General features: G+C 41.9%; 1 protein-coding gene across 3 annotated transcripts; it reads left to right on the forward strand.

Annotated features, from left to right (window-relative positions):
- The first annotated feature begins 1,139 nt into the window (after positions 1-1,139).
- Positions 1,140-70,660, forward strand: TTC6 (tetratricopeptide repeat domain 6). 3 transcript variants are annotated; one of them, XM_083452254.1, is made up of 36 exons: positions 1,166-1,358; positions 3,379-4,438; positions 5,140-5,220; positions 6,046-6,129; positions 8,421-8,460; positions 10,111-10,208; positions 12,233-12,415; positions 13,724-13,866; positions 16,360-16,569; positions 22,282-22,441; positions 23,383-23,487; positions 24,201-24,299; positions 26,993-27,061; positions 28,187-28,204; positions 30,079-30,599; positions 31,691-32,159; positions 34,590-34,719; positions 35,014-35,189; positions 36,627-36,763; positions 37,492-37,661; positions 39,685-39,805; positions 42,008-42,158; positions 42,973-43,055; positions 50,739-50,815; positions 51,486-51,646; positions 53,167-53,307; positions 56,342-56,491; positions 57,594-57,734; positions 58,982-59,095; positions 60,818-60,937; positions 61,961-62,034; positions 63,033-63,243; positions 65,441-65,593; positions 66,699-66,869; positions 69,233-69,458; positions 70,106-70,660. In XM_083452254.1, exons 2-36 carry the CDS (start codon positions 3,389-3,391, stop codon positions 70,237-70,239), a joined length of 6,171 nt encoding a protein of 2,056 aa, XP_083308380.1. In that variant the 5' UTR covers positions 1,166-1,358; positions 3,379-3,388; the 3' UTR covers positions 70,240-70,660. The 3 variants fall into 3 exon arrangements, with proteins under 3 accessions (XP_083308381.1, XP_083308380.1, XP_083308382.1); XM_083452256.1 differs by having other exon boundaries at positions 1,172-1,358; positions 8,421-8,528; positions 10,086-10,208; XM_083452255.1 differs by lacking the exon at positions 10,111-10,208 and having other exon boundaries at positions 1,140-1,358; positions 8,421-8,528.
- Positions 70,661-128,451: the final 57,791 nt, after the last annotated feature.

The following is a 128,451-nucleotide window of genomic DNA, read 5'->3' on the forward strand; positions in this document are numbered from 1 at the left end:
ATTTATGGACCTAATAGGTATCTAAAGCCATTTGCACATGTTGCCATGCAACAGTCCATGCAGAATGTAGGCACCCTGTATACAGAAATGAGCAAACCAGTGATATTTTAGGGAGCAGGCGGGGGCCATTACTTACCGTACATCATAGGAGCCTAGACAACACAAAACACCGTTGCTGTACAGTATGTAGGTTTCATTTTATTTGTTTTTATCTTATATTTTGGAAATGTACATCCAGGTGTTTTTTTCCTGTAATTTTTTGGGGACCCCCCAAGAGAGTGGGGCCCTACGCTATAGCTTGTTTTGCTTATATGTAAATCCGAAATTAAAAGACGCCTGCTCCTTGGGAGAAAGGCGATGGCAAACCTAGACAGCATCTTAAAAAGCAGAGACATCACCTTGCCAACAAAGGTCTGTATAGTTAAAGCCATGGTTTTCCCAGTAGTGATGTATGGAAGTGAGAGCTGGACCATAAAGAAGGCTGATCGCCGAAGAACTGATGCTTTTGAACTATGGTGCTGGAGGAGACTCTTGAGAGTCCCATGGACTGCAAGAAGATCAAACGTATCCATTCTGAAGGAAATCAGCCCTGAGTGCTCACTGGAAGAACAGATCGTGAAGCTGAGGCTCCAATACTTTGGCCACCTCATGAGAAGAGAAGACTCCCTGGAAAAGACCCTGATGTTGGGGAAGATGGAGGGCACAAGGAGAAGGGGACGACAGAGTACGAGATGGGCGGACAGTGTTCTCGAAGCTACAAACATGAATCTGACTAAACTGCGGGAGGCAGTGGAAGACAGGAGTGCCTGGCGTGCTCTGGTCGATGGGGTCACGAAGAGTCGGACACGGCTAAATAACAACAACAAAAAATCCGGCACTGGTCCAAGCAGCCCACAGCTGTCTGAGAGGGGAAGAGGACCCCCCAACTCCTGGCCTTTTAATTGGATCTGCCGAGGATAAACCATAAGAAAGGCCGATAGTCCACGTAGCCTAGCATCCCACAAGCAGGACTTTGAACGCCCTCTCTCCACAGAGCCAAACGCAGCCGAGGGGATCGTTTCCAGCGCGACCCTCCCTTGCCCCAGGGGGCGCTCTCGCCAACGACGCACCCCCAACCCCACCGCTTCCTCTCCCACTCCCTTGTAAGCCGCGGCCGGCCAGGCCTGTCTCTCTTGCGTTGACTGCGCGTCCCAGCCCGTTGCTAAGCGACCGCGCGCGCTTCTCTCCCCAGAGCTGCTGCCGTCGTCGTTGGCGGCCGCTGAGGAGGGAGAGGCTGGGAAAGGACGAGATGGGGAGAGGTGGAACCGAGCCGTGAGGGAACCGCTTTCGGGTTGGCGCGGGGGGAATCGCGGAGCGAGGTTTGCTTGAAATGTTTCGCGGGGAAAAGTTAACGTCGGGCGAGGATTTGGCGCGAAGCAGCCGCGTGGCAGAAATCCAACAGGTGCAGGTTTCCATCGTCGTGGGAAACCCCCTAAGTCAGGCATAGGCAAACTCGGCCCTCCAAATGTTTTGGGACTACAACTCCCATCATCCCTAGCTAACAGGACCAGTGGTCAGGGATGATGGGAGCTGTAGTCCCAAAACATCTGGAGGGCCGAGTTTGCCTATGCCTGCCCCTAAGAGGAAAGGGGCTTGCCCTGTTGAATTTTTCGGTCCCAACTCCATTGTTTAGGGGTAGTCGGAGTCCATGAGCAACTTGAGGACCACGGATTCCCAGCCCCGGCCTGAAAGGCACAGGACCGACCCTGTCAGTGGGTGGGTGTGGGATGGATGTGGGAACTATATGGCCTGTGCCAGATTTATGTATAGTAGTACCTCGGGTTACATACGCTTACATATGGTTACTGTAATGCTTCAGGTTACAGACTCCGCTAACCCAGAAATAGTACCTCAGGTTAAGAACTTTGCTTCAGGATCAGAACAGAAATTGCACAGCGGCGGTGCGGCAGCAGCGGGAGGCCCCATTAGCTAAAGTGGTGCTTCAAGTTAAGAACAGTTTCAGGTTAAGAATGGACCTCCAGAAAGAATTAAGTTCTTAACCCGAGGTACCACTGTGTAAGCTAAACAAGCTATAGCTTAGGGCCCCACTCTCTTGGGCCCCCAAAATGTTTTAAAGGAAAAAACCACTGTATTAATTGTATTTCAGTTCAACAATTACTTTGGTAAAATACATATTTTGTTATGTGCAAATGGATTTAGATATCTATTAGGTATCTATTAGGTACCTATAGCATATATTCAACACAAAAATCAGCGACTATTTGTTGTTGGCAAAGGACAGCTGGACATATAAAGGGCCCCATTATGTTCAGTAGCTTAGGGCTTCATCAAACCTAAATCTGGCCCTGCCTAAAGGGCACAGGACCCTGCCAATGGGTGGGTGCGGGATGGATGAGGGAACTATATGGCTGCTGTGTGTGATGACTTGGTTGTATATAATTAGCTAGACCTGTTGTGAAAGTAAAAAAAGGCGTCCCCAATTAATTATGCAGCAGGTTTTTTTTTTAAAATAGCAAGTATTTTGTTAAAATGGCAGACAGCAATCTCTGTCTTAAAAGAGGCATTTCTTCCTCTTTTGCTCAGGAGGTAAGGCCTCTCCTAAGAAGGCACCTGGTATAACTTTCTCACACATCATATAAAAAAGTCAGCACTTGTGCTGTTTCAGAATCATTGCCTTTTACTTATATGTACAATTGTGCAAATTAACTAACATTTATTTTATCAACTTGCTTTTTCTAATAGGAAGTACCCTTATTGGAAACTATTTAGTCAAATTAATGTTGAAATATCATTCTGGATTTATTTATTTTTATAGAGGAGCAGGTTTTAATTAATTAATTAATCAATCAATTGCATTTACACCCCACCTTTTCTCCATGGAGCTCAAGTGGCATAAATGGTTTTCTCCCTCCTCATTTAATCCCCACAGCAACCCTGTGTGCTAGGTTAGGCAGAGAGATTATGACTGGCCCAAGATCACCCAGTGAGCTTCATGGCTGAGGCTGAACATTTTATAAATCTGTCAGTCAGTGATATAGTTTGCTTGTTGTTTGTGTGTTATCTGTGGTGCTGGGGAAGGAGAAAAATTAAATGGGACAATTGAAGCCCTCCTGTTCCTCTCTCTGACTGACCATGGTAAATTAAATGTTTGTGGCTTTTCTGTTTTTCTTCTCCTTTTTCAGACTTCCTAGCAGTTCTTCAAAAAATATTTAGAGCTTCATATAAATTAGCATATCTGGAATCACTTTTCAGCTTGTCCACATGAAGCTCCCAGATATGCTAATTTACAAAGTCAAGAATATGAAGAGGTCTCTTAATCTTTTATAGCTATGAATTTTAATCACATATAAGTAAAATTCTATGCTTATTTCTTGAAAGGTGCAAAGAAATGGCTAGAAAACATGAGCATTTTGGCTTAAGCTATTTGGAAGAATTGCGTATCCTTAAGGAACGTGAAAATATCTGCAAAGAATCTCGACAGAAATTTGTCAAGTTTAAACAAGCAATTGCTGATGTTCATGGAGAACTGGAAAAATCCAATTTGGAGGTTGAACCACCTGAAACAACCTTGTCTTATAGGAGCTCAAGGAGCCCATCCCCACATCTTGAAAGTACAGATTCTTCTCTTGAAGTGGATTCTTCTAAACGTCTGAAAGCAGTTAGGATCACTGTTACCGGCCTGGAAGATGAAACACAAGATGTCACAACTTCACAAAAGACATCTAAGAAAGAGGGCAATGTTGACAAGAGACAGTCCCCTAGTTTTAAGAAAATAACATCAGAAATCAAAAGTGATAACATGGAAGGTGAACATGAACAAGTCGCAGTAGCAATAGCTTCTTTCGTAGGTACAAGCAAACAACTCACAATGCTAAAGAAACCAGAGCCCCCACCGAAACCCAAATATCAAAGGAGTCATCCGAAATCACCATCTAAATCTGTTGTTCTACAGAAAAACAGTTTGGGTATGGAACAACGAAAGCAAAAAATAACATCGGAAGAAGTAGTTGTTTCTACAGTTGGAAGAACCAGCGCTTTAAATGTAGAAGCTGATGACACACATTCTGTGGTTTCTGGTTCAAGTGGAAAATCTGATATGTTGAAAGAAATTTCAAAACCATGCTTATTAAATTCAATATTTGACGTTGAAATATCAGTTAGTAAAAGAAGCAGTGGCTCATCTAGTATGAAGTCTGCTGCAGAGGCTTTGGTAGAAATTTCACCTGGGAGTACATCAAGCATTTCAAAAACGAGGCACCTCGCGCGAAGTAGGTCACATATACAGCGTTCCCTGCAAAAGATGCCTTCTGGAATAGCTGTAAGGTCTATTGATGAAATTATTGCATCTCTGAAGTCTACTATACCAACTCCCTCGGACTTGAGGATCAAAGAACTTGTGGAGAGTATTCTTGGTCAGGACTACAACGTAAACAAAGCAGTAGGTGGACTTAGAATGCGTGAAATATGTTTGGTTTTATTTTTAAAATTTGCATATTTTTCTCTAAAACCTACCTTGTGCTGTAACACAGATAAAAAGTAGTACCTTATAAAACTAATAGTTAGACTGGGCAAATATAAATGCATCCTCCTTTGATAGGTTTTCTGTAGTTTAATAGATATATTATTAGAAGTATCCTGGAAGTACACAAAAGCCATTGTTGCAGCCTGCTGCAAAGTATGTATGTATGCATGCGCGTGTGTGTGTGTGTGTATACAGGCTTCATCCTGGTGGTTCAAAGTGAATTAAAATGGGTTAAAATAAAATAAAACACTTATTCTGTTTCTGACTAGGGCCCTAGGGAAGAGTTTCATGCATGTGAAACACATACTGAGGGTGCTTGTCTACATTACTTTCATGTTTGAATATCATGTGCAGCTTTCCAAGTTGATATTGGATACAGAGATTGATGTAGTGCCTAACCTACAGTATACAGAGATCAAGTTCATAGGTATGGTACAGCTTGAATTGTGCCAGAAATGTATAGGATCATAGGAGAGTGGTTATTGATAGAATGTGCTTTAAAAAATTATACGGGAGATTCCACACTTACATTAGCATCAACTTCAGCAAAATGTTTTACTGTTGTTTGACATTGGTGTACTTTCTAATATATTTATATATATTTTCGTACAATGAAGATATTAGCTGTTAATGAAGAACTTCAGGCGAGAGAACAAGGGACTCCAGCTGTAGAAGTTTCACCTTTGGAAATGGAACAGGTAAAATTGATAAGGTTCAAGGCATTATCAGAGAATGATGTTATTTTTTTAGTATTATTTAAGAGGACTGCTCTAATAAATTTGTTAGTCCTTTATCATATACGCTGTAATCAAAGTAGCTGCAGATTGAAACGAAGGAATATTGGTTGAACAGAATCCCCACTTGCCCTGTCACTTGTACATAGTAGCATAGGGCCAGTACAGAGCACATTGACTCCATAAGAAACTACTATGGAGGATTTGGGGACCTGGAGCACCATGTGAAATGACAAAGCCTGCAGCTTGTGGGAATTGGTAACATAGCTTCCCGGTAGGTGAGCAGACCTTTAGATCCAGGCCTAAATGTGAAAAGAATCTAAATTGTATCACATAGTGGTACATACTATGTAAACAAATGCCTTCCTCATGGCTAAAAGATGATGCTAAGAATCATGCTTTTTAATCTTAATCTTTGCAGGCCGCAGCACAACAGGCCAGTGGCCACAGAGGCAGGGAAATGACAGTGTGATACAATAAGTAAGACAAGACACCACCTTGAATTGAAAAATTGGCCACAACTTGATTACAGATGTAAGATGGATTTTGGCATGGGCATTGGGTTTGTATCCTGGATCAGCAACCTGCTTGCTGACCAATATCTCTATCAGGGTAGAGCCTGGCAAAAGGACAATCCCCATTGATACAGATCTAATGGTGGAATTCCATAGGATACCATTCAGGGATGTTCTATAACCTGTTGGCCCCCATCAAATGCTTTCATTATGGCTAAAATGTGACATCAAAGATCATGCTTTTTAATCTTAATATTCTTCTTTCTTTCTCAAGCCACTACCTGCTAAAAAAGACCATCTGGCAACAGAGTTGGCACCTGAAGAACTGACACCAGAAGATGCTGAGCAAGTGAAAGTGGTATAGCTTAAGCTTCTGTTATAGAAAAATATTTGTTTCTTAACCTGATATTCTACGCTGTTCTGGCAGCAGAACATAGAATTGATTATTAAGCTTACAGAGAATGAGAATGCATGCCATTGCTTTGGTACTGGGACAATGCCTTTATATGGAGAAGGAGCATTGCGCTAGCTGAGGTTGTGCTCCAGATTTGGAATGGATTACAAAATAAACTTGCACATGCAAAAAGTGGTGGTAGGTACAGTTAGGAGACAAGATGGGTTATGTTGCACTGCTGTTTACTGCTAGTCAGTTTAGGGAGGTTCTTTAACATTCGCACAAACACCCCCGCCCCACTGCAAGGACTGAAAGTGGCCACAGTTAAATTTCACTGTCAGGGTGAAATAAACTAGTATAACAGAACTTGCTTTAGCCACTTTACAATATACCTTGTATTTCAACTATTTTATATGTGTTGAAAGCAAATGATGAAATGAGAGCTGAAAACAAACTTGGTTTTATATACATAATGTTATATATTTTATGTTATTTCTACAGTTAAATATCCTAATTTGAAATAGAATCTGCTTCCTTTCCTCTTTTGTTTTGAAAATCTCTCTTTTTAAAAAATATATCTTTATTAATTTAAAATAAATACATTTATGAGAAAACAGATGTACATACAAGTGAACAAACATACAATCAAACAAACAAATAACAGAAAATCTCATGAATATTCCTTGAATTGGTTTTGTTAGCAATGACTTACTTATACTTAAAATTTAAAAAAATATACCGTATTTTTCGATCTATAGGATGCACCATACGATAAAATGCACCTAGTTTGGGGGGTGGGGGTAGAAACAAGAGGGGGGGAAATTCTGAATCCCAGAAGCCAGAACAGCAAGAGAGATCTGGCTTCTGGGATAGCCTCTTGCTGTTCTGGCTTCTGGGATAGCCGCTGAAGCCTCTCCTGGGCAGCGGGATGAAGGCCCCCCCTGCCTGGAAGAGGCTGCGTGTGGGTAAGCTGCCCTCTGTATCTTCCCCCATCTCCCGCAAGCACCGTGCGCTCTTTAAAGGGAGCGCGGTTCTTGGGGGCTTTTCTGGGAGGTGGGGGAAGGGACAGAGCCTTCGTCCCGCTGCCCTACGGAGGCTTCGCGGGGCTATCGAAAAGCCAGAGTAGCTAAAGGGAGCGCTGCACAGCGCTCCGTCCAACTGTTATAGCTTCGTGCAAAGCCTCCGCAGGGCATGGGGAGCCTTCATCCCCATGTCCTGCGGAGGCTTCTGGGACAGCTCGCAAAACCTCTGCAGGGCAGCGGGTGCCTTCATCCCGCTGCCCTCCGGAGGCTTTGTGCAGCGCTCCGTCTTGCTGTTCTGGCTTTTGGGGCAGCCCATGAAGCCTTCGCAGGGCAGCAGGATGAAAGCACCCCGCTGCCCTGCGGAGGCTTTGCGCAGCTAAGCCTGAAGCTAGAAGAGCGAGATGGAGCGCTACGCAGCGCTCCCTCTCCCTGTTCTGGCTTCTGGCTTTGCCGTGCAGCCTGCATTCGCTCCATAAGACGCACACACATTTCCCCTTACTTTTTAGGAGGGGGGAAAAGTACGTCTTATAGAGCGAAAAATACGGTATATTGTAAGCGTTAGCTGCCCATCTTGTGTGATGGAGCTGCCCTCCCATCACAGCTGCAGTTTGGCTGCTCAGGGCTAGGGTAGAGAACAATGGTGGTGAGGTTGGGTGTGTGCAAGGATGCTGGCAGAGCTAATCTAGTGCTTCTGCTGGTATGCCTGGGCAGCCTCAACATGCCTGCCTCCATGCCCCCACCTCACGGTCTCAACCAGGTAATCTACAGCAATGCCAGCATTGGCAGGATGACTCAATCACACAGGCTGCGACTGGTTGTAATGAAGCATAACAATTACTACTTGTGTTATGGCTGCTTCTGGACCTTTGCCAAGGAAAGAGCTCGCTTCTTTGAGAATCCATTCAAGGCCCTTGATTTGGGGCAGTAAGAAATTTGCAACAACAGCTGCTGGGTTGGCAGGCATATAAGCACTGGGTCTCTGATTAATATACAATAGCCTTCCCCCAACCTGGTGCCCTCCAGATCTTGTGAACTGCAAGTCTGAGCAGCCCCATTCAGACTGACAGTGCTTGGGGATAATGGGGTTGTAGTCCAAGAAGCCTGTGATGGGCTACAGGTGTCGTATTCCTGGTGAAGATGATACAGCTTGTTCATAAAACATCACTGCTTTCATCCATGATGATTGATAATTTATGTACTGTAGATTGTATATTTGCCCTTTCTTTTCTCTAGGATATACCAGGATCATCACGAAGAGCGAGCTTTCCCCAAGGTCACTTTCCCCAAGCTCACTTTCAAACGGAAGCTGCAAGAGTGAGAGAAGATATTGCTGAAGTTAAGGTAAAACTTAAATTCTAAACTTTCTTGTTTCTGACTAGTCCTTTCTTTGCCGATACTACCTGTATTATTCTCTTTCCAAGCTGCTGTTTTATGCATCCTTTTTCTTATTATTGTATCCCATGTGCCATCAGCTTTCTCAGTGTGTGCCATCTCCAGGCAGGGCTGGGACAGATTCCTGGCATTGAGTAATTGGCGTAGATTAGGGATTCTGCTGGTTTACCACCCGCCTTGCTGTCCGGGTTGAGAGCCATCGGTTATGGCGGCTTCCCTCTGAACAGCGGAAGGGAGAGCTCCGATAAAGCCGGGGTTCTACTGCTACGGCGACGCGGTGAACCCGTGAAATCGTAGGCGGAGGAAGCCTACAACCGTGGGACTCGGCGGGCACCTTTAGCACCCTCCCAAAACGTTTCAGGAGCTCAATACGGGCTTCGGAGTGTGGCGGGGGTTGGCGCGGTGCTGAGAGTCGATCGCTACTTCCTCGGACCGACGTCGCACAGCTGTAACTGGAGAGCGCTCAGCTTCTTCTTGGGACAATTTGGATTACAAAAAGAAGTACCCGTGAGTAGGGGAAATACAAAATTTTTAAAAGAAATAAGTATATGAATTCGGAAAAGAATTGGGACTTGAGTAAAACACGCAATTTTGGAACCGAAGCGGTAAGGTCTAAACAGGAAGTCAGCCTTCCGCTCTGTAAATAGTTGAAAGCAAAGACTTTGTGCGCTAAAACCTAAAAAGGGACTCAGAGGACTAAAATCAGACGTCTTGGGAAGGACTTACCCCCCCTCGGGAGGCAGGGAAAGAGGGGGGTAGGACTGAAACTTTTACTGCCTGCGCGGAAATGGGCTTTTAATGTTGGAAATCACCGCTTGGATGCCTGGTCCTGAGCTGTCAAAACTGAAAGCAAAGCCCTGAAAAGAGATCGCAGAAAGTGAACAAGGGAATTTTATTTCTGCAAATTGACTATTTTGTTACTAAGGATTATCGGGATACTTCTGAAGGGATGTTATTGTTACCAAGTTGTTGCGAGGGAGAAGACGGGAGACATTTTATCTTTCTCCTCCTCGCCACTATTGTGTCCCCCGGTGGGCACTGAGACTGTTACAAAATAACAAAAGCAACTGAGGAATTTTCCACTGTTTCCCTTTCAAAGCTGATAGCTAGTTGCAGCTGCAAAGTGGCCTTGAGACAATCTGGTATGTTATGGCAGAGGGAAAAGGGAAAATAGACCAGCTTCAAGAGAAAACTACAAGGTCTGACAAATCTTTTTACACAGGAAGGAGAGGATCTATACCTGACCCAACAGGAGGTGCTCCTGCACAGCCCAAACCAAAAGCGATGTCTTCAACTGAAGACCTCATAAATGCAGGATTTGCAAAACTTCAAGAATCAATAAATAAACTGACAGAAGAGGTTGCAGAAACAAATAAAAGGGTGGCAGAAGCATCATCTAAAATAGATCATCCTCCGCAGCTTGTTCATAAAACATCACTGCTTTCATCCATGATGATTGATAATTTATGTACTGTAGATTGTATATTTGCCCTTTATTTTCTCTAGGATATACCAGGATCATCACGAAGAGCGAGCTTTCCCCTAGGTCACTTTCCCCAAGCGAGCTTTCCCCAAGCTCACTTTCAAACGAAAGCTGCAAGAGTGAGAGAAGATATTGCTGAAGTTACGGTAAAACTTAAATTCTAAACTTTCTTGTTTCTGACTAGTCCTTTCTTTGCTGATACTACCTGTATTATTCTCTTTCCAAGCTGCTGTTTTATGCATCCTTTTTCTTATTCTTGTATCCCATGTGCCATCTGCTTTCTCAGTGTGAGCCTAGTCTTTGAGCAGGGTGCCTCTAATATGCCAATGACACTTAGCTCTGTTTATCTTGACATCAGAATTAGGCAAAGCTGTGCAGATTCTAGACAATTGGAGGGCTGGATAAAGCTCTATAAAGTGAGAAAGAATCCCAGCAAGTCGGGTGCCCTGTGATTGGGTAGTTTTTCCAGGTGCTCTCAGATTAAACTGGTGAAGTGCTGTATCTCAGTGAAAAACCATCTGACTTGCATGCAGAAGGTTCCTGGTTCAGTCCAGGCATCTCCAGGCAGGGCTGCGACAGATTCCTGGCATTGAGTAATTGGTGTAGATTAGGGATTCTGCTGGTTTACCGCCCGCCTTGCTGCCCAGCAGTCTCTCTGCCTGAGATGACAGTCTTGGAGGTGGTGTTGAGGACTCCCAGACTGCTGGTTCTAGGGACCTTCAACATCCATGCTTTGGGGTGGCTCAGGACTTTATGACTGTCTGAATGTCTGACCAGCTTTATATCATGGTTGTTAATCAGCTTCCTATGTTTGATGAGCCTTTTAGAAAAGACAAAAATGTTATTCTCTTGGTAATTTATTCTGAGCAGGTCTCCCATACAGTAGACAAGGAAAAAGGATAGAATGACTGAAAAATATAAAATGACTGTTTCTTCTATGTAAAGTAAAGCTGGGATTGGTTGAATTGCTAATTTAGGTGGTTGGGAATAGGGTTTGGTAAACTTTGGACCATGGAATGAGAGATCAAAACAAAAGCTTATTTTTAAAATACTTTGTATTATTTTTGATTTAAATTTTTAAAAATTTATTTATATATTTATTTTATATATTTATTTTCCTGAACATCAGGAAGACTAGTCTTGCAGCAAGAGCTGGTTGACAGTGGAACAGACTCACATAAGAGCTGGTGAACTCTCCTTTGAGATTTTAAAGCAGAGGTTAGATCACCTTGTATGATCTAGTTGAGATTTCTGCATTGCAGGAAGTTGGACTAGATGACCCTTCCAACTCTACCATTTTCTCTATTGTTTTAAACATAGCAAATTAAAAGCTAATCATTCTCACAGTGTAAAGTTATGCTTGTTTACTTGGAAGTAAATTCCACCATATGATTGGCAGCCACAAAGAGCAAGATCACTGATTACTTGTAATGTTTGAAAAGGAGGCCTCTTAAATGCCTCTTAGGTGAAACATAAAGTGAACCATATAATACCAACCAGTGCTGCTATAGGGAACAGGCCAACCCACACGTGTAACAAGATTCAAGGATTTGTGTTGCAGCAACCTCAGATCGGAGGAGTGGGGATGTTCTGTGGCACAAGCATTGTAATAGAATAAAGAGATTCAGGAATTGCCTGCGTAGAGCACTTTAGTAGCCCTCAGATTAATAGAGGAGCATGGGTTGGTTGGGTCTTGGTAGCAAAATGACATCATTATTTCTACTAGCCAGCAGAAATTATGTGAAAAGTACCTCTGAGCATGTGCACAGTTCCTTTCTCATTACCCTGAGCAATAACAGCTTGTCCCTTCCCTATACTTAGTGAAAAGGATAGAGGGCAAGGTTTCTTCACAGACCTGAACCTCGTTGCTTACAAAATTAAACACTGCCTCAACTTCTTCTCAAGTATACTGTATGTTGCTATTAAACTTAGGGACAAAACAGACATGACACCTTTCAGACAATAAGCAATAGCAGGCCCAATCTGGATCAGGACCTTGTGCAGGGCCAATATTTCAGTGTTATATATTTGAGCTAAATATTAGGAGCTGATTTTATATATATATATATATATATATATATATATATATATGTATATATATATATATATATATATGTATATATATTTGAGGGAAGTAGAAATGTATATCTATACTAAAATGTCCTCATAGGCTGACGAAGAAGTGACTGAAATGCCAAGAGAGAAAGTAGAGCATTCCTCATTATCATCTTCACAAGAGCTAATAAGCTTCCATGAAAGTGAAGAGAGTTCATCTTCAGAGGTTGTACAGTTACAAGAGTCAACTCCTTCAGAGCAAAAAGATGTGGAAAAGGCCATACCTGAACCATCACAGGTAAGAGATAAATTTTAAAATACCACTTATTCATATTTGGATCTAGGAAAGACTCTCTACAGAAAGGACTCATAAGCCATTAAGTCACCTTATTCCTTCTAAGGAAAAAACAAAGGAGGGAGTGATCTCTTTGATTATTTTGGTTGCCCTTTTCTGAACTTTTGCCAACTTTGCAATATTCCTTTGGAGGTGAGGAGGCAACCAGAACTGTACACGGTATTCCAAGTGCAGGCATACTCTAAATTTGTAAAATGGCATTATGACATCGGCAGTTTTCTTTTCAGTTCCCTTCTAGCATGGAAAAGGATAATTAGGAAATAATTTGAAAATAAAGCAAATACTAAGGAAAGTAGCCTGTAATTTCCAGGATCTCCCTGAGTCCCTTTTAAAAAATGGATGTTACATTGACCACTTTCCAGTCTTCAGATATGGATGCTGATCTTAGGGACAAATCATAGACTTTCATTAGAACATAAACATCTGAATCAGGAGAGGCTGTGAAAGGTCTGGACTGGTATGTGCATGCATTAGTGTACTGGACGAGGGCCAATAATCTGTACTTGAATTTTGGAAAGAGAGATGCTGTTTGGGTGGGTGGTCTCTATGTTTGGGTGGTAGGCAAATTATTTTGCTTTCATTTTTGCCTCCTCACAGAGATCTAGCTTCGCCTTTGAGAAGCTCCAAATTCTTCCAAGGCACTTTGCATTGGAATTTGCGAAATTCCAGCACACACTCTTACTAAATATCCTACGCTAGATAGAGTATCAGCAAATTACCTGCACAGAGCAAGGGTATCCCTCACATGTTTTATGATAGACCCTTTCATCAGAAAACCAGCTCCATTTTATCTCCTTAAAGTTTGGAGGGGGTGGGGAAGATTGATAATGAAGAGAAATTCTTCATTCAAGAGTGTTGAACGGAACTGAGGCAAACATCACTTGTGGAGATGACACATCGGAAGAGGGTAAGTTTTGCTTTTCTACTTCAGAAAGGCAGCTGTCTTGTCCTGAATCCGATAAGGAAAAGTGTGGAAGACATGCTAATTCTTCTTGATCAAGGCTTCAGCTTTTATATATTTAATAATTATGGCTTTAGGGTTGCTTTCCATAATTTAACATGGACAGATGGCCTGTCTGTGGTTGTGGCCATGCCTAACAACAGGGAGGAGCAAGGAATTTTTTTAAAAATGGGGTAGGAATATTACTGCACATCTGAACAAATAACCCAACTGTGAGGCTGCTGAAAGTTTACTTTAGCCATTCTTTTTTAAGGTTCTTGACTTTACTGTTGAATTTTATCCCTGTATAGAAGTCTCTGTCCTCAGACATAGAGCTGGAAATAAAAGGCAAATCAATTCCAAAGGCTAAACCAGTTAGAATTCAGGAGGATTTAGAAGATCTTGATGAACAGCATCCCGTATCTCTGCTTTCCACTTGGACTACAAAGATCAAGTGAGCTTAAAAATATTTCCTTTTTAGCACTAAATTATTTATTTTTATTAGTTTTCCAATATACCCCCAATAAAAAAATTATAACAATAGCAATTAATTCCCAAATTATACAATTATCAAAATGCCAATCAACTTCCAATTAATACATTTTAGTTAAAATGGCTCCCTGCATGGTGGTTTGGGTTCATTTCCGATCTGTGTTACCTAATCTTAATGTCAGTTACATTTAAGTCATAATAATCATCCCATAGTCAACAGCTACATAATTAATGATTTCCATTTGTGATAAGGAATAAGGAAGGGCTGCCTTATATCTTGTTGTAAGTCACATTGGAAACCATCCACCTGAATGTCCACACCCCCAAAGTCTGTGCCCATCCTCCACATAACCTCCCTGAATGTGGAAAATGTGGGTAGAGGGGCCACATGTTTGAAACAACCCTGCTTTTTCACTTATTTCTTAAAATCTCGCCATCTTGCATATTATGTGCTGAGTGGTACACATAGTTCCTTGCAATCATACCTGCTTTAAGTTACACTCCTATGCCCACTTACCTGAGAATATGCTCCATTTAACCTACTGGGACTTACTGATGAGTAGATCTGATTACTTTTGAGTAAACTTACATAGGCTTGTGGAGATAGTGGCTATGCTATAATCCAAAGAATTGATGAAATTAATTAACCAATTAGATGTACTCCTCTTAAAGATCCTGGTACTTTTAATAAGTCTTGTCTGTGGCAGACTGTGGTGCAAGGCTTCCCTATTAATTGTATGCATGCTTTATTTCAGTAAGTTCTGTTGCATTCTTCAGAACTTAATTCATTAAATATGTTTGGTATTGGCCCTTTAATTGAATGATGTGCCTGCCATCATTTCCTTTACAGTATTTATTTATTTTCACATTTGTTTCTCAGTTTTGCACCCTTTGGAATAGTAACTTCTTAGGGTCAAATGTGTTTTGGAATACCCCAGGTTACTCCTCCACTACTTTATTGGTGTAGGAAAAAAGCTTTAATTAGTAGCTTTTGTTGTGATTCAAGCCCTGAAATGTTTCTGGGACACGGAAGAGAGCCTTTTTATGGCAAGTCTGAAGTTTGTAAATGGATATAACTTTCAATTAAGTAACCGAGAGCAGACTCATGGGAAAAGAATTCCAAAGTTTATGAAACGGTCAAATTGGCATTTAAGTGACCCTGTGCATGCCATTGCTTATCTACATTGCTTTAAGTTCATTTGGTTAGCAAGATTATGTATTAAAACAAATAATGACAGCAGACAATGAGTATTTTACTTCAGTAAAAAGTTACTGTCAGATTATCAATGGTGCAGAAAAAGCATGATTTTGTGAAAAAAAGTTATTGAGTGCATTAAGTGAGGTTAATGTAGGCCACACACATAGTATTGGTTTTTCTTTGTCTTCTCTTTCAAAGGATGATAAATAGAGTGCTTAAGGAGAGTGTGTGCTGTAAAAACACACACCTTTACCTGCAACATGTTCTAAATATTTTAGTTTTTTGTTAGGAGTGTTTCCATTTTTGTCCATTACCGGTAAATGATTCCATCTTCTTTTGGAGCTCAAGCAAAGGGGCACAACAAACTATGGTTCAGTTGTTATTTTCTCAGTTAGATTAAAAACAAAACCTGTTAACAAAACACACTGGGTAACATTGTAATTGATGACTGTGATTAATTAAACTTGTCTGTTATGCTTTCTTTTGAGAGCTACAGAATTGTAACTTTTTATATTTGAAAAAGGGTGACAGGGAAATTGTATTGTGGAAGAAAATGGAAATGTGTGCGAGGTAGTTGTTTACGGTATATAATTGTTTAAGAAATTTTGCAGTACAGACTACCATGTGCAGAAACACTAACCCATAACTTTGCAACACTTTTTCTCACCTGCATTACATACATTCTGTACTGTTCCATTGTAGTTTGATTCAAAACATGAAAAACAGCTGCTTGAACACCGTTCCTCTGGGAAGGAGCTTCTTTACCCAGTGTAGCAAGATCTTTCATAGTTTTTGGTCTTGCCTTCTCTTTCACCCTCAAAGAAAGAAAATGATCACTACCATGTTGCTTTATAGAGGGGTGGGTCAATAGGTTCCATAGAAGACCTCTATGGAAGTATGGTGACTTTTCTCCATGTGTGATATTTCACATAATTCATTTCCACATTCCCTTGGGAGGAGTGCACTGTGCTCTCTCTCCCCTCCCCTCCTCTCCTCTCCCTCCCTCTTCAAAGAGGGCACAAGCCAGAGGCAAAGAGCCACAGAACAAGCACCCTTTGGCTTTTGCCCTTCAGCTTGCGCCAGAACTCTTGCACCACATCCAAGGCATGAGCTTTTAAAGTTATTTGGAGAGGAGCAGAGCAGACAGCCCCAATCAGCGTAATATGTTCCAGACAGAAACATACAGGTCCAGACTCAGTAACTTTAAAATTAATATCTACATGCATCATATGGTAATGATCTTTATTTTCTTTCTAGGGATGTGGATCACCCACTTATTCACCTTCTTTGTGAGGCTTGCCCAAGATGTGTGTTGCCTGTTCATCTGCAGCTTGCTTCAAGAATACACCATACTATAGACAAAAGGGGTCATAATGTTTTATTACCACCAGTTAATCTTTGCAGTGACCTCTCAGAGCAGTTCTTACCGTCCACTCCTGCTTATGATGAATTTATGGCAAGAGAAAGGTATGATTAGAAAATACTTTGTGCAGTGTTTTTGTGTTGCCGAGTGAGCACTATGATGCAGTTCTATGTAACAGTGAATATTTTTTTCTGGTGGAAGAACCAATTCACACAACTTTATTTGCATTCCAGGAATAACAGAAGTCTACAGATTTGTGTCCCTCCTTCCTGTGGCACACACTGAGTTTTTGTGGCTCCTGCCAGTAGCGGAGCTTCATGCTCCGGCACCGGGGGGCGGAAAGCAGGCGGGTGCATGGCTGGTGCGTGTCCCAGGGGCGTGGCATGCGCCTGGGGGCATGAAATGCTGCCTGCAGGGGCGTGGCGCGCCACCTGTGGGGGTGTGGCACCCAGCGCAGGCAGGGGGGCAGCTGCGATGGCACCCCACCGGGATTGTGCTGCTGGGGGCAGTGTGCTCTCCCCGCCCCCCTCTTCCTCCGCCAGTGGCTCCTGCTGCCTTTCCCCAGCACAGCTGGTGCTCAGTGCATGAGGTTCCTACCCATCCCTGGCCTTTCAGTCCTGGACCAACTGCAGGGGGCATATTTTTTGGCAGCAAACATTGAACAAGTGCGGATTGCTCCGGCCTCTGATGTGCTCACCTGCCCTCTTCTTCTGGAAGACTTTGCCTGCTTCAGTGTCCTCTCTTTTTTGGGTGGTGCAATAGGAAGGACTGGGCCAGCAAGCCTTCCATTGAGAAGTGGCAGAACTCAGAGAAGGTGGTCCTGCCAAAGAGGTTCTATTGGGGAGGCCCAGGCCCTCTTAGAGGTTTGCAGAGGCCCAGCTTTTGAGACTCCTAACCAGAAGAAGAATAACAATTACCGAAATAAAAATATTCGCAAAAATAGAGTGAGACATAGTTTGATTTTTAAAATTTATTTAACAATAGCTTTTCTAACCTTTTCTATCTGAGAGGGTGTGTCACATTTTGGTCTGATGTGCATAAAAACAAGTTGTGAAACATACTAAATGCAAAAAAATCAACAAGTGTCTAAATTTGAGCCGCCTTTTGAGCCAGAGGCCCTGGGCCAGATGGCCCTCCTGCCCTGCAGCTCTCCTGCCCAGTTGGCCCTGCTAGTGGTCTTCTTGGCAGGGATGCCAACAATTGTAAAACAGTAATGCTTTGAATAGCTCTTTCAAGTCCAAGTCCATAATGTATACTGAATCACCCCTAACCACATACTAACTGCCACTGCCAAAAATCCTAAAAGGTAAGTCAGGCAGGGCTTCCCTTTGCAGAAGCCATGTTGATACTTCCTCAACGACTAGTTCTTCTATATTCTTTATAATCTTTATAATTCTTTATAAACAGGCAGCCCTGTTTAGGGAAGCTTTTAATGTTTGACGGACTATTGTATTTTAATATTTTGTTGGAGGCCACCCAGAGTGGCTGGGGAGGCCCAGCCAGATGGGCGGGGTATAAATAACACTGGTCAACAACAAATTTGTTGTCTGCGTCTTTTCAGTTGATTTAGGATGAATCTGATGCGCTGAATCCAAAAACCACATTTGTTTTGCTCAATCAGGTCAGGTTTTTGAGCTATGGCCACATGTTGTTTTTTTAACGTTTTTGTTCACATGTACGCTTGTGTGGAGCATTTTAGAAGAAGTTGGTGGGGGTAAAATGCCATGTCAAATAATTGTTTTGCTTGGAAATGATTATTTTAATGACAAGAAGTATTCAGGTTCGATAGTTCTGGGTGATTATGTCGAAAAGGGATCAGTTTGAAGTCATAAAACCTCGAAATCTTCCATAAATTGGTGCGACAAAGCATAAAGTTGGGGGATCAAAACTAAGTTAATCCTGATCTTCAATCAGCACGTCATCCTGTAGTTCATTGTGATGAAATTCCAGTGCCTATCTTCGGAGAACTTCCTGACATTAGTGACGAAGATGCCTCCAGTGTAGAAGGACATGAAGAAGAAGAAGTGGTTCTTGAAGATGATGCTCCACATCCATTTTCCCAAAAGGAGTTGAATGATCTAGTTCGCGACCTCAGCTTGTCAAAGGACTCTGCCTCCTCTCTGACAGTGCTCGCATCAGCTTCTTCCGCAACAGGCATCAAGAGTACCTCCGTTTTTTCTCGGAAGAGAAGGACTTGGTGTACTGTGCAGATATTGCCCAGCTTCTGCTCAAGCTTGGAGTGCCACAGTACGAACCCACAGATTGGAGACTGTTCATTGACAGCAGCAAGCGATCACTGAAATGTGTTCTGCTACACAATGGAAACCAGTTTGCCTCTATATCCCTGGCTCACTCGACTACACTGAAGGAGAACTATGAAGCGGTGAAGTATGTGCTGGAGAAAATTGGTTATGATCAGCATAAGTGGTTTATTTGTGTTGACCTGAAGATGGTGAACTTTTTGTTGGGACAACAATCTGGCTTCACCAAGTACCCATGTTTTCTGTGCATGCGGGATAGTAGGGACCGTGCTCAGCATTACACGAAGAAGGACTGGCCTGTGTGGGAGGAATTGGTGCCTTGCAAAGAAAGGAACGTCATCAATGACCCTCTGGTGGACAGAGACAGAATACTCTTCCCACCGTTTGTCTTAATCAAGCTCGGCTTAATCAAGCAGTTCACCAAGGCTCTGGACAAGGATGGTGACTGCTTCACTTACTTGTGCCAGCCTTTTCCAGGATTGACCATGGAGAAGTTGAAAGCTGGCATCTTTGACGGTCCTCAGATCCGTCAGCTCAGCAGAGATTCAGAGTTCGGAAACTCAATGAACGAAGTGGAACTGGAAGCGTGGAAGGTATTTGTTCTGGTAGTAAAGAACTTTCTTGGCAACAATAAGGCCAGAAACTACGCAGAACTTGTCAACAACATGCTGACTGCTTTCAGAAACCTGGGCTGCAACATGAGCGTCAAGATGCACTACCTATTTTCACATATGGACCGGTTTCCTGAGAACCTGGGTTCAATGACTGACGAGCAGGGGGAGAGATTCCATCAGGACATGAAAGAGATGGAGACCAGGTATCAGGGTCACTGGGACGCAGTCATGATGGCTGACTACTGTTGGACTCTGAAGAGAGACCTCCCTGCCGCTGAGCATTCCAGGAGTTCCAAGAAACGGATGTTCAAGCCCTGAAGTTTGAAAAATGGTGAAGCAACATGCAATTTACGTGTACTTACCTTTATCAATGCCCACCATTCAGTTTACAGTAATCTATGTTTCTATCAGGTAATCAATATATGTTGTTGGAAAAACATTTTTTTCTCTTAAAAACATATTTAGGATGATATGTGTTGACAAAAAACAGCTGATAATGCCACAAAAATGTAATCGATTTTGTCACAAGATCTGATTTTTTTCCAGATCAACATAGCACAAAAACCTGACCTGATGGAGAGAAACGGATGCCATTTCCTGATTCAGCAGTGCAAAAATACCCTAAAGCAGTTGTAGAAATCTAGACAACATTCAAAAAGTAAAAAATTGTTGCCCAGTGTAATTATTATTCAGTGACGCTATGTCTTCTTGATACTTTTTGTTACAATATTTCTAGGTGTAAGATTCCCACCCTTTACTTACTTACTTATTTAAAAACCTTTCTTAGTTGCTGTTCTTCACAAGGAGCCCAGGACAATGCACAGTAAACAAACGTAAAACACACCAATTCAACAACAGCACAGTGCAAATAAAAACACCCAAGACATAAAATATAAACTTCAGCTGCTAGCATTTAATTTAATTAATTAACTTTCAACTATTAGCCTAAACCCAGCTATTTTAACTACTGTATTTTTTGCACCATAACACTCACTTTTTTCCTCCTAAAAAGTAAGGGGAAATGTCTGTGCGTGTTATGGAGGGAATGCCTATGGGTGGCATGCCTACGGATTTTCCTCCTCTAAAAACTACGTGTGTGTTATGGTCGGGTGCGTGTTATAGAGCGAAAAATACGGTAATTAAGGGACTTAAATTCAATTGCCAGGCAAGTATACTGACAACTCCCTGTTTGTGTGGGGGTTGCATTCTGGGTATTGTGCGCATCAGTGGGGCATGCAAAAGCCGGTCCTGCCCCATTCCGGGGCTGAAAACAGCATGCATGTCAGCAGTTGCGTGTGCCTTGGCTGCGTGCAAAACTGCCATTCCCTGTATTATTTATTGAAATTTATTGATAATATCAGATAATGGAATTATTTGCATGTTAAACAAGACTAAGTTTAATTATTGCTTTAAAATGTCATTGTTACTTTAAAGAGGTAACTTGTTCCCTTTCACCCGTTCTCACCCCTGTTCTAAGCCAATAGCCATTTCTCTATGTATTCTGCCCAGTAAGCACATCCAGCACAAATATTTGTAGGGCAGTTAGCTGTCCTAACATCCTGACATTAGAATAGTGGGTTAGGGTGACAGGTCAGAGCAGGGACTGGAATGCTTGAAACTTATTCCTGTGATTTAGTGTATGGTAGGCAGAAACTGAAGATGTGCTCTGGTATCCCTGTGCGGTGCTGTCAGGCAGGTTTCCCCCCTTTCCCCTTTGGTCCAAGAAAAGCCCTTTCCTTTGTTAACATGACAACGGTTGTTTGAATGGCATCTAGTCTGAATCAACAAACACTATCAAGCAGTGTCTTTTCATAGGAATGAGAATGTGATAGATTCTATTGACTCAGGAGACTTGTTTATGTGAACAGGCATTCCTTCAGCAAAATGTTTTGTGGGCAGTTTAATTAATCCTGATTGTTTCCTTGCTTATATTTTGGAGACCCTGCTAGAGTAATTCATTATCACAATTCTCTTATGAAATCAGAAACTACCCAAGTGTAGATAATGCTTTAACATCTGTGAGACTAAACAAGACTCTGGAACGGTGTTCTGTGGTTTCACATTTGCATTATTACATTCCTTTTTAAAATGAAAACAATATTTTGGTGGTCACAGGTATAAAGATATGAATGGTGATTTTAAATATATAGCCTTGCTTTCTACCCACAGGACTTTGAAGGCAGATTTTATTGCAGAACCAGCAGTGTTCATCTGTTCTCTAGTGAGAAAGTTTTGAACCACCAGTAGATGGCACTGTTAGAATGTACTCTTGAGTTGAAAATGATAATTGACTTAAATATCTATTTTTAGCATTTTGTTTATTTATGTATTCATTCTCTTTGTATACCACCTGTATAACTTAGCTGTCTGGGCAATTTACAAAACATGAAACATAGAAATGCAATTAAAACTCTTATATAGTAAAAACACTAAAACTAATTCATCAAAATTGTTGACAGATCACTGGCAGGAGAAGATCCTTTTGATTTGAAGGGATTGAGCCGGTTAACACCTAATTTAAAAAATACCCAGAGAGCTAATCTCAATGAAATTTAGCCTATTTACTGACTATTAACAAAACCCACTTAGTATCTAGGCAACACTACAAAATGATTGCTGTGGTTGGGCCTGGCTAGTCAAAAAATGGCTGCCCCCCTCAATTTCTCCAAATCAATTACTGTTTAACTGTCTTTCTATTCATTTCCCCACTGTCAGCACACTCATCTCTCAGTGCTGCTTTGAAATAAAATTCAGTGTGAATCCATCATTACTTGAGCTATGTTGGCCAGTAGTTGCTGAGGTTATAGCCTGCAATTATTTGCCATCAAGAATGTGCTGTTTAAAAGCAAGACAAAGCATAAAACTTGAACTGAGTAAATACTCTCTCTGTGTGTGTGCTTTACAAATATTCCAGTATCTTACTGAGAATCTTTTTTTCCAGAATTTGTAATGAAGGAGTTCCTATTTCAGAAGTATACAAATGCAGTCAGGAAGATGGAGTTAAAGTTTTCCCTCCAAGGTCACCAGAAAGTATGCCTGAATGGCAAAGAGTAGCTGAGTTTTATGTTGAAAAACCTCAACTAGCCCTGTTAGGAGAAAAAGTAAGATTTGATACGTAATTCTGATAACATATTTTTCTGAAGTCCCATCTTTTGAAATATAACAAATTATTGTCTTTCTAGATTGCTTCTGCTTTTTAAAAGAGGGTGTTTATATAGAGAAGAAAAATTCAAAGTATAGTAGGTAGTTTTTGGCCTGCATTTCCCAGGTTCTTATACAGTGCTCTCCTCAAGGTACAGAAGGAGGGAGGTTCAATAGACAATATCAGGACTTGCCTTACCAACCCTAGTGGCTTCCTTTCATGACAAGCTCATCTCCTTTTCAAATGGTGTAATCCAACCACATCGAAGGCTGGGCTCTTTCTCTTTCACAGAAACCCCTTTCCTCTCCCCTTTCAGTCAATTTTTCTATTTCTTTCTTGTATATCTGACAGTGGGGTAATTGTATGCAAATTCTTTATTTAACTGGGCCTTGAATGCAGAGAGTTTTATGATGTCTCATTCTCTTGCTGTAGCCATTGTCAGCTTTGGAGTCTCCTGGCATTTTCTGTTTTGGGGATACTAGCTTAATAAATCTTTAACTGTGTGGGAAAGCTTTAGGATACAATTGTGGATGTAAGCACCCCCTGTTGCTAATATATAATCCTGGGCATATGAAAGTATAGGACTTGGGTCTTTCCATTTAGATTTCCTGCTGATTGAGGTAGTCCATATTCTTATGTAATATGTTTAGAATAAGGATTTTACTCATTTGCCCTGATCCAGAGACTGCTGGTTTTCCCATGCAAATGAGATGTGTAGCTTTTGCCAGGTGATATAAGAGCCCTTCATATTTTGTGTTTCCTTCACTTCTGTTTTATCTCAAAATGCCTGATTTGTCTTGAAATGTTTACTATTTCAGCACAGCAACATCTAATTATTCAGAAGAAAATATGTCTAGGATTAAAGTCATACTAATTTTTTAAATTGCTTTTGATGTGAAGGTTAAATTTCATCCAGGGTCTCTCAAAATGTTTTGGACACCAGCTCCACAGAAATTTGCCGCTCCTCTCTCTCTTATGAAGGAGACCTTGTTTCCAAAGTATGAGGTAAAAATTCTTAATATATTTGAAGACTACACAGCATTTCATTTAACATCACATTTGATTATCTATACAAAATATAAATTAAATAATAGCGTTTCTGTACCAATATCTATAACTGGAAGTGTGAATTATAGAAATAGTTGCTTTGTTTTGATATAGAGTGGTGTATTTTAAATTAATGTAAACAAACTTACAGTTAGTAATTACATACCATATGCCATATGCAATTGGGGCACATTCTCCAAAATATTTAAATATTTCATCAAATTAACAGAGAATGCTAATGTTTAAATACCTGCAGGATTGTACTGTGTTGTGAATGCCCAAAATCATTTTAGTTCTTTTTTAGTATTGCTGAAATTCATATTTCCTTTGTTTGGATATGATCCTTCTGGAGTCTTATTGTGCAAACCTCTCTATGTATGTATGAGTGTTTGTTTGTGTATGAGTAAGCTAAAGTACCTGGGTGAAAATATATACACCAGCCATATTTCAAACTGTTCAGATTATTTTGTACTACTGGCCAAAATAAATCATATTGTCCAACTTGTCGTGCATTCCTTGTTTAGTGGGACCAAATGGAGTGTATCAAATCCAGTGAAGTTTTGATGTTATCGTTTTAACTTTTCCTAGAGATTTATGAAGTCAAACTGAAATTGGTATGATGGTTCATACCACCGGTTAAAAGTTATCATTAAACCTTTTTATTTTTCCAGAGCAATCTGATTAATGGTGTTATTTATGAAGACTTTTCATGTGATCTTCGAGATCAAGAAGTATTAGAGTTTGAGGAGGACTTTGACCATTTGCTTTCTGTGTGTATTGCAGTAACAATTTCTCTTTTTTTTGATCTGATAATGGTTTCATATATTTCATAAAGGGTTGTTTTTCCTATGGGAGCTGCCTTGGAAGGGCTTTGTGAGGAGGAACCTGTCATTGGCTCATGCCTTTGTATTTGCAGGAAGCTTCTCCAGCAGTCAGTCTGGCAGGAAAGCACGCCTTTCTCAGTATACAGAGATAAAAGAGAAGTGCTGAGAGGGAATAGTAGGGCATGGAGGAGAGAACAGCCGAAGAAATGGCTGCAGGAAAAGCTCCAAAGTGCTTGGTTCTTCCAACAGGAAAATAGACAGGCAATGAATAGGGGAATTCCCTCTGCCTCAATGTTTCTGATAACTGGCAGGCGAAGCAATGAGAGGTCAAGTACAAGGGTGCCAAGGGGGGCTTGCTGAGGGGAGGAAAGAAGCAGTAGGGCTGCCTATGCTAATTGTGTACAGGGACCAGCTTAGCGGAAGAAAATGGGGCGAACCTGAGCACAAGAAAGTAGGGGAAGCCCATAGGAGGGTCCTGCGATGAGTCTCGCTCCTGAGTTCAGAGAAAAAAGGGCTCACTAGTTGTCCTCTGAAGCAAGAGTGGTCTGGCATTCTGAGGAATCACAGGGGGAACTGGTTAGAGGGGACACCACTCAACTGGGAGTAATGTGTAACAACAGCATACAAAGAAGAAACTTAATATATCAGAATGCATTTGTCAACTTTTCTTCATTGAATGTCAATGTTATGAAAGGACCACACTCAGTCCATATACTGTAATTCTTTAGGGCCAAAATGGGCATGGGCCCCTCAGTTCTCGTTTCACTCTTGGAGCCTTTGTACTTCCTTAGGAGAACATTTGTTGTTGTTTAGTCGTTCAGTTGTGTCCGACTCTTTGTGACCCCATGGACCAGAGCATGCCAGGCACTCCTGTCTTCCACTTCCTCCTTCTGTTTGGTCAGACTCATGTTGGTAGCTTCGAGAACACTAAAGCAGTCTTAAAGAGGAATGTTATTGCCCTTGGGCAGTCCAGTTAATTCTCTTGGCTGTTTCCCAAGCAATCTTAGGCATACTCAGATTCCCAGAGATAACTAGATTCTTTCTGTCTTCAGTCTGGATGTCCCATATCTCCTAACTTTCATTCTTCTGCGTCCAGTGCCTGAGACAGAACCTGCCATTTGCTTATTTATTATTTTATTTTACAGATTTATAAACTACTTCCTAGCCTGAGGCCATCAAAGTGGTGTACAGTACAAGATAAAATGACATAAAATACAAAAAAATAATAATTCTAAAAACATTTTTTACTAAAGTACAATTAGCACACTTCAGAGAAAATGGCCTTAAATAAAAAACTTCTTTAGTGGCTGCTTAAACATCAGGGTGCCATGGGGCTGCCTTAATTCCATCTAGTATTTAACTTCAGAGCTCCTCCTTTCAGCTCATCAGAAGAACCAAGGCCTAGTTAATTAAGGTCCCTGTTTCTTCGTCTTACAAACAGTAGTGGGTGCCATGGTGTCAGCACTTACCTGACCTGCCACTGCTGTTGCTGCAGTATAATGAAAGGAGGAGGGGAAAGGCAGTGATAAGGTTAGTGTGCAAATGCACTGGCAGAAACACCGGATTGGTTCCACCAGTGTGCTAGCACTACGCTCACCTCACCCATCGCCTTGTCCCTTCCTGTAAGCTGCAGCAGCAGTGATAGCAGGTCAGATAAGTGCTGACACCTTGCCTTGCTGACTGCTGCAGCAGAGATACGCCTTAGATTTGTAACAGAAGCCTGTCAACTGAGACAGGCTCTTTTGCCAAAATTACACTATCTGTAATTTTCTGTATTTCATGAAAAGTATGAAGAATCCAAGTAGTAATATTTGTGAAATATTAAGAAAATCTGACTTTTTTGTTTGTTCATCACCTGGCCATTCTGTCATTTGAAGGTAAATTCCCAAGCTCCTCATCCGGATGCCTTCCTTGATTCTATTTGGACCTAGATGTGTTAAACAACTAAAGGGACGCGGGTGGCGCTGTGGGTTAAACCACAGAGCCTAGGACTTGCCGATCCGAAGGTCAGCGGTTCGAATCCCCGCGATGGGGTGAGCTCCTGTTGCTCGGTCCGTGCTCCTGCCAACCTAGCAGTTCGAAAGCACATCACAGTGCAAGTAAATAAATAGGTACTGCTCCGGCGGGAAGGTAAACGGCGTTTCCGTGTGCTGCTCTGGTTCACCAGAAGCGGTTTAGTCATGCTGGCCACATGACCTGGAAGCTGTACGCCGGCTCCCTCGGCCAATAAAGCGAGATGAGCGCCGCAACCCCAGAGTCGGTCACGACTGGACCTAATGGTCAGGGGTCCCTTTACCTTTACCTATGTTAAACAACTATTGCCCAGTGGCAAATATCTCCTTTTTAACAAGGTGTTTATGTGAAATATTATTTCCTTTTCTAAACCAGAAAGAAAGCTCCATGATGCATCTCTTCCACCACAATTTTTAGACTTCAGTGTACATAATTATGTCAGATTTACGAGTATGTAAATAAACTCAATTTATTTTTAATTTCATACTCCTAATGTAAAACCAACATACATGCTCACAATCCGAATCTAGGGTAGCTTTCCAAGAAAAAATGTGTTATGAAAATAAATATGTTTGTTCTATTTAAAGAATACCCACTTTTTGTATATATTTTTCTTTGTTTCATAGACTCTTAAAATCTGTAGAAGAAGCGCTTCCTCTCCAGGGCTTTTAGTTTCTGAAAGGGAAACATTACAGGTATTGTAACTTTTTTCAGATTTATTATTTAGTACTTATTATTTATTAGCCGTATCATACCCAGCATTGCTTGGGAATTCAAAGAAACTGAAAAAAATCAGTGCAGTTTTTAAATCAGTGGTTAAAACAGTGCTGTTTTGAAAGGTTCTGGCTGCCATCTTGATTCAAAATGGTGTCCAATTGTATCCAAACATTGAGGAAAACCTGCTCCTTAATTGCAGGAACCACCATGCAAAATTTGGTTGCAGTATCTTAAGAGATGTCTAAATGCATGGTGAACAAGCGATTTCCCAAAATATATAGTAGATTTTTCATAGCAACAGTTTTATCCAGAGTGTGGCTTAAAGCTTTAATTATGATTTGTAATAATCACATCCATATTTAATATTAATTTCTTGTTTAAAGTTTAACTCAAAATTATAATTATTTATTTTAATCTTTAATTCTCTGGTAGACTAAGCAGGGCATTTAAGATTCTTCGTAATTGCTTCCCCAGTAGTAGGAGGGTAGGGCTGGCTTGAACTTTACTCCTCTATTAAGGAAAACTGAAGAGCAGGAACCTCTCTGAACTACATCTAAAATATATAATTCCAATTACTGTATATACTAAAATGAACCTGACTAAACTGTGGAAAATTCTCTGCTAGGGCAGAGCTCCTTCAAGTGTGAGATTAGGTCTGCTTCCTATTCTTGATGCAGAGTCTGTGTTGGGCTCTCCAGGTCTCTCCATAGAGCTTGAGTAAAACTTCCCAGCAGGGATTTGGGTTTCACAAAGTGTGAAGGGGGAGAGAGAGAGTTGGGGTTAAGACAACAGCCCCTCCTCTTCTGCTCTGGAACCAATTAAGCGAGCAAGAATGCTGAGATCAAGCAGTGCTGAGGCTTCAGCCTCTGCCTGTGCCATAAGGCAGACAGATTCTTTTTATCCATTCTTTACATGTTGGGACTGTAGAGTTCTTCCTTCTTGGCAATAATTAACTTTGCAGTGGTCAATAAATTAGGAACTGAAAAACAATGTGCTTGAAAAAATGTAAAATTCAAGCAGCCTAATTTTTGTACTAGTGTTAGATAACAATCAGTTATTCTTGTAATGTCTCATTTACAAGATACCAAAACTTTGTGTTGCAGGAAAACATCACAGAATGTGTAAGTAGTCTGCTGTGAAGGAGTTGCATCTGCAAGAAATATGTATGTTGGTTTTATAAAATCTTATTTGACTTATGTGACACTGAGTGCCAACCAAATAATTTTATTTCCAGTTTTTGCATATAGATTTTGTTGCTTCTGTAAAAATTAATTCTGTTCCGATTTAGTGGTAGATATTCCTTATGTTGGGGACGTGGGTGGCGCTGTGGGTAAAACCTCAGCGCCTAGGGCTTGCCGATCGCATGGTTGGCGGTTCGAATCCCCGCGGCGGGATGCGCTCCCGTCGTTCGGTCCCAGCGCCTGCCAACCTAGCAGTTCGAAAGCACCCCCGGGTGCAAGTAGATAAATAGGGACCGCTTACCAGCGGGAAGGTAAACAGCGTTCCGTGTGCTGCGCTGGCTCACCAGATGCAGCTTGTCACGCTGGCCACGTGACCCGGAAGTGTCTGCGGACAGCGCTGGCTCCCGGCCTATAGAGTGAGATGAGCGCACAACCCTAGAGTCTGTCAAGACTGGCCCGTACGGGCAGTGGTACGTTTACCTTTACCTATTCCTTACGTTTCCTAATTGGGAGATTAAATATAATAATCATTTTGCTTGTGTAACTGTTGTCAACAGTTTTTCAAATTCAGGCATTTTTACACCACCCTTCAATTGTATCCCCAGGACTGTTTACAAGAAAGGGTAAACAATTAAAACATAAATACATCTCTATACATTCATTTTATTATGCCGTACAACACAATCCTAACAAAGTATACTCAGAAATGAGTCCTACTGAATTCAGTGGGCTTACTTCTAGGTGCTGTAGGTTGAGTTAGTATTGTAGCCTTATTTTTTCAAAACAGTTTGTGAGAAGAAATACTCAAGCACTTTCTGATTTTCAGAATTCAAACTTTTTATATCAGTTATTTACACAGAGTAGCTGTGATGACTTACTCTCAAGTAGACATGCCTAGGATTGTGCTGCAAGATTTATTTAGACTGTAGCCCTAAACACACAGTCCAATCCTATACATGTCTGCTTAGACACACGTTCCATTGAATTCAATGGGGCTTCCTTCCAGTTAAATGGGAATAGGATTAGTAAGAATAAGTCCCATTGAACACAGTGGGCATTTACTTCAAAATAAACCTGTATACAGCAGAACTGAAAATCTTTAAACTTATTCTTTGCATCTGTGGATGAGCTGCTTGCCTTCTTTATGGTCCAGCTCTCACTTCCATACACAACTGGCTTAGTTTAGGCCATTATTGCCTGATGTCTTTCTACTCAGTCAGGGGAACTGGACACTGGGTACTTACTCTGAACAGGCCTACAAAGAAAACCTACAGAGAAAAGGGGTGCATGTTACTAGGTTTCTCTTTGGTTTCCCTCCTTTTAGACTTCCTAGGTTTTTTCCACTGACACTTGCATGAACTAAGACGAAACTAAGGCATAGTGAGAGGGGTTGGGGTAGATACTTGATTGTGTTGATATGTCACATAATCTTATCTTGCCTAGGCAGGAGGGGGAATTAACCTGCTCATGCTTGGCTTATTCTTGCTCACTCTCTCAAGAGGATCTGTTCACGTGATAGTAACCTTTAGCAGGGTTCCACTAATGCAATGGGACTTCCATTTCTTCTCCTTCAGCCCTCTCTTCAGCCCCCCCATCTGCTCTGAAGGGTCCCCCAATGCTCCAGGGCTGCTTTTGAGGGCACATGGGGAGGGGACAGGAGAAATTCTGCACACACAGTCAGTTGTGGAAGCAAAGGTGCCGGGTTGGAGACAGCCCATACTAAGTACCCAGCAATCCAATTTTATACTGCTGACTACTTTTGGAACGTAAAAAAAAACTAAAAATAAACAAACCAAGATTTGTTTTTCTTACAGGAAGATCTGGTTAAAAGACCTCATAGTGCACCAGAATTATCTTTCAGAGACAAACCTGCTTTGAAGATTTCTGCAAATTTCAGAACCACTATGGAAGAGATAACTGTTATGAAAAAACAACGTCTTTCGGTAGATACGGAAGCTACAAAGCCTGGCATTTTATCAACAAAGCCACAAAGCTCTCTTAGCCTTGAGAAAAGAGAATCTGCCGCACACAAAAGTGTTCTTGTTGGTTCAGATAAAGATTCTGATATAGCTTTGGCAAGTACATTCAAGCAAACAAAAGGTCTTTTCTCCTCTAGAGGACGATCTGCATCTGTTGCACCCACTCCAGCTCCTGAACCTATAGATGAAACTAATCTGGCTGAAGAATCTAGAAAAGCTGGGATGAAGTACATCGTTTTCCCAAGGAAAGCATCATACAAAAGGAGATCATTGAAACCATCAGGGAAATACATTTCTGTTCATATATTAGAAAGTGTTTGTGAGAAATTAAGAGAACCTCCACAGATTCTTAAAAGGTCTGCCTTTTTATTAATATTTGCAACTTTTAATTTTATATATTGAGCACTTTGGGGTATGGAAACAGTAATTTCTCCAACAGCACCAGATACCATTTTTATGTGTGTGCCAGTTCTTTATGGGTAATACAGTAATACTTGCTTTCCTAAATTGGTGTTATCCTGATGCTTTGGGTTATAACTCCTTTCAATCCCAGCAAGCAAAGCCAGTGGTAACATATCATGGGAGTTGTAGCTTGTAGTCCAAAACATTTGGAGGGTACCAGATTGGTACCAGATATATTCACAGGAACAACAGCTGTGGGCAGAAGATTCCCAAAGGATTCGGTATAGCTTTGTTTCCTCTCTTCCCTCAGCAAATGCTCAGGCAGTAGGCAACCCTTTTGCCTAAATGCAAGTTTCATGTTGTGTTCTTGCATTTCATCACATAGAGCAGACAAATTGCCTGAAGATATGAAATGGTTCACAGACTTCCAGTGCTCTGTTACAGCCTGGTGCATTGCCAGTGGTTGTGTGAAGGACTGATGAGGAAAAATACTTTCTAATCATTATAGGATTCTCTGTGTATGGGCGCTGCACTTTTGGTAGCACTGAATTGTCGCTCCACTTTTTACAATAAATTAATTACAGTTAATTTTACAGTAAATTAAACTAAACATGAGAGGAAGGTACTGTTTGGATTTTTTGTCTCAGATGCCAAATTATTGTTGCAACATGTCCATCAGAAAATGCTATTTAGGCTATACACATTGCTTTATTGGTTTGACACAGTTGCACAGCTCTCATGTGCAACACGAGTGTATAATAAAGAAGTTAGAGAGCTCTTTGCTTACTAAGTTTTCTACATAAATTATAAATTTTCTACATAAAAATAAATGCTAATGACAGTGTAAACCATTTTTATGCACCCCTGACAGGAATCTTCTGTTATGTGTTGAAACTTAAATATTATGCAGGAATCAAATACGTTATTAAACTTTATAATGAATATTTATTGGTCATATGTCACGTTGTTACATATGTCATATTGGTCGTATGTCAGCAACAACTGTACAGGCAAAATGTAATTATAGTTTTGGCTTTTTCCTTAGGTCTGCATCTCTTGGAAAGCTTCCAATTCATAATAAATTCTGTATCAAAGTATCTCGAGCAGTTCGAAGTTATCGAAGTCCCAGCCTCCCTTGCTGGCTAGATTTTGAAAAATTTGCAGCAAGCCAAGGGAGACCACCAGAAGACACCGATGATTATCTTTGGGCCAGAAAAATCTGGAATAAATGGTTTGATGAGCAATACCCTCCCAGTAGGCAATCTTTTGCTGATAAATCAATGGCAGGCAAAAAGGACATAGAAGAGGAAACCAAGGACACAGAATTAGTAAACACAGTAAATCCTCTTCTCTTCGAGGGAAAGCCAGATGAACTTGAGCACTGTCAATCTGAAATTGATAAAATAACCCAAGAAATAGATGAAGGAAAATTTTCTGGGTTTAACTATTGTAGACGTGGAGCAATATACAGGAAAATAGGCAAAATGAAGGCAGCCATGGATGACTTGGAAAAAGTAAGTTTTAAAGAAATAATACCTATTTTTTCTTGCTACTGAAGATGCTTTGTTATCTTATTAATAACTATGACCCTCTGGCAATGACAGATGAACTTAAAAAATGGAAGAGCATCTTTTTCAAATAATCCCCTTGCTGGATTCCTCATTTTATGCACTTTTCTATTTAGAAAAAAAACTTTGCAGGACTATATCTGGAAACCTAGCAATTTTGCAGATAATTATGTCACCAGTGATCTGTTTTCATTATACCCTACATATCTGAACACACGAATTTTTTTTTTATAATATATTTTAATGAAAGTCTTAATTCCGCAGTACAGCTATTGACAGCTGTACGATTGACTCAAACTCATTGTTCATTTTTAATAAGATTGCAGTAGGGTTTTTCACAATACAATACAATAAAAAACAAACTAAGCAAAAACAAAAAGAGGAAGAAAAATGCAAAGTCCTCTCTCAAAGGTAGATTCTAGCCCTTGTCTCACACAGAAAGAGGTGGGCCTTCCCAGCTATCACCTGGGAGCTTGCCTACCACCCTGGGAGATCTCCCCTTCCCTGCCTCTCACACAAGGTCCTCCACCAGCCAGCCATCATCTTCAGCTACATAAAATCCCCCAGTCATGCATGGTTCACTTTTGACAAGTTTGTGGACTATAGAAACATCAAGCTGTTTGCCAGGTGGTGATGTTATGCATACAGTGATGCCTCGCAAGACGAAAAGAATCCGATCCGTGAGTCTCTTCGTCTAGCGGTTTTTTCGTCTTGCGAAGCAAGCCCATTAGCGGATTAGCGCTATTAGCGGTTTAGCGGCTATTAGCGGCTATTAAAGGCTTAAGGGATTAGCGGATTAGCTGCTAAAAGGCTATTAGCAGCTTAGTGCCTTAGAAAAAGGGGGTGGGGAGCGGAAAAAACCCCCCAGGAATCGCAAGACATTTTCGTCTTGCGAAGCAAGCCCATAGAGAAATTCGTCCTGCGAAGCACCTCCAAAACGGAAAACCCTTTCGTCTAGCGGGTTTTCCGTCTTGCGAGGCATTCGTCTTGAGGGGCACCACTGTACGTTTGACGTCATACAGACATGGTGCTACTACACTTGTTTAGAACTGAAGAAGCTAGGCATGAGTATCAGAGAATCTCTATATGCTATTGTGTACAAGCAACTCCCCATTTACATGGGAGTTATGTTCTGAGGAACCGGAAACACCATTGGGAAAGCTGGCAAACACCCTCTAAACTTTTGGAAACCCTTGAAAACCCTTTTAAAAAACCAGCAGCAGATGCCGAACTCCACCACAGTCGCTCCATCTGAACCTCCTTGCTCCAGTTCAACTCTCCACAGGCCTTAACAGTCAGAGCAAGGGCCCCTGGGATTGCGCTTGCAAAGGCTTGTGGAATTTCTAGGCACTATTTCACGTCTTTTTTGCCCTTTCTGGGTTCTTTTAGGCCTGTTTTTGCCACTGTTTTGGTCACTTTTGGGCTTGGTGCAATGTGTGCATGCACAATCATGCATCAGTTGAATGCTTGACAATTGTATTTTTTCAGTAGCATATGATAGAGTTAGTGCGTAGTAAGGAAGCTTACTGTAGCAGTAAGCTATGCTAGACAGACCATAGATCTTCCTTATATGACTGTTTTATATTGGGGTCCAGAAGAACATATTGAAACTAGATATTCAATATAGGTACTTGCAGCCTACAGTGACCAGTTTATATTCACTTTGGATTGAGTTGAACTACTTTCTGTAGCCAACAATTTCAAAATGCATTTTGTTAATATGAGAGCAACAATATAAGCTAAAAATGGTACATTTATTTAATTTTTAAGTATGCAAGGAGCTTCAGTGCATAAATGTTTTGCAGCAACTAATTGTAGGGCACTAAAGGAGGTCTCAGGCCAGGGCAGTCATGCTCAGGCAACTACTCTGTTCCTACCTGCCAGATCATTCAGTCAGTTTATTCTGTGTCCACTAGGTCCTATAAATCCTAACCTCAGAGCAACTGGTCTGCAGTGTGAGCATATTACTTGTGTGCCTATTTCCTTCCCTTGGTGGCTTCCATAAATATAACAGCTGTATAGCTTTGACTGTGGATTTGCTTCTGACTGCCCTCTCCACAGATGCTCTGATGCTGTCCTGCAACTTGACTTGTGTTCTTTTGATAATGTACCAGCCTCTGGTCCCTCTGGTCCTTGTTTCCTGGTTGGAACTCAGCCCTTGCCCTTTTTAGATGATATATCTGCTTTTGACCCAGAAGCTAGCTCCACCTGGTCCTGGAACCAGATTGTATAGAGCCTAAAACTTAGATCTCACCGTGTTGTTTTTCCTTAGATCCCAAGTGATGTTCCCAGAGGTGTAACTTAAGATGTGCCTTATGATACACTGGAATTTTTAGCTACGTAACTAATAACCAATTTATCTCATTACTTTCACAGGCAATAAGTTTAGAACCAATGCTGGTTAATGCCTATTGGCATAGACATTTAATTTTCATTTACCAGAACAAAATGCTTCCAGCGCTAGAAGACCTGAATTTTATAATTAAGTGCAACAAAAACAATGCAGGCAAGTAACTTTGAAACCCCATGATGTACAATTTTGTTCTGAGAAGCTCCTGATTATGTGTCCCTCATATCAAATCAGTATGTACAGAAGTTTTATTATTATGCAACACTTCTGCCAAATATCCATAGGTCTAGAAAAAGGTTGGAAAATACATTTGCAGATTTGAATCACACGATTTGGTTTGCAAATTTTTATTACAGTTGCAATTAATTTTAATTTTAAAAATTTAAACGTGCATAGCAATGATATTGGGCATCTGAAAGAGACTAATTTTAAAGTATTTTGATTATGCAGATGCATATCTGTCAAGAGCTGAAATATACAAAAATCAGGGAGATAATTCATTAGCAATTATCAACTACAGTCTTGCCCTGAAATGCAGACCTTCAGATGATGAAATATATTACAAAAGAGCTGAGGCCCATGAAGAGGATGGTGATATAATACTGGCGATAGAAGATTATGCTAAAGTAAGTATTGCTCTATATAGTTTTACAATATATTTGGGCCAGAATCAAAAAACCTGTACAATTACTTCTGTGCTCGCAAAGGATTCTTCGCAAAGGTTCTTAAAATGGTGGTCACACAACACTATTGAAGCCAAAGTTGTGATATGTCATGAGGGTCTACTATTCAAAGAAAAAACAATAAAAACTCCTACTGGGCAAGAGTAAAAGTTGAGTTTGCCTAGTTATTTGTTTAGTCACTTTGGTATACCACCCACCAATCAATATTGGGCAATTTCCAACTAATGCATCCCATCAGTGCAAGGATTTGCATTTGCACAATGGGACTTCCCCATATTCTTCCTGCCATGTTACCCTAAATCTGTCATAGATGTTTCCCCAACTCTCTGGCACAGATTAGGGGAGGACGCAAGTGAGCAGAGAGAGAGAGAGAGAAGTTCTGTTGTACAAGTGTAAATCCTTGTACTGATGGGATGTACTTGTGTGGAGTGAGCAATGCAATTTATAAGACTAAGGCTTGTGTCTGATGTTCTGCTTTGAGTAAACTCGTCAATATGAATGGGCATGGCTAATTTAGGTGCATTAATTTCAGTTGAACTACTCTGAGTAGAACTTCATTAGACACAATCCAATAATAAAAAAGAGATAAACCACAATTGACAAAATATGGATTGAAAAGACTGTGAAAAATGAAAAGTACCAACTCTGTTGGGAAGGCATTCCATAACTAGGGTGCCAGCACCCAAAACGCCATCCCTCCAGAAGTCACTTATTGTACCTTATTTGGCAGTAAATCTAGTAGCAAGGAGCACAACCCTTTGGAAGCAAACAAGTTCGGCAGGATGGGCTGCTTTGTTCTTTCTCTTCATGGGACTGTCTGACTTACAGTAGTCATGCTCAGAGTAGATGCACTGAAATCAATGGGCTTAAATTAGTCTTGACTTAAATCAATTTATGGTAATGGGTGTGGCATTATAGATACAGCTCCCATTCTGAGTATGATTTAGTATGATTTAATCACTTGCTGTTTATCCACTTAACATTGCTCTCAGCTTCTTATCTCTCTCTGAGAAAGAAAAAAGAGGTAATCTTTCCTCCCCAAGCTGGACATAGTGGTGGAATATTTTTTGACTGGATCAGTGGCAGGGAAGGAAAGGGTTAAGCAACCTAGCTTTGGCAGGGCTGGACTCCATTCAACTAAATAGATGCACTAGCAGCAACCAACGCAATGGGACTTTCCTCATCTCCCCTGCCCACCCAAATCAGCTGGGGGGGGGAGGGTGGTCAGGAGAACACCTAGAAGAGCACACAGAAAGATGAGAGGGGAGATAATTTCATCTGGCAAGAAGACATGCTTGTGTTGATTGAATGATTGCCTTGGTGTGACGTTATGAATACAAAAGTAAGGGTAACAATTGCATGTATTTTATTTCAATCTAGTGCCTTTTCTATAATCCCAAAAGAACTGATGCACTTATGAAGCATGGAATACATTACTTTAATAAATCTATATGGAGTATAGCTATTAATGATTTTACAAATGTGATTAAACAGGACCCAAGCATTGCAGAGGCAAGGTAACTGCAAATTATATATGAATTTAAGCAATTATAGTTGACTTCTAAATCCCTTATAACAGTGTCTGAGAAAATGATTATGCCCTGCATTCAGTGTCTGCCTGTGACCTCTTGTACATTGAGTGAAAGTATCTGTGCCCTACTTTCTGGGTATAAATATATAAGAGTGATGAGTGCCATTGTGTTACTTGTGTCTATCTGTTGGAGAGAGAGAGAGAGAGAGACTGAGACTGGATCTGATGAGACAAGGAGTGCCAATGTCTTATGAAATCTGTCTGTGGTGGTGGGTCAATTGTGTTGTGCAGAGCTGTCTCTGCTATTGGTATATATGCCTCTTGAACCTTCATTTAACTCTTTTTTGCATCAGAATGTTTGTAAGGTTCAGGATGGTAGTCTATGGAATATGTTAATTTATATAGCATTGTTAACACAATGCACGTTTTGTTTTGAGATCCTGATCAATATGCTTTGTCAGATTTGATGTTTATGTTTTTTAAGCTGCCCATTATCTTTCCTCGCCTCTTGCATTTCAATTCTAAGCACAGTTACTTTAAGGCAATTCCCACTGTTATGAATGGAACTTGCTTCCATGTAAGCATACTTAGGATCACAGCCTTGACTTGTTTAAATCACATTGGGACAACAAGTTTTGCATTCAGACAGAATTTATATAAATGCAGAATATTGTAAATCTACTATGATGAGGAAAATATTGGTTTGATTTCTAGAACCTATCGAGGGAGAATATATATTAAACTAGAGCAGTATAAAAATGCAGCTGAAGATTTCGCTGTTGCAATTCACTTGAATCCTAATGATTGGATTGCATACTACCACAGAGGTTGTCTTTTGCGAACGCTGGATCCAAAACAAGCCCTGCAGGACTTGAGTGTTTCTGGTATAGTATACACTGTTTTTATGATAGATGCAGGGTGTTGTTGTTTTTTAAGTTAAAAGTGTGAATTTATACATTTTTCTTTTTAAGTATATCAAATATCTATATCTCCTGCCTTTCTCCCTAATGGGACTCAAGGTGGCTTACAGCTAAAAATAAGACTTGCTAAAAACATAGATTTTTTTTTAATAATTAAACATTAATAGAATTAAAAGTATTTACAAATTTTACATCTATATGTTGAGGATGTTTCCTTTAAACACTGGAAAGTCCTTCCAGCATATGTATATGTATATGTATATGTATATGTATATGTATATCTATATCTATATCTATATCTATATCTATATCATCTATATCTATATCTATATCTATATCTATATCTATACAGTGAGTGGTACCTTGGTTCTCAAACTTATTCCGTTCTGGAAGTCCATTCCAAAACCAAAGCATTCCCAGACCAAGGTGTGCTTTCCCATAGAAAGTAATGCAAAATGGATTAATCCATTCCAGACTTTTAAAAACAACCCCTAAAACAGCACTTTAACATGAATTTTACTCTATTGATCCATAAAATGAAAGTAATAAACAATGTACTGCAGTCACACAATCAATCAGTAAGTAGCTGAACTGGGTTCCACATAGTCACAAAAACAAAAACAAAAAAGCCACAAAAACGCAAAATAAATAGCAAAAACAGACAGACCTCAGTGTAACACTCAAGACAGAAGTGTGGCACTCAAATTGGAGCACGTTTGGCTTCCGAAAAACCAGAGCACTTACTTCCGCGTTTGCAGTGTTTGGGTTCCAAGTTGTTTGAGTACCAAGGCGTTTGAGAACCAAGGTACCACTGTACCTATATTTTTATGTGTATCTATATATAGATACCGTATTTTTCGCTCTATAAGACGCACCAGACCACAAGACGCACCTAGTTTTTGGAGGAGGAAAACAAGAAAAAAATATTCTGAATCTCAGAAGCCAGAACAGCAAGAGGGATCGTTGCGCAGTGAAAGCAGCAATCCCTCTTGCTGTTCTGGCTTCTGTGATAGCTGTGCAGCCTGCATTCACTCCGTAAGACGCACACACATTTCCCTTTACCTTTTAGGAGAGAAAAAGTGAGTCTTATAGAGCAAAAAATACTGACATGGACCCTGCAATCCTCATCTGAGGCCCTTCTTCACATGTCTCTTCCACAAGCGGTCTGAAGGGTGGCAACATGAGAACAGGCCCCTTCTGCGGAGGTTCCCTGCTTGTGGAATGCTCTCCCCAAGGAGGCTTACCTGGCGCCTTCATTTCATATCTTTAGGCGCCAGGCAAAAACGTTTCTCTTCAACTGATTAACATTCTGTGGCTTTTTAAATGTTTTTTGTAGGTGAGGGGTTATTGGTTTGTTTTTGTTTTATTATGTATTCAGTATCTCTTTTTTATTTTTCTGTTGTGAACCGTCCTGGCATCTTTGGATAAAGGGTGGTATACAAATTTAATAAATAATTATATTTAGCCCAAGAAGTAGACTGTAGCCAATGACTGGCTCTCGCATTTGTTTGGGCAAATTTTTCAATGTTTCCATTGTCCTGCTCCCCTCCTTTATGATCAGAACCCCTTTCTCCTATCCCTCCATTATTAGAGTATTTTCCCTCCTTGAAAAAAAGTTCGCTCCTATTCACGATGAACACCTCAGTTTCTTTGGGAAGGGGTTGCAAGAGTTGTTTTGTGCTCTGATACAACCATACAACTTTTTCACAAGCTCCCATAGATATTTCAAGGTCATTAAATCTCTTGAAACAATCATAGAGGTGCAGTCATGCACGTTCGGTGGTATTTTAAAACAAGCCCTGCAGTTCTACAAGGAGGGTGTGATTTGTGCCAGAGCAGTGAAGAGCAAACCAGAATGGAAAGGAATTAACTAAAGGATGAAGGTCCTAGTGCACACTGAGATAATATATAATTATTTCAAAGGCTATATTTCATGAAGGGCATATAGAAACAACTATGTATACCTGGTTTCCCCATCCCTCCCCAGTTCTTCTCAATCACAAGTTTGAGAATCTTGCTGCTTTTCTTCACCGTGGGATCTTGTATTCAGAACTGAAACAGTGGTTACTGGCAATCTGTGATTTTGAAAGTGCACTCTCCTTGGACAGGTATGCTCCATTTATTTATTTATATATTTGTTTGTTGCTTGCTGTATTAGTATTGTTATTATGGCATTCAAGCCTGCTGATCAAATAAAATCAATTGACAAAAACACATTAAAACCAGTTAATGTTTTTCAGGTCATGGGCCACACTGACCCAAAGCTAACCCTCTGGGGGCCATTTAAATTTTTTAGAGCTTGTGTATTTCTGCATTTGCAGTAAACCATGTTTTAGCTTGGCATGACATACGAACCAGTGCCCTGCATATGGAGGTGCAGAAATGCCAGTCCCTGACCTACGGAGAGGGCCATCATAAGCAAAATAGACTCTATACAGGTCCTAACTTTTATATTGTTTGGGTATAGAGTAATCCACACTACCACCTGCTTCCCAAAGTCAGATCCAATTAATGTTTTAAAAAACAACCGCTCCACTATCACCAGCTTAAGGGATAATGGAACCATTTTGCTGAAGGGGGAAGGTATTAACCATCATAGTCTTGACTATGCTACCACTCAGTGGATTTGTAACTGGCTGACTGACCGGACCCAAAGGGTGCTCATCAATGGTTCCTCTTCATCCTGGAGAAGAGTGACTAGTGGGGTGCCACAGGGTTCTGTCTTGGGCCCGGTCTTATTCAACATCTTTATCAACGACTTGGATGATGGACTCAAGGGCATCCTGATCAAATTTGCAGATGACACCAAACTGGGAGGGGTGGCTAACACCCCAGAAGACAGGATCACACTTCAAAACGACCTTGACAGATTAGAGAACTGGGCCAAAACAAACAAGATGAATTTTAACAGGGAGAAATGTAAAGTATTGCACTTGGGCAAAAAAAATGAGAGGCACAAATACAAGATGGGTGACACCTGGCTTGAGAGCAGTACATGTGAAAAGGATCTAGGAGTCTTGGTTGACCACAAACTTGACATGAGCCAACAGTGTGACGCGGCAGCTAAAAAAGCCAATGCAATTCTGGGCTGCATCAATAGGAGTATAGCATCTAGATCAAGGGAAGTTATAGTGCCACTGTATTCTGCTCTGGTCAGACCTCACCTGGAGTACTGTGTCCAGTTCTGGGCACCACAGTTCAAGAAGGACACTGACAAACTAGAACGTGTCCAGAGGAGGGCAACCAAAATGGTCAAAGGCCTGGAAACGATGCCTTATGAGGATCGGCTAAGGGAGCTGGGCATGTTTAGCCTGGAGAAGAGGAGGTTAAGGGGTGATATGATAGCCATGTTCAAATATATAAAAGGATGTCACATAGAGGAGGGAGAAAGGTTGTTTTCTGCTGCTCCAGAGAAGCGGACACGGAGCAATGGATACAAACTACAAGAAAGAAGATTCCACCTAAACATTAGGAAGAACTTCCTGACAGTAAGAGCTGTTCGACAGTGGAATTTGCTGCCAAGGAGTGTGGTGGAGTTTCCTTCTTTGGAGGTCTTTAAGCAGAGGCTTGACAACCATATGTCAGGAGTGCTCTGATGGTGTTTCCTGCTTGGCAGGGGGTTGGACTCGATGACCCTTGTGGTCTCTTCCAACTCTATGATTCTATGATTCTATGATTCTATGATTCTATGATCAAACTACTCAGACCAGGTAGTCTCCTATTGCTTGGCTGTATTAGCCAAGAAGCTACACTTCTGATATCTTGTATTCCTTGCTCCCCACCTTTCCCCAAGGAAACATAACTAGTAGAGCTTGGGAATGAATCTAATATAGATTTTGATGCTAATGTGGCATCTGTATCAGAATGGCACATTATTTTCATTAATTGTTTAATTAATTGTTTAGCTAGCAAGTCAGTGTAGGTCACTGATAAACCCCACTTTGTGGACGGGCAGAAAGCAGAGGTAAATTGTGCTGAGGTAAATTACGCTCTTAGTGCCCAGGTTGCCTACAAAGCAGGTTGTGTGATGCCATGTCATGCTGTGGAAAAGAAATGTGTATTCCTTTCCTTGACACACTGCAGTGCTTCTGCCCTCACTATAAGAAGCAGCATGGAGATAGCAGGAGGGAACTCAAAACATTACTCTTGCTTTTGATATGTAGCGTGTACAGGTCTAGGATGGAAACATGCTTTTCTTACTGGAAAGCAGACAGGCTTTAATTCAACAAATAAGATGAACTCCAATGTAGCATAATGCGCAAACATGTTGAAAAAATGTAATGCTCATAGCATTCTGTCTCTATTTTCAGGAGCCTTTCCGTAGCTTACATAAATATTGGACTGATTTTGATGTTATATATGGACCGTTATTTTGAATCTATTCGACAGTTCACTCAAGCCATTCAGCTGGATCCATTAGATATTAGACCATACATGTGCAGAGCCCAGGCATATCAAAGGGTATCTATCTATTCTTTACCTGTGCTGTAGAATTTGTGTGATAGGTGCTCAATAGCTGCTTTAAGACTTACATATAAAACAATACTGGGACAATGTGCAAGAAATACAAAGACTTTCTCAGTGCAAACAACAGAAATCCTGGTGTTTTCTTAGTCAGAACCATCTCTCTGAAGGCTTAATTTAGTTCTAAAAACTAATGAAGAGCATTTAGGGTCTACAATGTTGAACATGCTGGCTTTGTTTTTTCCTTGATGCATACATGCGCTAGTTAAAACTTCCCACTTGCTTAATTTTTTTAAAAAAATCCCCATATGTATTTTGGGGGGGGGGACGATAAAGGGGAGAACCCCTTCTCCTCTGGAAAAAAAGTTTGGAGTCTAACTCCTAGTATCACAGGAGAAGTTTTTAAAAAAATATATAACTGTCCTCTTCAGAAAACCCAAATTAATGTGTGGGTCCAGAATTTCTGAATGAATTCTGTATGTAAGTAAATGTTGGCCAGTTATACCAAGGTACTAAAAAACTGAAGAAATTTGGATTTGGAAATCTGGACATGACCTATTATTTACATAAAAGGATTTCCTTCGGCTAGCAGGAATGGTATGATGGATTATGGCCCTTCCTTCTGGTCAAGGCAGAAATGAAAGCTGTGGAAGTTTCTTAACAATCAGTTGAAGTTTATTTAATATTAAAATATATGGATTAAAAATGTTTTAAAAAGGAGGAGGTGGTCCTTGTATAGGAGAACACATTGAATGAGATGGTGGTATCCTGAGACAAGAATAATGGATGTTTGTCTGTTTTAAAATAACAGGTTCATGATCTAAAGAGTGCAATTAGAGATATAAACAGAGCCATTCATCTCCAGCCCAACTCACCCCACTTATGCTTAACAAGGTAAGATTATCAGCTCCTTTTCTCATTTTGTTTCTTTCCTACTGTTATTGTCCACCTGTATTATCACTGTGTGTATCATGTAAGCCTTTGACGTGATGTTAAATGTGCTAGTACATTTAATGTTTCTTTTTTTAACTTAAAAAAACAGTTTTGAGGGAGTATTCTTAATCATTTTCCCCAACACCACACTCTGGGAAAAATTACCTCCCAAACTTGCCGTTTCCTTCCTTGAGTGAACTAGTCTGGGTCATCAGCAGGAATGTGGTTGGGATCCCATGTATGTATGTATGTATGTATGTATAAATGAATGAATGAATGAATGTGTATTCATACATGTATAAATGCATTTATACATTAATGGCATGTCTAGTTTGACTCTTGGTGTCTGTTTAGGGACACTGATGGTTACTAGTGGTGGCTTGGTATACTAGGTGAATATCTACCTTTGTCGAAAAATCACAGAAATTACACTGATGTGGGTTGAGGGTTGCACATATATACTGTGCTGCCTTCATGTTGCTAAGAAATAACATTGGTAGCAGAATGCAGGTGCTAACCCTTAACTGGCCTGGTAGCCACTGTGTTGCCCTCCAGATGCGGTTGGAGCCTAAGCCCTATGAACCCTAGCCTGCCTGGAGTTGTAGGCCAGTAACATTTTGAGGACACCACATTGGCTATCCTTGGCGTAGGACCTAGTTAGTCCTTGTAAGTTCCTTGCTTTGACTGTGAAGTCATCATGGAAGCTGGAGCACTGCATTCCATTCTGTCAGCCCAAGAGAAGCTTCTGCAGTGGCTTCAGGTCTGAAGGAGATGGAGGACTGAACTCAACTTCCCTCCGTTAGGCCTGAAGTTCATGCTTCACTGACTCATATTTGAGGGCAGCATACAACTCAGCTGTTTTTGCTATTTCTTCATAGGTCCTCACTATGATTTCAGATCTGTGGTTTATCAAAGTAGTTTGTATCCTTTTAAATTTAGTTTTTAGGTCTTTTAGTGCTGGATAAATATTATTCTTTCATCAAGAATGCTATTCTAATTAAAGTGGGCTTAATAGTTGAGATTCTTCAGTGCATAACTGAATAAATAAATAAATAAATAAATAAATAGAATTTCTTAGGGCGTTATTTGACTAAATGAAATGTGCCTAAATTAAAAACAAATTAGCTTGATTGTCAGAATCTGATGGAATATTTTACTTCTAGTAACAGCTCAAGAGCTATTTTTCCAGGCTGTTATGTTACGTATGTTTGGTCCATTGATTTGTACTTTTATCTGCTTCTTTTGGATATTTTAATATTTATTTTATTTATGTAACTTGCCCTGAGGGTCAATAAAGATAGAGAGTGGGATATCAATATTGTGAATTAGCACATTTTATTCCTAGTAGATATATTTTAGGTATTTTATTAAGGATGATGCAAAGGTTGCTGAATGGTGTTCTTTTTTCATATGTGGTGGTCTTGTAGTAAGGTTAAGGCTTACTGGGAAATGATATATAATTGTGATGGGATGAAGAGCTGCTTGTGCGTAAACTGCAAGTCCCTCAGAGTTTGAACAAGTTCTCAAACCTCTGCCTGTGACGGAGCCCCTCCAGCATGGCTGCGTCAATCGCTAGCAGAATCCGAAAGTGGTTGCTTTCGGAAACGTTTCCAACATAAAAGCTCCTTAACGGAAACACGTCTTCTGGACTCTCTGCGTGACAGTTTCCGGCGAGGAACGGGTGTCCCTATAGGAGGTCCTGAGACCTCCCCACTGTTTTCGCTGGAAGCGTCTCTGAGCCATTCCTCCGACTCTCCTTCCCTTGACGTTCCTGTTCGCCCCCTACTGGTTCCCTCTTCAGCTGTTACGTCTCTCTCTACCTCAGAGAGCCTTTGCACCTCCTGTCCTGCCGATGGCAGTTCCCTGACATCCACCTCCCCTCCAGGGCCCCCTTCACCCCCTCCCGTCTCCTCCCCTACGGGTTGGGAGGAGGTAAAACCCCGGAAAGAACCTTCCTCATCGTCCGAAGTTTCGAACACCTTTCTCCACTTGTTGTTGTTCCTAGTCTCTCGGTACTCCTCGTCATCTGAGTCCGTTCCTTCTTCCAACTCCGACTCCGCGAATCCTTCCAGTTCCTCTTCCTCGTCTGTGGTGCCGAAATACTCCCTCCTAAACCTTGCTACCGGCTGTGGTTTCCTCGGGAATCTTTGGTGGAACGTTTCTGTTAAAACCTCGTCATTGACCTCCTCTGCAGTCACCCAGGTGTTTTCTGACTCCGGTTCCCCTTCCCACGCCACCAAATACTCCACCTGATTGCCCTTCCACCTGGAATCGAGGATTTCCGCTACATGGTTACTGCTTTCCCTCTCTTCCAAGACTGGTCCCCTGGTGTACTCCCCTTCACCTCCCCCCTTGTACGGTGACAGTAACGACCTGTGGAACACTGGGTGCAATTTCATGTGGCTGGGTAACCGGAGTTTGAAAGCCACTGGGTTGACCTGCTGAATGACCTCAAAGGGTCCCAATCTCTTGGGTCTTAATTTTTTACAACCCCCTTTGAACGGCAACCCTTGGGTGGACAGCCACACCTGATCCCCCACCCTTATTGTTTCACCTTCCCTTCTGTTCTTGTCTGCCTGCTTCTTATATTGTGCCTTGGCCCTTTCTAAGTTGAGCTGAAGCTGACGATGGATCGCTTCCATCTCTTCTACAAAATGTTCGGCCGCTGGGACGCTCCATCTCTCGCCTCCCTCCCCTGGGAATGCCCTGGGGTGACACCCGTAATTAGCCAAAAAGGGGCTCATCCCTGTGGACACATTCTCCGCATTGTTGTAGGCAAATTCTGCCAGCGCCAGCTTTTCGACCCAATCATTCTCTCTGTCATTGACATAACACCTCAGATATTGTTGGAGGATGCCATTTGCTCTTTCCGCCTGCCCGTTGGTTTCAGGGTGCCGGGCAGTCGAAAAATTGACTTCCACGTGCAGCAAGCTCATGAGCTTCCTCCAGAACCTGGAAGTAAATTGTTTGCCGCGGTCTGAGATCACCCTCAAGGGGGCGCCGTGCAGCCGGAAGATGTGTTCTACAAACAACTTCGCTGTTTCTTCCGCTGTGACTGCATGTGAACATGCTACAAAGTGGCACATCTTAGTTAACAGGTCCACTACTACCATAATGGCCGTTTTCCCCTTGGATTTGGGCAGATCCGTCATAAAATCTATTGATACCACCTCCCAAGGCCGTTCTGGCGTGGGTAATGGTTCTAATAACCCTGCCGGCGCCCTTCTTTCCCCCTTGGCCCTCTGACATTGGTCACACCCTCTTACATACTCCTTTACATCTTCCCTCACCTTGGGCCACCAAAATTCCCTGGTGACCATCCACATGGTCTTGTGTTGTCCAAAATGTCCCGCCGTGGGACTATCGTGCAACTGCTTGAGTACCCTCCCTCTCAATTCACCTTCTGGTATATACAGTGCCCCTTTGTAATACAATGCCCCGTTTCTTTCCTCAAAACCCTCCGGGCTCTCACCCTCTCCCCTGAGACCTCTGAGCTTATTTTGGGCATATTCGTCATTTTCCGTTTCCTCTACCAGTTCTCGTCTCCCCACCAGCGCCGCCCCACACACCCAGCGGTCCTCAGGAATGACATGTCTTTCTTCGATTGCCCCCTCCCCCTCCAAATACTCTGGTTTGCGTGAGAGAGCGTCCGCCCTGACGTTCTCTGGGCCTGGTACATAACAAATCTCGAAGTGGAATTTGGAAAATTCCTGTGCCCATCTCACTTGTCGTTGGTTGAGTACTCGAGCTGTTCTCCAATACTCCAAATTCTTGTGGTCGGTGCACACTTGCACCTTGTGTTGTGCCCCAATCAATAAATGTCTCCACCTCCGGAACGCTTCGTGAATGGCGAGTAGTTCCCTGTCATACACCGTGTAGTTCCGCTCGGACTTATTCAGCTTCCTCGAGAAGAAGGCACACGGTCTCCACTCCGACGTATTCCTTCCCGGCTGAAGAAGTACCGCCCCTACCGCTCGGTCTGACGCGTCTGTTTCCACTCTCATGGGCTTCTGTAGGTCCACATGCAGAAGTTGTTCTTCCGAGGCGAAAGCCCTTTTCAGTTCTTCAAAAGCTCGCTCCGCCTCCGCCGTCCAAACAAATTTCTTCTTGCTACTGAGGCAGTCGGTGATGGGCGCCGTCAAGTGTGCAAAGTTCTTGATGAACTTCCGATAAAAGTTCCCAAACCCCAGGAATCTTTGCACATCCTTCTTGGTCTTCGGTGTCTTCCATTCCAGTACCACCTGGACCTTGCCTGGATCCATGGCCAATCCTTTGTCTGACAAGCGGTACCCCAGGAATTCCACCTCCTTGGCATGAAACTGGCACTTCTCCAGTTTCACCCACAGCTGATTGGCTTGCAGCCGGCCCAACACTTCTCTCACGTCCCTCACATGCTGCTCTTCATCTTCCGAATACACCAACACGTCATCTAAAAAGGCCACACAATTCTTGTAGAGCAAAGGTCCCAAGACGTGGTTGATAAAACTTTGAAAACATGCGGAGCCGGCTTGGAGACCGAAGGGCATTACGAGGTATTCAAATGCTCCCAAAGGGGTGAACATGGTGGTCTTCCATTCATCCCCCTTCCTTATGCGTATCAGATTGTACGCCCCCCGCAGGTCCAGTTTTGTAAAAATCTTCCCCTTCCTCACCCTGGTCAGAATGTCATCAATTCGGGGCATAGGAAAAGCCAGGGGTTCCGACACGGCATTTAGGGCCCTGAAGTCCACTACAAGTCTCGGCTTATCTGTGTTTTTTTTGTCCACAAAAAACACTGGGCTGCCCCCCACCGCTCGGGACTCTCTGATGAAACCTCGCTTCAGGTTTTTGTCAATGAACTCCCTCAGCTCCTGCATCTCCCTGTCTGACATGGCGTACAGCTTGCCCACGGGGAGTTGAGCCCCAGGGAGTAGGTTGATTTGACAGTCAAAGGGTCTATGCGGCGGCAGCTTGTCCGCTTCCCTTTCGCTAAATACGTTGCTCAGATCTGCATATTGCGGAGGCACCTCCCCTTTATTCATTACCTCCATCCCAGCTAGGGTGAGCCTGGCTCCCCCTGGATCCTTCCCCTGCTTGCAGTGTTCTAGGCAATGCGCTGACCCAAAGGAGACCACCCTCTGATGCCAGCCCACTAGAGGATTGTGTAGTGCCAGCCAGCTCATCCCCAAAATGATGGGAGCTCCTCCCAAGGTGGCCACATTAAACGCTATCCTCTCGGTGTGCCTTGCCACCCTCATTATCATAGGGACTGTCTGTTGGTTCACTTCTCCTCCCAACAGCTCTCTGCCGTCAATCGTGGTCACCTGCAGGGGTTTACTTAAGGGGAGGGTTTGTATCTGGTGCTCAGCTGCGAACTCCTTACTCATGAAATTACAGGAGCTGCCTGAATCCAGAAGGGCCTTGATCTGTAGGGGGTGTCCGTTTGGCAGCTCTAGCAACACCTCTATCACTAGAGCAGGTCTGGGAGGTTCTGGTGAGGGCACTTTCACTGCTTTTGGGCCTGGCTGCTGTGCCCCGACGGTGGCAGCCAGGCGTTGGCTTTTACTTGCTCCTTGCTTTCCTCCTCCTCTCCCCCAATAGCTCCTGCCATGCCTTGCCATTCCTTTCTTCGTGGACAGACTCTGGCAAAGTGTCCTGGCTGTTGGCAGAGATAACATTTCTTGGCGCTCTTTCCCTCCTTCTTCCGCCCTTCACCGAGGTTTGAAACTGCGCGCGCCCGCGCTGTTCCAACTTCCATCGGCTCTGCCGGCGGGAAAGGCTGCTCTGGAATGTCTGGAATGCGGAGCTCCCTCCAACGTTCTCCTTTCCCCTCCCGCTTCTCCAAAGCCCTCGCTTCCTGGCGCGCTCCTATGGCCAGCGCGGATTTAGTCAGCTGGTCCATAGACTCCGCTCTGGGGGTCCGGGAAAGTTCATCTTTTAAGGATGAAGAGAGCCCTTCTTCGAAAAGCATCTGAATGGGCTCCGCAGACAGGTCCCACCCCAATCTATGAATCAACATAGTGAACTCAGTCCAGTACTCACGGACAGTCCGGTTCCCCTGTTTGCAAGCCATTAACTGCCTTCGCACCCCTCCCTGCTCAATGTCGCTGGAAAACATCAGGTCCGTGGCACGAAAAAACTTCATCGTGTCCTTTAGGATCTCATTATTTGCTGCCATCAAGGGTCTAACCCAGTCCTTCGCCCCTGATTCGAGATGGCTAATTACAAAAGCCACTCGCGATTCCTCATCAGGGAAGTCATCAAATTGCAGATTGAGAGCGTATTGCATCTCTGTCCTAAAGGCATGATAGTTGCTGGGGTCCCCCCCAAATTTCTGCACCAATCCTGGCATCTTTCTGGTGAGCGGGGTGGTTTTCTCCTTCCCCCTTTCTGCATCCTGAGCCCTCCTCTCCTCCAGCCTCGCCGTTTGCAAGGCAAGCTGGATCTCCAACGTCCTGTACCTTTCCTCCAGGCTTGGACCTCCTCCAGCTGCTCCTGCTCCTCCGGTTCCGGCTGGTTCGCTCATGATGCCTCTCCCTGGCACAAGCTAGCTTTCGGTGACTTTCGGATTGCTGTGATGGGATGAAGAGCTGCTTGTGCGTAAACTGCAAGTCCCTCAGAGTTTGAACAAGTTCTCAAACCTCTGCCTGTGACGGAGCCCCTCCAGCATGGCTGCGTCAATCGCTAGCAGAATCCGAAAGTGGTTGCTTTCGGAAACGTTTCCAACATAAAAGCTCCTTAACGGAAACACGTCTTCTGGACTCTCTGCGTGACAGTTTCCGGCGAGGAACGGGTGTCCCTATAGGAGGTCCTGAGACCTCCCCACTGTTTTCGCTGGAAGCGTCTCTGAGCCATTCCTCCGACTCTCCTTCCCTTGACGTTCCTGTTCGCCCCCTACTGGTTCCCTCTTCAGCTGTTACGTCTCTCTCTACCTCAGAGAGCCTTTGCACCTCCTGTCCTGCCGATGGCAGTTCCCTGACAATAATGAAATGAAAAGGATGTTTAAAATAACGTTTGTGGGGAAAAACAGAAGCCTTTCTTCTGGGATTCATAGGGATAGAACTACCTAAATTGTATAGAAATTTGTTTTTGTACGCGACTACAGTGGCAAGAATGTTACTTGCCCAAAAATGGGAAAAAGAAGTCCCAGCAAAAGAAGAATGGATACAAAAACATATGGAATATGCAGAAATGGCAAAACTTATTGGAAGAATAAGAACTCAATATAAAAAACTTTTTATAAAAGAATGGAAATGGTTTATTGAATATTTACACGTAAATTGTAAACAGATAAAAACACTGGCAGCATTATTGTAATAACCTGAAGCTATATAAGAGCATATATATAAAGAAGATAAATAAATGAGCAGGTTAAGTTAATTTGGATATGCAGAAGATAGTAAAAATAAATTTAAAGAACTGCACAAAAAGGGGGAAGGAAGTCAACTTTTAAAATGTAATGAATTGTATATATATGAAAAGTATAAATAATTTTTTTAAGAAGGTTGCTGAATGTATAGCCAATGAAGAGTTGATAATATTTTGTAATTTTTATTTACTCAAATATTTAAATCTTTGTTGTTATTCTATTGATATTTGAAAACAAATAAATGGTTCCATAGAAATTCCAAGCAATTAATATATGCTAAAATATTTCATTTACAGAGGACAGTATTTACTAGAGATGCAGAACTATGATCTTGCAAGTTTCTGCATACACCAAGTTGCAGAAATGGGTCAAGGTACTGTCTTTTTATGTTTTACCTTTCTGTGCTGCACTGTGAAGCTGTGGCCCAGGTCCAAAGGATGACTTGAAGCATGCCCAGGAGCACCTGGAACTTTTCTTGAACAGCAAACCCTCATACCCTATCACAGTTGTGTTTTTTTGGTTGGAGGGGCAGAGTCCCCTCAAGTTCAAAATGGTTTGATATTTATTTTTTAAAATAAAAGTACTTTTATACCACCATATCACAAAATATCAGGGCGGTGTACAATGTTAAAACACAATGAATGCACCATTAAAACAACAAAAATGCAGATAATTGTTAAGGTGGCTAGCTAAATAAAAACTGAAAATTAAATAGCTGCGAAGCCCTGTTGGCATAAAATGGTATGATGGCTGTCTAAGAAATATAAGCCCAAAGTCTCGTTGAGCATGCAGAACTAGTAATAAGCTAATTGAGAACCACTGCTGTATTATGTTTTATATTTGGTTTCTGTACATCACTCTGGTATTCTCTGAATGCCGAGTGCTTTAACAGAAGTTTAATACGAGTCTTTGGCATTCTGAACATTTATATTAACATTGGCTATGAAGCTTGCCTGTCTCTTATGATATCTGTATTTATACATTAAAATGCACAATAATAAATAGGTTGGCCCAGAATGAAGTTGTCCTTCAATATTTTACAGGACCCCTTGAATGTTCGCTTGTTCAAGAAGCACTTGTTCAGTCATTTTGTCAGAATCACAACAAGGCCATTGTGTGCGCACTTGCAGCCTCCGAAAACCAACCTGATTGTGCCATGTTTGTTCTACTTGGAAAAATCCAAATGAAAGCCAAAAAATATAAGGTTAAAGATATGCACTTGTATTTCTGCGGTTTTGAAGGGAACTATTTTTGAAAGCTATAGGGAAAATGTGTGAGGCTGATAGAATTCTGCATGGGTTCTGGTGACTATTTCATTTCTTATTAAATCTCTATTCCTCCTTGCTGTTTTCTACTGGGACACAGCATCCTGCTGGTTGTCTGTTCTTTTCTGCTGTCTTTGCCGCCCAATGGTTAATTTGTCAAGAGCTCATTTAATCTCACTGTCCTCTGTGTATGATCCCTATATTTTTATCTGTCTTGGACCTTAATCTGAACTAGAGAAAACTTCTCCTTTTTAACCTCATCTGCCCTAGCCTTCCCCATACCCTCTTCCACCCTAAAGGTAAAGGTAAAGGGACCCCTGAACATTAGTTCCAGTCGTGGACGACTCTGGGGTTGTGGCGCTCATCTCGCTTTACTGGCCGAGGGAGCCAACGTTTGTCCGCAGACAGCTTCCGGGTCATGTGGCCAGCATGACTAAGCCGCTTCTGGCAAACCAGAGCAGCACACGGAAATGCCGTTTACCTTCCCGCCGGAGCGGTACCTATTTATCTACTTGCACTTTGATGTGCTTTTGAACTGCTAGGTTGGCAGGAGCAGGGACTGAGCAATGGGAGCTCACCCTGTCGCGGGGATTTGAACCGCCGACCTTTTGATCAGCAAGCCCTAGGCTCTGTGGTTTAACCCACAGCGCCACCTGCGTCCCTTCCACCCTATTTGGAGGTTAATGATGCCTCTCTAACTCTGGCCATGGCAGCAAGCCATGCTTCTCTGATATCTGGTGTTCTGTGAGGCCAAAGTAAACCCTCAAAAATGGATCTTCTCATGTGCTACTTCAGGTGTCACTAGTACTTGGGAAGATTACATTTACTAGGGCCTACTTGATAAATATGTAGAAAAATAATGGCAATTACTCTTTGGATTCAAGGTGCCAGATGAAAGCAGGCCAAGTTTTAGATCATTACTTGCTGTGCAGAAGTAAAAATGGATTTTTTTTTAACTGGGCAGCCTAGTCTATGACACATGACAATTGGCTGTAACTAAATCAGTCTTTCTCGCTATGTATTCAACTCATTAAATTTGTATTTCTGTCTAGCTTTCATTACTGGGATAACCTTAGATCCTCTTTCCTTGATGGCAGAAAAAGATCTGTATTACATAGTCTTCTTTGTGGCAGTACGTACAGTGTTTAAGAATGTAGCAAACCTCTGCATGTCTACTCAGAAGTAAGTCCAAATGATTTCAGTAGAACTTACTCCCAAGTAAGTGTGCATAGAATTGTAAACATATGTGTAGAATCTATAGGGTTGGGTATTTACTTCGTTGTTTTTTTTTAAAAAACGAAGTAAATATTTATATCTGCAGTGAAAAAAAGATGGAGGCCACTTTGTTATTCAAAAGGGTGACTGATTCACCATTGAGCAAACTGAGCAGCACAATCACTCTCAAGACTGGGATTGCAAACATCAGTTAACTATATTTTACACTTACTTTTTATTACAGGATGCTGTAGCCAGTTTTAAACAAGCATTGAAGTGGCTGATGGATACTGCCGCTTCAAGATCTACACCTAATACATTTGAAGCTGCAGAAATATATTTTTTTATGGGCCAGTGCTATATGGAGCAAGTCTCCTTATTAGAGGTACATATTTCTTAAGTGTTATGGCATTTTGGTTTTAAACATTGTACACAAAAGTTTTGATTGTGTTGTTCAAATGAGTTAAAGACGAGCGTTGGGATACTCTTCAATGGTTTGTTGGAAATCCAAAACTGTTTTAAATTTTGCTTAGGCATGTCAGACAAAGTAATTTGAAGGGAAGGGGATTGTTGTTGTTTAGTCGTGTCCGACGCTTCGTGACCCCATGGACCAGAGCACGCCAGGCATTCCTGTCTTCCACTGCCTCCCGCAGCTTGGTCAAACTCATGCTGGTACCTTCGAGAACACTGTCCAACCATCTCGTCTTCCATCGTCCCCTTCTCCTTGCGCCCTCAATCTTTCCCAACATCAGGGTCTTTTCCAGGGAGTCTTCTCTTCTCATGAGGTGGCCAAAGTATTGGAGCCTCACCTGAGGGCTATTCCAGTTGGGCAGTAGCACTTCAGCCACACCTCTTAGGATAGTGCCCACCTAGGCACAGAGACTAAGTGCAAGTTTTAGCTACCCCGTTCTGCCAGGAGAAGCCAATGCAAGGACTCCCTTTGGAACAACAGGGCTTTCCTTCCTCTTCTCTTCCCTGTGCACCTCCCTCAGATCTGCTTTGGAGGGTCAGCAGATCCCCCAGAACAATGTGTAGGGGTAGGAGAGGGAAGATCATTCTCCTTAGCGCCCTGTTGAATTCCACTCCTGGATCCTTTCTGCCTGGAATATCAACCAGCTAAGCTATTGATGGGTTGCAATTATACTTCTATTGCAATATTGTTTTTAGCTATTATCAGCTTAGTATATGTATAGGCAGGGGATTCATTTTTATAATAAATAAATTAATAACAATAGTACATCATCTGGTAAAGCAACAAATGTTTAGGATTACAGGATTATCAATTTGCCACTGTTCTTCTCCCATGCTGGCACGCTTGAACTTCTTATGCTTGAAGACAGGAATGCAGTTTTGTCTCAGGAACTTCTAAGCAGCCTGTTCCCAGAAGAAACCCCAGTGAAGTTCCTGCCTTTTGTTTCTGGCAATAGCTTAGCAATTCTTTCTGCATTTCTTTGTTACTCAGGTTTGTACTTTTCTCTGTTTTCTGCTCTGTGTGCTCAGGATCCTTTTATTCATTCTCTCAATTATTTCTCTGTATTTTTCTGTCTCTTGTAGCTAGTTTTGTGTGTCTAATCTTTGTGGCAAGTGGAATCTTCCCTTGGCTGTTCCAGTGTCACAAGCTTAATTAATTCTCTGGTTGTCTACATTTTGTTTTTATTCCTTTTGCTAGTTTGTGTGATTGATATTAATTGATTCTGTGTTCAGTTGGTTCTTAAATTCTTTCAATAATTGTTTACGATTCATTCCCCTTTGTGATTGTCATAATTGATTATTTTAATTAATTCCCCTCTGTGATTTGCCATGATTAATAATACCCTGCAGTGATTTTCTGTCTTGAACCCCATGGTTCCATTGGGATTAGACATGGATTGGCAAGTTCAGACTGATGAGGACGAGGCAGAAGCAGAAGGGGTGTGTGAATAATGGGAACTGGGGATGGAGGTTCTCCCATTTCCTATCCATCCTGCAGAACAGAGAGCCTTATTGGGGACTGAAGAGGGCATTAACAACCCACAGGAGATATCTGAGCTGAAGGGGGCAGTGGCTGGACAGGAGCCAGAATGGGAGGGCAAAACCTTACTGTCTCTATGAGAGGAATTTCTGGTATTTGAACCATCACCTTTTTCATTGGCACTGCATTTTCATAGCAAATTGTTGGGATGAGTGCTGAAGAATTTAGTTAAGTGTCTGTGTTTCCTCAATATGTTATGTCCCCCCACTCCCTTGATATACTATAGAAAATTAACTTTAAATGTTTAATATGAAAAAGAGAGTTCAAAACAAAATACTGATCACTTCCACTATGCCCCTTGTAAAAGCATGCACTGGGTACAGCAGGACATGGTTCACTTTGATCAATTTTACTAACGTCTCTAAAAAATACAGAGCATATATTTTGATCAAGAAGGCTTGTCAAGAGTAACCCACCCACCCTCTTTGTGGCCACTCACCTCATACCATAACAAGAAGGCTTGTCGAGTGATTTCCTTAAATTGGAATTAAAATACTTTATATGCCCAAACAGCTGATAATATTCTTGTTCAATTAAGTGCAGTAAACAAAATGGCCGAATTGGATGTTGTTTAGTCGTTTAGCTGTGTCCGACTCTTCGTGACCCCATGGACCAGAGTAGCCCAGGCACTCCTGTCTTCCACTGCCTCCCGCAGTTTGGTTAAACTCCTGCTGGTAGCTTCGAGAACATTGTCCAACCATCTCATCCTCTGTCGTCCCCTTCTCCTAGTGCCCTCCATCTTTCCCAACATCAGGGTCTTTTCCAGGGAGTCTTCTCTTCTCATGAGGTGGCCAAAGTATTGGAGCCAAATTGGATAGATTTGATTAATTAGATTTTCTATTCCTCTTTCCATTACAACGAATCTCAAAGAGGCTCACAGACAATAAATAACAATAACATAATAATACATCCCAGGTACGACATAGGTCATATATAAATTAACAAATCATCAGTAAAACAATAACAATATATATAGCACCGTTAGCAAACCAGCAACTAAAAAGTAATCTAAGCATCACAGTTACAGCATAGTCAAACTGGGTCAATATGAAAAAAATAGGCAGTAAATGGTCTTGTCTGGGATAGATAATAACAATTAGAAGTCTTAATAAGACATTTAACTTCTGTTTTGTTAATATGTGGCCAGTTTGGTAATATCTAAAAAATGGTCCTATTTACTAACTCATATAACAGCAGATACTGTCTGGGCCTCTTGAAGTGTGTTGTTAAAAGCTATTTTCAGAATGTGAAGCCTATTTAAACATTGGAATTTGTCTCTCCATAACTGGTATCATTTGCCTAATTTCATGCAGTACAAAGTCCTAAAGCTGTAAACGTTTTATATTGTTGACAATATATTCTAGACAAAGGGCAATATTTAGTAATACTAGCTTTATTGTATTTTTAGGCCTGTGACGCTTTTACTTCTGCTGTCAAGCTATATCCACGTTATGCAGATGCATACTATCAGCGAGGGCTTTGCAGAATGCAGCTCCATCAACCTAAGTGCATATTAGATTTTAACAAAACACTTGCTGTTCAACCAGACCATTTTCAGGTAATGCTGAAAATTTGATTTTTGGAGACACTGAAATAGAGCTTATCTTATCTCAATGTTCTACATTTAGCAATAAAAATATGGTAAAGGGACCCCTGACCATTAGGTCCAGTCGTGGCCGACTCTGGAGTTGCGGCGCTCATCTTGCTTTGTTGGTCAAGGGAGCCGGCGTACAGCTTCTGGGTCATGTGGTCAGCATGACTAAGCCGCTTCTGGTGAACCAGAGCAGCGCACGGAAACACCTTTTGCCTTCCCGCCAGAGTGGTACCTATTTACCTACTTGCACTTTGACGTGCTTTCGAACTGCTAGGTTGGCAGGAGCTGGGACTGAACAATGGGAGCTCACCCCGTCATGGGGATTCGAACCGCCGACCTTCTGATTGGCAAGTCCTAGGCTCTGTGGTTTAACCCACAGCGCCACCTGCGTCCCAGCAATAAAAATAGTAGATTGCAAATCCCTGGAAAAGTTGATTCTAGTTCGTCTTCATTAAATTTACTTTGTGGTATACCAGGGCCAATGGTGTGGGCTGAAATTTCAGGCCTGTTCATTTAGCCACACCCCTACCTATCCAAACACATACATCTCTGTGTAGGCATTCTGTGTCTATATAGTAAGAAGCATTCATTACCATGCAAGCAGTTTTCTAGAGGCCTCTGTTACATTCCTATTTAACATCTCTTGCCAGGTACTCATGCAAAAGGGGGTCCTTCTGCAGAGTGAGGCCTTCTGGACAAGGTAACCAGAAAATTGTCTAAACAGCTGCTGTAGCTTGCCACTGGAACCCGACATGCTGTTTTAAATTTAGAAATTTTAAAGTTATTTGTAACCCAGGCCACCTCACCCAGAGGACTTCACTCTGAAGATCCCCCCTTGGCTCTTTCTCAGAACAAGTTGAGTCGAAAAACTTCTAGGAAAAGAAAACAAAGAAACAAATAAAGGGAGGTATCAGGAGGAGCAGGAATGAGGAGATGGCAGGGTGACAGAGTGTGGTGATGTTTGCTTCGCTAGCCACCTCAGGCAGCATAATGTCTGGTACTGGGCCTGTTGGTGTTTGTTTCCTTCTAAAATGTGTTTGTTTTCTTCTGCGATGCTTTTGTAAAGGCATATTTAAGTCGTGCTGCTTACTATGGATGCAAAGGAAGATTCTCCAAGGGAATAATGAATTGCAATGAAGCCCTCAGAATTCAGCCTACAAGCGTGAGAGCCTATCTTTCTAGAGGAGCACTGAAGTTTTATAACAGGGTAAAAACGTTGTCTTATTTTTGTGTGTGATGAAGTATGTTGCCTTTTGCAGGTAAAGACAGATGTTTGGAGTACACTGCTGCTCATTTTAAAGAAGAATTGAAAACTTACGATTAACACACCAATGTAGTAATCAGCCTTAAATGAACATATTCTTGAAATATAGGGTGGGATTCAATGTCAATAGAAGCCTAGTTTCCCCTTGCACAACAAGTCCCCACCCCTGCTGCTTGTTCCCCTGAAATTGGTTCATTTTTTTGGGGGGGGGGAATCCCTAAAACAGTGCATGGGGGGCAGGAGGAGAGGGGGATTGTTCCTTTGCCAAGCCAAAATGCTTGCTCTGACACAACAACCACATGAGTACAATGTTGAATCCCTCCCATAGTTTAATAATAATTGTAAGAAATAGCACACTTTCATGTCATGAAGGTGGACACAAGTGTCTGTTTGTTTAAAAAATAACTATAACTATAGTTACAACATATAGGTGAGGTAATACTTTAAATGATCCTTGTGAAGCTTATAAACTTCTGCCCCTTTCATCTGCCCAATCCCTGAAAATCTCAGGGTGCTTTTTCCAAAAGAATTGCCTTGCTGGATCAGACAAAAATCTGCTTTGATTCAAACAAGACGCAAGCCACTACAAGCAGGCAACAGGTGATGGTCATTCTCTTTTTCCAGCATCAGGTAACATATATGTATTCTGCCTCTGAATATCAAGCTTCCATTTACAAGCTTGATTAATAGGCTTGGTTAGATCTGTTCTGCCTCCTATATCTATTTTTCTATCTAACTATTTTAAAAACCCTATAACCTGTTGGCCATCACTATGTCTTATGGTGGTGAAGTCCATAAATTAATTATACCTTGTGTGAAGAAATGTTGTTCATAATCTCCTGCCAGGTAACTTCACTGAATGACCACTTGTATTATGAAAGAGAAAAATTCTCTCTGCTGTTTTCACCTTCATAATTTTATAAACCTCCAAATCACAGGTTTACATATAATAATAATAATACTAATAATACTAATAATAATAAATTTTATTTATATCCCGCCCTCCCCAGCCGAAGCTGGGCTCAGGGCGGCTAACAACAATAAAACAGTACAAAAGTACAGCACAAACAACACTCTAAAATCATTCATTATAAAGTTAATTATAGAGGAATGTGTAGAGATATTCATTAGACAGATTATTTCGTGATTTTAGGTAATATGACTAATGCTATGTCATTTTTTTCTTGCAGACTTACAAACATGCCGTTGAAGATTTAAGTAAAGCTATAGACCTAGACAACGGTTGCATTTTGGCATATTACAATAGAGCACTTTCTTACCACTGCTTGAAGGACAGCAAAAATGTATGTATCTTTTTAAAAGAGCAGTCACATAATACTTTTCAATTGCTTTACCTCTATTTCTGAATCTGAATGTCCTGCTTTTATTTTTAATTATACCTTTTTCCAGTTTATGACATTTGTTTACTTACTGTGTTTACTAACTTCAGTCTAGAGTTCTGTGTACGTTGTAGCATTTGCATTGAGCTCTTATTCCCATTCACTTTGGGTGGAAGGCTCAGAGATTGTGGGAGTTACTTGCTACAACAGATGAAGGGCACCAAGTTGGGGGAAGGCTATTCTATGATTTCATGAATTTATAGAATCACGTTGACAGACCCTTGCACACCTTAAGAACCCACAATGATGCAAATAGATGATTGCAAAAGCACATTTAATATGGCAAATGACAAGTGGTTGTTCTGCCTTTCTGTGTTGATTTTAGCTTTGTTGTTGTCATGATGCCAATATTTGACAGCAAAAAGTGCCAGTTGCTTTTTCTTGCATTTTCAGTATTTATATCCCAAGCCTATTAGTGTATGAATATTCTAACCAGTAATGTGGGATGTAAATTTTTCCAAAATGTAAATTTTCCAATGTTTTGCTTTTCCATGGAAATCTTTCTGTTTCATAAGTTTATTAGTTAAATGAATGGATGCCAGTTGCAAATACAATATTAGGCAAGCTTAGAGGTTTCAATTTTTTTGGCCTTGTTTCCTAAATATGCACACTGAAAAATTTCCTATTCACAAATTACCCTAAACATGCTAATTCACATAGGAAATTCCCCCCACGAAACCCACATCACTGGTCTTAACTGTTTCCCTACCTTTGTACCACATATGAGGAATACGTTGATGGTTGGTTCATAAAAGATTTGCTGAATGTGCAAATTCAGTGAAAGAAAAAACCCTGCATTTTAAAAAATGTATTTAAATGCTATATTTTTCTTAATTTGCTGTATTTTTTCTTAACTTTATCAGACTTTCTATGAAAACCAATAAAAATTACTTAACCAATAAAACTTAATCAGACACATGTAACTACCGCAGTTAAAGACAGATTTACTAAGATGACCAGAGGTAGTTCAAAATCAATAGTCCTGTTAAGCAGATGGTGCAATTGGGAAATTCCAAGGTCCATTATATCTTGTAGTTTTGATGATAAATTGACTTCTAAGAGTCGCTCAAGGGACTCCTGTCAGCTACAGTGCCATGGTTAAGGTCCTTTTCTTTCCCCAAATCGCCAAGTTGGGAAGAATGAATTGCTTTTAGCTATGCCAAATTTATTCTTAATCTATTTCTCCCTTGTATTTCATAACAGCAGACTTTATAGTCACTATAGTTCATGAAACTAAGGCTAAAACAAAATATTGAAAATTAATTACTTTCTCTGAACTTTGCTGAAGCTTGGAAAATTGTACATTTAATTCTTTGTTAAACACCCTAGTAAAGTTATATAGTATAAGCCACATTTCTCAAGCCTTTATTCCAGGAATGGGGAACCTCTGACCCTTCAGAATTTGTTGGCTCCCATCAGCCACAGTCCACATGGCTAATGGTCAGGGAGGGTTGGAGTTGTAGCTCACTCCGTACCATCTGAAGGGCCACAGACTTCTCAACCCTGCTTTATTTCTTTGAAAAGCAAACAGGTAATTAATCAGATGGGGAGATTAGAATGTCTTTATACAGGATAATGAGATTCCATAATTTGCCCAATTATCAGTTACTGTGTGTATTTTTACAGGCTTTGAAAGATTATGGGATTGTTCTTCTTCTTGAGCCCAGCAAGGATATTGTTCTGAAAGTGTTGATCAACCGTGCCTTACTCTATGTAGATTTGAACCAACATGCTAATGCACTAGAGGTACAGACCTAACTTAGTCATGTCCTGTTACTTTCAGTAGGTCTCTTCTGAATATAGCCTAGTTGCTTAGGCACTCAAGAGGGTGGTGACCAGTCAGCTTCAGATATTCTTGGTGATGGCTGTTTATCTAAATTCACTTCATTCTGTCGTTAGGTTCCAGTTTGGCTTTGGTCTCCCTGATGGACGACTTCTTTCTGTAGTGAGATGAGAGAGTGCAGCTCTGTTGATTCTCCTAGATCTGCATTTTACTGGAATGCCTTTATGTACTGAGGGTGGTAGGCACAGTGGTGTGATGGTTCCAGTCCTAACCAAAGGGCCGATTCCAGAGGGTGGGAAGTGTGTGGCTTCTACTCAGCCCCATGTAAATTGGTTTGTGGGGTTGCACAGGACTTTATTTTGTCCCCCCAATGCTACATCTATATGGAGCTGCTGGGTGAGGTGATTAGGGTGCCAACAATATGCAGATAACACCCAGCTCTGTTTCTTCATGTTATCTGAGTCAGCTGAAGATGTGCAGTTTCTTGTACATCTGGTGTCTGGCTACTGTGGTTGGCTAGATGAGGTCTAGTAATTGGAAACTGAATCTGGACTGGAAATGCTCTGGTTAGATGTTTCCTATATCAGGGAACTGGGTGGATGACTTGTTCTTGATGGGAATGCACGTCTGGACTGATGTTATTCTAATAACAGTCTAAAACCTGGCTGTTTACAAAGATGTTTGGGGGCTGTGACTGATTCTGTGCTGAGTTAGTTGCTTTATATCTGGTCTATGTGCCATGTTTTAATTGCTGTTGATGGTTATTTATTGCAGACTTACTGTTCCCTGCACTGAGATCTCTGGATTAATGATGGGATGTACATACTTAAAATAAAATCTAAAAACTTTCTTTTTTCTCAGAAAGTGCTGGTTTCCACTCACAGCTGTGGGTATGAGCAATGTGCTAGCATTATAGGCACTTACTGGATGATGCCTGTGGCGTCAGTGCTGGGTGCATCACAAATATTTTCTTTCTCTGTTTTTAGGACTTTGCAGAAGTAGCACTGAGTAAGCCAAAAGATATTAAACTACTTCAAAATATTGGACACTGCTGTCATAGGTAATAATACCGAACAGTAGGGATTTAGAATAAATGTTTTGATGTCATGGTTTACAATAGAGTTGGCAAAGCAGAAGTTGAGGAACATTTCAATTGCAATGGGTGGTTTCCCGAGCAAGAGGTTGAATGGTTTTCTTGTGTGCTTTTAGTTCTTAGGCCCTGTAGCTCTGCTCTTTCCCACAGGCTTTTCACCTAGGGCCAGATCAGTGTGGAATCCTTTTAGCATGCTAGCTGGGCAGTGGCAGCAGTGCAAAAATTACTGGAGGCTGTTCCCCCACCATTGCCTTTTCTCCAGGGCTGGTCAAACCAGAGTGGGGATGCTTTAGTCTGCGCTGCAGTTCAGGAAGGGCACAGAAAGCGTGTGAAAAGAGAAGCTATTATTCAACCCCTCTTCCATTCTGGATAGGCTGCAAAGGGGAGACGGAGATTTGGAGCTTGTTTCCTCAGAGGTCTCCCCATCTCTACAGAAAGTTTAGTTAATTAAAAGGAACAGCAATCAGGGAGCACCCTCCATTTCAGGTTGGACTGTATAGTATATGAGGAAACTTAGCCCTTCATGCTCAGCTTCCCCCACCAAGTCTCAGGAAAGCTTCCCATAGAAGACGAAGGAGATCAGTCAGATGGTGGTGGGTGGTAACAGCCTGAACAGCACATAGATCAGATTTTAAAGTCAAAGTTCTAATCTGCCCCTGTATCCAGAACAGGACATTTACAATAAGAAAAATGCTGCTTTGGTCTGCTTCTGAACAAGTTCATATGATCAGCACAATATGTGACTCATGCTTGAAAAAGGAATAGAGATGGTGAAATAAATACCATAAACCATGACAAAATAAGCCATGTGAGAATGCTTTATACAAAAATGAGAGGGATGTTTTGGCTACAAATTATATTTATGGTCCTGGTTTCTGCACCATTGCTTGTTCACTCATTGTAAAGTATATAATATCAAATGCTGCTAATAAAACACTTAATTTCAAATGTATATTGATTTTCAGACTTCAGAAATACGAAGAAGCTGTGCAGTCATTTTCAAAGGTTATTAAAATAGATCCCTTTGCTCTGGATGGCTATATTGGACGAGGAAATGCATATCTGGAATATGGTCATGAGAAAGGTACTAGACAAGCCCAGAAAGATTTTGCAAGAGCAATACATCTGAATCCATTGTGCATAAAGGCCAGACTTTGTGCAGGATATAGTTTGCAGGTAATGTATTGGTAACTGTGTCTTTATAATATTCGATTGCACTCAGCAAAATTAAACTTCCTCTGACAATTTAGGGCATTCACTTAAAATACATAATGAACATTAAAGATTTAAACACTTTTCTTAAGGATAAAATAACCAGCACATATAACTGTGATTGTAGGTCAATTATTTTCATTTCTCATACCTAGATTAAATCTATTTTTAACCAATAAGAAGAACTGATGCCCTCTGATTTATGTAAGACCTGTGCCTATCATACATAGCACTCTTAACTGTTGTGGAGATCAATAATAGAAAGCAGTACTATTTTCCTATGAAATTCATAGGGAAAAGAATCAGAGTAGGAGCTGTTTTCCACACTTCCCATAGTGCACCCTGTAACTTCCCATACTTCTCAGCTTTATCCTGCTGTCATGAGGTGTACCACCCTGTATATGGATCGCCTTTTGTGTGAGGTCAGGACATGTGTCCATTTAAAATGTGTGTATACCTTAAACCCTTTTGCCTAATAAATAACCTGTAATATCAGGAAGTAGAAAGATTGGTTTCTTACACGGAAATGAGAGACAGTATATGGGCTTTAGGCAGGAAATTTACAACTATGATCCCTAAAAACAAACCATGTTAAAGTCCAGACTAGCACCCTTTGTCACAGCACTGGCAAAGTGGTTAAGGAGAAAGATACTGGCAGCGTCATAGAGGTATGAGACATTACTATAGAAGATCGGTCCTACTGAGATAGCGGCACTGCAATTAAAACATGACTATCTATTTCAGTAAGTGTCCAAAATATGAGGAGGAGCTTCTACATATAGCCTTGGATCTAGAGATTCTGTGCATGGCACTTGGCTCATGGGGTACTCCTGCTGACAGAAGGGGGGGGGGAGCAGTTTTCACTAATTCTTCCTGCCACCCCCTATGCTCCTTGGAAATCTGCTTCGGGCTACATAGCCCTCCAGAAAGGTGTAAGTGGGTGCTGCAGTGGGAAGGCAGGATTGGAGAAAATACCTCCATCCCCGCTTTCCACCAGTTGGGGTCTCTGCTGGATCAAAGATCCTTCTGTGAATGGAAGAAACTTTTCCACAAATGGAAGAACAATTATGGATGCAAGCTAGTGGAAATGTCGACGTGTTAGTCCTAAAATGAAACTTTGCTGGGAAACTCTTGCACAACACACCGGTCAACGGATTGGAATAGTTCTGCATTAACTGAGATATGAAAAAGGAAATTACAAATTACCTTTTCTTTGCATTTCATATAGCTCACTGTATTGCTGTTGTGGTTTGTCATATAGTAGCTCTCTACACATTGTTTTGAAATAATACACATTTAAATTAGGAACTAGCTTTACAGCCTTTGGGCAGTTTTGTCGATATACTTCCAACAAACACCTACATGGCAAGTAGTGTTTTCAGTCTTCACAAGCTCCTGTAACAGCTTCCCATGCTTCTTTGTAACATGCATAGAACTGCACAGTTAGTGAGCAGTTCTAAAACTGGCCCCCAACCACTAGGTAGGGCAATACAGAGCAGTGGCGTTTTGGTGCATCAGCGTAAAGTGGGGCTGGTTTGGGATCCGACAGGTACCAAGGTAGCTCAGCTCCTCTGTTGGGACATCTTTTTCCAGTGCTCCACACTGGCTGCTAGCAGAAAAGATCTTGCTAGGAGTGAATTTGCTCACATGTTTGTTGCAAGACCAACACAAAGGGAGATTGGAGTACGCTATCCAGAAGGAGGTTGGCACCAACAGAGTGATGTTGGTTGGCATCACTCAGCAGGTGATGTTTACATCACACTGCAGGTGATGGCCAGCAAAGGCTGGCAGAGCTCCAGACTGGCGCTGAGACATTTGGATTTCTGTGCCCATGACATTTGCAGGTTTTCACTTTCTACAATATATAATGGCTAATGAGCCTGAGAACAACACAGGTTTGGTTTTACTGGATAGAATCAAACTATTTAGAATTGTAACATGTATTTTACTTCATTAAAATCTGATTATAAGACGACAATTCAAGGTTCATTTTCTGGACTTTTACTGATTATCTACTGGTTCAGGATGATGGAAGATGTAGTCCAAAATATCTTGAGGGACCAGTTTGATGTTGGTTTTTCTAGGCACATTTTTAAAGAGGTGAGAGGTATGTTTTTTTACTATGTCTGATTTTGTTACTGGTTATGTTAAATTATTGTAGGCTCTTGGAAAGTTTCAGAAAGCTTGGGCCCAGTTTTCAGCAGTTCTTTATATCGATCCCAAGTGTCACATTGCTTATGATGGGCGAGCTGTAGTCTCTCTTCAGATGGGCGATACCTTTGCTGCCTTTCAAGATACAAATGCTGCACTCAAGGTAAATATTTTATCTGTTACTGATCATTTGCAGTGTCCTTCCTTGCTTGTAATTTATACCCTTCATGTAAACTCTGTCTTTCCACGGTATCTCCAATTTGCTTGTAATTTGCTCCTTATCTTTGACAGTTACTCATATGCACTCAGCCTTTCACAGGCTGGCATACAAGACATGTATGTGATGGTTTGCGTGTCCCGATTTCCCCAGGTTCTCAGGGCAATTCTGCAACATTCTTTTTACTTCTCATGTGAGAGAGAGTTGACTCCTCTCTCTTAAGTTAGTTTTCTTAAGTGCAGCTGCCACAGCATTTCATAGTGCCCATTTCCATTTCATGCTGTAAAAGGCAAGAGGGAGTGAGTGGAGGAGGAGGGCTTCAGGGATATCATAGTTGCCAGGGAGATTGAGGGTCTTGGTGAAGGAGAGTGTCCACCTTTAGGAAGAGGGAAACATTCCCTTAGAAGGGATCCATTCCTTGGGGGAGAAACATCTATCCTCTTGTGCCAAAGATACTTCTCTGGTGGGTGGGTGGATCGCAGCAGTGGGTGATATATGATTTTTAAGAATATAGATAATTGTGGACAGTGCTTTTTTCTGGGGGGACGCAGGGGTACGCATACCCCTAAACATCTTGTGAATCTAAGTTTGGCCTCATTGAGGGGCAGTATTTCAAGATGCGTAGGAAAATGAGAGTACCCCTAAACATTTTTTAAAAGAAAAAAGCACTGATTGTGGATGTGGTGGGCATGCAGACCACAGGGTGAATTGCCTGCATGGCATGAAGGTTGCACAGATGTTGCCAGTTGTCTAGATAGCATGGTAGATAGTGCTGGGGAAGAGTCAGTCGTCACGGTGCATGTAGGCACCAATGACATGGGGAAATTCAACAAGTGTACTCTGTGCATATGGGTGGGTTTCCAAGTTTAGTTTGCACTTCTAAGTTCATTCTCATGCATATATCTACTCTGCTGCTGTGTATAAACATCTCCGCTTTTAGATCATAATTTGAAGGTAACTGTCCAGATCAAGATATTACTGTCTATTTCTAACAACTATGTCCTTTATGAGTTCTATTCCTACAATTTTATTTATGTTGACTATATTTCAGGTAACTACAAGTGCAGAGCTGCTTACTAATCGAGGTGTCATTAACCAGTTTATGGGATATTTAAACTGTGCCATGAAAGATTATCAGCAAGCTATCTCCATTGACCCCAGCTATGCTTTGGCATATTTCAATGCAGCAAATATCTACTTTAACAACAGGCAGTTTTCACAGGTCTGTATTTGATTCTGTGCACGCTAATCTTCTTGAACTCTTTTCCTTGGAATGGTTTGCTTGCATGATTTCAGTTAGTAGAAGATTTTTTAGCACAATCCTTAAAGCTCAAGGATGGGTGACTCACATCCTGATTTTCCAGACTGACTGGAAAGGTCACTCTGTACAAGTTTTGGGGTGGAGGCAGAAGGGAGAACTATGCTAGAGTCTAAGGCCCTTTCCCCATATGGCAGTACTGTGGGGTACTGGGCAGTTGCTTGCCCTACAGCAGTGCTCTGTCTGCTGATCTGTCAACAACACCAATATCAACAGCAAGCGTAGGAGGAACTAGCAATTGCAAGGCTGCAGGATCGTGTATCTGCTTAGATGTGTTCATACCACCCATTGGGATTTATGTACACAGTACTTAGGGATGCAGGTGGCACTGTGGTCTAAACCACAGAGCCTAGGGCTTGCCGATCGGCGGTTCAAATCCCCACGACAGGGTGAGCTCCCGTTGTTCAGTCCCAGCTCCTGCCCACCTAGCAGTTCAAAAGCATGTTAAAGTGCAAGTAGATAAATAGGTATCACTTCAACGGGAAGGTAAACGGCATTTCCGTGCGCTGCTCTGGCAGGAAGGTAAATGGCGTTTCCGTGCGCTGCTCTGGTGGGAAGGTAAATGGCGCTTCCGTGCGCTGCTCTGGTTCGCCAGAAGCGGCTTAGTCATGCTGGCCATATGACCCAGAAGCTGTCTGTGGACAAACGCCGGCTCCCTTGACCTATAGAGCGAAATGAGCGCCGCAACCCCAGAGTCATTCGCTACTGGACCTTAAGGTCGGGGTACCTTTACCTTTTTATTACACAGTACTTAAAATTTTGCATGCCCGAACTAGCTGTTTTTATGACAAAAAATGCCATTCCCAGATATTAAATGAATATACTCTACTTCTGTAGCTATAATTAGCGTTTTACAAGTTAGAAATGACAGCTGATAATGTTACTCTAATATATAACTTTGTAATAGAGCATGGGACAAATAGAATGCTAGTTATCAGAATTTCTTATGAAATGTTCTTTACTGTTCTTTATTTTAAATTTCCAAAAAATAATGATAATTTGAGCAAACTTCTGATCCACTGAGTAACGTAGTAACCAAATATATCAGAATGCATTGTAGATAGCAATGCATTTTTGCAAGCATTATTGTAGGACCAACCCTGTTAAGTAATGTTTATGTATTATATAATCCCCATGCAAAGGGGAAGGCAGTCTTTAGAAGGAAAGGCAGCCCTTTCCAGCATTCATATGGTCTACTGCTTACCACCATTGCTATTGTTGACTTTCCTTCTTCTCCAAAAAGGCAATTTGTGCACATCAGCATTGATATAGATGCAGCAGGTGAAACTGATAGTCCTTTCCTCTATGTGTTTTTCTGGAACTCCAGAAAAGTTCACTGCTGAAAAGGAATAATAATTATTTTTTGTCATCAAAAGTACTGCCAATGGATTATTTGTTTGTTTCTTGAATTTATTAATTGTTTCACATTTAAGCAGTTTTGAAGTGAAAACCTTTTTACAAAATGACCACACGTGAAATAATTTTGAGAACATACCAAAAGCAATACAGTGGTACCTTGGGTTAAGAAGTTAATTCGTTCTGGAGGTCTGTTCTTAACCTGAAACTGTTCTTAACCTGAAGCACCACTTTAGCTAATGGGGCCTCCCACTGCTGCCACGCCGCCGCTAAACGATTTCTGCTCTCATCCCGAAGCAAAGTTCTTAACCCAAGGTAATATTTCTGGGTTAGTGGAGTCTGTAACCTGAAGCATATGTAACCCGAGTTACTACTGTGTAAAATACAGTTCTGTTATTGGCAGTAGTCATGGCTCGGATCAAACAGACTATTCCTTCGCCCCAGGTGAAGCTATAGTACTGCAGTCAGTTCACACCTGATACTACCATTCTGCAGCTGTAGTGGAAGTTTAAAGTATAGGGGGTATGGTTTCTGGGGTATGGTTTCTGTTTGTTAGTATGATACACATTTTTGTGTTTTATATTGTAAACCTACCTGTGATCTTTGGATGAAGGGCAGTATAGAAATTTAATAAACAACAACAACAAAGTTTTGCAGTAAATCAACAACTGAAAAAAAAATGGGATGGCAGAGAAAACAACAAAATACAATTGTTTGGAATAACGTTTGTCTGAATGAATGAATGAATGAGCAAATTGTGCAATTACTGGAGAAAACTACTAGACTGGAATACAACCAGGCTTCCCTAAAACAAAATTCTTCATTCATTTCTCATGTTGTTGTTAGTGATTTTATAAAACAAAAGTAATAAGCAATTTCAAAATGCATATACATTTTATTTATTTTTTTAGGCAAATAACTATTATTCCAAGGCACTGATGCTTGATCCAACAAATGAATCTGCATTCCTAAATCGAGCTATTACAAATACTCTGTTAAAGAAATTTGAAGAAGCAAAAGCAGATTTTGAGCAGGCAATTTGCCTTTCTCCTTTCTCGGCAGCAATATATTTTAACAAGGCAAATCTCTACAGTACATTGCAGGAATATGAGCAAGCTGAGGAAGCCATTTCAAAAGGTAAAAATACTCAGAGATACAGAGAGAGAGAGAGAGAGGGAGAGCGATAGAGAGAGAGAGAGCACCACTGTAGTTTATATACCTTCCTCTTCTTTTAAAAATGCATTGCAAAACTTCAAAATGGTCTGTTAAATGATCTTTCTGATCCCAATAGTCAGAACTATACGGCCCCCAAAATGCTGCATGAATTAGGGAGTGTAAACTTTCAATCTAGATGTTTCTGGACAATCATGCATAGTTGGTCAACAGTATGAGACTTGAATTGTGTTTGGAGGCAGGCAAACTGCTTTTTAGCGTCTCCTCTTTCTTCTTGTGATGTCACACTGGACCCAGGTAGGTTTAGCTCCCCCTAGTGCTTTTTCCCAGCTCTGATCCTGGAAGGGACCCCAAGGTACATTCCTGCCTTTCACTTGAGGCGGCAGCAAAAGAAATTATCTGCATTTTGAACCTATGAGACAGACTGAATCTCAAAATAGAATAAATTAATATTTAGGCTATCTTGTCTGGACTTGTTTCTGAGTAGATATGAAGATGATTGCACAATAAACTTTCTATATCCAAATTATGCAAGCACTTTCAGATGAATATTAGCATATCATTCTTATTTACTCTGAGAAATCACTAATAACAATGCTAACTTCTTACAGCACTGTCAATTCAGCCGTATGATTCCCTGATGTTTAAACTCAGAGCTGATATTCGTGGCAAGATGGGTTTAATGAAAGAAGCTATTGCTGATTACAAGAAAGCTATCAGTATCCAGGAACTTATCAGTGGGTGAAAATATATTTTTGGTGTAGAGTAACACGATCGCCTGTATTAGTTACTTTTCCAGTTTATGTTGAATACCAGTTATCTTTTGTTACTGTATATACTGTTTATACTAATGTATTGGTTGCAAATTATCTTAAATTTTAACTGTGAATGTCTGTACATATTTTATTTACATAACTGAATAGGAAAGATTAAATGAAAAGAACAATGAAAACAATCACTTGGCTATAATAAAGAAAAAAGCAGTTGACTTATTAGAGAAATGTAAATGATAATATCTTTGTTTCTCCATTTTTAAGGACTAGATTTGCTGAAACTTCTTTAGCTGATTTTCCCTCTTATTTAATCAATATGTGAATACTCAAAGTATAATATGGATAAAGCCGAATACAAATAAACAGCTATAATAAAATGGTGGTTTGTTAAGTTATCCTCATGTATTCTAATACAGCAAATACTGACTACCCTTAATGACCATTCAGAGGGGAGGGAAACAGAGAGTGCAGTGCACAGAACAATCCAGTAAGAGCCATTAGAAGAAGAAGAAGAGTTTGGATTTGATATCCTGCCTTTCACTCCCTTTAAGGAGTCTCAAAGTGGCTAGCATTCTCCTTTCCCTTCCTCACCCACAACAAACACTCTGTGAGGTGAGTGGGGCTGAGAGACTTCAAAGAAGTGTGACTAGCCCAAGGTCACCCAGCAGCTGCATGTGGAGGAGCGGAGACACGAACCCGGTTCCCCAGATTACGAGACTGCCGTTCTTAACCACTTCACCACACTTTAAACTCTAGAGGAGTTTAAAGGCTAAGAAAGCCCATTCTTCAGAGCAGTTGTGTCAGCATATAGGGTGATGTGTTGGTGTGTTGCATCCCACAGTGTACAGGTATGGGCCCTGTGCTCTTGACTCTTCAAGGACATTGTAAACGCAGATGCATCTATCCCCAAAGTCCCATGTGCTCAACCAGTCTATGGTAGGATAGGGCAAATGGGTGGATATGGAAGTAGAGTTGGCACTGCATCTGATCCTCTTCGAACTGTATTATTTATTTGTTCAGTTGTTTCTTAAAATCATTTCTATACCACTTCACATTCCCAAAGGAATCTCCAAACTTTGTTTTTAAAAGCTGTGCAAGAAAAATAACCACCAAGAAACTTCCTTTTTGCCAGCTTCCTCCACTGTCAGTTACAAAGAACAGGGGCAGATAATAGTTTTGCCCCCAATAGTTAGCCATATCTGAGTTTTATATATATATATATTTTAAATAATATTTATTGAGATTTTCCAACAACATAACACCAAAACAAAACATATCCACAAAAAACAGAGAAAAAAAGACATTAAATAAAAAAAGAAAAAAAAGAGAAAAAAGAACAGAGAAAAAAAGGAAAAAAAACAAAGAACCCTCTTCCCCATCCCCCAACACAAAAATCCCAAAAAACAAAACACAAAAATACCCCACACAACACAAAGTCTCACATTCCCTTTTTTCCTTTAACTTGTTTCCATGGCTTCCTCCCACCTCCCTCTTTATATTCCTGATTTTAATCTAATCGGCAAATTCCATCCAACTTTTGATACTTTTTCCCTTATTTACCTTTACCTCTTTTTAAAAAAACGATAATAATAGAAAAAGAGAATTTATCTTAAAACTTCTAATCTTAAATTCTATAATTGTATACCCTTATATCTTAGTTTTTCATTTTCCTTATCTTACCCCTGGAACCAGTTAACTTCCTTCCGTCATCCCCTCAAAATACTTATTGAAACCATATTTTGTCAAATTTTACTTAATAATCTCCAATTTCCCCCCCCATCTCATCCCCCCGGTTTCGGGTGCTGCCAATCCTTTTTACAAATTTTTAAAGTCTTTCCAATCCATAAATTCAGTCCATCAGCCAGGTTGCCTGGTGTCCGAGGCCTTTAAATCATCTTTCTGGCCTGTCTGGAGAGTCTTTTTCGAGCCTAAAATTATGTCCCGAACCACATTCCCCTCAACATCTCCTTTAACCTTTGTGAACAAGCTTGCCCGAACTCTATAATTCCTCTTGTAGACCAAAGAATTGTCCAAAGCTTGCTCCACACTCTCTTTAAGGTTGCTAAAATTCACTTCATCAAACTTTCTCAGAGTGCCAATTTCCAAAATATATCTTATCAAACCTGTGTCTCTTAGTCCATACATGGCACTCCTTTTCCAGATCTGTCCTTTAAACTCTTTACTCTCATAGTCCACTTTTTGTCCATCAACTTGAGGCTCTATTACTGTATTTTCCACCAGAGATTCCTCTTGTAAAGACGGAACCTGTTCTGTTTGATCCATATTCTTCTCAGTTGTCCTTCCTTGTTGGTTTAATTCCAGTCCTTGTGCTGAGTTTAATAATTTTTTTCCTTCTTGAGCCAGGCTGTGCACATTTTCCTTCAAATCAGAGATGCCAAATTCCAAAATAGACAGTTTTTTTTGAAATTGCTCAAACAGAGCTGCTATTCTTCCCTCCATGTTCCCAAGTCTGTTCTTTCAATGTTATCTTACTGTCAAGGTCAGATGCTTATATTTAGTCTGTAAAGTTGCAGCCTGTGTGAAAGTTTCTATCCAAAAGTGTAACAATTATAACAATCCAACATGAGTTTCTGTAACTTTCCACAGCCACCTGATTACAGTTTCCTTTAGTTATTTTCCATCCACCTTTCAAAAACAGTTGTCATTTAACTCCTTTTTTCCTTTCCCAAACAGTAAGCAAAAGATTCAGTTCTCTCTTAATCCTTTTCTTCTTAATAATTCTTAGTAATTTATTTCTTGTTATAAAGATTCTTTTTCTTGTTTTGGCCGCCCGGTCCCGGGCTCGAGATGGTAAAAGATAAGTTCAAAGTACCCTGCTCTGCAGGACTATAAACTGTTGAAGCAATCTCCCCCTCTTCCCTGCTTCCGAGGGGGGGTTTAAAGGGCTTAGGTGACAGATTTGTTTCCTTGTAAAGTACTTTTTAAAGGCTCCAGTTCTCACACTTTTGCCTTGATCTTTCTACAAAGTGGAAGGTGGGCTTCCTGTTTTAACCTTCCATCTGATGCCGAATTTCAGTAATTTATAATCCAATTTCCGTTTACTTACGAGAGTTTCTTTAGTCCAAATGTCCACAGGAAAAGTTAGCGCTTCCTGAAAGCAGCTGTGCGGCTTCACTCCCCGAAAACAGTGATCGATCCAAAGTGCCGCGCCACTCACCCCACGTCGCTCCAGAGCCCGTAACCGGGTCTCCCCGCGAGTAAGGGAGGCGCTACTGGCACCAGCCGGATCCCAAGTCCACGGTCTTCCTCCGACCGTGGTTTTTAACGGGTCTCCGCCTCGCCGTAGGCGGTCAGACCCTTCTTTTCGGAGAGCAGTCTCCTCCGAGACGAAGGAGGTCCGCCATTGCCAGGAGCGCCAACCCGGAAGCTTCCCCATATCTGAGTTTTATATATAAGGTATAAAAATCAGTCGTGTGAAGCTGATAACAAAACATTAGTTTATGTCTATAGTTATCTAATCTTTGTAGGGAATGTAGAACTGTATGTCAAGAAGATCATTTGCTTTCATAACATGCAAACGATCTCCTACCTCGGTTTCTCTCAGGGTCATTTACTTATCTTCCATTTTCTTTCTGGCTGTTGGCCTTCCCTTGTCATGTTTGTGCCACATCCTGTATGAATTTTATTCTCATTCCTTACTTTTGTTTCTTGCACAATATTCTCATAAAACTAATCTAAACTGATAGGTTTGGGGTGTCATGGAAAACCAATTTTGGAGGTTATGGGTTGTATTCAATGTAGTGCAAAGTCACCAGGTGTCTCAGCACAAGGGATATTCTTTTCTCAATGGAACACTCTTCCTCCCCCATACACCTTCTAAATCTGTTCTGAGGGTTCCCCCAACCACCAGAAAAGATTGTGGGACAGAATGGGGCATGCACAGAGGTAGGGGAAATCCCATTTTAGTAGCACTAATTGCTAGCACAATTATTTTGTTGAATACTACTGAAGAGGTACAGGGTATCTCAAAGCATCAACACTTGAATAAAAATGCAAGGCAGAAATACTTCTATATCTGATGCCCACACATGAATGCTACTGCTTATAAAGTCAAAGCGGCACCTATACACAGGATGGTGGTATCAGCTAGCTCAGGAGAACCACATTTTTTTTGCAGAAGTATGAAAAATCTGGCAAGAGAAAAGCCTAAAGGGGTGAAGAAACCTCTCAAACAGCCCATGGGGGCTTTTGTGTGTGTGGGGGGGTGTCCTCACTTGCTAACTTTTGGCTCCTCAACAGGAATGGATGGGAGGGAGAATGCAATGGAGTATTATGAGGGAGGGCTTGGCTGACTGGAACAGGGTGGGCTGCTCCACTGCAACATTGTGTTGCAGGTCCTCTTATTAAAGCAATCTAAAAACACTTAGGTAATTGCTTTGTGAATTTTTCATATGGAACCTGTTTATACACTGACATCTCTCCCCCTCCTGCTAGATTTCAGAAGTTAGAGTATCTCTGTAACTCGTGGATTGCTTCTTCACCCCTCCATAGATCCTAAGAATTTAGTTTCATGAGGGGACTTGGAGCTCTCAGAACACCCAGGAAGCTGCAGTAATACTTGAGTTCTTCATATAAAAGGAATTAAATAAAGGAATGAAAAACAAAACAATAGTTTGTTCAGGAGAAGCTGGCAGTGCAATTCTGTACCTGACTGCTCATACATAAGGGCCATTGGGTGCAATGGAACTTACTCCTAGATACGTGTGCATAGGACTTCAGTATAAAACAGTTAAACTTGGTTAGATTTATCTAGGATAGCAGTTTTGTTCTAAAATGGAAATCCACCGCCTCCTTTAATCTTGTTAAGAAACAAGTATTTAGTGAATTAGCTAGAGACAAAGCAAGCTGTTAATTAGAATTTTGGAAAGCTCAAACATTAATGTGATTAGCATATCAATTAGGAAATAAGGTTATCTTGGGGGCTGAAAACCATAAGAAATTCTCAAGGGGTACAGAGTGGTATTATGTAGGTTTTAGGTCTTTCTAAAATGAGTGCTGAAATAAATGTGACTGCATATATATTTATGAGAAAACAAAATGCTTGTACTCTTCTGTTCTCTCACTTCACTTTTGTTCCTAATGATCAGTACACAGTTCCCAAAGAAAAGGCTTTTCACTGCCCATTTCCTGAGAACCATGTCAGCATTGTTGGTTTCTATTCTGCTGGGTTACCTTTGACCACTGACTGCCCCCACATACCCCTCAGAAAGGGCAGGGCCCAGCAGGACCCCCAAGTTCCTCACCTGAACACAAAAAGGCACCACAGCTCATTTGTATACTCTCCAACATGGTGTGTGGGAAAACTGGAACACCATCTTCTGGGGCCACACTCCTGCACAAGTCACGTGACCTGCGTGAGATCATGGCTCCTCAAAAGTGCTTTTTCAGGCTTGGTGCTCCAAAAAGTACATTTGGGGGCACCATGTAAGATCACTGCTTCAAAAAAACACTTTGGGGGGACAGCACCCTCAAAATATATGTTTTGGGGCACTGCTCAAGATCACAGTCCTTAAAAAGTGTTTTTTGGGGGTGAGATGACGTCCCAGTATCTTGTGAGAGCATGGCACCCAAAACGGCCACCATGCTGTTGTGGGGGGAAATGGGACGTCCCGTTTTTTCCAGGACAGTTGCAGGGTGCGCATTGGTTCATATTACTGTATTTCTAGGGTTTCCAAATCGGATAACATTTGCAGAAGCATGATCATTAGGTCATTGGGTCATTAGATCAGAACAAGCATTCATCTAAGCTGTCTCCTGGCGCAGGAACGTTCTCCAGCAATGGGCAGAGATTCTTAGTTGGGCAGCCACTCTCGATGGGATCACTCTAAATCTCTCAGAAATCATTCTACACTTCTTGTTAGCTGGATGTTAATGTGGCTGTGTACATTAAAATACATCTAGGATTCTGGAAGGGGGAAGGTCAAGTGCCCTGCCTAGTAGGCACTGATGAACATAGCTACACTTTTGGAGTATGCTTCAAAAAGAGGATTTGGAGGGAAGCAATTGGAAGCTGGTATTCTAACATGCTGGGTTGAATTCAATGAAGTCATTGCACAAGCAGAACAACTTGCACAACAGAATTTCCTCTCCTGCCCTTGTGCACCTCTACAAACATATTCATATCCTCCAGAGAGTTGGGGGACCCCCAAAATAGATTTAAGGGGTGCACAAGATGTGTGGGGTGGGGTGGGAAGAAGAGGGAGGGGTATTTCTGTTCCATTATCAGACGTTGTTCCTCTTAGGTAATGCCTTAGTTGAATACAACCTGCAGTTTCTACATATTAGCACGGTCAGAATCCAGTTTCACCTTTAGATGCAAATTGTGAGACTAATGAACCCGAAGAATGATTACATTTCTTCTGCTCATTCTTTTATGTCCCTGTCCCATAGGGTTTCCAGGTACCAGAGGAATAAGGTGTTTTGTGTTCAAAGACAATTTCTTTTCATTAAGCTTGTGGCATTATGGGATAACTTTCTCAGTATGAATGACAATTTGGAGGCAAGCTCTAATTAGAAAGAAATAAGGCCCCCAGTCTCTTAATTACAAACCACTATAAATAGTCCTTTGGGCATTACTAATTCAGGGAAGTCTCAAACGCTGTCTCGGAGGCACATTCAATTATGCAGTTACTGCTTAGTAGTACGGAGCTGAATAAACTTTTAAGGACTTAAGAGCCATGCAATGAAAAATTATGCGGAACTGCAACAATGAGATCATTGGGTGGAATCTAATTGTTCTGTTCCACAGACGGAAGGGCTTTTCATCCAGCCAACGCCTCTGCTAATAGAAGTGGGGCTGATCTTCGCTGATTCCCCCCCATAGCTGCCGAGAAATCTGTTCTGAAGGGTTGGAGGACCTTCTAGAACAGTTGGGAAGGACAGATTGCCTCTTTTCTTCCACTAGTGGAAGCTTCTATTAGGCAAAAGACTCTTTCATGAAAGAAAGGACTCTCCCGTTTGCTTAAAGGCATGACTGGATCCAACCCTTCTGTTTATGTGTAACACAAATAGCAAATATCATGCATAGAACTGATATCATTCATTGGATTAATTATAATTTATTCTGGCATACTTTGAATATTGCTCTAAAAGCTACATGTTTCTTTTTTATGTGAAACATGAACAACAGGAGACATTACCAGTCACATTTCAGAAATACTATGAACGGATTATTATGAAACATTCAAATTTAGGTTGTTGCGTTGTCCTCAATTGAAAGGCAGCGCTTTGGGGTTTTGACCTCGAGGTCCAGACCTACTCCAGTAGAATTAAATAAATAAAGGCGTACCTACTGGATGTCTTGCTGATTATCTGTGGCCTTGCCTATTTATTTAAGATAACTAAAATCCTACCTAGGACAAAGACTCTCCTCCCTGAAAGAGAGGGGAGTGGTTGTGGGCGGGAGCCCTAGCTCCGCCTCTAGCAGGGGGCCTCCGCCCCCTGCTCACCTGGCTCACCTGGCTGGCGCCCGCCCACCAGCCGGCACCCAATCAGGTGCCGCTGGGGGCGTAATCAGCGGACTTTAAATACAGGCGCCAGCCCTCTCCCCGGCCTCTTTTCGCTTCGTCCTGCCTCCTCGTCTCGCCGCGGATCACCCACCCGCCACTCCCTTTAGCTTAGGTTCTTGGCCTTGCTATGGACCTTAGGTTGGTCGCCCTGGTTAGGCGGGGGGCCTGGTAGGAGTTTTTCCACATGGCATTAGGCCATGGGGTTTTTTCGCCTACCTCGTAGCAATCGTCACAACTTTTGTGGTATTGGTGGGTAGGTTAGGCATTGGATTATTGCGGTATGGTGTGTTGGAAGGCTAGGTGTGGCCATCGCCTAAGCCTTCAATTTTGGGTATTCCGTTAAAGGAATCCGGCGGTCGTGTATTCCGTCCGATGCCTGCTTGGTGGGAGGCCATGGCACGACCCCCGGTGACGTCAGTGGTGGGCCTATAGTTGTATTATCATCAACAGGCTCCGCCCACTGGTGATTCAACCCCTGTGGTGGACATCCAATGCCTAAGCCAATACCTTTTCACTGCTGTAACCAATAAAGTTGTGGCCTTTTCCATGCCCATAAACCATAATCACGTGTCCCTGTGTGTTCATTTCCACCGTGCGGGGGTCGGGTCCTCGAACCACAAACTGCATTTCCATGACACCATGCATAGAATCCATCATTACTTGGATTGGATATATTTTATCCCTGTGCCCTCTTTGCACATACCAGCAAAGTGAGGAGAAGGATGCTCTGAAAGGAACAGTGTACCAGTTGTTTAATATTATTGTCTTAGGCTCTTTCCTCCCTTTAAATCAGACTTATTTTGTGAATACCAGAGACAGGAGATTTTCTGCAGTGGCATTTCAATTCTTAATAATAATAATACCTTTTTTAATTATTATTTTTTAATACCCCACCCATCTTGCTGGGTTTTCCCAGTCTCTCTGAGCAGCTTACAACATATATAAAAACACAACAAAACATCAAACATTAAAAAACAATATCCTATACAGGCAACAAACAAACTAATAAATCAATAGAAACCAACAACAACAACAATAATAAACAGTTTACAGTCTTCCCTTCACCTCAAGGTCTCAGGGTGGATTACAACAATTAAAACACAATATTAAAAGCAGTTTAAAACAACTGAAAATTACAGAACAAGGTGGGTTCTAAAAAACCTGTATCAGGTATCAGAAGTCAGGGCAAAGAGGTGTGTCTTCAACATTCAGTGATATCAGTATAACACAGGTGCCAGCACGCCTCTGTGGGATGGCACTTCCACAACTTACGGACACCCACAGAGAATGCCCTTTCCTGGGCCAACCCCCCCCCCCAGCTTTTCCAACGATCTGAACAGCCGCTACATACTTCTGTAGCATTATGCCCCAAATACCCTTAGCCCCCAATCTTAAAACTCAAAAGATTATGCCTGAGAATCCTAGTGCTCATGCAGAAGCAGAATAGCTTCTTATGCTACTCCTAGGGAGTATATTCAGGGTGTGTGTACATGTGCTTGTTCTATTAATGTACTCTAAAAGATCTACCGTATATTTTGCTCTATAAGACTCACTTTTTCCCTCCTAAAAAGTAAGGGGAAATGTGTGTGCGTCTTATGGAGCGAATGCAGGCTGCGCAGCTATCACAGAAGCCAGAACAGCAAGAGGGATTGCTGCTTTCACTGCGCAGCAATTCCTCTTGCTGTGCTGGCTTCTGAGATTCAGAATATTATTTTTCTTGTTTTCCTCCTCCAAAAACTAGGTGCATCTTGTGGTCTGGTTCGTCTTACAGAGCGAAAAATACGGTATATTATAATGTAATATTTCTTTGCCTATGAGGATGTTCACTAGGTGTCCCCATAGGATCATGACTCGCTTGATGTGCTTTTAGGGAGACAGGTGGTTTTTTTAAATTGTTTCCTCACACTGTTTCTCTGGAATTAATATCATTTTCTCACTCAGTTGTTATTACAGAGAACATTGTAGCCAATTCCAGTGTTGTTGCTTTTTGTGCATTCTTCTGTATTTTAAGAAACTTGGTTTGTTTTGATTTTTCAGGCTTTCAATGCAATAATAGCAACTGACTGTCTAGTAACGGCTGTTACCAAGGGGGCTTTTCGTGGATTCCAGCTCTTCAAATTGTGTTTCCTGTTAATTTAGCTCAGAGCACTTCTATACTGGCCCTTTAGTTAGTTATTTCCTGGTCCCTGCGGGCAGTTCTTTGCACACTTACTTCCTCTTTGTAGCCAGAGCAATTTCTGGTTTAGTTGTTTTGTTTTGCTCTTTTACTGCGGCACCTATCAATTCAGCATCAGCATAAATCACAACGGACTGGTTTTATAATGGTCATAATTTCCTATTTCAGTGTCTCACAAGTCACTCATAGTAATAGGCAGCTTATTGTTTGAGCCAACACAGAATCACATCGGAGGGGATTTTGTGCCTTTTAATGTGGTCCTTAGGGGCATTGTTCAATCCGCGCTCTTAACTCTGCAGGCTCTTACATGCTTTACGCGCTGAGCTGCTAGGAGCACATCAATTTGCTTAACAGGATTACAAGCGGATGGAATTATGCGTCCACATAACAAGAACAAGCCTCTTTATTTTTTCCTATCGCGTTTTAGAGGCCCCTATATGCAATTATTTCATCCTTCTGCTTATATATTTCTATATTCCTTGCAGAAGTTTTTTTTCTTTTCAAACCCTTTTTAGTACGAGCGAAATAATTCGGGACTATGAGGATAAAATCATGATGGCACACAGTTAAGCAGGAGGTTTCCTATCCTTGACATCCTTTGTGAACCCAAAGATTGTGAGCCTATTTCAGCTGAAAGAATAGGGAGGAGGAATGTTGAGGAATCACTGTATAATCGCTTCCACTTCCAAGTGGAGGCAGGTTGCGGTCTCGCTGCCAGGCCCACTCCTACCTCAGCGTTGGGGCGAGACTACGTTCCGTGTCACACTGAGGGGCCCTGGCCACGCCATACAGTGAGTGGCCAATCGGGTGGCTCGGGGGGTGGGGTGGCCAGGGCAATTTAAACCCCGGCACGATGCTGTGTCGCCCCTTTCAGCCTCGTGCTGCACTGAGGCACTGTTAGTGGGTGGTTCACTAGACCGGATGGGTGGAAGATCACTTGCTCTTGATGGGGTTACACTTCCTCTGCAGGAGCAGGTTCCTAGCTTGGGGGTATTCCTGGATCCTTTGCTGTCGCTCAAGGCTCAGGTGGCCTCAGTGGCCCAGAATGCCTTCCATCAGCTTCAGCTGGTGGCCCAGCTACACCCCTATCTGGACAGGGATAGCCTAACTACTATTGTCTACGCTCTGGTAACCTCAAGGTTAGATTATTGCAATGCATTATATGTAGGGCTGCCTCTGAAGATGGTTCGGAAACTTCAACTAGTGCAGAATTCAGTGGCCAGGTTGCTCACCGGAGCAAGATGGTTTGAGCATATTACACCGATCCTGCTCCGACTGCACTGGCTACCAGTTAGTTTCCAGGCCCAATTCAAAGTGTTGGTTTTGACCTATAAAGCCTTAAAAGGCTCAGGACCACAATACCTCAAGGACTGCCTTTTCCATATGAACCTACCCGGATCCTGTGATCATCTTCTGAAGCCCTTCTTCGTGTGCCTCCTCGAGAGGTCCAGAGGGTGGCAACACGAAAACAGGCCTTCTCTGAAGTGGCTCCCTGTCTGTGGAACTTCCCCAGAGAATTTCGCCTGGCCCCTTCATTCTATAACTTTAGACACCAGGCAAAAACGTTCCTTTTTAACCAGGCCTTTGGTTGATTTGATTGACATCCTATGCCCTTTTAAAATGTGGGGTTTTTTTTTTAGTCAGGGGGTTATTGGATTCTTATTTGTATTTTGATTATAAATTTTGTGGTTTTATATTTTGATTTTGTTCTGTGAAATGCTCTGAGAAATGCGCTGCATATAAATCCAATAAATAATAATAATTAATAATAAGGTTTTGCAGGACCAGTGCCATATACACACCATACATTTAAAACACTATGATACCACTTTAAACAGTCATGACTTCCCCCCAATAATTATGGGAGCTGTGGTTGGTTAAGAGCGAAAGCATCCCTTGCAACCTGATTGGCCTGTTCGATCAGGCCTTCCCTGTCAGGTCAGCATGGCTGGAAGCAGGCCAGAGGACAAATGGGTGAAGCCCCCTCCCTTAAGTGGCTGGTAGTTAGAAGGACAAAAGACAAAGGTGAGAGTTAGAAGCTAGAAGCAGGTTGCAAGCAGAAGCCTGTAAGGGAGAACCATCCTTGATTTCTGCTTGAATCCAAGACTGTGGCTATGGAAGAAGCAATAACTTATTGAGGTATTAATGCTGTGAGCCCCCACTCCCCAACATAGGCTCAGGTTGTATATATGTGTAAATAAACCATATATCATAAAGACACTACAGTCTCCTCTGTCTCTCATTCTGAGGAAACCAAACCCAGGGTAAGTGCCTGGAACCTCTGAACCTTGCACTGCTTGGATATTGGGGTGGTGTGTAACAGTATGTAGTCCTTTTTTTATTAATGAGGGTAGCAGTGAAGGCCGAATTTTCTTTAAGTTAGGGCTGTGCCTCCAACTGGGAAACTAGGTTGAAGCCAAATTGGTTGTCCTAACAATAAGTTACTCCACCAACATACTCTGGACTGGAAACAGAACATTTCTTTGGCAGAAATGACTGGCAGAATCAGAGACCAGGGAGAAGAGACGATGGAAGAAGATTGGAAGAAATTTAAAGATTATTTACAGAAATATTATAAGATTAATGAATCTTAGAATGACATCAGATTGAACGTAAAAGGTTATTAGTAAAAAGGTGTAAAATTGAAAGACTTAATATATTAAGATATCAAGGAGATCAAGATATATTAAGATATTAAAATTAAGATAAAGATTAGTTACGATAGAGGGAAGGGATTTGCTGATTAAATATATGAATTGGAATACAGTGAAGGGAGGTGTGGGGAAGTCTGGGAAATAAGTAAATGTAAGGAATATTATTAAGATGGATTTGTTTTTATTTGTCTTTTTTCTTTTTTTTCTCTTTTATGTTATCGGTTTTTTTCTTGTCGTTTTTTATTTTTGTATTTGTGTATTTTTCTGTTATTTTTTCTTTTTATGTAAAAATCTTAATAAAAATATTATATAAAAAAAGAAACAGAACATTTCTTAAGTGCTTTAAATATGTGTATAAAGAACAATAAGTCTTTGATCGTTATTCAATTTGACAGTAAATGTAAAAGGCAGAACAAAATGGAACAGGCTAGAAAAGTAATTTTCACATCAAGATGGTTGCAGAACAGACTGGGATGTGCTAGACACCTTCGTGAAAGCATTTTAGTGTCGAGAACCACACATTAAAACACTTTTGTGAACCCATTGTCAGCCAGAAAATACTTTCAACAATAAAAACAGCTCAGTTGGTCTATTTCTGAGACATCTGAAATGATAAAACAAAGCGGCATTACATATAGGACCAGAGAGGAATAATAAGGTGCTGCATCAAACACAGGCCAATTTAGTTAGGTGATCTGATTGCAGGTGGCAAGTTTATTTCCCCACAGTGCCCTGGAGCAAGGTGACATCAGGGTCATTCTGGGAAATTAAAATGGCTGCCTGCCACTGCTGCCACCAGATAAGCCCAAGGCTTGGAAGCCAGCGCTAGTGGGCCCTGTTGGGGCTTGGGGGCCCTGCCAGCTGCCCAAACAAGCTCTCCCAGATGTCAGGATGTGAATGGAAAGTACAAAGTTAGCCATGAAAGGGAGGGAGGGAGAAAGCAGAAAGAGCATCAAATATATTGAGTGCGTCAAGCATCAGTGCCTTTCCTCTCAACATTCAGCAACTCTAGATCTATTTCCTCCTGTGGCTTCTATATTTTCTAAGGTTAAAGTGACACTGCGAAATGGGAGCTGGGAAGAGTGCAGATAATAAGGGCACTGGAGAACTGGATGGTTAGTGCTTTCATGTCAGCTCATAGGAAACCTGCTAAAAAGCAGAGGACATTCAGTACTTTGTGTGGCAGGAGCAGCTTGAAAGTTCCATTTTCTTGATGGAAAATGACCAAAGCATAAAAGTGCTACAAAAGACGTCCTTGTTCTCGTTCGGGTTGGACCTGAAGTTTGTAACCTCCACAGCTGCTGCAGCAGCATTTCCTGCTTTTTGACTGGCCAAAGCGAACAACATCTGGAAACAGAGGTGCCAACTTGAATAAACTATTGTGGGGGCCCAGGTAAGCCCTGTCCTGCAAAACTGATCACATGATGCAATGCACACACACACCATTTGAATGGGAATGCCCATCAACTGGGGGGGCAGCACCCTCACAAATTTTATTGTGGGAGCCAAAGCCCCCACGGCTCCTGGTAGCTGGCTCCTATGTTTGGAAATACAGTGGTACCTCAGGTTACATATGCTTCAGCTTACATACGCTTCAGGTTACAGACTCCGCTAACCCAGAAATAGTGCTTCAGGTTAAGAACTTTGCTTCAGGATGAGAACAGAAATTGTGCTCCAGTGGCGTAGCGGCAGCAGGAGGCCCCATTAGCTAAAGTGGTGCTTCAGCTTAAGAACAGTTTCATGTTAAGTACGGACCTCCGGAACGAATTAAGTACTTAACCCGAGGTACCACTGTATGTAAGCAGCCTAGAAAGCTTTATGTTATGAGGCGGCATACAAAGTTTGTTAATAAAGAAATACACAGACTGATGAAATCCACTTGTACCACAACTCATATTTGGCCTCCCAACAAAATGGTAGGGTTGCTACTGCTCCCATTTTAAAGGGATTAAAATTGAAGATAATTGTAACTTTTGATGGTCTCTCAGTAAACTAGTAACTCGGGCCAACCTTGACCCCAGATTCTGCAGTGTTTAAGGCCTGCATGATAGCCAATTCTCATTTGCTGATGTTTATGCCATGGACACATCACTTCACTGGGAAACAGAGAGCAATGACAAAGGGCTTTTATCAGAGGAATTGCCAGAAATTAAGACCCAGAGAAGGTGACAGATGAAAGCACTGTGTGGGGACATCACAAATAAACAACAAGGCACAAGGATCCCTTTTAAAATTACAGTTGATCTTGCGATCTGCAGAGGGGAAAGTGGATGTGCAGGAAATATAAACTACCAGGCTGCTACGCCTGTCATCATTGGGCAAGCCTACCCTGCAAAGAGGAAAGGGGGCATTAATTCTACCCCTTTCCCATGCCACACCTCTTCAAGTGAGGAGGCAGGCCTTCCTCATTCTCGTCCCATTGTAGCCCCATAGTTAGTGCCACAGGATAGCCTCAAAAGTAACCCGCTCCTTGTCTCACGAGTGCCACAGCCCTATGTGCAAGTCTTAGGAATTGCTATTCACCTGAACAGGGTACTCACTGTTTCTTCCAGCCTCTTCCCTTTCCGCGCACAATTTAGCCATTGCAGGAGGGCAAGTCACAACTTAGCATTTCTTCTCCGACCTCTCCAGTATCGCTAACTACACATCCCTATGCAGATCCACCAGGGATGTTTAATTTCCCATATCCGATAAATATATTCTACCTTATATATTCAGCCCTGTTATACTTTATCTCACCACCTGCTGTAAAGCTTTCCTCAATACCCTGTTCACTTTCCTTTCTAGTCTATCGAATGCCCTTGCCACACTTTCCCAGGTAAGATATTTGATTAAAGAATCAACACCTTGGGCCACCTTCATCTAATAGCATCAAAATCAAAACAAGCTTGTAAAATAAAAACTTTGCATTTCACCAGCCTGAGGTCATTACCACTCATATGCAGAACCAGGAAGTGAGGTGGCTGCTTGACCACACCCTTTCCTGAGCTAGTTCCTTCGTAGCCAACCATTGAACTGCCTGCATCCGGCTAAGCTCCATTTCGGCCTGTTGTCCTATGGCTGTCCCCAAAAACTATGCTGTGGCCTGTAATGAAGACTCTGACTTGGTCTCCTCCATTCCAGTCACCTGTCAAGAGAACAACAGTGAACAATAAACAAACATTAACTGTCTTTCCGCTGCCCGTTCAGAAACCATGCATATGACATATAGACAGAAAACTGCTATCTGTCTATACTATGAATTCCCTCTTGGTGCTGCCCCAATTCTAAATGAATGTGTCCTGGAAACAGGCACCCATTCATTCCAAAGGCCTCTTTGTTATGGTCCAAAATAGGAACTTCATCAATGGGCCTCTGTTGGCAGGACAAAACAGATGTCCTAGTGACTGACCTCTCATGTCTAGGTAGTCCCTTAAGGCTCTAACTGGGCATATTTTATCATATGATGTTGCCATAATGCTCTCATGGACCTTTTCCTATGGTGCGTCTAAAAGTAGGTTAGCTTTAAACCATTAAATGATTTCAAAAATTCCATCCATAGCCTAAGATCCTTCCTCATTTCTGACATAACTCTAACCCTGTGATACGCAGCTCTCATAGCTTTTATGGCATCACACAGCCATCTCATGAATGCTCTGCCAGGAGTGAGCACATGGCATGCAAAACTGAGGTGACAGAGGGTTCCTGTAATTTCTTCAGTGTTACTTTCTTTAATGCTAACACCTCCTCTCCCTTCTGCTGCAGTACAGTCAGTTTTTCTCAAGGAAGGCGAAAAAACTGAGCTGCTGCATCTAATTCAATTCTCTCTACCCAACGAGACCTGAAGCTTGCCTGTTAAATCCTTGCATAGCTGCACCAACCCCTGTTGTCCCACAAAAAACAACAACATGCAAGCAATGAACTCTCTGTCCAACCAGTCTGGCTCCTCAAAGTCCACTCCGGCAAAGAGCCAAAAGGCTCAAATGCTGCACATGACATAGAGCAACCCATGAGATGAGCCCTAGCCATGTAAAATTGACTTTTGTAACAGAACTCCAATGAATCAAAATTCCCTTGAACAGTTTGGGAGGAGTCAGAAGGAAGACTGGAGATCTCTTATGCCATATCTGTGCACCACTCTCACAGCACCATCAAATTAAGATTAATGCACTGAGCAGAAATGCTCAGGAACAAAGTACTGTAATTCACTGAGTCTCCTTCAGAATATGAGAGATGGTGTGCCTTTCTGAACTGCCCCACTTCTTTTTCTGGGACGACAAACAATGGCTGGATGTGCAGGTAAAGGCGCATGGGAAAGAGGGCCTAGAATCCTGTCCATGACCTTCCCATTCTTTTCTACCTGATCACCACTTCAGTCTCTTCTACTGACTGCACATTATTACAAAACCACAGTTTTCCCCCCACTTGACATGGGATCCTAAACCCCACTGTGAATACCGGGCACCATCTGCTCTTGGGTATTCAACTAATAATTTCCTTGATGCCACCAGGTTAATGGGGCTGGGTCACTTTCCCTTGATCTGGACCAGCAGGCTGCCTCCCCTGTCCATCTCTTTCAGATCAAAATGACTTTATTCTTGGGTATCCTAAGTCCCTACCACAAACGAAACACTCATACCTGAAATTGCATGGGCTTTTCTCTTACAATGCCCTCTAGAGCTATATTCTCAGTGTAACAGGTGGGGTTGAACAGCCTGCCATGCAGCCCCATTGGCTGCACTTGTGGAAGTTTGCTGGCTGCCACTATCTGACTGACCTCCCAGCACTTAGTCCCTTACATAAACTGCAGCTGAAGCTCAGATTCTTGCTTATTCCTTCTAAGTTGGGTGTTTAAGCCTGCTTGCATTCTAACTGCCACACTGGAGACCAGTTGTGCCCCATCCAAAGCTCTATGTATGCTCTAAAAATGACATGGATGTACTTAATAAAAAATGAACCCCTGGTAAGCTATTTTTTCTTTCTTTTCTATTTTAGACATTTGTTATGACATCTATCATTTAGTAGAACAACCTGAAGCTTCCTATTCTTCAACAACAAAAAATGTGCAGCCTAGTGCAGAATAAGAAAGCATTACAAATAAGACTTTGATATATCAGGATCTGTGTAGTTATAAAAGGAAAAGCATGCTGTCCAGATGTCAAACCAACCAAAAAATGTTGTACGTTGCCAGAAGACCCATGTTTCTCAGGTTGCTCATATATGCAATAAAACAGAACCAATCTGCTGCAAAAGTGTCTTTCTTATACATAATAGGGGAATATAAATGCACATTTTCTTTTTGCAAATACGTGCACCTGTTATCACATCTAGGATCTAAGTTTGCATCAGGAACTTACTAGGGATAGAATACCGCCTTCCACTTACCCAGGAGGTTAATCAGTTTTGAAGAAGTAGTTTTATTCCAAGACTGAAGAAGTCACATTCAAACTCTTTGTGCAAATAAACTGACACATATTCTATGCATCTTATAAAAAAGATTCCTCAGCGGTGACTTGGGCTATTGGGTAGGCTCTGAGAAGGAAAGAATGTTTTGTTTTGTTTTTGCATAAAAACTATTTGCTAGTCTCCTCCTTTTCCAGAATGTTCAAGTGCATTTTGACACACCACTGATCTTCAAAGCAGGAAGCTTCCTTCTCAGCCTACTTGTACTGCTTCAAAATGTAGAATCATTATTTTGGCACATCTGCGTAGTGCTTGCTGGGTGCAAAGGAAACAAGCATGACAGGAAGATGAGCTTTCTGTGACAGCAAAGCACCTCCCCTGCTATAGAAAGATAAACTTGTGTGCCTTATTGAGGATACTCCTTGACAGAAGATTTATTTCATGTAATCTTAACATTGCTGAAGTTGGCTGGAAAGTGTAGGTGGCAGAGGAGGTGCTATTTATGTCAGAAAGGAATTTTACTTGTCTGAAACCCTGGAGAATGGCTCCCATTCACTGTAGACAATCCTGAACTAGATCAGGGTGTTGACAATGCGACGCTTTTCAGAGGTTTTGGACTCCATCTTCCCCAGCCAACATGACCAATAGTCAGGAATGACGGGGGTTGTTATCTACAACACCTGGAGGGCATTCCATTGGCTACCCCTGAGCCAGATGGACCAGTGGCACGACTCAATATAAGGCAGTTTGATATAATTTGGACTTATTTTTAAGGGCTTCGTTGTCTCCATTGTGTCTTTACTCCTGCTTCTTAGAAGTCCGTAAAGCCAAGAGGTGGGCAGGGGAGTGCTGGCCCGCAATGGCACCCACCTTAGAGGTGCCAGAACTGTGCTCCAGCTGAAAAAAGCACTGGTTATATATATAGTATTATCATTGTCCCTGCTTTGAGCACTGCATAGTTGGGTTGCCTGTGGGTTTTGTAATGTTTGGCTTTCTGTTATTATAACCAGCACTGTACAGGTGACTGAAAATTCCAAAAGCTGCCCCACCAGCAGGCTGAAAACACAAAGGGGATCACAAGTATGTAGAGTATAAGGAGTGGCTGGCTGACTTCTCTGCCTGTTGTTGATCTCCACTTAGCTCTTTAATTCATTAACTAATTTCCCCTATTCACCCTCTTCCCAAACCCGGGGGGGAATAGCCTCAGAAATAGGTAATTAGACCATGGTTCTAATAACGCCAAAGTTGTGGGTTTGATTCCCATAAGGGCCACCTGCGTATTCCTACATTGTTGGGGGGGGGTTAGGTTCGACACAGATCGACACAGTCAAAGGCTTTTGCATAGTCAATGAAGCAGAAGTAGATGTCTTTCTGGAACTCTCTAGCTTTCTCCATAATCCAGCGCATGTTTGCAATTTGGTCTCTGGTTCCCCTGCCTCTTCTAAATCCAGCTTGCACTTCTGGGAGTTCTCGGTCCACATACTGCTTGAGCCTTCCTTGAAGAATTTTAAGCATAACCTTGCTAGCGTGTGAAATGAGTGCAATTGTGCGGTAGTTGGAGCATTCTTTAGCACTGCCCTTCTTTGGGATTGGGATGTAGACTGACCTTCTCCAATCTTCTGGCCACTGCTGAGTTTTCCAAACTTGCTGGCATATTGAGTGTAGCACCTTAACAGCATCATCTTTTAAAATTTTAAATAGTTCAGCTGGAATGCCATCACTTCCACTGGCCTTGTTATTTGCAATGCTTTCTAAGGCCCATTTGACTTCACTCTCCAGGATGTCTGGCTCAAGGTCAGCAACCACACTACCTGGGGTGTACGAGACATCCATATCTTTCTGGTATAATTCCTCTGTGTATTCTTGCCACCTCTTCTTGATGTCTTCTGCTTCTGTTAGGTCCTTACCACTTTTGTCCTTTATTATGGTAATCTTTGAACGAAATGTTCCTTTCATATCTCCAATTTTCTTGAACAGATCTCTGGTTCTTCCCATTCTGTTGTTTTCCTCTATTTCTTTGCATTGCTCATTTAAGAAGGCCTTCTTGTCTCTCCTTGCTATTTTTTGGAATTCTGCATTCAATTTCCTGTATCTTTCTCTATCTCCCTCGCATTTTGCTTGCCTTCTCTCCTCCGCTATTTGTAAGGCCTCATTGGACAACCACTTTGCTTTCTTGCATTTCCTTTTCATTGGGATGGTTTTCGTTGCTGCCTCCTGTATAATGTTTCGAGCCTCCATCCATAGTTCTTCAGGCACTCTGTCCAGCAATTCTAAATCCTTAAACCTGTTCCTCACTTCCACTGTGTATTCATAGGGGATTTGGTTTAGATTGTATCTTACCGGCCCAGTGGTTTTTCCTACTTTCTTCAGTTTAAGCTTGAATTTTGCTATAAGAAGCTGATGATCTGAGCCACAGTCAGCTCCAGGTCTTGTTTTTGCTGACTGTATAGAGCTTCTCCATCTTTGGCTGCAGAGAATATAATCAATCTGATTTCGATGCTGCCCATCTGGTGATGTCCATGTGTAGAGTCGTCTCTTGTGTTGTTGGAAAAGAGTGTTTGTGATGACCAGCTTGTTCTCTTGACAGAACTCTATTAGCCTTTGCCCTGCTTCATTTTGAATTCCAAGACCAAATTTGCCAGTTGTTCCTTTTATCTCTTGATTCCCTACTTTAGCATTCCAATCCCCTATAATGAGAAGAACATCCTTCTTTGGTGTCACTTCTATAAGCTGTTGTAAGTCTTCATAGAATTGGTCAATTTCAGTTTCTTCAGCACCAGTAGTTGGTGCATAAACTTGGATTACTGTGATGTTAAAAGGTCTGCCTTGGATTCGTATCGAGATCATTCTATCATTTTTGAGATTGCATCCCAGTACAGCTTTTGCCACTCTTTTGTTGACTATGAGGGCCACTCCATTTCTTTTACGGGTTTCTTGCCCACAGTAGTAGATATGATAGTCATCCGAACTGAATTCGCCCATTCCCGTCCATTTTAGTTCACTGATGCCCAGGATGTCAATGTTTATTCTTGCCATCTCATTTTTGACCACATCCAACTTACCCAGGTTCATGGTTCTTACATTCCAGGTTCCTATGCAATATTTTTCTTTACAGCATTGGACTTTCCTTTCGCTTCCATGCATATCCGCAATAAACCTTTTATTTCTTGATTCGCTTTCCTTTAAGATAGAACCCTGCCTTTATTAAATACACTATTTAACCCAAGGACTCTCACACGTGAAACGAAGCTACTGAGTTTGACCCTATAAGAAAGTGTCAGGCTTTGATTTACTGAATCAGAAGTCCAGGCTTTCACTAGTGAAAAAGCAAGAAGCACATTCTGCTGAATGGAACAGATCTATCACAGCGTGGGATAGCATTCCAGATATCTGCTGCTGTTCAAAGGAATCAAGTCTTAACAGGATTTGAGAATATATAAGAACTCTCCAGGAAGATGTAATGCAGCAACAAACTCCCATTTTTGTAAGTGATAACAAACATGCTTTGCTGCGGGTAAACTTTGGATAGAAGATAAGAAGCTGCATCCACAGATTTAATTCTGCTTTAGGCTGGAAAAGAGTTCTTTAACTCACCTGTCAAGTGAGAGAAAAGAATACTACCAGGGAGCCCTTGGCTCTGGAGACTATCATGGGGTAAGATAAGGCTATGTTCTACCTCCCCAGTCTTAGGCAGTCTGCTCTAGATAGCACTTGTTAGGTCAGGAAGATGCTGTTGCTCTCAGGTCCTACTTGTGAACTTCCCACAGGCATCTGGTTGGTCATGGTTGAAAACAGGATATTTGAGTGGAAGGGCATTTGGCCTGATCCTGCAGGGCTCTTCTTATGCTCTTAAGCATCAAGATTGCAGTAGCCTGTCTCAGTATTAAAGGGTAAGTAAGTGCCCTGGAGACATCACCTTGCCAACAAAGGTCCGTATAGTAAAAGCTATTGTTTTCCCAGTAGTGATGTATGGAAGTGAGAGCTGGACCATAAAGAAGGCTGATCGCTGAAGAATGGATGCTTTTGAATTATGGTGCTGGAGGAGACTCTTGAGAGTCCCATGGACTGCAAGAAGATCAAACGTATCCATTCTGAAGGAAATCAGCCCTGAGTGCTCACTGGAAGGACAGATCGTGAAGCTGAGGCTCCAATACTTTGGCCACCTCATGAGAAGAGAAGACTCCCTGGAAAAGACCCTGATGTTGGGAAAGATGGAGGGCACAAGGAGAAGGGGACGACAGAGGACGAGATGGTTGGATGGTGTTGTCGAGGCTACCAGCATGGGTTTGACCAAACTGCGGGAGGCGGTGGAGGACAGAGGTACCTGGCAAGCTCTGGTCCATGGGGTCATGAAGAGTCGGACACGACTAAACGACTAAACAACAAGTGCCCTGGAATGCTTAGCTTTATGGCTGGCGCTGTGGTCTAAACCACTGAGCCTCTTGGGCTTGCTGATTGGAAGGTCGGCGGTTCAAATCTGTGTGATGGAGTGAGCTCCTGTTGCTCTGTTCCAGCTTCTGCCAACCTAGCAGTTCAAAAGCACACCAGTGAAAGTAGATAAATAGGTACCGCTGCAGCAGGAAGGCAAACGGGCACTCGTGCGCTCCGTGCGCTCTGGCACTCGTCATGGTTCTCTGGGCGCCAGAAGCGGTTTAGTCCTGCTGGCCACATGACACAGAAAGCTGTCTGTGGACAAACGCCGGCTCCCTCAGCCTGAAAGTGAGATGAGCGCTGCAACCCAATAGTTGCCTTTGACTGGACTTAACCGTCCAGGAGTCCTTTACCTTACCTTTACTTTTTTGACCTTTGCTTAAGAGAGGATACCATAGTTTTCGAAATGCAGGTATCATTCTGAATAGTTGTTAAAAAGTAGGGCTCCCACTGGCTCAGGTGGAGAAAGTTTGATCTACTCTTCTTTTAACAGGAAATTTATATATTGAACTCAGCAGGTGAAACTTTGCACCACATGGAGCTAAATCCTTGTTCTCCCTCCACTGTCAGAGGCATTATGCCTCTGAATGCCAGTTGCAGGGAATTGCAGATGGTGATGTGCTCATATCCAGCTTGCAGGCTTCCAACAGGCATCCGGTTGTCCACTGTGAGAACAGGATGCAGTGGTACCTCAGGTTTCAGATGCTTCAGGTTACAGACTCCGCTAACCCAGAAATAGTACCTCGGGTTAAGAACTTTGCTTCAGGATGAGAACATCGCATGGCGGTGGCGCGGTGGCAGCAGGAGGCCCCATTAGCTAAAGTGGTACCTCAGGTTAAGAACAGTTTCAGGTTAAGAACAGACCTCCGGAATGAATTAAGTTCTTAACCAGAGGTACCACTGTATTAGACTAGATGGGCCATGTCTGATCCAGCAAGCTCTCTTTATGTTCTTAGGCTTTGGTATCACCTGCTAATTGCTGCAGATAAATCCGCTGTCGATATGCCAGTGAAGGCATTTAGAACTGGCATCCATTATTTAAAAAGGGATCCATTATTTTGTGAGGGATGGGAATTAATACACTTGATATTTTGTATAATGTTTGTATTTTGGTCATGGCCACTGGTTTGTAACAAATTGGACTGACTGACTGACTGATGTTTTAATGAAGGGTGATAATGCCTAAGAGGTTTAATTGTTGTGTGTGTGTGTGTGTGTGAGAGAGAGAGAGAGAGAGAGAGAGAGAGATTTTAAAGGTATCAATAGAATAATTAAAACCTCTGGCCTGACTTTGTCACAAATCACTAGTTAATCATACGTCAAGAACAAGTTACAAGGGTGGTGTTTCAGGTACTTGGAGTCATGGCTCATCAGAAAACATGGGAATGAACGGGTACTTTATTGGGGTAACAATCCATAACCTATTTATTCCAAACTAGTCTTCTGTATGAAGACAAATTAAGGAAGGCAGAACCAGAGTAAATGGGTTGTTTGATCTAGCCTCATAAAATATAAGGGAGTATATGAGAGTGCAACTGTAAAAACTTTACGGCACAGATGGTAAAGATTTCTCGCTTTATCTTGTGCTGGTGTACCCGGCCCACACAGAAGAAAGATCACAGAGTAATATATAAGACCTGTCATATATAAGACCTTTTCTGCCACCCATTTGTGTAAAATGAATGTTTGGAGGAGCGGATATCAGAGTCATACTCACCAATTTAGTGGTGGAAATAGGTCATTTTGGACTTTGGACTTAATTATCTTGAGGAGAGGCATCTTTAATAACAAGGCGTATTATTTCACTTCAAATGGTCTCCAGCTTCCCTGTTTATGTCTTTATATGTGCTGGAAGCTGTCCAAAGTGGCTGGTGAAACCCAACCAGATGGGAGGGATAGAAACTATTTATTTATTTATTTATTTATTTATTTATTTATTTATTTATTTATTTTTAAGTTGATGTGTATATTAAACTGTATTTTGTATTATTTTTGATGTTATTCAGTTGACTGGCAGTGGCTTTTCTGGGTTCCTCTACCTGGAGATGCCATGTATTGAACTTGGGACCATTTGTATGCCAGGCAGATGCTCTACCACTGAGGTGAGGTGTGGTCCTTCCTGCGCTGGGGAGGGATGGCAATGAGAAGAATGGGTGAGATTAGCTGCCACTTTGGCTTCCAGATTGCTCTATAAAGATGCCGCATGGCTGACGGAAGTTGATCTTATGTGGCCTTACTGCATTCCTGGGAGCGAAACTCATTCCTGGGCCATGGAAAAAAATTGTGCAAGTGTGCTGGGCTGCCTCTGATAGATCCTGTAAGTAATTCTGCTTTCATCTGTACTGCGTAGGTGTCAGGATTGCCCGTTCCAAAAAACAAAAACAAAAAAACAAAACAAAACAGTAACACAAAGCTATTGCTTCTGGTGGAAAATTCTGGGTGCTGAATAATTTTTTTCACTTCCAACCTCTGTGTCATTTAAAACAATCACTGAAAGAATAACCTATTTTATACTTTTAACCCAAGGTGCTGAAATGCCTAAGGCCAGCACTGCTAGTTTTCGATATGGATGTGCACTGCTGCTGCTGGTGGTCATCTGTGCCTCATCACAGTATCAACAATTTTTCTCCTTCTGGCTCTGCCTGCTTCAGATAGCAGCGCTGGAAGCCAGAAACAAGAGGACCGCTCTATTTTCTTTTCTTCTCCTGACTGGAAACAAGCAGAATTCTGGGCTCAGTGCCAACATCGCTAGCTCTACATGGAAGGAAGATGTATTTCTATTACCTGGTAACTCTTTATTTTGTTGTCAGCTGTTTGTTTGTCGAAAGCCAAAAACCTCTAGTTTGCACGACACCTGTTGCTGCAATTCTGAAATCTATGACCACCCTCAGAGAACTTATGGCTCTAGATATATAGATCTTGTTTATATATAGGACTAAATCAGACCAAAACTCAATGTAGCCCAACACAGGCCTTCCTCTAAGGATGGAAAAAAGCCATAACCTGTAGCACAACTTACCTTGTATCCTGAACATCTTTTCCCTCCTGCCAATTTCAGCCAGTGATGTGGAGCAGGATGTAAAATGGGCAGCATACTGGCAGATGAAAATTCATATGGCAAAACCAGTGTGTGGTTTTTATCCACAGTGTCTGTTACCATTTGAGAGCCAGTGTGGTGTAGTGGTTAAGAGCGATAGACTCGTAATCTGGGGAGCCGGGTTTGTGTCTCCGCTCTTCCACATGCAGCTGCTGGGTGACCTTGGGCTAGTCATACTTCTTTGAAGTCTCTCAGCCTCACTCACCTTACAGAGTGTTTGTTGTGGGGGACGAAGGGAAAGGAGAATGTTAGCCGTTTTGAGACTCCTTCGGGTAGTGATAAAGCGGGATATCAAATCCAAACTCTTCTTCTTCTTCTTCTTCTTTTTCTTCTTCTTCTTCTGCTTCTTCTTCTTCTTCCTTGCTGTTGTTGTTAATTATATTTGTTGTTCTATGCATTAAAAAGTCTCAAACCAACTTGATGCAGTAAATTACAACACATGAAAGCAAATTAAAACCAGGGGGAAAAGATAAAACAATGGACAAAACAAAATGCATAAAATGCTCATCAAACAACACATTGATAAGGACAAAAGGTAGATGCCAGCTGTAGGCATTGCTATTCTGCTGGGCAGCTGCCCAAGGATACCAAGTGCGGACACCAGCTCTGACTCACTGTGATGATCCGCCATTATTGCAAAGCGAACTTTCCCCCCTCATGAGAATGGACCAGCAGCAGCTACCCAATCAAATGGCAACTGGAGGATCCTGAAAAGAGGGAAAGGATGAAGCTAACCATCTCCCACCTCCTGTGAGAGAAGGGCTTTGGAAATACTTAGAGAATAATTTAATTTAGGATCAGGCATTTACATTTAAAACCATCTGGCATTTACACCTAATCAGTAATTAATATGTTAAAAGATTTTCGTTATCTTTCATCACATTAATTCAGCAGCATCTCATTTAGCAAGCTGTGTGTCCCTGGCTTTAGACCATTACTGTGCAGAAATATCACAGAATAACTCAGAGGGGAGACATTTATATTACCTGGTGCAATCCCCCACCCCCCCAAAAGCAATAAACCACCTGGCAAATGATGCCAGAATGAAGCTGACCATCATTCCGAACGGGTGGCATAATAGAAGCCTTCAAGGTGGTATGATATATCAGGAGCCATCTGTTTAAAGAAAAGTTAATTACTGCTGAACAAAAATTACAGTTCTACAAATTGGCTGTTGGAAAAGCAACCAGTAATTATTCACATGGAGTTTAGATGGAGGCATAGCTGGAAATTATTGTTACAAAGTTTTCATCATGTATAGAGGCCGGCAGAACATTATTGAAGCACAGAGAAAATGATTAATTTAATAAAGTAACATTATGGGGAAAGTGCTGGGGAAAAAAGAGGAGATGTAACATATTTTGTATTATGTTTCTACAAGTGCTTCTTTAAAATTCTGTAGGAGAATCACAAAGTAGCTATTAAACTTGGACATTTGCTCCATTCAACACTGTTCTCATTCCCAACCTCCAAAGGCTCAGCTGGAGCTCAGCATAGACACTTCATACGTACCGCTTTCCTGTCCTGATTTGGAACCCCCATCATGCAGTTAGGAGACACCCCTACATGCAAATAAGTATAGTGGTACCTCTGGTTACGTACTTAATTCGTTCCGGAGGTCCGTTCTTAACCTGAAACTGTTCTTAACCTGAATCACCACTTTAGCTAATGGGGCCTCCCGCGCCGCCACTGCACGATTACTGTTCTCATCCTGAAGCAAAGTTCTTAACCTGAGGTACTATTTCTGGGTTAGCGAAGTCTGTAACCTGAAGCGTATGTAACCCAAGGTACCACTGTAAAGGTAAAGGGACCCCTGACCATTAGGTCCAGTTGTGACTGACTCTGGGGTTGCAGCGCTCATCTCGCTCTATAGGCCGAGGGAGCTGGCGTACAGCTTCCAGGTCATGTGGCCAGCATGACTAAGCCGCTTCTGGTGAACCAGAGCAGCGCACGGAAACGCCATTTACCTTCCCACCGGAGCGGTACCTATTTATGTACTTGCACTTTGACGTGCTTTCGAACTGCTAGGTTAGTAGGAGCAGGGACCGAGCAATGGGAGCTCACCCCATTGTGGGGATTCGAACCACCGACCTTCTGATCGGCAAGTCCTAGGCTCTGTGGTTTAACCCACAGCACCACCTGCATCCCTTAGGTACCACTGTAGTCCTATATAAATTCTATGTACACCTTCAGCTGAATGCATGAAGACTGGGAGCAAGAATAGCATATACTTCTCTTTAGCTAAAAGTGCTGACAGGTTAGCTTACGATGATGAGAAGATTGTAAGCTTGGAAGCAGGAACTATCTAAAAGGCATAACACACACACACACACACACAAAGGGTTGGTGAGAAAGGAGGAAAAAAGCACACTCCAACATTATTAATATTTTGTACTTCTTGAAGGTCATAGAGTGGGTCACGCACAGCATATAAAAGCACACCTGAAGCAGTAAAAAACAGCCCACCTATAAAGTTGCAGTTCTTCTAATGACTGATGGAATGGCGGCTGTCAGGTGATAGTTAGGAGAGGGCCAAAAGCAACTGGTCTCTGAGCAGAGACAGCTGAATTCTGCCCTCCTTCTCTTCCTGGCCTCTCCTCGGCAGCCTGTGCTATTGCTTTTCCCAACTGTATACGATGTAATCGCTTACTTTAAAAAAAGAAGAAGAGCAAGCCTGAAAATGTCTTGCTTTCCACAAGGGAAATCAGAAGCACTTTAATGCTAGATGTCTCCCCTAAGCCCAGATGTCAGGAAAAGTATCTTGCTGCAGGAAATAATGAGTTCCAGTTGGTATCTGAATGGCACTGGCGATGGCTTCATTTGTAGCTTGTAGGTGGCCTCACCATGGAGTTAAAAACTAGAATCGCGAGCTTCTCTTTTGTGCAGCATAAAACAGGCACAGTGATGCTCCTACTGTATAACAATCGGCAGAGGGGCATGATGGGGGGTAGAGCAGCAGCTGTGTGTTCACTGGGATGGGGCAGGGCAAGGCGGTGATGAGTGTAACCCCTTCCAGAGCAGGCCCAAACCCTTTCATCCAGCCTTGGGAAGCACCCACCGATGGTGCTTCAGTCTTGTCTGGATTAAACTTCAGTTTACAGTGGTACCTTGGGTTAAGTACTTAATTCGTTCCGGAGGTCCGTTCTTAACCTGAAACTGTTCTTAACCTGAAGCACCACTTTAGCTAATAGGGCCTCCTGCTGCCGCCGCACCGCTGGAGCACGATTTCTGTTCTCATCCTGAAGCAAAGTTCTTAACCCGAGGTAATATTTCTGGCTTAGCAGAGTCTGTAACCTGAAGCGTAAGTAACCCGAGGTACCACTGTACTGGCTCTCATCCAGGCCTGACACCAGTCTAGCACATCCACACTTGCAGATGTAAAGGAGGAGCAGGCTATGTGCCCTCAGCATCTTGGTGACTACGTACAGCAAAACCCCTGATGACCCCATTCAGTGGTTTCATGTAGATGTTGAACAACATGAGAGGTAAAATGGTACCCTGGGGAAGCCCACACGGAAGGACCAAACCATAATATCCAAGTGTCGCTCTTTGAGAACAGCCATTCATGTAGGGCTGGGACCAGCACAAAGTTCTGCCACCCAGCCCCAACTTAAATAGTTACTTCAGCAGAATACCAAGGATGGTTGATGGTATTGAATGCTCCTAAAAGATCAAGGAGAATTAACAGAGACACATTAACTTTGTTTCTCTCCCAACAAATGCCATCATTCCATCAGACAGCATGCTGGGGTCTAAGAGACCTTTGCATTAGCTTCATTGTATTCTGGTATCACCTTCCTGATGTTTAAGGTTGGGTATCTCAATTCAGCAACAATCTGCGATTGGGCTGTTCCCTGTATTATCATTAGTCATCCATCCTTCAGATCACTAAAAGGGGGCAAAGGAGACCTGAAATATATAGAGTACAAGCCATACAAAAAAGCCATAACCCATCAGAGCTGGTCACATTTAAATGGACTTCTCACATGCACTTCTCCATTCCTGTTAGAAGGTTAGCACACCCACCTGAGCTATCCACCAGTGACAGCCTAGCTATAACACATTGATAGCTAAGCTGGCACACATAGTGAGTGATTTTACTGTGGCAAGCCTGATTGTACTTTCGTAATTTTTAAAATCTTTTTTATTGTTACAATGTTTGTTTCTGATCTGTGCGGTTAGCTGCTCTGAATGGCTCAGTTGTAAGAAGAAGAGTGGAATAGAAAAAAAATAAAATAAAACCTTTTACATAATTTATTTACTATTTAAGTGTATTAAACACTGCTAGGCATGCATGGGAAAACATGTCCGGGCAGGGGCTTTCTTTGTTGCCCATGGCCTGTCAAAAATCAGGGACAAGGGAGAGCGAAAATGCACTTCATTTTTATTCACAGCAGTTGTTTGTCTTACAGAAATTGTCACATTCTGAAGCATGCCAAGTTTCTGGCTGCTTTTGCCGACTGAAAAGTACAGCTGGCTAGGCATGTCTCTTGGTGCAATTCCAGATTCGATAAGATCCCCACTCAAGCACTGAGGTGGGCTCAGGGCCTTCAAATCCATGTGGGTGTTACATAGAATTTATATAGAACTACAGTGGTACCTCGGGTTACATGAGCACAGCCACATATATATGCTGTTCCACCTTCTCTGCCAATATCTTTCTGTCTAAAGTATTTCTACCTTACTCTTCTAATGCATATACATCATTCAAGAGAGCTTACAGCAATCACAGTATCATAATAAAACCCACAAGATCAAGACAAATACAATGGAAAATACAATAGGGGCAGGTGGAACAGATCAAAACAAGCTTCTTTATATATTGGTTTCAGAAGATTACACACTCAGCACCACTGTGATATCATCAATTTCAAGTCATGAAGTTTGACTACATTTAATTTAAATGCTTTGAGGGGGAAATAATGCTTGAGAAGCCCAGATAGCACTTAAATATATGACTATTGTTTTCTTTTTCCTGCAACGATCAAAAGGTCTCAAGGAGAGGCAGGTCCTTATATCAACCTTAAGCCCGTTCCGCTCTGCAAACACTGTGCACTTACTAATAAATATGGGTGTAAAAGAACCACAAGAATGCGTTCTCCTTTTTGTGGGTAGAGTATGAAAAAGGGCAGAGTATGAAAAAGTAAAGAAGCCCACCTTGATCCTCCACAGTAACAATCTCCTTAAGGAAGAAAGAGCCTCTCCTTTTGTGATTTCAGCCAATAAACATTCCAGAGTAGAATTCCCACTCCAATACTTTGCAACTTTTTTATTTCAAGCATTCGTCTCAGCAACTGATAATCTTGTGTAATATAAGATTTAATAACAATCTCTACTTTTGCCAACTCTAGCAAGAAAAGCACCAAACCTTGGCATCTTCCTTTGGCAAGACCAGAACCCGTCTATTCCCCGCAACCAGAGATGGTTGGGTTTACCTGGCACCCAGATTCTTTCTAAGGGAGGTTGTGGAAAGGCAACTACATACCTTGAGCACTAATTTCTCCCTTAAAATATTAGAACCTGCACAAATTCAACATATAACTGTTGGAATTCAAGTCTATATCAGTTGTAACTGGCAACTCTTCAGGCACCCGGCTTGATTTCCTGTTGACCTCCCTGTCTGCATTCCCCAGCAAGATCCAGGCTAGGTCGCGATAGGCGATTCTTCTCAGCGTGAGAAGAACACCCCCCCTCTTTCCTGCCCCCCCTGGCAGGGGAAAGAGATAGACAGAAACATATTTACATGCCTTTATTTCTGTCTTTGCAGCATTACAGAAAACATGACTGCTCTCTCCAAACTCCAGCAGTCGAGTGACAAACACTTCCTGTACTTCCTGTACAGGAACAAAAGGAATAGCTCATATTACACTCTGAGCTAATTCCGGTGCTTCGCACTGTGAATTGACTGTCCCTCTGTTTCCCACGGAACAGTACCAACATTCCATCATGTGATGTTTTCAAGCTAGCAGCTCGCAGCTGCATTGCTTCTATATCGTAACAATAACAAAGCTCCATCCAACAAGCAAATCAGATTTCTTCACAGTGATGCATCAGGATCTCTTAGATGGCCTCAATATTTGTCTTCACCATAAGCTGCAGCTTAGGTGTTGTCCTTGTAGAACTAGTGGAAGTGGGGTGAGGAGGGAACAAAACCATATTTAGTTGGTATTGCCTGTCATTGGTTCTGGCTGCTCCAACTATTGGTCTGCTTGCGTTCCTCCCCATGAGTTCCAATGGGCTCCAGCCACCATTGCAGAAGATTAGTCTTCGCTGGAAGTTTCTTCTGCTAGCAAATTGCCTTTTTAAAGAATTGTGTTGGATACATAAAATTGCTGTCAGTTTGAGTTCCTTGTTCAGTCCCTTTATAAATATGCACCCACAAGATGGGCCCAGGAGCTAAAACAGAAGTGGGTAACACTCCAGCATGCATAAGGTTTAGAAGCATTTGAATCTATGCAGCTCTATTTAGATGTTCGTAAACTTGCAACTGTCTTAGTTAAATTCAGGACCAAGAAAAGTCTAAGAGCAGAAGTTGTATGAACAGAAGCACTTGAAAGCTTATAGTCAGAGATGGAAGGCATGGCAGCAGTGTGATATCACCAATTTCAGACCCTGGGAGATTGCTTTCATTTAAAGATTTTCTTCAGCCAGCTGCACTCCGTGAAAGCCATATGTATTTCTCAGATTTTGAAATGAAACCTTTGCAATTCAAATATTGCCCTGCTCAAACTGTAATTTTAATTGTGTTTCCACAGGAACGTCCTATCTACAGATTGATCTGGGAGACCTGTGGAGCTTCCTGTGAGCTAATGACAGACTCTGCCAAGGCAGATTTTTCAAAGCAATTCCTGGACACAGTGGCGGCCTGAGCCTCCAGTGACACTGTCGGATCCAGGAGTACCCAGAGGCACACACTTGCTCCTTCTCGGAAGTCAACCCCATCTAGAACAGACCTGGTTAAACTGGGATGTTTGCCCTCTTGGACTTAAGAACTCAGAACACTTAACATCTCCATCTTGTCTGGATTCAATTTTGATTTTTTTTGTCCCACATCCAGTCCATCACTACCTCCAGCCACCAATCTGGTGATTACTAAGAGATAGAGTTGGTTGCCACCTACTGATGACCTCTCCCAACAGCTTCGTATATAAATGTTAAGTTGCATAGGGAACAGGATAGTTTCCTGGATAAAGTAACAGGATAATTCTCAGTGTTCCAAATACTATACCCATCCCAATCAAATTGTTCTCTTTGGAAACAAGTCCAGAGGTTGGATGTAAAATGGTGCCCCTGACCACCACCTCAGAGGCTCAGTACAAAAAGCCACATCGATATAAAGGAGCAAGACAGGGTTGTATTCCCTGTATGTTGATACCGTCAAAGGTCAATCAGGATGACCAAGGCAGTTTCGATGCCACAACCAGGCCTGAAACCAGATTGATACAGGTCTAGATAATCAATTCCCTCCACAAAACATCCTTTAGGAAAGGCAAATGAGCCATACACTGATTCTCATGAGAAGACAGTCAATTTCCCACTTTAACTCAGCCTTGGGCGAAGTCAGAAATCCTTTAAGATCTTTCCTCCCCCAAAAGCGGCAGCCTATCATGAATACATTTGGAAACAAACAGGAATTTATACTGCCTCTGTGAATGTTGGTGGTGGGTTTTTTTTGTAAAGCGAAAGTTCATGAGCTTGTTTTCTAATGCATGGCAGTTGCTGTAGTAACCTAACATGAGGCTTGGATCTGAAGTCCTGCTGAAGAGCATAATTGCAGCAGGAGACCTAGAAGCTGGAGTTACGTTTGAAAATTGATCCGGCTTGGAAAAAGCATCCTACTAGTTCTTGCTGCAGCAAAGGTTTATAATAACCTCTGTTGGGGCTGAAAGCCGCCAGGGCCTGCACACTCTTCTGAGCAACATTGCCTCCATTTTGAAGTTACACAGAAGCGTGACTGAGGGAATCTTCTCACCAAGGACCTTGTAATTCGGTGACTAAGCCCGTGGCATTTAGAAATGTTTATAGTTTCAAGGCTTGAGGTGAATAGTAAAGAGGACGGCGCATGGGAAATGGATGCAAAGCTCCTGCTGACACAAGCTGTTCTCTCACCCTGCTAACCCCGAGTCTGGGGACAAACACTGTAATTCCCAGCCTGCCAAGAGAACTGAGAAAGAAATTACTATGTTCTTTCCTAATCTCGTTCCCCCTGGCTTTCTCTCACCGTGCAGGAGCAGCAAATGCTGCAATTGAAAGTTTTAGATATAAAATAATAATAATAACAGCGGATTTCCATTCTCTGAAGATTTGTGCCAGATTTATAACTAAATAAACAGACGTAGAAGTGAAAACAGCGGCTCTGAGATCTTTAGCTGTTGACTACGGGGGGTTATGACTCAAGCAGTCTTTGAGGAAAAGGAGCTTTAAATCTTAAAACATCAGAGATAACAAAAATATATTTTAAAGGAGCCACCACATGGCATGAGCATGTCACAGGGCTCATTGTATGTTGTAGTACTTGTAAAAAAGGTAAAGGTAAAGAACCCCTGGACAGTTAAGTCCAGTCAAAGGCGACTATGGGGTGTGGGTCTCATCTCACTTTTTAGGCCGAGGGAGGTGGAGTTTGTCCACAGACAGCTTTCCGGGTCATGTGGCCAGCTTTTGGCGCAACGGAACACCATGACGGAAGCCAGAGCGCATGGAAATGCCGTTTACCTTCCTGCTGTAGCGGTAGTCTTGTAAGCACTCATAACATGAACACCACCCAATAGGTGCCCATCATACTCATTCTACCATATTCCACAAGGCAGTAGGAACTAATAAGGGACAGGGAAATGAATGCATGACATTTCCTTCTGTCACATCCTTCATTTCCCCACATGGTTCTGCTAATTACCTGAGTTACACATCAAATGCACCTATCTCTGCAGCATACAGTTTCCACCATCACCACCAAACCTTCTCCAAGCAGAAGACACAGGGAGGATTAGGAGGTTGTATCTGTGCACTTTGTCTTTCTACATTACTTACATTTTGGGGAAAATGTTGCGCACGCCTTGCTGCAATTGCAAAGAAATGCAGAGGAGATTATGAAGCATAAAACGTCCCCATCTTGTTTTCAAGGCAGTGGCGGTAGATGTTTTTCATCAAACTTCCCTTCTCACACAAAAGGATTTCGATTCTTTTGGAGTATGCTATCCCTCCTGATATTATGGCAAGGTTCTACAATAGGAAGACCCCTATTCTCCTCCTAGAGCTACAATTCCCAGAGTGGTTTAAGAGGGGTCAATCCCTCTTCCCAGGGACCTCTGTAGTTTGGGGTGGAGGGCATAGGGGGTCTCCTATAAACTCTCAGCACCCTTAACAAACCATAGCTTCCAGGATCTTGGGTGGGTGGGGAGAGCCATGACTGCTTAAAGTGGTATCAAGAATGCTTACCGTATTTTTCTAAGACGCCCCCATGTATAAGACTCAAATTTTGGGGGACTCAAATTTTAGAAAATGGAGGGAGATGGTCCAGAGTTGTTGAGTTTCTTTGGGGAGGATTGCCCAGGGCTGTTCAACTACTTTTTAGGGGGGTAGGGATGATGAACTCACCTGGCTGACAAACACTGCAAAATGAACACATCGGAGAAACAAACAAGCATCTGCCTGCTCGCCACCAGAAGCTGCCAATTGCTCGCCCAACTGCTGCAGCCGCAGCTACTCCACAGCAGCCCTTGCCACAGCCACCAATCACCAACCAAATTGCTGAAGAAAGCCAATTAAAACTAGCCCTTGACGCAGCCACCAATCATTAAACCAATCGCCGCAGCAGCAGCCAATCCAAAGCAGTCCTTGCCACAGCCACGAATCACACGTACATTCACCTCTGACAAGCTCCTGCTAGCGGCTACAACCAATCACCCATCCTCCATCTGCACTATCTGTGTATAAGACGCCCCTCTCCCCATTTTGAACATTATTTTACCGTAAAAAAACCCCGCATCTTATACATGGAAGTTTGGTGAATGTTGACATGAATGGGTCCCTAGAGGGAGCTCTCTGTTCTAAGGGCTGTCCAGTTCAAGTCCAGTTTAAAGATAAAGGATCCTAAGAAGAGAGAGCAGGAACCTTGAAGCAGCTGAACCTTGAAGCAGAGTCAAGAGTGCTCTGATGGTGTTTCCTGCTTGGCAGGGGGTTGGACTCGATGGCCCTTGTGGTCTCTTCCAACTCTATGATTCTATGATTCTATGATTCTATGAACAGGAGACTGAGAAGGCACAAGGCTCACCTGTTCCCAGTCTTACCCACTAAGGTGAGATACACTGTTTATTTTTCATTTATATAACGGTAATTATTTCTAAGTTTGCATCTATGAATCTAAATTTGCATGTGCAAACATCATACAAATTTGTGTCCTTTGTCCTTTATATAGACTTTTCAATATATTCCCTCCTTTTGGGTGATGTATAAGCGGTCTCCCTATGGTCTCCCCACAACCAGCCATAGAAACACTGAGCAAAGCCTAGTTTATCATATAAATAGTTATGTACCTCATACAGAGGTTGCTGATTCTTGGATAGGTATATATCTGGTACACCTGATAGCATTGCCTGAGATTGAGGTCTTCAGTTGCTGAGGGATGCAGGCTTTGAGTAGCTTTCGGGTGCCAACAGTGGGTCAGGGGGAGGTGCTGCTGTTATCTTTCTGCAGAGCTTCACCCCATCCTCATTTTTGATCTGCCAAAACACAATGTGCAGCTCAGTTTCCAGAGCAAAGCAGCCAGGAGAAACAACTGAATTCCCCTCCACAAATTCACAGGTTTCTTGGTTGGACTAAGCTGTAACTCTTCTGAGAGTAATGCAGGTAAATGTGTTCTCTTTTCCCCCACCTCCCCCCAAGCAAAGATTCATTTGGGGGTATTGATTTTTTTAAAAAACAAAACTATTGTGCTTTTATGGGCAGCATCATTGGACTGTAGTCGCACTGTAGCTCTAAATCAATAATTATCAAAGTTGTCTTTGCTCATTTGAGTGCCCTTGTTCCCTGCCTGTGATACAGTAGAACTTTGAGCATAGCTTTCTTCTTAATTACATGCCTGAGCGGTTACTTCTTGATTGGAATATTTGTTTTAGGCGAGGGAGTTTGCTGCTTGGGAGCGAGTTGCTACAAGAAGAATAACAATAGCTCTGATTCAACTGGATTCTGCTCAGGACTTGCGATGACAGTGGAGCAGATTAGGAAGAGCAAAGATACTGGGCCATGCATCATGCAATGATCGTACCACCACCTTGCCTTGAGCTTGGGGGAAACCATTACAGCAGAGGACCAATTGTAGGATACCATTCTGATGAGTAGCAAAATGGGGCCATAGCCATGAGTGGATCAGGACATTAATTGGATCTAGTCAGAGGCTGATTGCCTTTGATCCATTCTCTGTAACGCTGCTATGGGCTAGCGGCCACCAGATTAGAAAGCTTCCTCTGAGTTGGTGGGTACTCAGTATTCTGGGGGAGGGTGATACTTTTGTGTCCTGCTGCCTCACCACAAAATGGAAGGCAAGGGCAAATTGAGAATAATTGAATTATAGAGTTGGAAGGGACCCCAAGTGCCATCTAGTCTAAAAGAGGGGAAATGGCTGCTGTATACAAAGGAAGAAGTTTGAGTAAAGCAGGGATGAAGGAACACTGAGAGGAAAATGATGGTTTTAAACAGTGCCAGAGGTTGGGAAGCCACTGCTTTCTCCCTGCTAGTTCTCCTCATTCCCATGACACAGCCATGGCTGTAGCTCTACTTACCTTCTCTTTTGTTCCATACCCTGCCCTGACTTAGTTCTCCTTCATAAAACCTTTCGTCCTCCCTTTTCTTTCCTCATTCTGGACCTGTTGTGTCCTAATAGTTGCACTTTGTCCTTTTAGGGTTTCTGCATTCTGGACCTTCACATTGGGAAGGGGAAAATTTGTCAATTTCAGTTTCTTTCAGTTCATTCAGTTCTTCATTCTTCAGTTCTCCACATTCCCACCTCAGTTTGCATTAAAAAAACAACAACAATCCCACGAATATTCACCAACATTTTAGGTGAATTTCTCCTAATATACATAGGCTTGTATGTATGTTTGTCTAATATACACATTTTGAAAAGCAGTTCCCTCCAATGGGCCTTATCTTTGCTAATAGGTGCAAGTGTATCCGTTTTCCAACATGTTACTTGGCTGGAGAACTGCTGCAAAGTCTGGAGATGTGCAAATTTCAAAGGACAGTTGTGCTTCAGTTCACATATTGTTTTGGGAAAAAATGAATTAGGTAAGTTTGCCTTTAAATGGAACCTGAATTGAATTTCCCTAGTCGTGACTAGACTTTCCACGAGGTTCAGGGATAAAGTGAAGGCAGGGTGGGGAAAGGAAGAGTGAGAATGACAGAAGCTGTTGCAAAATAAATGATGGACATCTACATTTCCCCTGTGTTTTTTTTCATCCTGCCCTAGTGAGTCCACCTTGCTATGTACAAGTGGGCAGAGCCATTGTTCGTTCTTCCATCCAAATGACAGCAAGAAGCTTTGTCTGTGTCCAGTCCTGTGGGGTACAGATCTTCAAGGGTAAACCTCAGGACCTACTCCCAAAGTCAAAATCACTTTGTGCTGCTAAGACCTTTGAGTTCTCATAGATTTGATAGGAGGATGGGGGGGGGGGGACGGACAGAAGTTTTATCCGCCTGAGACAGGTGTATTTTCAAACTGTCCTTCACTGGAGTGTTCTTTGTTTAACAATGAAAAACTGCCAGCTTCTTATGGATGGCTCAAAGCGAGATGTTCGCAACCCATGGCTGCTGAACTTTATTATAGAGATGGAAAGCTGCCAGCATACTGCCAGTTTGTGCTAGCTGACATTAGTTGCTTGAAGCATTGGAGTCACCTTCACAGAAGGTTGGGTGGAGGAGGTATGTCTTGGGCTCTAAAAACGGACCGTGTTTCTCTCTGATCAAATCTCTGTAAAGACAGAGTCAATTACTTCCAGCAAAGTTAGTGGGTGATCAGTCATTTTTAATGAACCCAGTTTCTTCTCATCCGTGGGGATTTATTTAGGGGTAGCAGGGCCATCGAGACATCCAATTAATGAGAACAGTTTCAGAAAACACTTGCAAGAAGCACAGCACAATCCTATGTAGGCTTACCCAGGTGTAAGTCCCATTGTGTTCAATGAGGCTTACACCCTATAATGTGTTTTGGAGTGCAGGTTTAGTATCCTATTATCTGTGCATCGAAGTACAGTGGCTGCTGTTACACATCAGCACATGCATCCATGCAGAACTCTCCAGCTATGCTCCTCTTTCCTGGCTGTGTGTGCGCATATGCTGTTCACCACTGATGCTTTCTTTCTCTCTTTTCTTGTGAGCCACTGTGTTGTATATACAGTTATGTGCTCATGCCTCAAAACTCATCAAGGCTAGTTAAAATTCTAACTCACACAACACATCCATTTAAAACTACTCAACTCACAAAGAATAATAGAATTATAGAGATGGAAAAGACCCAAGGTTCATCTAGTCCAACTCCCTGCAATGCAGGAATCACTCACCCAACAAGGGGTTTGAACCTACGGCCCTCAGATTAAGAGTCACATTCTCTACTGGCTGAGCTATCCAGGTAGAACAGGATCTCAGACATTTTATTGCTATATACGCCAAAGCCATCAGGCTAAAGCTGCTGCTGAATTAGCAAAGAGCAGTCCCTGCTCGGAAAAGGCTGTGTCAGAACAGGCCAGATGTATGAAAATGATGCATCAATGGAACTTGTTGTTGTTTAGTCGTGTCTGACTCTTTGTGACCCCATGGACCAGAGCACGCCAGGCACTCCTGTCTTCCACTGCCTCCCGCAGTTTGGTCAAACTCATGCTGGTAGCTTCGAGAACACTGTCCAACCATCCCGTCCTCTGTCGTCCCCTTCTCCTTGTGCCCTCAATCTTTCCCAACATCAGGGTCTTTTCCAGGGAGTCTTCTCTTTTTATGGAAATCTTCAATGGAACGTATCTCCTATTAAACCTGCAAAAATGTATAGAACTAGTTCCAATAAGTGCTGGAAGTGTAAAGAGAAAGAAGTTTTATCATATGTGGTGGAAGTGTAAAGTAATCAAGAACTTTTGGGAAATGATATATAATGAATTGAAGAAGATGTTTAAAATAACTTTTGTTTAAAAACCAGAAGCATTTCTGTTAGGAATAATAGGACAGGAATTACCAAAAGAGCAGAAGAAGTTGTTTATGTACGCAACAACAGTGGCTAGGATTCTCCTAGCCCAAAAATGGGAAGACGATAAGATACCAATGAAAGAAGAATGGCAAGTCAAATTTATGGAATATGCAGAAATGGTGAAACTTACAGAAAGAATCAGAAACAATGACAGTGAAGATTTTTAAAAAGACTGGGAACCTTTTATGTTGCATTTACAGAAATACTGTAAAGAAATGGACTCACTAGCAGGGTTTGATTAAACAATTACAAGTAAGAAAACAAGTCTAAAGGTCAAGAAACACTAATGTGGAATGTAATTGAGGGTAAAATATAATTATGATGCAAATTTGGTGTAAAAATGATAAGAATTTAAGAGAATCCAGATATAAGATCATACAAACCAGATAACAATTAAGCAGAAGTAGTAAATATTTAAAGATCCAGAAGGGGAAGTTGATGGAAGTCAGGGGGAGGGGGTGTTCTTTTTTCTGTGATAAATGTTATATTGTGTTGTTTTATTGAATATTAAATTGTAAGACCCAATATATATGAAAGAACAGGCCAGATATAGAAATGAAAAATGCAGGTCACATTTGTTAATTGGTTATAAATATCATTGCTGATACGTACTTTTATCCTAAATCTGGGGAATTGAGAATAAAAGTGAAGGCTTCCTGTTTCTAGTGCGCCAGGAATTGAGTCTCTCACAATAGTGCAGGAGAGAGACTGACGGAGATAATCAGATAATGATGGGGGAATTTCATTATCTGCATTCATCTTCAGTTGGAAGATGTCAAGCTACAAGGATGTGAAAGGCTTGGATTGAGAGAGGATTTCATTCGGTGTCCAATTCTGGGCACCACAATTTAAGAAGGGTGTTGACAATCTGGAATGTGTGCAGAGGAGGGCAACCAAGATGATCAAAGGTCTGGAAACTAAGCCTTATGAGGAACGCCTGAAGGAGCTGGGTATGTCTTGAAAAGAGGAGGCTGAGAAGAGCTATGATCGCCATCTTCAAATATTTTAAGAGCTGCCACATAGAAGAGGGAGCATGCTTGTTTTCTCTGCTCTTGAAGGTAGGACTCGAGGCAACGGCATCAAGTTACAAGAAAGGAGATTCCGACTAAACATTTGAAAAAACTTTCTGAGAGTAAGAGCTGTTCACCAGTGGAACAGACTTCCACGAGAAGTGGTGGACTGTCCTTCCTTGGAGGTTTTTAAGCAGAGGCAGGATGGCTACCTGTCATGGATGCTTTAGCTGAGATTCCTGTATTGCAGGGGGTTGGACTAGATGACCCTTGGGTCCCTTCCAATTCTAAGAGTCTATGAATCTATGATCAGACTAGAGCTTGGGTAAAATAAATGTACTATAGTGGGTATAATTCAGATTGTGTCTTGCTGGTGTATCACTAAGGAAACAACTTGAAGTATTTACTTCAAGTAAGATTATTGAATTTTATTATGCTTGGGTTGGAAATAAGAGGTCCAGGACAGATTTGTACAAACTGACTTAACCAGGGTCCAATATAATCTAGAAGCTACGGTTACAGTTTTCCATTCAGAAAACTTTTCTCTCCCACATTCTTAGCATGCATTAGATGTTCTTCCCAACCTTTGGGATTATTTTATCCCCTATTAATAATTTTCATCTGCGCCTTTGCATATCTTATAGGATATGCCTGCTCCCTGCCCTGCTGTTCATTTGTTACGGACTCCGAGACAGAAATAGAATTACATGCTCAGATGTACATTTCATTAGGTGGACATTTCATTTCCCCCACTACAATGCTTGAGAACATAATAGTTAGCAATTTGCTGCCTTTGAAAAATGCAAGACATGAAATTGAGATAAAAATGGTTTCGGCTCCATTTGGCAACAGCAGCGGATAAAGCCTTATTATTCTGCAATTTGGGTGAGCAGCATGCCCTATAAATCAGCATTATTAGGAAAGAGCTAGTTTTTCATCCCCACAGCAACATTTTCAGTATCATGGACAATAAAGAAGGTCTGCATCCACTTACATCGGAGTAGGTAAAGTTACTTCTGTGTAGCATTGGTCTGCACACACACACACAGTTTTATTTTTACTGTGTCCAAAGAATTTTTTTTATAATTTGTTTTAAATCCATGATATCATGATATCATACAAAATTTAATTATACAAAGGAACTTTACCAGCACACCACAGTTTGTTGTTTGTTGTTGTTTAGTCGTTTAGTCGTGTCCGACTCTTCATGACACAATGGGCCAGGGTATGCCAGGCACTCCTGTCTTCCACTGCCTCCCGCAGTTTGGTCAGACTCATGTTTGTAGCTTCAAGAACACTGCCCAACCATCTCGTCCTCTGTCGTCCCCTTCTTCTTATGCCCTCAATCTTTCCCAACATCAGGGTCTTTTCCAGGGAGTCTTCTCTTCTCATGAGGTGGCCAAAGTATTGGAGCCTCAGCTTCACGATTTGATCTTCTTGCAGTCCATGGGACTCTCAAGAGTCTCCTCCAGCACCATAATTCAAAAGCATCAATTCTTCGGCAATCAGCCTTCTTGATGGTCCAGCTCTCACTTCCACACATCACTACTGGGAAAACCATGGCTTTAACTATACGGACCTTTGTTGGCAAGGTGATGTCTCTGCTTTTTAAGATGCTGTCTAGGTTTGCCATCGCTTTTCTCCCAAGGAGCAGGCGTCTTTTAATTTCGTGACTGCTGTCACCACAGTTTACTACATGCTAAAAGAGACCAGTTTACTACATGCTAAAAGAGAAAATTCACAAGCGTGCTAAATGTACCCACTTAGCAATGACTATCTGTGAACCACCCTGAGCTCTTTGGATGAAGGACAATATATGAATTCTATTAATAAATTAACAAGTTAATATCAGGGACTGCTCAGCCAGGAAGGAGTCTCAGTAATAAATCTACAGACTGGAGCACAAATGAGGCGTTACCAAAAAGGATGGTCTGGTTCATCCTCTCTTTCCTACAACATTCAGTACAACTCAGTGTGCAACATGACAACATCACACATCACTTGTTGTCGCTGCCTGGGACAAGAAACGCTAAGCAGGCCAATGTCACAATGTCCCATGAAAAAATGCAATCCAGTATACACTAAATACATCACTTCTGGTAAATGAGCCACCATAGTTGTTAGAGGGCCGTGAAAATTTGTGTCCTGGGCTTTTGAGACTCGTCTACCCATGTATTTATCTGAAACCAAAGGGGCACATTGGTCGCCAGATGTGAAATATATTGGCATTATTTTCAGTTTTCCTACTTCGCTATATTACTATCTTAACTTCCAAACAGTAGGTAGTACTGTGTTCACAACACATAATAAAATTTGTCTAGCACTCTCAAGCTTCAGCAGGCTGTTTTTCTTTCAGGATGAGTGTGTGTGTGTCGGGAACTCAAAGAAATAAAATATGAACATCATTGGCAAAGCAAAATACAAGCCTATATGGAAGACTTGTCTGATGTTAGTATTACTGAAATACCGTTCTCCCTACGAATGTTTCATGTGATAATTTTCCTTTGCAAAAGTCAAGCTCCTATGCTTCGCAAATTATATTATCTCACCATTAGTGCTAGACGCTAGAATGGCAACACTTTAATCTTGCCAAAGGAAGTGTCATGACAACATCTGCTAAAGCAGTTTTGACAGAATTAAGCCTTAAGTGCTGTTCCAAATGGAATCTGCAACATATGTTAGCAGGCAGGCAGGCGGGTAGGCAGGCAGTGGTATTAAAAGGACTTCCTTAAAAACACTTTTAAAGGAGATATTTGTAACAAACTGAGGCAGATTTCCAGAGTTCTGGTGGCTGAAAATCAAATGGTTGCTATAAAATTGTGCAACTCAAAACAACTTGTATGTTGGTATAACATAATTTATTGCAGTGGGGTTGTTGCAAAAAAGCAGGTTAAGCCTTAAAAATTGATAATATTTTCTAACTGGAGCAGCTGGAAGATGAATGAATTTGCCTGGGGCAGTTGTGGAATCATAAGAGAGTTTATACAAAATCAGATAGCACATTTCATTTAAAAAATGGTCCAGGTTTATAGGTCCCAGATAGCAGGTCTACTCTCATGATAATGTAATCCTCATCATTCAATGCCATCTAGCCTTTACTAAGTAGAAGCTGGCCTGTCCCATTGCCACAATTTCAGCATTAGGAAACTAGCTTTATCTGAACCAAGAACTGCAGGAATCTCTGGCTCTGCTAGAAATTGTTATGTTTGTCTTTTACATGAGCAATTTGATTTCTTGAATTTCACATTGCTGTTAGGTGCCTGCTGCAGACATCTTTGATTTTTGCATCTTTATTAGCCATTACTGCATTGGCCCACAATAAAGGGTATTTTCACATTACCACTTACTCCACATCCATTGTGCTCCCACTTGGCATTAGCTACATTCCATATTGCCCCCCTCAAACCGGCCAACTCCAATTCGAAAACTGGATGCAGAGTTAGCGGCAATGTGAAATACCCTAACAACTATCTTGAAGATGCAGATGAACACACAAGTTTGCATTGGGTGAAAACATCTCCACTCCTTATCTGAAGTGAACAACTCCATGCAAACACTGCTTGAAACACCGTGTGGAGAAATGACCTCGCTGTGTTTCAAGCCACTAATGTGGACATACCCTAAGAATATGAATACAGTTCAAATTATCCACTTATACCGGAAAGCTGGCAGAACTGTACCTATTAGCTTCTGATGTTTTTGCTGTGCTGAGCTGGAGACAGAGCCAGTAATTATCGGAATGTGTTGTGGCTTTGCATTTGTGAATTGAGCATAAATCACCCAGGCAGAAAAGGATATCACATGTCAAACCCAACCAATTATACTATTTTAATAGATATTGTTGCTGGCTCAACAGACTAGAAATTATACTTAACCTGTTTCATCTGCAGAATTGAACTTTCAGCTGCATCAAATAATGCGATCGTATCAGATTAAATTGTGACTGCTGTTTGTTTGGCTGCAGTATATCTTGCCACCAGGGCCATTTTGCCCATAGGCTCTAGGGGTGCATTTTGACTCAGCTCTTTCCTCAGCAGTATGTGGTGAGCAGGGACCGGATAACGTGGTTCTACTACCTTCATCTGGGTTCAGACCGACAGATACACCTTACGACTGCAGCCTAAGATGGTCCGAAGGGACATGATAAGGTTCCTCTGTCAAAACTAAGGGGCTTAAGCGTAGAGAAGGGAGATCACTTAGGAACAATGTGCAAAATGCACTGAGTACCTTGAAGGAAGATTGGAATAGAAAACGTTAAAAATGAATCATCATCATCATCATCATAATATAAGATTAGAAGTTTCATATTTGAAGAAGAGGGTTCTAAATATAGAAGCCTGGCAAATCTTCAGGACTACTTCACAGAACTATCTGGATATGTAGCAGCCATCTGAAAAGTCATTTCAGGAAAAGCAATAAGCCTAGAATGATAGCGAGCCTATCATGAACAATATCCAGCCCTCAGCATGCATTTGCAAGAGCCAGAACAATTGTAATTTCAAAAGAAGGTAGGTGGCATCTGTTTTGACATGGACTGGGGCTACCACGTAAGGTTTTCAAAGTGGCCACCTCATGTCCAAATGACCCTGTGAAGAATATTCTTTTTTTCTTTGGATTTAGGCATCCTTTTAAAGCTCTGGAATAAACTTGAGCATGAAGCCCTGACATGTACTGACGAGCAAAAACTATTTGTGGTCAAATGTTTTCTTCCTTTTTTATCCAGCCACATTTGTCATTCCAGGCACATGGTCAGTGTCCTTTTTTTTTTTAGATATAATTTTTATTCAGTTTGCAAATAAAACAAATTCATACAATTCATACAATTTTTAAAACCATTCTCATTTTTTGACTTCCCTCAACTTGGCTGGTACTCCTTCCCTTCTAAATTTTCCACACATTTCTTAATTCTCATCTACTTTGTAAATTAAATCTAATTTCACTCCAATTTTGATCTTTCATTTTTACAAAGCTTCATTAAACGTTACAAGCGTTATTTGTTTTTCACTTAAATTATGCATATATTCTGAAAATTTTTCCCATTCTTCAGTACACATGGTCGGTGTCCTGTGTCAAGATGGGCCCGTTTCCTTTTATTCAGCGGCTGGCTGCTTAGACACAGCAAAAAAGCATGCAGTGTAGGTTCCCTGGCCTCCCCACTCCACTTCTCTTTGCAACCCTGTTTGTTTTGCAAAAAGAATCAACAATTTCTTAGGTATAATTAAAATGCTTTTAAAGCCAGATCGCTGAAAGAGAGTTGCAATTCGACTTTGCAAATGGCACCTCATTCAGATAAAAGCAGCAGAAAGTTTGGAAGTGTTGTTAAAGACAAATAAATGTCTGTGCATCTTCATCAAATTGGGTGTGTGAATCTCTCTTTGTCTCTCTGAGATTATTCTGCATTTTTTATGTTTGAGCCTGTGAAGGATGCTGGATGGACTCCATTTAGTGACTTCATGTCCTTATTCCAGTCTTTCCTAGCCTCATGTCCTCCAGGTGGTTTGGAATACAGCTCCCAGTCAGCACAGCCATGTGGTCTAAAACATTTGAAGTCTACCAGGTTGGGGGAAGCTGTGCTACATGGATTTAAGGACTTTGGATCCAGTGTACATTTCTGGTAATGGAAAAGGAGGGGAAGATCTTGTTGTTGCTGCTGCTGCTGATTTACCGTTCCCCCACATCACGTTTCACCTGGTTCAGAGGATGAACAGCATTCTGCAGTTGGTTGGAGGCAGTGGCACTAGAGGATATAGTGGGAAATAAGCAAAAACCATATCCCTTATTCTTCAATTATTGGAGACATCTGATGGATCAAAAGCCCTTCTGTGAGTACAAGGGCACCATCTGGATTCCACTGAAAGTGACCCATTAACTAGACTATAGAGCAGGGTTGGGGGACATGTGTCCCTCCACTTGCTGTTGGACTACAACATTGACCATTCTTCCTGGGGCTGATGTGAGCTGGAGTCCAGCAGCAACTGGAAGAAGAAGAAGAAGAAGAAGAAGAAGAAGAAGAAGAAGAAGAAGAAGAAGAAGAAGAAGAAGAAGAAGAAGAAGAAGAAGAGGAGGAGGAGGAGGAGGAGGAGGAGGAGGGGGGGGGAGTTTGGATTTGATATCTCACCTTTCACTCCCCTACAGGAGTCTCAAAGCGGCTAACATTCTCCTTTCCCTTCCTCCCCCACAACAAACACTCTGTGAGGTGAGTGGGGCTGAGAGACTTCAGAGAAGTGTGACTAGCCCAAGGTCACCCAGCAGCTGCATGTGGAGGAGCGGAGACGCGAACCCGGCTCCCCAGATTACGAGACTACCGCTCTTAACCACTACACCACACTGGCTCTCAAGAAGACCACAAATTCCTCAACCCTGATGTAGAGATTGGATTCTAGGATACCAGTTTTGAATCATGAACTGGGTTGACTCTGAAATCCAGAAATAAGTAGGACGTCAAAGTTTAGTCCATAAACCAATCAGAGCACAATAATCCCATTTTGATAGGGTGATTAATCTGTCCGTAGATGAAACATTTGTAAATTGTTTTGACTAGTGCCTAGTTTGTAAATATTGGGTACCATACTAGAAGAGGCAGGAGCTCGAAAGCATGCCAGCGCAAGTAGATCAATAGGTACTGCTGTGGCGGGAAGGTAAATGGTGTTTCTGTGCGCTCTGGCTTACATCATGGTGTCCCGTTGTGCCAGTAGCGGTTTAATCATGCTGGTCACATGACCCAGAAAGCTGTCTGTGGACAAACACTGGCTCCCACAGCCTGAAAGCGAGATGAGCACCACAACCCCATAGCCATCTTTGACTGGACTTAACTGTCCAGGGATCATTACCTATACCTTACTAAAAGAGGCATTCTCTCTTATGTGTGAGAGAATGGGAGGTGTCTCTTTCAGGAAGAGGACTGCTTCAGCCACCAAAACATGTGAGAATCCTTTGAAATAGTAAAAATGTGTTTTTTAATAACTATTTTTCTCATGTTCAATTAAGTAATTAGATTTAATCAATTACCGTACATAACAAATTAGTCAACTAAAACCATAGAAGGCTTTAAAAATCAAAACCAACACTTTGAACTGGGCTCAGAAGCAAACTGGGAATCAATGAAACTGGTGTTGTACCTATGTAGTATCATCAGAATGCCCAATTCCAATTAGTAATCTGGCCACTGCATAATTGTGATGTCTGAACTATCTTCAATGGTAGCCCCATGTAGAGCACATTGTACTAGTCTAACCTGGAGGTAGTCAGAGTTTGATAATGCCGTGTATTTCAATAACAACAAGAACAACAATATTATAGTAGTACTAATAGAAGAAAATGAAGGAATTACACCTATTTTGCTGTAAAATACTACATGCGACAAAAAAAATTATATACCACAAATGGAAAGGATTTTTCTGCAGATGGGAATATAATTTTATTTTTTTGTAATTGAATAGAATTTTTGAACCAACTTAGGATTTCTTTTGCTGACTCTATAATATACCGTGTATATACTTTTCTACCATAACATCTAGTTACTATGACAGTCTCTTTATTAGAATTCATGTGGGAGTTGAGAAAGGTCAAGCATGCCTGTTCAATAAAAGCTGAGGGAGTTGGAAATAAAAAAGCAATAAGGGACTGAATTCTTGAGTATTCCATGGTACCTTTCTCAAGATACTGCTCATCAGTGAGAAGGGGACACACACACATACACACGCACGGCAAGCAATTCATGTTTCCAAAATCTGAATTATTATGAAAGTCCACACTAAGGATGCTGAAATGTGAAGCCAGTTAGTATCACTCAGTAATACTAGACTTCCAGTGAGCTCCAATGGATGTTGCAAGAAGATAGTAAGCAACAATCTGCAATTTGATCGAATCTTAGGTGGAATATACACACATATAAAATCCGTTCTGAAAATGTTTTTTTTTTAAAAAAAACCAACAACTGTTTTTTAAAATACATTGAATTTTCCATAAGGCTCGCCATCGCCGTCTTGTGTCACATTGTATATTGAACTTAAAACATTTTCTTTGCAGCTGTATAGCTGAGTCCTACGTTACAGATCAGTCACCTGAAAGTGTGGAGAGTCCTTGGTGGTTGTGGTACCACATCAAATGCCCTGCTCCCAGGATGGGTGTTTCCTCTCCTGCCCCATTCCCTTTAGCCTCCCACCCCTTTCCCTTCCATCTGCACCCAAAGGAGAAAAATTAACATGCACACCATACCTTTAAAGAACATTCAGAGCACATTCTTTCCCTTAATGAATTCTAGGCACCCTTATCAAACGACATTTCTTTAATTGGTTTTTCAGTATTGTCATTTCTGGTGTCTGATGTGTCCATATGCTATTTTGTGGAGAGACTGATCTCTCCTGTGTAGAAGGCGGGTGATGGCATATCTCACCATGGAAGATGAGCAGCAGGTAAATGAGCCTCTGAGGTTGTTAGGCACTCTAGAAACTGTGCTGCAAAAGCTGAAGCTAGAGGCTTTAAAACTGTCAGGGAAGAGAAAATCCGAACAGAGTAATGTATGACAATTATATATAAAATAGCAAAGGCAAGGCAATAGCATAGGCCACACAAATAAAGGAAGTCAAGGCATGGTTAGGGTGGAAGGGAAGAGATTTGCAAGGGAAGGTCACTGTTGAGTCTACAGAAAGTACTGTTATGCACCCAAATCTCCAAGTGGTGGCAGATTTCAGGGGTGCCAACCAGCAGCAGAGATGTTGCAATGGTGCAAACACACCATTTTGGCTTTGCCGGTGCATTTGCACCATGCTGACTTAATGCAGTTCTAGAGTACGTTCCGGCAAAGAACAAGCACTCAAAGGGATTATGAGGGGTGTGTTTGTGGGGAGACTCTTGAGGTCCAGACAGAGAGGATGAAGCCCTGTAATGGCAATTAAAAAAGAGGCAAAAGCAAAGTACCATCATAAATATTGTATCAGAAGGAAACTCTGTGGAGAACCCTGTGGCCATAAGAAAATGCTTCCATAAGTATTATAAACAACTGTATAAGAAGGAGAAAGAGGATCAGACTAAGATTGAACAATTTATTAAAAGCAATGGTCTGCAGAACATTCCTGAGGATAAAACGATCCTACTAAAAGGACTAATTACAAGACAGGAAGTGGAAAATGCAATAAACTCAATGCAACTTGACAAGGCCCCGGGACCAGATGGTCTATCAGCAAAATATTATAAGACATTGAAAGATTGGCTTATTCAACCTTTGGTAGAAGTATGTAACACGATTCTAGGAGGGGGCAAAGCACCTGAAACCTGGAAGGAAGCTTATATCACCCTGATTCCCAAACAAGACCAAGATAGATCTACTATCTCTTCATATTTAAACCAATTTTAGGGAGGAAAAGGAATAATTATTGGAAGCTTTAGAGCAGAAATGGGAAAATGTTGTTAGACCCTGCCCCCCAAACTTCCACCAACCTCAGACAGCATAGTCAATAGTAAGGGCTGATGTGACTGATAGTTCCTCAGCATCTGTTGAGTTGCTCACTGCTGTTTAGGGCTTCCTCATGGTTGCTGGCTGAAATCTCAGAGCTACCCACAGAAGAAGGCCAGAAGAAACATTAGGCCAGGGGGGAGTGCCCTCCAGTTATGGCTGGACCACAACTCCCACCATCCTTGATGGTTGGCCATGCAGGATGGCCTGATGGGAGGTGAAGTCCAACCATACTTTGCAGGTGCTACAGTCGCAAGCCCAGCACTGGGCTGAGAAGAGGGTCGCTTTTCAAGGAAGACCCACAGAGCCACCAATCAGCTTCTGATGACCAAACAGGTGAAGCTGGGTGAATTACCTGTAAAGAGATGACTATAAAAGCAGATCAACTGTCTCTTTGCTACATAAAATTAAAGGGAGATGCTGAGTCTGCAGCAATATCAAAGCTCCAGGCTACATTCCCAAACACGTTCCAGGTGGGCTGACCTGTTACTCGGAGAGTAAGAGCATGTAGGCTGCTGAGTTACCATCTGGACATTTGCAGCTGCTCACTTGTAAGGAAGACAGCAGTCTCTGGGATGCCTGGAGGAAGAAAATGTGCTGTCCTTTGCTGCCTTCATGTTGTTTTCTATTGTTAATTACACTGAAGTAAAGATGCGGTTGATATTCTGTGCTCCAAGTGTGACAAGTCACTAATAGGGGTGGACTTTGCAGAAATGTACCAGTTTGCTTCCCCCACCCTGGCACTGTCTTTGCATAAACTTGGTTCAGTTCAGTCCACAGCTTGCAAAATGCATGCCAGCTCTTCCTACTCCCACATTTTGCAAAAATGACATGATTGTCTTTGATTCTCCTTGTGCAATGGATTTCGCTCTTACCTTTGCCAAGTGTCCATTTGCATGCCCTCATTTGCATGGCCATTTGTTTGTCTTGCGGTGTCTTTGTTCTTGTCTTCATGCAAGATTAACAGAGCAAGAGTCATGTGGCTTTTAAATCACACCTGCAAATGTCCCCCCCCCCTTATTTTGGACTTAGCAATAAATGGTAAAGAGGATCAGAGGGCAAAGGTGGCTGTATTTTTCAGTGACACTTGCTTACTGGTAGTATAAAATGTGGAATTCTAACCTATCTGGGAGCAAACACCATTGCTTTCAATGGGACTTGCTGCTTAGTAGACATGGTTAGGAATGGATTTCTGGCTAACCTGGTAATGTGCATAAATTGAACTATTTTTATTATCAGTTATTTGTGAAAGCAGTAGCACTGCCATCATGTACTGCGTGGCAGACGGAAAATCAATTTGTGTGTCTGTGTGTATGACATTTACTAAAAAAGAAAACTGAGCTGCCCAATTAGTACCATTAAGCATTATTACCTCCACCCAACTCTTGCCAGTCATGGAAACAGGGTTAGAAACATGATGATGTGAATGTTAAGCATCCCAGTTAAACAGAGTTCAAGGAAATCACACATTTTAGTAGCACAAGAGATTTGACATCAAAATGGGCTAGGCGATTATAATGACCTGGTTCCATAAGTTGCTGGTCAGTTGGTTATTTTTTCACAACTGAAGAAATTTGTACTGCTATGTATCACTAGCACTTGCATGAAACCAATTGGCTTGCAAATGGCCATGAGAAAGAGAACAGGGCTCAGCTCCAGTGTAAGCTCGATTGTAGCAGAAATTGACGCCTTCCCTAGTCACCAGTTTAAATGGTTTCTCTGGGTGGAAGTTTGGGTGAGTGAGGGGTGGAAAAACCTCTGGCAATTCATGAAAGCACAAAGCATTTGGACTACAATAGTATCTTTTGATGACATAGTTTGTGACATACTGAAACTTCTTTGCTGCCTCTTATTAATGCAACAACTTTGGAAGGGACCATCTTTATGGACTTCAAGCATGGGTAGGCAACCTAAGTCCCGGGGGCCGGATCCAGCCCAATCGCCTTCTAAATCTGGCCTTCGGACGGTCCGGGAATCAGTGTGTTTTTATATGAGTAGAATGTGTCCTTTTATTTAAAATGCATCTCTGGGTTATTTGTGGGGCATAGGAATTCGTTCATACCCCCTCCCCAAATATAGTCTGGCCCACCACATGGTTTGAGGGACAGTGGACCGGCCCACGGCTGAAAAAGGTTGCTGACTCCTGGCTGTAATGAAACAGGATGCCTGGAAGCAATAATAAATGCTGGAGTGGAGGCCTGCCTCTTGCAGGGATAGAGAACCTGTGGCCCTCCAGCTGTGGTCAAACTATAGCTCTCATCAGCTCTACCCAGCATAGCCAATGGCTAGGGGAGGTGGGGATGTAGCCTGGCAACATTTGGAGGGCTACAAGTTAGCCACCCCTACTCTACTGGGCAGACAATCACAAACAGGTGGAAAAAACCATGGCTGCTGCTTGTAGTTTTTTCTCTTTGTCATCTTCTGTAGGTACAGTCATAAAATTAGAGATAGATCAGCCCATTTGTTGTCCGTGTCAATTTTTCATGTTTTCACTTGTCTTTTCCATATCATGTCCTCAATCTATTTTTAAAAACTGCAAGAAACTCACGTTATTTTTTCTGTAAATATTATTGATAAAATATGCATTTTGGTACATTTTTGAGCTCAGAATTGTAACAGAAAACTTGGAAAAGAGCAGAAACCAAAGGATAACAGCATTCCAGGAAGCATGAATAAGGGCAGCTCGCTTAACAATGTTGACCAAATGAAATCTCCAAACAGATAAAACTATAAGCATCTATGAAAATCATTCTCTTAACTGCTGGCTTCCAAAAGCTTAAGAGCACGTCGTGTAACTCCAAAGCTGTGCCTCATCTGGCACAATTACCTGGCTAGCTTCTAATAATCACAGTATATCAGCTGCATTACTCGGCAGGGAAAAGGAGCCAGTCAAATGCCAAGCATTTTAACTGGCCAGGCTAGACATCTGTATCAGCTCATCACAGAACTGCAGGGATGACAGGACACCTTCTGCACTTCAGAAAACCCAGCCTAATGTATGAAGAGATTAAACTCCAGGGCCTAATAACACAGACAGGAGTGCAACTAGCTAAACGCTTCAGGTGGGTGATGCCCAGTTAGGAGGGTGATGCAGCTTGGGGAGAGAACAGAAAAGCATCAAGAGTGAATTTGCTTAAGAGACGTTACAGCCTACTTTTCAACAGCTGTTCTCCAAAGTGAAGTAAAAATAAATTGCCGATTAAATTACAGCAGGAAAATAAAATATTACAGCAGACCCAAACATGGCTTTTAGGCTCCCTTCCCCCACACTAAATTGCCCTTTTCTGAAGCAGCTTTTAAAGAAGATAGCTGAGTGTAATGTTTAGTTAAGGCCTAAAATCAGCTTTGCAGAAATATTTATAGTGTCTCTGTGCCACGTGAGTTTTCTATAGCTTAGCCGGCATACTAGTTTCTTGTGATTGGAGGAAAGGAACGAAACATATTTCAGAGTAATTTCTAACAATTTACCTTGCCAAGGGCTAATTACCCATAACGCTAAATATACTCTGGAACAGGCACATACTTTCTCTGCTCATTAATCTGACATAGGAATGGAGAACGGGACGCATACAAGTGATCTGTTTTCACGTGGCTTGAGTGCAAATGATGTGTTCTGAGCTGCAAGGCTACTCAAGTTGTAGGTGGCAGCCCAGAAGAAAGAGGACAGAGATCACTGCCTTTATATCAGGAGAGATTTCAGATATGGAATTAGCAGCACAGAGAATAATTTCCAGTATCAAAATGGAAAGGAGTAATGGAAATCCATTCCGTTGGTTTTTAATTCCACAAGGTGGCAGTGTTTATTGACAGGAGACTGACTCACCCACACATGAGAAAATGTTCCTCATAATGCAATATGGGTACTTATTGAGAGCGGGTGCGGAGACAAAAGGAGAAATTATTTTTGCTGGTGTAAAATATTATAAGAATTGAAATTAACTCACCATAGTGATCAACTTACTTAAATCTCCCTCTCAATATTTATTTTTACCTTTCGGATGAAGTGTTTGAGACCTACTAGGACCACCAACTTTAAATTAAAGAATTTTCAGGTGATTGAACCTGCAATGTCTTCTCAGAAATAAATCTCATTGTTTTCAATGGAGCTTTCTCCCAGTTTAATGTGTTAATTTGTGGCTTGCATTTAAATGCATTTAGTTGCTTGTATTTTGTATTATTCCTGCCCCCACCCAAATCAATAGACACCCTTTTAAAATATTGATATCTTTTTAAAACACACATACTACCATTTAATGTAATAATGAATTAAACATGGGATATAGTTGTATTCCAGAACCAAATTAAAAGATCAACAAGACGTGTGCCCTCAAGTCACATACCCTTCAATTAAAATGTGTCCTCTTGATTGCAATTGCCAATGAAGTAGCTGAAGTTTTAGCTGACTGATTTACAGTGTAATAGTAACCATGTCTGCTCAGAAGTACTGGTAAGGGACGCGGGTAGCACTGTGGGTTAAAGCCTCAGCACCTAGGACTTGCCGATCGAAAGGTCGGCGGTTCGAATCCCCGCAGCGGGGTGCGCTCCCGTCATTCGGTCCCAGTGCCTGCCAACCTAGCAGTTCGAAAGCACCCTCGGGTGCAAGTAGATAAATAGGGACCGCATACCAGCGGGAAGGTAAACGCCGTTCCGTGTGCTGCGCTGGCTCGCCAGATGCAGCTTGTCACGCTGGCCACGTGACCCGGAAGTGTCTGCGGACAGCGCTGGCTCCCGGCCTTTAGAGTGAGATGAGCACACAACCCTAGAGTCTGGCAAGACTGGCCCGTATGGGCAGGGGTACCTTTACCTTTACCTTTTAGTAACCATGTCTGCTCAGAAGTACTGGTAAGTGCTACTGAATTCCAGGTAAAATGGGACAGGAAAGCAGCTTTGTTGATTACACTGCAAACTTTCGGCTATAATGCCAACAGCGTGCTTCCGCAGTAAATGGTCTCCCAAGGAACATGCCTCACCAATGACTGGTTTTCTTGCTGATAGTCATTAGACTTTTAACTGCATCATACGCAGTTGTTCTCTCCATTATAGGCTACTTACAGAGCTCACTCGCTGCATCTTCCCCTCTATTCATTTGCAGAGGTCAATGAAGTGAATTTCCCCGTGGTCTCATTTCAGTTGTGCCACATAACATGGAAAGTGCAAAGCAAACTCTTTTTTTTATTTTATAATCCTTGCTATTTACTTGTGCGTGGAGGGACTGCAACATTTTTTTCTAACAAAGGCTTTTAGCCTCATCTTGTGACATTCCCACTAATGGCAAAATAAATTATTGCACTTTTCTCGGATAAATTGGCCAAAGATGTTAATTCTCAGCAACCCCGTTCATTCACCAGCTAACCAATAATGGATCGATCCTTGTTATATTTTTATGGACGTATAAATAAAGATTAGCCCCTTGACCTCATTTCATTCAATAATGGGAACGCTTTTGTACATTATAGGGTTAGATTTGGTCCAGCGCCATTTGCTAACTGTTGACAACAAAGGAACCCCAGAAGCTGGCTTTGACCATTGGTCCATCTAGCTCCATACTGTCTCCACGGACTGGCAGCAGCTTTCCAGGATTTCAGGCAGGGGCCTCTCCCACACTGCTTCATAAACAGACACATCTGTCTGCACAGGCAGCATGGAGAGTAACTCCTTTGGGAAGGAGACGCCAGGCTTTAATACTTTAACACTCAGATTTACTGGGAGCATTTAGGGGACTAGCCTAGTCCCCCTATTCCATTGATAGGGACTGTCAGCTGAGAGGGAAAGGCACCCTTCATATGCCAAAAGACAGCATGTTCTTACTTATTACTTCATATTTCCAAGAGATGGACCATAGCTGTGGAGATCAGTTTGAAAACTGAGCCTTGGTGAACCATGACTCTAATTAAGCTCTGCTTCCAACTCCTTTTGAAATCATTGGCAAATGAGGATATTTAGCACCTGAATGGATCATAACCTAAGTAAATTGCTTCTCCTTTCCATAAATGGAATTTCTCTTTGATATGGACAAAGGGACATGCCGCTTTTCAATTACTAGGTGATCAGGCTGGCAGGGAGAAATTAATGTCAGCTGTAATGGTGGCTGCAGTTCACATACTGTCATCCATCTATTTGTGCTGGACAAGATAAAGGGTAAGTAATTCCGCTTCCATTCACACCCATGTAACCTCCATTGACTCCTGTAAAGTTCACTGGTGCTTTGTAGTTCTGATGGAATACTAAGAACGGTAAAATATCAGCATTGCTGTATCACTGTTGTCTGGAGCAGTTGTGCATTTCTACAACCTGCAGGGCGCCCCACATCCTTCCTGTAGTTTGGTGTCCGCAGGTTTAATTTTTGATAGATTCAAGGTGGAAGTTCAAGAATATGTGCGCAGCAAAAGCCTGACGGCTGCTTTTCCTGGAGGGAACAGCTCTTCATCAAGCATCTCCACTCTTAAATGTGGTGTTGGTGTTGTTTTTAAAAAGCTGAATAGCCAGTCAAATCCTGATGGGGACCCTATCATGGGGGGAGGGGTAAGTTAGAGGTAGTTTACCCCTTCCTACAAAGGAGGCTTTCCCAGTAGTGATGTATGGAAGTGAGAGCTGGACCATAAAGAAGGCTGATTGCTGAAGAATTGATGCTTTTGAATTATGGTGCTAAAAGAGACTCTTGAGAGTCCCATGGAAGGACAGATCGTGAAGCTGAGGCTCCAATACTTTGGCCACCTCATGAGAAGAGAAGATTCCCTGGAAAAGACCCTGATGCTGGGAAAGATTGAGGGCACAAGGAGAATGGGACGACAGAGGATGAAATGGTTGGACTGTTCTCGAAGCTACCAACGTGAGTTTGACCAAGCTACGGGAGGCAGAGGAAGACAGGAGTGCCTGGCATGCTCTGGTCCATGGGGTCACGAAGAGTCAGACATGACTAAACGACTAAACAACAACAAAGGAGGCCTGATCCAGATAAGACCGCTACTCCGGTGCCCGCAATTTGCACTGCTAAGAAGTGTCGCAAACAAGTGAGTTGAAAAGTGGCAGTCTGGGCTTTAACCCATTTCCAGCATGCTGCTTCCATTGCAAACTAGCCAGGGTATTGGAAGACCCACAAAAGGTCCATATTTAAGGGAAAGCGTAACCAATATGGTTCCAATGATCAGGTATGGTGGCAGTTGTAGTGGGAAACACTGGCCTGCGAGAGCTCCAGTTGGAGAACAGTCTCTACCAAAGGTGTCATGGGCTTTGAAGACACTCAAACTTAGGATGCAAGGGAGAAACATGCAAAGAGGAAGGCACGCTTGGCAAATCCACACCGTGATCAACTCCCGCCTGGAAACCAATGTCCCCACTGTGGAAGGACGTGTGGGTCCAGAATTGGCCTCCATAGTCACTTACAGACTCATCGTTGAAACCATGTCTATGGAAGACAATCTTACTTGGCTACAAGTGATCACCAAAGAAGAAGACCCTACAAACAGTTGTTTGTCAATATTTATGCAGCTATAGGAAGATTGTCAGATGGTTCCCCTTATTTGATAATCTGTGTTCAGTCGATTTCTTTCATTCTTTTGTGCTCGCTCTCTCTCCTAGGTATGTATCTGCTGTATTTGCATTCTTAGAACAGTGATAGGGAGACTGTAGCCCTCCAGATGTTCTCAGACTACAATTCCCATCATCCCTGACTTCTGGCCATGCTGATTGGGAGTGATGGGAGCCTGGCACATCTGGAGGGCTACAGGTTCCACATCTCATCTTAGCAGAAATTCTCATTTGCAGATCCTGTTTTCAGGGGAAAACAAAGCTCTTCCGTCTCACAGAGGAGATGAACCAAGTAGAATGGGGAAAGAATGTCTGTTTGGGGATACTTATGAGATAGCACAGAATGCATAATACTGTCAACAGAAGAAAATTCTGTCCATGAAAACATCCGAAGTGTTCATCTCCTGAACATATTGCACCTTCAATTTAAATGAAGATAGAATATGCATACTGAGCCAATTCCCGACAGATGCTGAACATCTGTGTTCTTTTTCTCATTATTTACTGAATGTTACGTGTGTCTCAGAACACAATGGACACGTACTCAATATTGCTTTATGCAAATTCTTAGTATTTTTAATCACCCATTTGTGCACACAGACTGGTGAAAGTGTTTGGAGGGGGTGGGGTAGAGTCATCCGACTCGTTTACTGATGTTGAATGCAGAACCGAGCCTAAACAGAAGTGTCTTGTTCAATAT

The sequence above is a fragment of the Podarcis tiliguerta genome (genome assembly GCF_965153285.1).
Source record: "Podarcis tiliguerta genome assembly, chromosome: 1".
Taxonomy (NCBI): domain Eukaryota; kingdom Metazoa; phylum Chordata; class Lepidosauria; order Squamata; family Lacertidae; genus Podarcis; species Podarcis tiliguerta.

What these genes read in the sequence shown, in the direction of transcription:
- TTC6 (XM_083452256.1), top strand. Translation starts at nt 3,389, where the DNA reads ATGGCTAGAAAACATGAGCATTTTGGCTTAAGCTATTTGGAAGAATTG. An exon ending in ACTTTGACCATTTGCTTTCT is followed by an intron (nt 24,300 to 26,992) that starts GTGTGTATTGCA and finishes TTTGTTTCATAG; the next exon opens with ACTCTTAAAATCTGTAGAAG. An exon ending in ATACAAATGCTGCACTCAAG is followed by an intron (nt 65,594 to 66,698) that starts GTAAATATTTTA and finishes ACTATATTTCAG; the next exon opens with GTAACTACAAGTGCAGAGCT.